The following is a 144,179-nucleotide window of genomic DNA, read 5'->3' as shown; positions in this document are numbered from 1 at the left end:
ATTGTGTGCCTGCGCCTGGGATACCTTGGCCAGGTGTGTAAGGAGGTACTGCAGGGTGAGACGGTTGTGTAGAGGAACAAAGGTAGAACTCTCCAGAACCAGGCTCACCTCTCTGCCCCAGTTACCTGCTACAGCACCATCTGAGAGAGAGGTGGGATGTTATGTTACTGAAAAAAATAATCAAAATAACACCTAATTCACTGTAAACAGAAGCATTTGTTTTAACCTATTCTTGCGATACCAAACAATCAGAGATCTCCGCATACCAATGTCTGGGGACTTCTTAATGCATGATAGTTGCTACAACGGCAGCGAGAACGGCTACTAACAAACCTACGGTAACTGTTCCACCCCCTCTGCTGAGCCAGGGAGGGCTACAGACTACCACATGCCTCTTCCTATACATGTGGAGTCGGCAGTAGCTTCTTTTCACCTGACAGTGAGGAGTTTCGCCAGGGGGACGTAGCACATGGGAGGATCATATTATTCCCCCCAGTTCCCCCTCCACCCCGAACAGGCGCCCTGACCGACCAGAGGAGGGGCTGGTGCAGCGACCAGGACACATACCCACAACCAGCTTCCCACCCACAGACACGGCCAAGTATGTCTGTAGGGACGCCTGACCAAGCCAGAGGTAACGCGGGGATTCGAACCGGCAATCCCTGTGTTGATATGCAATGAAAGAGACCGCCACACCACCTGGATGCCCCTGCTTTGGAAATCTTACCGGAAATGATGCTCTCCCCCCATCCTCCTCCCTAGTGAAACAAACTGGGGATAGAGCGAATGACTTTGTAGCACAGAGAGAGCTTTTTAAAACATTGAAAATGGATGTCCTGAGCAACGTTGTGTTTGTTTTTAACCGATGAATATATTTTGCCACATACGCGACAAACATCAACAAACTTTGAAGGCGTTTTCTTCGGTGACTGTGGCCGAACCATCCTATAATTCATGCGTTGCTGGTACGACAGTGCTTAAAAGCACATGACTTCTGCATGTCACCGCCCCAATATGAAGGGCCACCCTAAAGACCTGGGATTAGTTCTGCAATGCAAGGGTATTTTTGTTGTTGTTTCCACTCAGTTTTATCAAAGAAAACTGGGAGATTGTCCTCAGTCTCTAGCTGAGCGAAGCATTTAGAGACTGACTTGAGTCTAGTTTTAACCAAACCAGAGAAAGAGATGTGGAATATACCACATCAAGACAATTCACTGTTTTTTGCAAGCCCCAACTTCCTCTTAATTGTTGACTATGTTCAAAAAGGTTTAAAGACTCGGGTCTGTGGTGGTGTAGCGGTCTAAGCATCGGCTTTGTGTCGATGCAGTTGCCCACTGGGGACCGGGGTTCACGCCCCGGTCTCGTCAGATCTGACCATGGCCAGACTCGATGAAGCAGCAATAATTGGCGACGCTGTCTTCAGGAGGGGGGCGGAGTCGGCTTGTGTTCATCACATGAATGCGTCTGTATGTGTGTCGGAAAAAGCAGTGGTTTGGCCTGGATTCGCCTTGTCACGAAACTGCGGAGGCGTCTCCTTCGAGACTGCTGGCTGGAGAGATGCAGTTGGCGAATGCATGCAGTACGAGGGTGGGTGTTTGAGCTAAAATAGGGATCGATTGGCCACTAAATTGGGAGAAAAAAGGGAAAAATCAGAATTACATTTATTTAAAAAAAAAAGGTTTAAAGACTCTATTGCTTCTGGGAATTACTATAAAAGCAGTCACTTGTATTCAAGGTCGCTATATGGGAAGGTCACTATATGGGAATCATAGCTGTCAAAGACTATCGTAAATTGCATAAAACTTCTCTTCATTGCTCTCAGTTGATTGTTGGAGCTCAGTGTCACAGAAAGTAGTGTGTTTGCTCAGCATTGATTGGTGCATTGCTGTATCAGACATTATTTTACAAGTGGTGGTAGGTTCATGGTCAAGTTGCTTAATTCAAAAAGGCCCACCAATAAAATCACTTGAAAACACTCTTTGGAGACATTGGGATCTTTTTCAGGCCAATTTACTCAATATTAACAGTAGAGCTGTGCTTTAGTATGAATTGTAGGTATCTCTGTAAAAGGTCTGGTAATATTTGAAATGAAACCAAGCTGTCTTTGTACTGAATGTATAATCCAAGTGTCAGTGCTCAGGAAAATCAACTGCAGCATTTCTAAGATGCCTTGGTGAGGTCATCCTTTCTTTACACTTGGGTCTGTTCTCTCTCCTATGATGCACCGCCTGACTCGGTCAGCATACAGTCAATGGTTTAGCTCATTTTAGGCTTTGAGGAATAATTTTTACAAAAATATGACACACTGAAGCCATGGCGAGTGTCGTTACACTTAAACACATCAGCAACACACTGTTCATTTTATAGCCAATGGTACTCTATTAACATCATAGTGATGTCGAGGGGTCGGGACACTTTAAGCAGTTTGTGATAATTCAAATTTTAGCTGGGATTGGTAAATTGTGTTTACATCAGACACAGGTAGTATGAGACTACGTGAACAGTAAGAGAGGTGCTGCACTGTCTCTAATACAAAAGCAGAGCAATAATAAGTAATAACATTTTGGTTTTCCTGTCTTTGTTAAACGACACAAAAAGAAAGTGGAAAGGGGGCATCTGGGTGGCGTGGCGGTCTATTCTGTTGCCTACCAACATGGGGATCGGCGATTTGCATCCCCGTGTTACCTCCGGCTTGGTCGGGCGTTCCTCCAGACACAATTGGCCGTGCCCTGGTCGCTGCACTAGCACCTCCTCTGGTCGGTCAGGGCGCCTGTTTGGGCGGGGGAGGGGGAACTGGGGGGGAATGGTTTGATCCTCCCACACGCTACGTCCCTCTGGCGAAACTCCTCACTGGCAGGTGAAAAGAAGCGGCTGGCGACTCCACATGTATCGGAGGAGGCATGTGGTAGTCTGCAGCCCTCCCCAGATCGGCAGAGGGGGTGGAGCAGCGACCGAGACGACTCGGAGGAGTGCGGTAATTGGCCGGATACAACTGGGGGAAAAAAAAGGGGGGGGGGAAACAACAACAAAAGAAAACAAAGTGGAAAAACTGCCTTAATTCTACTGTAGTCACCATTCTTACTGCCACTTATTGGTGAGGCCTACCTGCCGACTGTTGTAGCATCTGCTGTTGCAGTGTGACTGCAGCCTGTAGGTCTGGGTAGGTACAGGCAGGAATGACAGGTGATGGGAGATCTTTTAGGTAGTTTATGACACACTCTGACAGGAAACCCACGTCGCTCTGACATAGCTCACTCTCTAGAAACGAACAGACACACGTACGTATATTTGTGAATCATTCAAGACAAGGAATATTAAATAGCACTCAATCAATCAGTCAATCATAACGAAAGATGGAAAGATGCCTGGTCTTGTTGACCATGCTGGACTTTATTAGGAGTTGAGCAGTCTATTAGGCTTTATGGAGCGATGTGTAATTCTACTTGAATCTTGCCGTCATTTTTCAGCAATGTGAATAACCATCAAATTAAAGTAAGTAAGGAAAACAGATTTATATAGAAAGGTACTGGATACAGAATACACATGCCAGCATCTGCTATTTTCAAATGCCTTCAGTAGATATTGTTTGCTATGATTGCTGCATAGTTTGCAGAGTACTGCAAATGAGAACCAAGACTTTTGGGGAGCAGGCTGTCAAATAACAGCAGAAACAAATCAATAAGCCTGGATCCTGTATCTCTGAATGCACAAATCTGGGTAATGATGGTGGTGGGGTTTATCCTGTGATCCCTGCTGATAATTACTAATAATATCACGGTTCAGAAAAGCTGGAGGGGGGCGGGGGTATTTATCAAATATTTATTTTGAGTTTAAAGACCTAGGCCTGGAACCAGAGGGTTATTTGTTATTTCTCTGGGCCACTTAGGAAAAAGTGGGCAAGGAAAGTAGATGAGTGATATTTTCAGGACAGGAGAATATATGCCTTTGAGCATCGTGCCTGACTTAACTGAATGGGCTTAGTGGCCAACAGGGGAGAACTGGTACTTAAGCTGGGCATTTGGTAAGTTTGAAACGTACACACTGCAGCTGTATGAATGTGACACAAGGTGTGAGCTAAATATCCTGGAATAAAGGATGACAGAAATAATTGTCAAACCTTGAGATTAACCAATAATGCTCTGGGACAGGAAATAGTTTGTAATTGAAAACACAAAAGCATCACCACACATGTGCTATAGGAAAAAATAATAGCCATATTGAAAATATAGAGCATTTACAAAGTCACTAACATATGCTAACTCACCAGCACACAGGCTGTACAACTGGCTGTCTGGGGATGAGGTGCTGGCTGACCTGTAGAGTGTTTTAAAGTCCAAACCTGAGCGACACAAAGAATAAAGTAGAGTCATATAATGATTAATATAGTACAGCAAAAGAAGAAAATTGAAATGGTTTAAAGCACAAAACCCTCACTCAAGCAGAGCAGAGGAGATTAGAATAGAGCAGATTAGGGTAGGGACAGAACAGAATAATTTCTATTGGAGAGGGAAGGATATTTATTTTCAAATGAGCAGCAGCATATTAACCAATGGAAATATCATATTCACAAGATGAAATATGCACAAACACAAAGCCCTGTACCACTATTAATAACAGCTCTTTCCAACAAAGATGGGCCTTCTGTCATGCATGGCAACCTTGCTTGGGCTACATAACTTACTATAACATGACAGGCATTGTACAGAGAGAAAGGAAGGTATAATACTTGTGTAAAGGTAGATACAAGACACAGATGTGGGCCCACGCATGTGTCAACACCCAAGTTGCTCGGGGATAAGCATGAGCCAGTTGTCTTGATTTCAATATTAGTGTGAGACTTGTGAAAATATAGACACAATGAAAACTCCCTCAGTCTAAAGGCGAAGGGTTGGCAGGTGAGCTGGTGGTTAAAGAGACTTTCCCCTCTACATATTCATCTTGATCAGTGTCCATTGAATGCCACAAATCATAACAATGATGGATCAAAAACCATGAGGTGGTCATGCCTACTACTGCTGGGTCAGTTCCTGACTGGGAAGTAACCTCTAGGTTCCTTCACCCAGGTCTACATTTTATTTTATTTTATTTTTTTGTGTCCCAGGGTCGAAAAACTTTACAAACCATGGGTCTAGACTCCAGACAGCTTGTAACTTGGGGGCTGGTCTCCTCACAGGTAGTTGTGAAATACACACCGTGAGGTCAGAGTATGTTCGCTGTTTAATAGGCATGTATGTTGTCAAGTACGCAATATGGAGCAGCTTTATCTTGGCTAGTTCAGTGGGTTGGGTTGGGTTGGGTTGGTGGTTGGGAATATATATATATATATTATATATTTTTTTTAATAGCTCAAAGTTGTTAAATGACAGAACAAGCTTGTTTCGTGCTCAATGCACTGAGAACAATACTCAGCCAGACCGATAATCCATTGAGCACGATAATCAGCCAGACCGATATCGGTTGATCTATATACACACACACACACACACACACACACACACACACACACACACACACACACACACAGACACACACACACACACAGACACACACACACACAGAGGGTTGGGAGGGTTACTTTATAAGTGTATTCTGTAATAACTACAAATTACCCATTGAAAAATGGATTCAGTAACTTACTCTCAGTATCACAACATTAAACTAATGTAAATGTAATGTGGTTACTTTCAGTTACTTTTGGATTACCTCAATGCCAAATATGAAAAAAAGACAAAAGAAAAGATATCAATGACATGACTTTTAATTGAGTGCATTTTGTAAGACAACCAATGTTACCTTAGAGAGGACAATGAGAATACCAAGCTTTTAAGCGTCGAAACATGTAACAAAAAGGAAAACAGACAATGCTGTTTTAGTTTAATACATAGATTAAAGGCACCCACACCCACCCTCTCTTTTAGGCCTGCGACATGAATAAACAGTATCCACAGTGTTCATAAAAGAAATCCAGGTGGTAGGTCTATGGATTCCACATTAAAGTATAGGTTATGTCTGTATGTGTAACACATTGTCCCACACAAACACACTATTTGTCTCACATTTGGTTTGATGCCATCTGGTCACCCTACATGCAAGTCAGTGTAAAATAAGGTGCCACAGAGACAAATCTGGGCAGCTTGTCAGTAGGGTTTCCTCCTTTGGCTCAGAAAAATAAGGGACACTTAACCCTATCCAAACTTGTCTCCCACGACCCCTACCCAGGCCCCATGACCCCCACCTCAATGGAATTAAAAATTATTATTTTTTTTTTTTAATGAATAACAATTTCCCTGATTCTATGGATAAACACACAGTGTGGTATCAGTTCAGAATGTGCCAGGCTTGAAAGGTTCATGTAAAGGGAAATATACAGTAGGCGAGACACCTGCTGACAGTAAGTAGACCCATCAGAGTAATATATCTCTAGAAAACAGACATGTTTCAGTTAAGTGCTTTATTGGCAAACAAAAGCAACATACAAAATAAATTCAATGAACATAACAATGTACTACTGTACAAATGTACATTGTAGTCTTTTTTGTGCCTTAACAATATTATATTATTTGATTTAATAATAAATGTTCAATGTTAGGACTTAGGCCATGTGCTGCTGGTACCCTCGGGAAACTGCTCTGGTAAACCACTGCAAATTTCAGGTGACCGGAGAAGGCAAAAATTATGGAGCCACTGCATGCGTATTTCTCCCTTCTCCGGCTGTGACAATACGGAACAAATCACACTCCGTATCGGTTCAGCAAGGATCACATCATTTCCTTCTAAAATAAAGGACGATTTATGGGACGGGTGGCAATATAAACAAGCACGAAACCATCCAGACCCACCGTGTACCTGCCAAGTGTGAAGTTGATCAGATGAACGGTTGCTGAGAAACCCGAAGGACAGACAGACAGAGACTACTTCCATTTTTGTTAGATTATTATTATTCCGAAGAATTTTGAAATTTATGTAGTTAATCTATCCAAGACTAACAAGCGCCCGTCTTACTATGTGTCTTTCTCAGGTTGTCTATGAGTGAGTGAGTGACCACAATTTGCGACACATAGCCAGCGTTGGCAGTTGTGTGGTAGCGTGGGAAATCATTTTACTTTATTTTATTTTTTTAAATGTAATCCTCAAAAATAATAACCGTTTTTAAAAACTATCATTAATCTGACTGTCTTTTTTTCTGTAACTGTACTGGAATAGAGTTACATTTTTTTGTATCCCGATAATGTATTCTGTTACTCCCCAAGCCTATCTATCTATCTCTCTCTCTCTCTCTCTCTCTCTCTCTCTCTCTCTCTCTCTCTCTCTCTCTCTCTCTCTCTCTCTCTCTCTCTCTCTCTCTCTCTCTCTCTCTCTCTCTCTCTCTCTCTCTCTCTCTCTCTCTCACTCTCTCTCTCTCTCTCTCTCTCTCTCTCTCTCTCTCTCTCTCTCTCTCTCTCTCTCTCTCTCTATATATATATATATATATACACACGTCTCTCTCTCTCTATATATATATATATATATAAAATCCAGTGAGTCAAGTAAATTCTTTATGAGACAGTACAAGCCTGTTTCATGCCATAAGCAATCATCAGCTGTCAATACACACACACACACACACACACACACACACACACACACACACACACACACACACACACACACACACACACACACACACACACTATATATTATGCATGGCTGTGTTTGTGTGTGTGAGAGGGCTAAAGAGAGAAGTGTAGAAGTATAAACTGTAAATGGAGTTCTCCTGAGGAACACTTGTTAATAATGTTAAGTTCTCGGCAGAGCCATGACCAGTGAGAACAATACTATTGTACACTAACCTAAATATGCAAGCCCTTCTCTCCATTTTTCGGTCTACATGTATGATGAAGTACACGTGCCTGATTTAGTATAAATTCCTACATACGTACCTATCCTTGTGCAAGTGCACGTGAGTGTGAGAAAACAAGGAGGGTCAGAGAGACACAGTCACACAAGAAACAGACACACAAGAGTGAAAGAAAGTTGGCCAGCTGATAGGGCTATACCTCTCTTCTCTATCTCCTGGATCAGGCTGACGAGAGCTGGGGGGGCCGTCTCCGGTGGTGTGAACTGCTCGCTCAGGTCCGGCACAGAAACAGCTGAAACAACAACACAAATCACCGTTACACTTCTGGCACACAGCCGTGCACAGGCTTACAGGGGTGCCGCACCACTGATAGGGGCACAGTTAACTGGGAGCCACTCCAGATATATAGTCTGTATCATGTTTTAAATACCTAGAAAATAAATGTGGTAGGGGTCACTATCCATTTTGCAAGACACACACCTGTTACAGGGGAAGAACACAGCAAAAAGACATGGAAAAATATAGTAAAGCCTAAGATATTGTGTTGTGTCAGTTCCCCTTTGTGTTTTTAAAGACAAAAAAGGCTGAAAAAGATTAGACTCTGGCAAATCTTTAAAACTGCTTCCATCCTAACACTACACTAAAAAAATAGGAAACCCATCAACTGATGCATTTTATTGTGGTAATCCACCTCAGTGTAGCATAGGTGACGAGAAGTGTGACACTGAAAGGAACAAGAACTGTGGAAAAAAACAGAACTTCAGTCAGAACAACAGAGGAGGGTAAAAAAGCAAAACCAAAAATCTGAAAAAAAAAAAAAGGATCCAGCACTGTGAGCAAAAAAACTTTATCTACTTCACAGTTCCCCATGGACTAAATCAAACATCAGAGAAAAACAGAAAGCTGGGGGGGGCGAGATCCCATTTCCCTCTCTCCCCTCCCTCTCTTTTCCCCCTTTTCTTTTCACCCCTCTCTCTTTCTCTCCTCCCTACTGGTCCGGCCTGCTCGGCGCTTCGCCTCGGCTCTTTGCATGAGTGGAGCACAATAAAGGATTTAATCAAAACTCCTGAACAAGCAAAAGCACCATGGCAGTGTGCCAAAGCCAGGCCAGGCCGGGCCGGGGCAGGCCAGGCAGCACCTCCTGTTTGGCCCCAGCGCGGGGCTGGGAGCTGAAGGGGGCTGGGAGCAGGGAGGGCCGTGGCCTGGCCGGGCTGGGGCTTGGCAGTAGGCTTCTGCTCCTGGCACAGCTCAGCTAAACCACTGCTGATTATTAATTTGGGGAGTTCAGACAAGAAACACAGCGTCAGCACATTCCACCACCCCCCTCCCCCACCCCCTCCTCTCTCTCTTTCTCACTCGCTCTTGGTTCTTGCTTTTTCTCTGAATTGCTCCATCTCCCACTCCCTCCCTCTCACTCACTCTAACTCTGTATCTTTCCCTCTCTCTCTCTTTCTCTCTCTGTCCTTTGCTCCCTTGCATTCCTTCTCTTGCTTTCTCTGCCCGTCTCTCTTTTTTTCCTCTCCCATTTATTTTCTGTGTCCTTTGCTCCCCTGCATTCGTTTTTATGTTTTTTCTTTCTTTCACTCTCTAACTCTCTCCATGCCTACCAGTTAAACATGAAATCTCACTCTCTCTCTCACTCTCTTGCTCATCCCCCTGGCCATTTTGGCCCCTCCCCCTTCTCCTATCTCAATCTCTCCCTTGGGTGTGCAGTGCAGTTCACATACACATACAGGCATGTACACGATCGCAGTCTAAAACCACAGGCAGTAGAGTTTGAACATTTCCCTGCAATCACTATATGCACTGATATGAAAATGCTATAAAGGAGAGATTTGTCTAACTTCATCTTATCATGTTACTGTTTTCATTTTCAACATTTTGATTTCTTACAAGGAAATCCTTGTGACGATGAACACAGCATGTCTAATGAAGACTGGATTGTCATGATTACAGATAACGCGGCATAGACGGGTGTGCATAAAACAAAAGTTATTGCTTCAGAGAACACAATATAATTCTTATTTGGTCCAGCTGAGCCAGAGGCAGCCGTCATGGAACTCATACAAAGCTACGGTTGGGTGGGCCAAAGCCAATGAAAATGTGAAATTATACGAAACAGAGAAATAAGCAAAATAATAGGCTATAAAATCACCAAACAAATGTATTTTGGTGGTTTAGTAGATGTGTGTGTGTGTGTGTGTGTGTGTGTGTGTGTGTGTGTGTGTGTGTGTGTGTGTGGTTGCAATTGTCTCAAGGGGAAAGAAATTTGTCTCACACACAAACACATACACTCAGTCATTTCTCTTTTGTTTCCAAAAAAGAAAAATAACTTGGGAAAGCTTTGGAAAAGAGTTCATTATTTCTTCTTTTTCTTCGAAAGTAGCAGAGGCCCTGGAGGTTTTTGGAAAGGAGAGGGGAGAGAGAGAGGGGAGAGAGAGAGAGAGGGGGGAGAGAGAGGTGGAGAGAGAGAGAGGCAGAGAGAGAAGGAGATAGAGAGCAAGAGAGAGCGAGAGAGCGAGAGGTAACAGCATTCATCATTAGTCAATTAGAACCACCTCCTTGGCAGTATGCATGCTGGCAGAAAGTTTTATGACTTGACATGCCCTGGGACCCAACCACTGAGAGAAAGACAGATGAGGGGAAAGAAAAAAAAAAGAATTTAAAAGATAGAGAGAAAAGTTGAAAGAGAGTAGTCTTTCACTCGCATTTTGAAAACTGAGTCCTGGTACACTTGAGGTCCTATATGAGGGCCTTATCTATGTTTTCAAAGAGATTTGAAGAAAAATGTTCAGATGGGCTTTTTAATAACCCCCGAGAAAAGCCTTGATTAAGTAATTGTAGAAAACAGGCCAGACTGAGCCATCTGCAGCAACACTGGTAAAACGCCCGCAATGTGATGTGTGTTCAGACCGTTTCAGGATCAACAGTCAGATGAATGCTGCAGATCCAGTCCTTGCAGGTTTGGATCGGCTAACTCAATCATATCAGCTATCAGCCTGGTAAACGTAGATTGTATGAGAAAAAACTATGATGAGCAAAATATTTGCTTCTGTATGTACTTTTCATTATGCAAGATGTCTCCACCCCTCCGCATTCTCTCTCTACTGCACCAGTTCAGAAGTAAAGTTATTCTATCCGCAGAATTAGGAATTACAAAATTGTCAAACTAATTCTCTGTAAGTACCAGACTTCTAAGTGTTCACATTACATCCAAATATAGATTTGATTAGTTTAAACTGAATTAAACCAGACTACACTAGATGAGAATAGAATGCATACTGTAAATTTTACATTAATTTCAATGCGCTGCACAGAACTTCATTTATCTAAAACTCCCTGCTGTTATCATAAAAAAAATAGCTCTCTCACCCTGTAACTGCACCCTTTAAGCCATACATTGTGATTTGCCTTAGCCAAAAGTCACATGTGAGACATGATAGGAAATCTAAACAACTCCCCCAAAGCCAAACTGGATCCAGGGGCCCTTACAGTGGATCCAGCAGCATTTCTCTGTTATTTTATACAATGCAAGCTTACGTTTTCTGTTAATGCAGGAGCCATTACACTTGTTGCAGACCCACAATGATCTAAAATTGAGGCTCCATGTGTTTATACTTGCTACAACTCCATAAGGTTCATTTTCTGACACGCCACACCAATGGGGCACATAAACATTAAAGTTACTGTGATCCCCAGGCAGTTTCTCATGGGCTCTTCCAAGATTTACTTTTATCAAAAGGTGGCAAGCTTGCATCTCTGAGAAGGTCTCATAAGCCGTTTTATATCTTGCATGCTTTATCTAGGTTCAGCTAGCTGGACAACAAGGTGCTAGCATGGGAAATTTAAAGCAAGGCAAATGAACCTGAAAGAGACGTGGAGAGGCTTTCCCACAGTGCAACACAACCAGGTATTAGACATGTTAGGCTGCCTGCAGATAATTACGCATTGGTGGCTGTTGTGCAAAGAACTTGGCTTGCCTTGCCAGCAAGCCTGTGAACACAATGGCTGCCAGTCAATACGGCACCTTTTTTGCTTTGCAAACATGTTTTTTAGCCCTTACAAACCAGCCAAATTTCATTTTCAGAACAAGTATACTGCCAGCTTCACTCCCCTTGGAGGATACATGATATATTTCCAGTTTTATGGCTTCATGTGCTCATGGCAAACTGACAATGCAGACAGGCCAAATATGGGGTTCCACTGAACTTTTAAACCTTATTAAATAGGGATTTGGGATCTGAAGAGTCTCTACTTTGGGGGGCTGGGCATACAGGAAAATGTTTGAGATGTTGTGTTTGAATAACATGTGCTTAACAATGGTGAGAGTTTTCACATCATCCCTTTAAGAGTCTAATTCAGTGTCACTAAGCTCAGTTTTGTCGTGACTTAGATACAGGCTGCAGGATTTTAGTGGCATCACTAACCACAGTAAATACTACAGATGTTGCTTGCATGGACCAACTGCAACACTACACTTTAAGCAGGGTGAGAACACAAATTTTTGGATCACTTTTCTTGACGTAACATATATATCTTGACATTACAAAACAGATGAACCACAAAATACTTGTAGGTTGACTAAAAATTTTCCCCAAACGTTTTCTCAAACAATATTTGAATATTACTAAATTTTCCTGACAGGAGTAACAGACTATCCCATATACAGTATTGGATTAATATTTGGTTGGAATAAACTGAAGAGCTCCCTGATCAAATTTCTTTTTTTGGGGGGGGGATCCCCCCTTTTCTCTCCAGTTGTATCCGACCAATTACCCCACTCTTCCGAGTTGCCCCAGTCGCTGTTCCACCCCCTCTGCCAATCCCGGGAGGGCTGCAGACTACCACATGCCTCCTCCGATACATCTGGAGTCGCCAGCCGCTTCTTTTCACCTGCCAGTGAGGAGTTTCACCAGGGGGACGTAGTGCTCGGGAGGACCACACTATTCCCCCTAGTTCCCCCTCCCTCCTGAACAAGCGCCCCAACTGACCAGAGCAGGCACTAGTGCAGCGACCAAGACACACACCCACATCCGGCTTCCCACCCGCAGATGTGGCCAATTGTGTCCTGTAGGACGCCCAACCAAGCCGGAGGTGACATGGGGATTCGAACCGCACTTTCTGTCCCCACTTCCCCCCCCCCACTTTCTCATTTCTTCCCAAAATTCCAACATGAATTTTAGAAGAAAAAAAAAAATATTAAAAAAAATATGATGAAACAAAGTATCAGCCTAAAGAGGTTTTAATCATACTGTTGACTACTTGTATTATTCCAATTGTTCAGCTGTAAGGCTCACGTGTGGTGTGTGCCACCCTTTATGTTGCTGGTCACATTTTATGGCACCATGTGTTCTGTGCATCCAAAGCATGTAGGTTGGCAGGGCATCATTACAGGGCAAACTGATCGCTCCTCTGTCAAAACGTGCTTCAAAGTCACACATGTAGGGTTGTGTCCTTGCAGGACTCTCAATCACAAGGGATATCTATAGAAGACTGGGCCTTGCATTAGAGGACACTAAACAAGAATTAGTTGCTGCCTAACAGTGAAAACAGGTGTCAACTGAAATATGTTTGACATAAATGATATTCTGCCGAAATTCAATTTATGGATGATTCCCATTATAAATATGCTAAGGGAGTGGTTGTATTGCTTGTTATATTTTCAGTTGTATAAACCTTCATCCTAGCATTTAATTACAAGCTTCTCTGTAGAGGACTAAACTAGCAAGTTAGTGAAGGAGTGCGATACTTCCTCTCTCTTGCCCGGAATGCTTTATAAATGGTTTACAAGGGATATGTTGCGAATAAATGAAAAATTCTTATCATCTTGACAATTAGTCCTGGGCATAATGAAATGCCCAGGACTAATTGCTCTGGATGCCAAATGTCAAAACACTTGCTTATTGTCAAATTGTATATTATCAATATATACCTTGGACCTCTTTGCTTTAACACTGTAGTGAGACAAAAAAAAAACCACCTCTTTATTCCAGCAAAACTGTAACATGCTAAATTTACTGAACTCGAAGAGAATAATGCAACAGTATTAACAGAAACCAAATACAGCTGGTTGCTATATTTGCATTTGGCTAGGGTGGCCGAGACTTAAACTGTAGCCCCACATCTCCTGTTCACTCTCTCCAAATCTTTCTCATTTTTTACTCCCCACCCCTCTCCAGCCCCCTCCATGGGTTCTTTGAAAGTGTTTTCCTGGTAAGGAGCAGGGAGTGGAGCAGAGAGAGTGAGAGGAGGCCTCTCCTTTCTGAGAACTGGCCCCGCTACATGGTTTATAGCTGCCCCGAGACAGTATCAGACATGTATGTGAATCAGGGAGGGAGGCAGCAAGAAGGGAGTGAGAGAGAGAGAGAGAGGGGGGGGGGGAGAGCACGAGAGGGAGGGAGAGAGAAGAAACCGAGAGAGGGAGAGAGCAAGTGAGAGAGGGAGGAGTTTGCAAAAATGCCAAGCCATGGTTCACTTCAGCAGGCAGTAAAAGTGAGGCCAGGGAGAGGAAAGCGAGACAGGCAGGGAGGGAGGGGGGAGGGGGAGAGGGACAGATAGACAGACAGACAGACTCCCTGGGTGTGTGGAGTAATTTCTGCTGCGCCACAAGTTAAGGAGCACTTCATCTTGGTGTTGTGTGGATGGGCCTGATTTTAACTCACAACTGGGTCTGATTGTCAAAATATAACTGCTGTTACCAATCCAAGTCACAGCTAAGCCACAAAGCTTGTCACCCAAAACAGTTTTTGCAGCAAACATTACTGTGTTGGATCCAGTGGTGTCTGAAACAACTAGATAATCTCAAAACCTATGAGCCAAGTAGAAATTAGTAGAAATAAATTGAATTTATAAACTGTGATACAGATGGAATTTGAAAAGTTTTGTCATTTTAGACAGAGTAATAAGGAATTCATTTCTTTGCACATGTCACTGAGACTCATACAAAGTCTACATGTAGCATACATGTGTAATATGCTGTATATCAGCAGACGGGGTTAGTTATAGTACTAAGCTCCTCGCTCTGGTTAGAGTTGAGTATAGGGATGCACAGGGAGCCATCAATCTTTACTTGCAGATATTCACACTAAATGCAAGACTGGTGGTCATAATTCAAGATGTCCTGATCCCATCCAAGAAATTGGTATCAGAGCCGATCAAGGCTTATTTTAACTGATCGGTGTCAGCTATATTAAACCCTATCAAATTCTGATCCTTCACTTCCTTTCACTCTGTCGACGCCAGCTGTCATTTATGTGTCGTAAACGCCCCATTGCACTGCATCTAGGTATCGTAAACTGATGTTATCCACAACTTGCAGCAGTGAGGCACGTGTTTTAAAAAGTCAGCAACAAGCGGCTAAAGCTTCCGTGGGGTGGGACTTCTTTACAATGGACAATAAAGGCAATCCAACAACCACTTGTAATGTCTGCAATGCCAGTGTTTCACAAGGCAGTAGTAACTGAGCAACTCTCAACTTTCAACATGACTAAATATGATAAGGCACTTAAAAAGAAATTATTTGAAGGAAAACAAAAAGTTCATAAGTTACTCTTTGGATTGTCCTTTCTTTTTGGTCAGTGTTTTTATATTTGCGAGAGCTATTATATTCAATACTATTTTTATAGTTTGTTGACCACGTTATTTTGGTGTAAAAAAAACTCTATGAAAACCATAAATGGACAACTGTGATACTTTTTTTTCTTTATGCAGAGATATTGATTGTCAAGCATATCTGGATTGGTTTTTACTAACTTTAATTTACTCCAAGTGTGCACTGTGCAGCTGTACAGTGCAGGAAAATATTGATCGGGAATTGGTATCAGTGAATACCAATTTTTTAATCGGGACATGCCTAGTGTCCTTCCTTTTCAATGCAACTTCATAAGCAGAACATTTAGCCATTTGCATCAATTGGCCACCAAGCAATCGGCTGTACTGCACTTTCATGTGCTACTAGTGTAAAATATCTCATTAACTATATTTAAAGAGCAGGATTGTGTTTGCTCACTTAGATGTTATTCGAGGTGAAGACAGAAACTGAACAGACATCTTCTGAATGCTAAATGTTGTGTGTCATAAAATAAATGCACTGAGTTATATTAATAAATCAATATTGAATCTTTTTCAGTCAATGTTACTTTTTTAAAGTTCAGCCTGATGTTAGTGGCAAGGACATTGGAGGATACAAAAATCTAATCCTGGCCAACATCCCTAAACCACGATGCTGTCCTCCAGTTCCTAATGTTACAATCTGTGATTAATAAGTGAGCATTGCTGACAAATGCTTTATTCACACAACCAATAAGATTTTAATTAATTTAAGCAAATGAAGATGATATTTTCGAACTCTGACCCAACCTATTTCTAATCTACGACACAGTTTTGGTGATCGGCCAAACTTTTCCTCAGTTGTCAAACAGCCTCTCCCTACTCTCCTCTCTCCCTGAACTTCACTTTCTACTTCTGCCCTTTTCTATCCAGCTCATGATGATGAACAGGATTCTGCCCCACTGGTTTGTTTCACGGTCTGTAACTGAAGATCCTACAGGCCCCCTCACTTGTCACCAGTGGTGAGAAAGCTAGGTCTTCCCAATCCGGTGCTGAGAAATCCAATTTAATAATGCTACTCAAAGCCGCATGAGTTCTGTGGAAGTACTTCAACCACCTTTTTTGTTGCATCTGAAGACCTCCTACCGAAACTAGTGAGAAATGAACTGAAACTCATGAAATTGAATGAGGCCCACAGTGTGCTTTGTTGTACACGATGAATAGTCAATCGCCATGACCAGAGGTAAAGCAGAGTTCACAGCCTACGTGCTCAGAGTGGTACTCGGCCCATCAGTCATAAAAGAGGCGGGAACTATAGAGGATATGGCTTTTGACAAGGGAGGAATGTTCAGTTTCATCCCTGTACAAATCATATAAGAGGCATGATATATCATTTTTTTATTTATTCATATTGGCCCGAGGAACTTAGAGCTTTGGCTTTCGTACAAGGAAGCAATAAGTTAGATAGTTGAAGCGGAAAGTGAGGGACAGCAAATGAAGAGAAAATGAGGGAAATCTTGGAAGTGTAGAGGAACTTTGGCAACTAATCAAGGTCTTAGTTTAAAGCAGGGCTTGCTTTGGTTGGCTTACCCATGCCAAGCGTGTGTTTGACTTGGAAGCTCATGCTGTTAAAAGAAAACTCTGATCATTATGAATTAATAACAATCATGCCTATGTTCCCAAAGCCATGGCAGTGCAGAGAGGTACAAAAACAGAACGCTTATCTCTTCGAGAAAAATGTAATACTGTGCTTCCTAAGCACTGGATTAATTTTTCCTAATAGATAAAGTTAGGGCTTTTGTTTCAAACCAAAGGCAATAAGCCCACTTGCAAGAACACCTGTATTAGGGAGTTCGTTTAACTTTCAGTATCAAAACTGTTTAAACTCTCTGGTGAGCAGATATGCTTTTATGAAAAGTGAGCACGCGGTGTTACAGTTGGACATAGCACCTGCAGCTCCATGACATTCCCGTTCTCTCACTTTTCCTGTCACAATGCAATAGGGTTGAATGGAGGGTAAAGAGCACACTTGCTGCAGGAGAGGCATGCATTTTTGTGCGGATAAACCCTCTTCAGATGCAATTTGGGTGAAGGAAATATGTTACTGCAAGGTGTATATAATGCATACAGAAAGACAGAATGAACGAGAGACCTGGACAGCAGAGTCCAGTCAGTAAGTGGATTAGCCCTTTATTATTCAGCAGTGAGAATTTGTTTAGCTGTGTTTCCAAAGAGGTAAGGCTTATGACGCATTTTAAGTATAGATTAAGGGGGTCATTCTGCAGTCACTGCCAAATGTGAAAGATCTCCTAAGAAAGCTAACTAGAAGCAGAGCTCAACAAGACCTTCCAAGAGTTGGCAACTGGATGTATATACATTTTCTACACATGCAACAAATCTGCTTCGTCACCCCAAACATATCACCAAAGTGATGTGGTTTTACCCAAAGACGTGTTTTGTTGCATTTGAGAAGTGTTTTTTTGAGATGAGAACATGGATTATACAATATAATAGTAATGTTTATTTCCAAACGAACACTAGTAGTAGTAGCAATATTGTTATTGTTATTATGGAGCTCTTTCAAGAGTTGGAACAATTGCTAAGAGCGGTGCTCATCAATGTCGTTTCTAGTTCTACCAACCAATAAGAATTAAGGAGAGGTGGGAATAGAGAAGAAATGAAAGCAAGGTCTACTTTGTCAAAGCAGAAATGAGAAAAGAAAAACTTAGAAAAATTAATCACTAGTGTTGATAACATAAAATCCATATGTTTGATATTTTATATGCATGCTATCACATTATGAAGCAGGAGTGGTTTTTTTTTTTTGGTCATGAAATTTATCTGATTGCAAGTTAACAACTACTGAGCATCCCCTCGCTGCACTCAACACTTGCTTTTCACACACAGCGATATCCAGGCACTCAAGCACTAGCTTTAATGACGTTTCTTTGAAAAAGGTCTCTGCGGTGGATGTGCAACCTTATTCTATATATGTCTTGATGCATGCTCAATAATCCAGGTAAGGAAATATCAGAAAGTTGAATTAGTTCATCTGGAATACAACGTGTATTGGGAGAAATGTTTCATCATTAATTTAAGTGACTTCTCCGGTCTCAGCTGACTGCAGGTATCCCTACCCTTATGCCACTGTATTGTTTATAAGGGACACTTGGTCAACCTGCAGTCAGTTGAGACTGAAGAGGTAATTTAGATGAGTGATGAAATGTTTCTCCCAATTAATGTTGTGTCCAGATGAACTGATTTAACTTTCTGGTACTTATTCTATATATTCTCAATAGCCATGAGACATAATGGCAATTTTCATTAAATAGTAGCAGAAGTGTTGCAAAATACTTCTGTCAGGAAAATACATATAGGCTGTCCTAAAGTCACTAAAACTTGCTAGATTACATCATCAACGAGAGATAGGGCTACAGTGGAGAGAGAAAAATTAATGAAAAAAATAGCCTTTAAGAAATTAGTCACCATAATGATATATTATCTTTACATATCAACAAGAAATATATTAGGTCAGACATTAATGGGAGGGAGACAAAAGAGACACTAAAATTAACAACAGAACATATTTAAAGAAGCTACAGACACCAGTCTGTCTAGATTATCAAAGTAACATTAAGAAATATGCTGAATTAAATATTTCTTTTCATCTTGCTTTTTCTTAATATTGTTATGATATCCTTTTTTTTTTTAACTAACAGTGGTGTGGATCAGTTGCTCTGTCCACAGCTTGGATTGTGACCCTTCCAGTTAGACTGACCTGTGTGGGCACCGTGGTACCGGAGGAGACTCACAGCTGCCCACCCTCAGCAGACTAGACTGTCATTAACAAAGGTGTGAAGGTGAAATGTAGAACAGGACATTATATGACTCTGCATCACTTTTTTGCTTGATGTATAGACCTCCAAAGCATGGCATATATTTCTTCCCCGAATGAGGGATTCCACATCCAACCCTGTTTCGGTCCCATGTAAAAATTCCACAGCAATATTAATTTTTTTGCTTTTGAAGATTGTTCTCTTATGCATTTCTAGATTGGCTGAGATGGAATATGATCTGTTGAGAAGCTGCATTAAGAAACCGCTAGCAATTGTTAGCTTATCATATGCTATATTTGCCCTCGACGTCCACCTGCAGCATGTGCACAACCCTACTGGTGAGCCCTCTCATAGCCTGGTGCCGTAACACGATGGTTGCAAGCAATATAATTTTTTTTTTTACATTTACAAATGTGTTAAAATATGTAATGACATTGTCATATGTCATTTCTATTGTGTTACTCAGTGTAAAAGCAGAAAAATTGGTGTGAAGTTGAATAAATTATTCTGCTTTCAAGTGAAGCATAATTTAATGTGACATATTACATGGAAAACCAAGTTCACAAAACAAAAAACAAAAAAACAAAAAAAACCCAAATTTAAAAGCTTTGGCTTTTCATTTTCATTGATTTTTCTTATAATGAGAGAGAAACACGTATGCTGACTATAGCCTCCTCTCTAAAAGACAAATTGAATCCCAGAACTAATATTGCAACATCATTGTGTGGGGATGCCAGTGTTGAATACGGAAGATAATTGTGAGATGAGCAACCGCTTTGTTATACAAGTAAAACGGTGCCCTAATTTTGTCGAAGTAAAGTCCCTTACCTTGAGACAGATCTGCTCTGGGGGCTGCAGGGAGGGGTCGATGGGACCTTGGTTGACTTGATGGGAGCACCATCTTAACAGGCCCTACATACTCAACGTATGTCCCTGGAAAGTCCCCTCGCTGCTTGGTTCGCTCGTTGTAACCCAGGAGCCAGCCCAAATGCTCAGGCTGCTCCACACACCCCTCCTGGTAGTTCTCCATGGAGAGCAAAGAGGCCTTGCTGACTGTCAGGAGATCCCCAGGAAGCAGATCCAAGTCCTCTTCTTGGTCCTTGGTGAACACATAGAGGGCACGGTACTGGAAACCCTCGGCCGCCATCTTAAATGGAAGGCAAAAAAACCCAAAACAAAATGTCCACCGAAGCTGGGGTAAGATGGCGGACCGCAGGTTCTAATGCAGTAGCAGGGGAGGGCTGTATAGAAATTCACCCAGAAGACCAAAAAGAGTGCTGGTTTTATTCTGGGCGAGTAGTGGTGGGGGTATGGTGGCTTGAGCGGGGAGGGGGGGAGGGAGGGGAGTCACCCAAAGCTTAGAAGCATTTCCAAAAGAAGATAAGGTAGGGTGCTGCTGTGATTATGCCTGCCGTCTCAGACCTGACCGGTGTTGGTGGACTGGAGCACTTTCCTCAGCTTGATACCCCGGTTGAGCCAAATGATGGAGCACAAGGAGAACGTTGGCAACATGCTCTCTCAAGTGGCAAAAACCTGCTGGCTTGGTGCTGTTGGAGCAGCCTTCTAGAACACTCTTCTGTGCTGTCTAGAACACTAGCCAGCTGAGGACCAAGTGTCGTTGGCTCTGCCCAGAGAAACCAAGTAGTCTGATTGGAGAACGAGTGGTAGGGTGGGAAGGTCTTTATTCCTCTTCAGCTGTTTCGGGCTCCCACATGTTCAGGACATCGATTATAACCAACCTGCAAGACACGGAGCCAAAAAAGGAAGAAATAAAAAAACTAAATAAAAATAAGCCCAAAAAAATTACAAATATTACAATCTGGAATCCTTAAAAAATGATTAGTATTGTTAAAATGAACTCAAGTATTCGACGTAGAGCCATGAGCAAAGCGGCGCCCGTCTATGTGACCGAAGCTTAAAAGAGGAGCATGAAAATGGCGAACTGCGGCAGCTCCATGCATTTGTGCAGTCTTTGGTTGGGATGGAGGGATCGGATGATGCTGCTGCGTCATAACCAACAGCAGACTGGGTCCCTGGACGGGAGCTTCCATTCCCTCCACTCTACATTCACACACTCACAGCCTTAACTGACACATCACTGTTTCCAAAGGAGCAGGAACTTTCATATTGAAATGAATGTTACTTAAACTCAAGCCAACGCGCTCTGCGATTATCAGTATCACAAACAATTTCATGCAAAAAGCGTCATTTGAAAATGTGTTTGCAGGATAAGTATGCAAAGAAAACAAAGATCCATATGTAGAGCATCCATAATTTTGTTCCATGCAAAACCCATTGCAACAATTCACACAAACGACAAAAAAAAGGCATTCTCTAAAAGTAGTTTTATCAGATAAAAAACTATTTCATGCAAAAACCGATCGGACAATCACATAACGAAAGCCGGGAATAATGTCACAAAACTCCTTAGCAAGGAAAACCTTTTGCATTCAGTAAATCACAATGGTTGCGAACAATTATATTGGTTTTTCACGGTAAAGGTCACCCATGGACTCCTACTGGAATATTCTCTGACATTTAGTGTACAGATAATTGCCAAGCTCAATAAAACATCAAGTATGAGCCAAATATTAAGCGCCAAAATTATTCCTGCACCACACTGATGGTAATATAACCATTTCAGAGAGTATTTTACACTGTCATAAGGAGGTTTCTCAATTAGTTCAACCTAATTTAAGAAACATTTGAAAAATATCTCGTTTGGAACTGTCAAAACACTGAAATATTGGCCCAACAGAAAAATAAAGATATTGATATACTTTCATTTTCTGCCCTCTACATTTACCTTCTGCGACTTCTGCGAAAAGAGTGAAGCAACAAAATAGAAAAGGTAGCAAGTTCAACTTCGAAATGGCATCTATGCTGAGAGAGGAAGGAAGAAAAGACAGGGTGAAAGTGAGCGAGAGGGAGGAAGAGACATTCAGTGTGGTCTATGGAGTAACCAAGGACAATGATTCTGGTAACCTCTCTGTATTGGATGAAGAAATGACATTGAGCAATGAAAGACCGGGAGGGAAGGTGCGATAGAAAAGTGGATGGAAGTGTTGGTCTTCTGTGTCATGAATAAGGGGTTTTAGGGGCATCTCTCGAAACATCCAAATCAAAAAAATCCACAGGCCTGGTTTGTGAGGCCCAATGTTGTGCGATCGTTGCAAATATGTTTATCGATGGAGCATGTTTTCAGTTATGCATTCCTGGTGCAAAAATAAAACTGAACAATCGTAAAGAAATCAAAAATAAACCTCAATGGCGCATCTTTAAACTGTGGGGGTGCATGCATTCAAACCTTAGCAAAACCATCTTCTCTCTTCCCACGAAAAAGCGAGCAAACATTCACTGCGAACCTTGGTGAGTTAGAATGTCGTTGTTTGGTTAAAAAAAAAAAAGAAAAAACGAAGAGGTATCATGATAAACAGGACACAGCAGAGCACAACACTCACCCCACTTTCGGTTCAGAAAGAAGCCGGACAGGCTCAGCCAGACTCTCGGTCCAACATCCTCCGAGTCGAGAAGCGAGAGGTGCCAGGCTAGACACGTGGCACTGGCATACCCAACCACAGCCCGCAATCCTCACACCACCATAACCCCCCCACAGACACACACACACACACACACGCAAATCCCCAACGCTCACCGTCCCTCCCTCTCTCCACCTGCTCTTCACCCCCCCCCCGCAAACACACCACGCGCACGCACACGCACGCATGTGCGCACATACACACACACACAGAGTCCTGCCTCCAAATGACACCACCCCCTGTCCTCACACAGCAAAAAAAGTCCAGTTGTTTTTCCACTTGCCACTTGCTTTTTATTTGTTTATATTCACAACGTTGCTGGTGAAAAGAAGGAAAAAACAACACGAAAACGTGGTGAAAAAGTCGAAGTGTGCGACCTGCATTTGAATTCGGTCGTCCCATTTCATTAGCCAGTCCCAAAGCAGAAAAAGTGCTGCAACTAATACGAGTTGAAAGGATAATCATCTCAGTTACAGTCCTGGTCTGAGAGTGTTGGAGGAGCCCACAAATCCGGGCAGCAGCAGCAGCAGCTGGCAAGCTCTCCATCACTGGATCCATCCTTTCTTTTAAGACTTTTTTCTCTCTTTAATTCAGTCTGAGAAGTGAGCAAGAGAGGGGGGAAAAACAAGATAGTGAGAGAGAGAGAGAGCAAGAGAGACAGAGACAGAGAGTGAGCGAGAGGGAGAGGGAGAGAGAGAGAGACGGCGCACTTTGCTATCAGCGGAGTCCGAATGGCTGAGGGAGACCACAGGAAAATATTTAATGAATAGGCAGCAAGTAACTCACTGTTGCTAGAGAGAGGGAAACTAATCCTGCAGTCTTATTGGCTGCCACTCTGGCCATGTGCTCCCGAGTCACCGGAGAAGCCGGGCAAATCAAGGAAATGTTCTAATATTAGAAAATGTATCTAGGCAGTGATCAAGCGTCTGACCCAAACAACTCCACCTTTTTCCCCCCACACATTTGGCTTTTCTCATTCTAGCATCCTAAAACATTTGTTTATCATCTTTGAGGTTTATGGTTGTATGAAATTAATTCACTGAGGGAGAATGATAGGGAAATGTAACAGAAAAATGAACAATTCCAAGTGCATGCAGACCAAAAAAGAAGTGTCGCTCAAGTGAAAACAATTAAATAAAAATAAAAAGGAGACAGGAAACATTTGTTACTGTTTAACGAAATCAGGAATATTGGCTTTCTTTGATCTTGTGACTGCACATCTTACTCTAGCCTTACAAAACAAGGAAACATCCCATACTAAAGACTTAACACAACTACCGAGGCTTCAATTCATTGTAAATTACTTTAAATCACGTTTATACATCCACAATTCAATACACTGCAAGGTAATCTAGTCATTTATAATCATATGAGTAGGACCACTACTATTACAGAAACTATTATAACAAGATTTTCCAGGCCTAGCTCAAACTGTCAGCCATGTCTATGACAAGGTTCCTAATCATATTCGTTATTGACTTTCTAGACCCAGCCATCTTTATGAAGCATGAAAAATAGCTGGACCGGAATTAAACTCAAAATGGCATCTAGATTTTACCCTCTCGGCTGCAGACTTCAAATGATTCTTGATGTGCTTAGTCAGCCAGTATAGGGCTGACCCATTCATTATAACACCACTTTCCATAATGCAAAATGGCAAATAGGTCTCCTATTACACAATTCCAGTTATACGGACCATAACTAGCACGTAGTAATGAGCCGAGTTTCTGTTACTGCTACCAACAAAAATGTTTTATTGGATTGTTTTGTTAATTTGATTTTGGCCTTTCCGTGTTGGCTGTATGTTTAGCACAAGTTTCCTATACTGTAAGCAAAAGTTAAATCATCACTTCTCCTTAGCAATAAAATTATGTTCTATTGTATTTCATAATGTAATCTGATTTAATTGTTTAATAGAGTTCAACATGGTATAGGCTATGAACCACCTACAGCGTGATTAATATGGCTTTGCGCAACCCCCCCCTTTCATTGCTTTGTTTCAGCACACCTGAATTTTAAACAGGCCAACACCTACATAGTACACTTAAAACACTTTCTGAGTACACATGAATTCTGTAAAACACTAGGCCTTATTGCTGAGTGCAAGATTGTTTTAACCAACATAATGTAACACAAAACAGTCTCGATCTAACATGGACAAGTGGGACTCCTGTTCCAGTTGCACAGTGAACTATTTAACGGTTTCTGAAACAAGTGTTTGCAGTAGTAGTAGTATTAGGGGACAAATGTGGCAGTGGTACTCAAAACGCTGCGTGCCATATACCAAATATGTGGAAAAATTAGCTCAGTGATTGTTCAGGTCCACAGTCCTGACTGGCTGAGTCACATTCAAAGATAATGTAAAATATGCAATAATTGCACACTTCTGACAATTCAGGAGTGATTCAAAATATATATATATATATATATATATATATATATATATATATATATATATATATATATATATAAAAAATCCACTGATGCCAATTATACATAAAGTACGCGTCACTTAGCAATCACTTTTTTTTCAGACAGAGCTTAAGTGAAAAAATGGCATTATATTTCACTTTAACACAACATTGTGATACTGCTGTTTAATGAAAACTTTATCTTGCTTTTGCAAAATGCTAAATGTCTTAAAATGTTCCTAACAATGCCTGAGCAGTTTTAAAAAATCACTGCAGAACATAGCTTCTAATCATGGCCTATTACTTTGCTATATACAGTATTATCTGCCACCCAAGCCGACGTTGACGTTTAACTAAACTCTCCATCTATCAAACTGCTATCATCTACTAATGCAGGTGAACAAGTTTTGAGTCTAGACCTGAGGGTGTGCTCTACCTCGTTTTTCACTCTTAAGTACAATTCACTTTACAATCCTATAAATCTTGGTATTTTGGAAACGCATAAACCATTACTTCTATGTAGGTCAGTGTTAATTATGTGAATTAGAATTTTCTTACTCCTTATCTTCCAAGAATCGACGGAAAGACTTGCCTTCGCAAATCTGCTCCAGATATCATCACATTTCTGATTCTGATTCTCCAAGGATGTACGGTATGTGATATCTGAGGAAGTAAAAACCGCTGAAGACTTGAGGAGTGAAACAGCCATAGTGTTTTAACTGATTTGCTTTGCTTAAATGGATAGCCTAAGTGTAATTACAACCTACACACAGCTCTATGTCTCTTTGGACTAGGCTAGAAAATGACAGTGTTCTTTTTGTATGACGACACATCATATTAAAGCTTGCAAACATACAGACTTGAGTCTTAGTGTCCTGTTTTTTATACAACTTTCATTAAGGTGAATAAAAATATGACGTTGTAGTGGACACTTAACACTAGAATGACTTATGGACATAATTAACCATTGCCTATTGTTTGTATTGTGTTGGCATCCGGGTAGCGTAACGGACTATTCCGTTGCCTACCAACACGGGGATCGCCAATTCAAACCCCCGTGTTATCTCCAGCTTGGTCGAGCGTCCCTACAGACACAATTGGCTGTGTCTGCGGGTGGGAAGCCGGATGTGGGTATGTGTCCTGGTCGCTGCACTAGCGCCTCCTCTGGTCGGTCAGGGCGCCTGTTCAGGGAGGAGGGGGGAACTGGGGGGAATAGTTTAATCCTCCCACTTGCTACGTCCCCCTGGCGAGACTCCTCACTGTCAGGTGAAAAGAAGCGGCTGGCAGCTCCACATGTATCGGAGGAGGCATGTGGTAGTCTGCAGCCCTCCCTGGCTCAGCAGAGGGGGTGGAGCAGCGACCGGGACGGCTCAGAAGAGTGGGGTAATTTGCCGGATACAATTGGGGAGACAAGGGGGGGGGGGATAACAAAACAAAAAACAAAATAAATAAATAAAAGCTCAGGGTGTAGCCATGGTAACGCAGCGCCATGTTTGTGGAGGCAGGATGTGCAAAAAGAATCAACAACACACGCGCTGATGTAGTTAGAGAGAGAAGTTGTTTGTCTATATTTTCTCGCAACTTCCACAATGTAGAATTTGGACTAGGGCTGGGTGCTATGGGCAAAATCAACTATCATGATATTTTTGGACCAAATATCTTGATATTGATATTGTGGGGATGAATATTGGTGCATTCACAAAACATTTACACAATAAGATTTTTTGATAAATAATCATCAGTAATGCCTATACAATAACTAAGTGATAAAGGCAAATAATATAACAGCTATTGGAGTCTGGTAGGTGTAGAAAATTACATATCTTTACTGCGATGCAGCCTTTAAAACCAGGAAAAGACAACACTTATGTCATATCACAACATTACGATATCTAAAATCCCAGACGAAATCTAGTCTCATATCATGATTTTGATGTAACATCGATATATTGCCCAGTCCCAGTTTGAACCTTTGATTAGATTTGGAAACAGTGCTTTAAAATTCCCGTCTATCTTGGCTCTGTATACCCTGCTGGTAAAGACTGGAGCCACCACACATGCAGGCTGACTCACAGCCATCTGTCCACATGGACTGGAAAACCTACTGCGCCACAGGCAAAGAGGATAGGCCAAAAGTACAGGAGTTCCAGGGGATTTATGACATTTCGCCCCTGAAATCATGACTTAGACATTTTACGATTTCAGACCACAGCGTGATTCATCCGAATTCTGTCTAAAATGAAACTGAAAAGCCTACTGTGGCACAGGGCAAGATCTGCGGAGCGAATTATGGAGCATTTAAGACTACAGCGATCTGGAAAGTCCACTGCGCCACAAGACTGCTCACTGAAGAAATGGGGGTGGAGGTTTTTTTTAAACTACAACCCGGACAGATGAGAACACATTGCAGCTAATCTATAAGTCAGTTGCATTTGTGATATCTACATTGTAAGGTCAGAACAGCTTCCTGCAACCAAACAGTAACCTGTTATCTTATTTATCAGCTCACAGAAACCCTTCTTCTTCGTGAAGTCATTAGCATGTAGTAGGCTAAGTGGCTGGTAAGCCTACTTGTCACCCCACCCCCAGGAAAAAATATATTAACTACTCATAAGAATGAGCAAAATGATGACTATGTCCCATCTATCTCTGTACAGATAAATAGCATTATCCAGCTTAGACATGAATATAAACAAATAATATAGGCCTACAGCCTCATTTGTGACAACACGTGTCAATTACAGTCTAGCCAAACACTGTTACCATCTCTGAATATGAATACAGGGGATGGATGCAATACATTCTGTGTCAAAGTCAAACAAACCACAACATCAACAGCAAGTCAATTGTACCACAAGGGTGCCTTTGTTTGGAACCAGTGCAGCCTTACTTTTTGCCAAACTAACTTTTGTCAGACCACATTCTGATTCAACAAAGCTATGTTTTGCAAACTTAAAACCCCATACAGTTTAATCCACGAGACCACCTACGTAGCAGAGCTTTTCCACGAATCATTCTAACCACAGCCTGAAAAAGCAACATGCTTCCATCAGTCGAAAAGGTGATAACAACACTATCTGCGTGTTTCTCGCACACCATGAAAGCAATAGCATGTGGCAAACGAAAAGAACAAGTTTCAGCACATATTACTCATCATCATATCCTGGGTTGAGGTCTACCGTTTGCATCACAAGTCACCACGACGTTTCTTCGAGGGGGAAGATCAAAACGCGTCGAGTGCTGAGGTGACTGTTCCTAAGACCTGAAGCATTCATGCTTTCATTTACCAGCTACAGCTTATTTTGCACTTTTCTTCTTCTTATCAAATTACTCCATTTCAGTTGATCATGGGTGTGGAAATCATATATTAGACACAAACAAAAAAATCTGTTTTTAGCAGTGTTAAGAAGAATTAAAAGTTGGTATACTTTTCATCACATGTGCAAAAAATTGACAGCTGGCAATTTGAAATCGTATGCTTTTTGTGCAAGCCCTCTGAGTCTTGACATGCACTGAAAGCAATTTGGAAAATTTCAAGACTTTAAAAGGGTAGAAATAAGACTTTCCTAGCAGCTAGGCCTACATTTTACAATCATTCAGCAGTATAATGCCGTTTTGACATTTGGTTACATAATACTTAAATTCAGCCATTAGAAGAGGGCCACAGTTGGACGGTTCGGCTTATTACACAAGTGACATAAAGTCCACTCCTCACGTTGCATCTCTGATGCATGCAAACCCCCTCAAAACTAACACCTACAATACATTGCACTGGGTATACAAGTGTATCAAACTAAAGACAATCCTCCACATTGTAAAGTCTTCTATAAACATGGCGTTCAACTCCACATTCTGCGTTTAGATCATGCACCGTGCATTGCCAAATGTGACTGTAAATCAAATACACAGAGAAGCATGATCTATTGGCATAAAATGTAAGTGGGTGCAAAAAAAGTAAACATCAGCAAAAGCCATTTACTGTGTCTAAGACCAAAGGTAAACTGCACAGGCTTGTGGATGCTTAGTTAGCTTTAAACTCCTGCGGCGCAGTCCACGTCGATGTCCACCGACTACTTGCACTTTTCTCCCCACATAGTTGTATTTCACCATAAACACGATAGTTAGCATTTTGCTATATTCCGCAATCGAGGAACCCCACCGATAAGGTTAGCGGATTTAAAGCGGCTATGTCGTTTAAAATGACCAAAAGTTAATGACGGGGGGGGGGGTCTTTAAATATCATTTTTACGCATACAACTCGGTGTTTTGGGAGGAAAAATACGAATACAGAACTTTAGAAAGGCGACAAAAAAAGCGCAACCCTGCACTTTGGGGAAAACTACGGCAACGGATGTTTTAACCTGATACACGTCAACTGTCGACAGGCGCTGGAGAGCCAGAATCCCTGGCAGCATTGCAAGAGGAGCAGAACAAATGTTAATATTAAGTTTGTAATGCTGTCCCTACACTGTGGGTTACACAGCTTCTTGTTCTGAAACTTTATCCAAAAGTGGGGCACAAGGCAACAACGCGGGGCTGCGTGCGCTGGGTACTCTTGCGGAGCTTCCACCATTTTCCAGTTACGGTGGCTTTGCCTTGCTGTACTGGAAATGTGCAATAACTTGGGGAAAAAAACTCACCCGCAGATATTTTCTTGCCTCTTCTCACTTGTGGCTGCGGCACTATGTGATATATTTCGAAGAGCAGATATCGTCGGTGGTCTGTTCTCCCTATCAGGTCAGCGACAACTTCTCCGTGTGCATTCAGCCTCTTTGCAAGCCTTTTCCTCGCCCCGACTTCACTTTTTCTCTCTCTGCCTCTCTTTCTTCTACCGTACATGACTCCCCGTTCCCCACACAGCCATTTTCCAGCACAGCACGGCGCAGGAGAAGAGAGTGCGTGGGAACTAATATGAGGAGCGCGGAAACACACGAAGTTAGCCGGAAGATCCCGAACTACAGGAGACGATCGCCGGACGAATGCCGGCAGTCCATAATGGAAATTTGACCCTGGAAATCATAAACCATAGGCCTACTCCCCCCCCCCCTACATATATTTTGAGCTGTCATTTATTATGGGATACCAACGATAAGACCTTATCCAATCCCATGCAGGGTTACTGTTGTTTTTTTTTTATAATAAGGCCTATGTATAATATTCTTCTTGCTGCAAAATCCACAGAATTTTAGGGTATGTGCATAGTTGCTGAGTATGTGAAACATACTTACCACGAAGCCTCATCAGCCAATGATATGGATAGTAGCCCCTTCTCAATTACTACCACAACCACTGAGGGATGACAATTGTATGTGATATGAAAATGCCCCCAACTGTCACAGCTCAGACTGTTATGTGGGGAATATAAGGCAACAATCCACATTACACTTCATAGTCCGCCATCACTCATTTATTTCAAGCACTGTTAAGACATTAAAAACAAAAACAAAAAAAACCAACAACTGTCACACTTGTCTGCACCAGAAACCCACAAGTAGGAAATTCAGACCAATTTTGTCATTTTGGAGCATTGAGCAACCATAAAAATAAAACAAATCATCTTTAAACATAAAGGAAAATACAGGAAATTATATGAAGGATAACTACATAGCGATACTTTGAAAACTGCTCCTTTAATTGTATGGTGGCAAAAATTGTCAAGAAGAGTTTGTTAAACTGTTCTCTGGTGAATTAAATGTGTTCTTTCGTTGTGTGCTGTCAAACCAGTCTGCAGGTGAGATTTCTTTGACTTATGATGAGGTGAAATACAAAATGCAAACCTTCGATTTAACCAAATAGGGCTAGGCTCACTGTCATATCTGGAAGAGGTGCAAAAAACAAAACAAAAAAACTTCACATCTGGAGACAAATCCCCATAAAAGTACTGTTTATACTTCCTTCACAAAGTGATGAGAGAAGAAATTGCTAACCTCTAAACTCTACTCATTCACAATCCATAACCACCCTTCAAGTGTTAGTTTTAGTATGTGCTAAACTGCCTGTCTGAATTCCCGGTGTCAATTACCTTAACCCTTCCAAAAAACCCAAACACATTTTCCTACACATCACAAGGATGTGGGACACTTTTCTTCTACTATAACAACAACTGTGACATAACGGAGTGGAAGTATTTATACTTTTAGAGGAAAAAAAAAATCAGTGAAGAAGCGCACAATAATGAAAGCCATATCGAAAGGGAGAAAAACAAAACAATACACGGTTCACGACCAGTTTTCATATGTTCATAACTCTTCTCTAAAGGTCGACTCATTGCTTCAATAGCAAACACCAGATTTTCAAACGAGAACTTCAAATACTTCCCCTAATAGGTTTCGCTTTGTGGGAATATCACATTAGAATGTAAAGCATGCGCTCTTTTTTCAAGGTCGACATCAGGAAAGGAGCTTAAGCTCGCTCCACATGACACCAACAAGTGACATTATATCAACGAGCCCACGAGGGTATAAAAATGATCTACTCTCACAAGGTCACTTAAAAACACCACCAACAGCTGTTATAAGGTCCAACTACATTTATACAATATACTTCAACAGCATAGGCATTTTAGTACTGCAACGGGATGGTTTCATATCAAAATATACAAAAAGAGGCTAATTCTACTGGTTCCTTCATCTATTTATCAGGGGCTTCTGGTGAGATTCTCCCATTCCCTGCCATTCTTTCTTTTTCTTTTTTTTTTACAATAATTTAACAAAAAATCGTGACAAATCCACACATGTACACATATCTTGCACTAAAATGTAAACATTCATTCATTTTACACATTTTCCCCAAACACAACAAAACAAAAACAATGGGTCAGTTTGTTTCCTGCATACACTACAACTTTTTAATCCCACTGTGTCAAATGTCCTGAAGTATAGATGCTGTGACTGGGTTACGAGGCTTATAAAATTTGTGCAAACAATCTGGCAAGATTAAAACTGTAAGGAGAACAAGGGAGACTTGACTAAACAAGCAGGTAGATCATTAGGTGTTACAGGAAACAGACAATAGTTGTGTTTCCAAAGGTAGTCTGAAAGCTTTATCTCCACACCTGTGTGCACACTGTTGATCATTTTATGATTCGAGTTACTGGTAAAAAAGAAAGACCCAATGAGAGACGACACTGACACCTAACAATGCAACAGACGGCACATAATGGTGGTGCCCATTTATGAAGCTTGTTGTTTCAAATACAACTACAGTACCTGTTTTTAAATGGTTCCTATGGGTTTGTGCCAAAGCAAGACTTAAAAGGCATTAAGGGTTGGATCTATTTATCAGTTTGTAATAAAATTACAACCTAAAATGTTTTGTCAAAGAAGTATACAGGTTTAGAATCAGAATGACTGACAGTGCAAATGGTTACTACCACAATATGTGTATTATAATGTGTAATTGTTGTGAGAGGCAGCCCAGATAGCCATCTGAAATTCTACAGTACGATACATGATGAATACCAACCATTGCAACCCTGCTTAAGAGGTCCAATTTGCACATGAAACCCAGCAGCCAATTAATGAAACAATTCCCCATAAAACCATGAAACACTACAGCGGCTGTATAAATTTGATGTAATTCCTGAAATTAAGAGTAGCTGAAGCATCAAGGCATTTCCATTGACCAAAAACAATTTGAATGAGCATAAAAAAGTCATAAATATGTGTCTTTATTCGAAACAAAATATTTACAAAATACATCAGTTACAGGTGCCACAGTGATCTGAGAACCAAAAGAGGACAAGCAACCAGGGAGTAAGCGAGGCTTGTCAGTTATTACTCTGTTAACAGTATTATAGGATGCATATGTTAATGAAAAACATTTATTTATGCTTTTCTCTCCTTTTTCTAGTTGTTTCTTGCAATGGGGCTGGGTTTGGTCACAGCTGTCTGGACACACACGCAAGGCTGTCTACTTAAAAATACAGTAGTAAGTCAAAATTATTGACCTCATCAGTTTGAGTCTCTTTTCTGAGTGAGACCTTACCTTGGCCCCAATAACCCTGTCAAAAGCGGGGAAAAAAAAAAAAAAAAAAAAAACGAAAAACAACCCTAAAACCCCTCTTTCTCTTTTGGTTTGGGCAACTGCTTTGCTGTACGCTGTGACCCTTTTCCTTCCAGTTCCAGACTGGATTCTGACTGGGCCGAGTTAACCCAGGAGGCCTTGAACGCTTTGGGCAGCCTGACAGGAATTGTGGGGCTCGGAGTTGCCTCTTTCTCTTCCTGGTCATCGAAGCACACTTCCTGTACAGCCTCCTGTTTCTTGAAGGAATCCCTTCGCTCTGTCAGGGCCAGCTTGCGCATCACAACCACTTCTTTGGAGAGCCGGTTACTGCTACGGTGCTGCGGGGACGGGGTGCTGCGGTGGTGGTCATTACCACTGACAACTGGCTCTCGCTGGCACCTCTGCCCCCCTATGTACAACCCCTGACGGCCATGTTCCCCGACACAGATGAACCCTGTGGCCGTGTCCCCCTCCAAATCCTCGGGGCCCTCCCCCTCAGACAGAGGCACCTCCATGGTGTGCCTCCGGGCGGCGTACGCCTTCTTGTCACTGTGGTAGCCGCCCGACAGCTTCTCAGCAGACAACTTCTCCGCCGACTGGACCCTTTTGAGGAGCGGTGAGCGCGGCGGCTCTGCACTGCGGGGGCGGACTGAATGGCGGGCGATGGTGGGAGGAGAAAGTGTCTTTACATGGAAACCTTGCAGGGTCTTTGGGTGACTGGGCAGACAGGACGGAGAGCACTGGGGAGAGAGAGGCTGGGGAGGTGGGATGCAAGCTAGTGGGGATGGGGGTATGCTGCTGGTGGACTTGCAGCGGCCGGCCTTGGTGTATCGACCCAGGACATGGAGGGAACTGGGACGGGCCTGTGGCACGGGGGAGTTGGGGGAACTGGAGCAAGGGGAGGAGCTTGAATCTAAAGGAGCGGGACAGAAAAAAAAAAGTATGTGGTGGATGAACAGTACTTCCAGAGTTTTCATTACACAGTAGAGGACAGTAGAATTTAAAGTTATCAAAACAGTGTCCTGTTTAAAAAAAAAAATTGTTCAGTCAATTTCTTGGGACTGCAACCCATATCTATTATGTAAGATTTTGCATTATAAAACAATCATCACTTGAAAAACATCTCATAATGGTACAATTTGGTGGTTTGCTCAACTTTCTGCAATGTTATCTCGTGTGTCAGTGAAATAGGCCCAATGAAACTTTTTCTCCAAATTCTTCTCCATTTTCAGTTTTCTCATGTCTCAGATTCATTCAGATTTTTGTCTTTATTTTTACTGTCAGAAAGTTTGTGCAATCAACGACAATAATAAAAACAAAAGCAAAATTGACATTCTCTTTTTAGTTTTTCTGACGTTTTCTGTGATTCTGGTCGCATCCAACATTTTTTTCCTCTATCCCACACAACAAACCCACATGCGTTTGCTGATGTGTGCATACTGTGAGTGTACACATCGTACACTCACGTGCACAACAACACAGAAGAACAACAGCAGCACTGCTGGGGGCAGGGCAGCACCTCACTGCCTGTCACTCACCTCCGGAGTGGTCGGGTGCAGGGGAGCGGCAGGGCGTGGAGGGCCCGGGAGACAGGCTCTGCGTGGGGGAGCCAGAGAGGCTGTCACTGGAGGACTGGTGGAAACCTGAGGAGAAGCTACGACTGCTCTGCATGGGCGGAGGTGGTGTGTGCTTGGAAAGCTTCTTCAAAATGCTACGTCGCCTGTTGGACAAAGAGGAGGGGGGTTCAATAAGAATTTTTGTTTGACACGTCTAACATGACCTGTTGTTGGCTAAAAACTTACCCATGACCCTGCTAGCATCAAGATGATCTCTTACCTACCCAAAGCCCAAAGGCAATAAAGAGAAAAGTTTCAAATATGTAGATCTATGTAGTATATTATATAGCTTTTACTTCAAATGACCTTTAGCAAAGCATAATTTTCTGTTTTTCTTCTTTTAGAGACGGAGACCATTTAAAGGCAAGTTATGGAATGGTACAATTTGTTGTACCCTCACCATTTAAGTGTTTAGGGGAAAGTATTGAAAAAGGTGTACCAGGTAAAATGCGAAACAGATGGAAAAGTGTCTGAAACTGATTAAAGACCTGTATTAAAAATTACCTGTAAACCATCTTAAGACCATTTTGTGAACCTTTAGAGTGAACATTCCTTAAGAGGAATTGCAAATATCAAACAGGAAAGCTGAAGCCAACACTTGATCCCTCTCCTCCTTTACCTCTCCTGCCCGTCTTTCTTCTTACTCTTCTTGCTGCGTCGGGCCATCTTGGCCTTGTAGCTAGTCTTCCTGGCAGGCCCCACCTTGATGGAGGTGTTCTCCAGCGCAGTTGTCTGTAGGGTCACCCTGCTGCCACTCTGTTTTTGTTTTTTTGTCCAAAGAAAAACATCAATTTTAACAAATCTGCAGTGTCTGACACTAATCATTAATCTACTTTGAGACTAAGTGGAATAAACGGAGACTCTTAACACTATTCTAAGCCTCCTTACTTTGAGCAGGAGCTCCACCACCTCGGTGTGGACCAGACCCTGGACAGACTCCCCATTGATGTGAGTGATAAGATCGCCAGCCTTTAACCCTGCCTCGTGTGCTGGACTTCCTTCCTCAACACACTGTGGATACAAACACACATGCGAAACATCAGTGAGTTCGAAGTCAGATTTATTGGACAGGCGAGTCTCTACATCCAGGGGCACTGGTCACAGTTCATTGTTATTGCTAAAAATGTTTAAATGAGACTCAAATAGGGGTGTTGTCTCGAGATTTTATAAAGGCCTTATGACAAAAAAAATCCCACTCTACAGAATACATTAAAGAAAATAGGGAAAAAGAAGGTAACTTTACAATATCAAATGAGGATTGGCTTGATGTATGTAAATTCCATTGGAAATACAAAACTCCCACATATGGCGGGAGTTTGGGTGGAAGTGTTTTACTCGATTTTTTATTACACCAAAACAGAAAGCACATATTGATAGGGGGGGCATCAAATGTTGGAGGAGACAGTGTGGACTTCAGGAAGCCAACCGCTGGCACATATTCTGGGAGTGCCCAATGACAAAACCTTTCTGGGGCAGAGCTTCACAAAGCATTGAAAAGCATACTTAATAACGATCTGCCCTTGCAATTTTCCACAATATTCTTAGGAAATGCCGATTTCCAGGCAGGACGGCCGGATGAATATTTATTTGGTGTTTTCACATGTGCTGGTAAAAAAAAGCACTCACAAGGCATTGGTTAGTTCCTGAACCCCCCACAATACAGGAGTGGCTAGATATAGTAAATGACATTTATGTTATGGAAAAGATTACTTTTTCCCTCCGTCTTCAGAAAAAGAAGTTTGTTAAATTCTGGACCAAGTAGGTCAGATATGTGAGGCCCTTAAGGCCAGATTTTGTGGAGATATTGAATTAATTAGATTTTAATACACCCTCTCTCTCTCTCTCTACCCTCCCTACCACGCATTGGGAACCTTCACACTCTCCCTACCACAAACTGGGAATCCTTATACCACCTCTCTCCTGTATAGAGTCTTATGTACACACGTTACCTCTCCCAAACTGTATAAAGTTCTTACAGTGTGCCTTTATATATATATATATATATATATATATATATATATATATATATAGTTTTTTTTTGTTTGTTTGCTTTTTACTTTCTCTTGTAAGTTTAAAAAAAACCCTGAACGGCAGAGGAAAATGAAACTGTTATTGTTTTTTTTTTTTTTTTTTAATTTATTTCTGATTTTCCCCTTTTTTCTCCCAATTTAGTGGCCAATTGATCCCTATTTTAATTCAAACACCCACCCTCGTATTGCATGCGTTCGCCAACTGCATCTCTCCGGCCGGCAGTCTCGAAGGAAAGCGCCTCCCCACTTTCGTGACAAGGCGAATCCAAGCCGAACCACTGTTTTTCCGACACAAACAGAGACGCATTCACGTGACGAACACAAGCCGACTCCGCCCCCCTCCCGAAGACAGCGTTGCCAATGATTGCTGCTTCATCGAGTCCGGCCATAGTCGGATCTGACGAGACCGGGGCGCGAACCCCAGTCCCCAACTGTTATTGTTTTGACATACATTTTGTAATATATACTGCTGTGAAAAATAAAGAATTAAAAAAAAAGTTTAACTGAACCAATTATCCATTTGAAGCATTAGAGATTAAAAATTTCACTCAGATCCATACACAACAATGTATAACCTTACTCAGATTTACCCAGAGCATCAATCCATTATGCACATTTGACTTGGCTGATTACCATACAGCACTATAGAGATGCATGTAGCGGTAACATTGGAGATGATCTATATACGGAGGTAATACATCACCAACTACCTACACCCGAGACTGGGACACTTACCCAGACCATGTGATGCACAGTGTAGACGTCACTGTCTCCCATGTAGACTCTGATAGCTCGCAAGGCGAAACCAAACCTCTTCCCAGAGCTGTGGATGACCACGGGGGGCCTGAGGCAGCTGATGCTGAGGGAGAGGTCACGGCTGGGCGATGAGTCTCTGGATGAGGGATTGGAGGAAAGAGACAGGGACGACTTGGGGCTTGTAGGGGGACCTGCTGAGTCGTCTGGATGGTGAGGATGAAGATAATTGGAGAAAATGTTATTGGTTGATTACTGTTCAAAAGAGAAAAAAAATCTGTATTGTATGTATTCACAATGTTATAGTAACATGTACTTAGTATTACGGTTCTGAAAAAGATCTGTACAGCTAATTTTCATGTTGATTCCTTTCATGTTCAAGTTTTCTTTTGTCTCCATTGTAAGCATCTGGATAATACAGTCAACAATGATTGGAAAAATTGATATCATTCTGTGGGAGGTAGGGATTGGTGTGGCCTTTAGTTTGGGGGCAGATAAGGTTTAGGAATGCTTCATCGGGGCAGTAAGAAACACCTATTCATACTGACCTCTCAGCTTGTGTGCGCGCGCACGTTTGTATGTGTATGTGTGTGTGTGTGTTTTAGACTGAGAAGAAGAGCCAGGGGATGGGCTGACTCACTGGATTGTGCATTGAACAGTTTATGAGAACCGTTGAACTATTTATAAACTCTGAAAAGGGAATTATTAAAGTCTGAATTAATACAGACAATGAATATGATTTAATTGACTGCTAGGCTCTAATGATTTGTTGTGAAAGTAACTCAAACGCAAATCAAAGTTCTTAGCATGTCCTTTCATTGTGATGCCTGAACCTGAACCTTATCCCTCGCGCATTTTAAATTGAAGTAAAATATTTAAACAATAGAGAATCAAACTAAACATAACCGAAGTAAGTGGAGAATCCTTATGACATTAGACCACATTTCTCACTGTCCACAGCAGTAGCCCTAATCTGCAATTTATTGTTTGTGAGATTAATTGCAAAAATAGGTTCTAACTAGCTGTAGAGGGCACTGTAAATACACAAATAAAGTCTCAGCAAACAGTCCATGGATATAAAAAAACAAGAAGGTAATCTGTGATGACCTCTTGACATGTTACATTGCACATCATTAGATTATGCAATTATTTTATCTTAAGTACACAAATTATAGATATATCCTCTACCTGGAGTAATGATGAGGGAGAGACCAGAGACTGAGGCTGACTTGGGGACTTTACAGCTTGTGGGGGGTCTGGGTTTTTCTGGTGTCTCCAGCTGGTGGGCAATGCGTCGAGATGCCCCTCTCCGATAGGAAGGCCTGGTACCTGTGCTATTGCTCCGGAGACGGATCCGTCGTAGGTTGGACACCATCCCGTCTGAAAGCAGGAAAGTGCATGATTAAGTTTAGATGTGCAGACAATAACCTGACTGAGGTCCTTATCAACAGCCTGATTCACCTGCTCACACAACTTTTGCAAAAAATAAAAAAGAATCAAATTCTGGTTTATACGCAAAGCAGCACAGCCTGAATAATGATTATAAATGATGAACGCAACTTATACACCGTGACCTCAACATGCGCTAGATTTCTTTTGTAGCCGTGTCAATTTTGGTAAGAATATCAGAATATATTAAGCATGAGAACACTTTCAGAAATACTGAGATTATTTCTTCACCTTTTGTTCTGTGTGAACAGTGACTCTTAATGCACCAGATGAATGTCTACTGTCACGCTTCAAATGCTGGAAAGTGTCCGAAAGCATTGTGAAAACTCCCATTGAGAGTAGTAGTACAATTAAAAGGTGCTGTCATGTCCAAACAGCCTAACTTATATTGAAATACTCCACGTTTTCATCATAAATAAGCTTACTCCAGCAAAGCTATCGTGAGCGGAAAGAAAAGTTTACGTGGTCATGTCTTCCTTAAACCATTAATTTAATCAGGCTAACATCATACAGGTATATTTGGCATGTAAGAAACAATAGTCATTCAGTTCTGTATTGGTGTGTGTTCCACTTTTGCAAAAACTAAATCAAAGATACGGTATAATTTAAAAAGACTGGAAAAAAAGGCAAGCAGCACAAAAAAGACGTGTATGTTTCTAATCTATTTAGCCAACTGTGTTTTTTGTTTGTGTGTGTTGTTTGTTAGTGAGTCTTTACCCTCCTCCTCAGCAGAGATGGCGAAACGGGGCATGGTGTCGAGACTCTGGGTGCTGTTCATCACCAGTGGGCTGGCACTGCGCTCCGACTGGGAGGAGCTGGAGGAGGCCCGAGGGCGCAGACTGCAGACAAATGAAATCAAACCAAAACCTTCAATGATACTCTTGAATGGGGGAACATTTGAGCCATGCCCAGAATTAGGCAGCATCCCTATTGAGAACGCTTTGAAATGCTTTTTGCTCTGAAGTATAGCTTTGTCGAGTTATGGGCAGGCAGTCATGTTTTCCTTCTTTACAACGACTGAATGGGAACACATGGTGGCGTTCAATACACAGGGAAAAGAAAAAAAAAAAGAAAAAGGGATCAGTTGCCGGATTCAAAAGACGTGCTCAAATAACGTCAGCGTGCCAGAGACGAGCATGTTTTTCTTTTTTTTTCCAGTTCTAATATCAGTGGTTTTGGCATCACGTGTTTGTCACAACAGCAACTGTTGTTTGGGCCTGAGGCTGTGACAGTCCCGCAGCTGACATCTGTTAGGAAACTAGAAAATGAAGCAGCTCTTTCTACATCTCTTTTTTTAACCTCAACAAGTCCTTATTTTAGCTTTATAATGTGCATAAAAATAGGGCTGGATGATACAGACAAAATCGAATATCGTGACATTATTGACCAAATACCTCGGTATGTTATTTTGATGATATTGTAGCGATGACTATTGGTGCTCTCACAAAATATTTACACAATAACATTTTTGATAAATACTCATTAATAATGTGGATATTATGTCCAAACAGGTAGAGACAAAAAAATAAGAGCTAGAATGGTCTAATAAGGTCAGAAAATCCTCTGAACTTATTAACTCTTTACTGTAATTTAGCCTTTAAAAACAGGAAAAGACAATACTTTGATATCCAAAATCCCCGATGATATCTAGTCTTTTATTGTGATATTGATATAATATCGATATATTGCCCAGCCCTGCATTTAAATAAACATAAAAACACTAGTAATTCCCATCTTCGCAACCAGCAGGTTTTAAGTTCATGGGGAAGGATTTTATTCAGAAATGGCGTGAATCTAATTTATGGAGAGAAAAAAAAAACCCAAAATAACTACATCCTCAAAAATGGCAATAGCTCATAAAATAGATTAGGTGTTAAGACTTTGATATGCCATCGTGGAAATTCCCCCCCCCCCCACATCTGCCTGCTCCTTGCACTCACCTCCCCCTGTGTCCATCCGTCCTCTTGTCTCCTCCTGTTGTCGTCTGTCTGAATCCCTCTCCCAGACAGACCATTCCTCGACCTTCCCACCGCTCCTCCTTCTCCTCGCTGTGGCTGCGCTCGGATGACGACAGACTCTGGTTGGATGGCGTGGAGGTCGACAGGTGCTCTGTGCTGCTGTACACCTGCAGTGAGGGTAGGGTAAAAGGGAAAATAATTCTCTGTCTTACATCCATTATGTTTTCCCCCACGACTTAACCGGGCCATATGAATGTCTGAATTGAGAATGCAGAGCAATATTTGGTTTCGGTGACCCATAAACATGCAAAGCATAAGTCTATTTGCAGAAACACTTTGCTTCCTTTTTGTTGCAAGGCAACATCTTATACAAAATTTAGATGACTCATTTTAAGTGAGAAATCCAAAGGGAGTCTTTCAAATTCGGTGGTATCATTCGTAAGTGAAATAGAACAAGGGACGCTGCCTTTGAAAAAAAGACTTATGGAAGCCAAACCTTGCTGAAGCGATGAGCCACAGAGGAAAACTGGCGAAGCTCCAGGAACGACTCTTCATCATTGGTCTCGTCATCCTCATCTGAGCCCAAGTGGCAATACCGCTCTGACCGGGCTGAAGGGACACACAGATAACAAACACACATCACCAACTGGGAAAAACTGCTCCCTGGCATGGCTGTGAATCAAGTCTCTGCCCCACAAAAAACCATCAAAACTACTGCCAATCCTAAAAATTAATGTGCTGGTGTCATCATATCCAAGCTTCTTCTAAAATCTTTTTTTTCCCCAGTGTAGTTCAGACTTATTAATAATCAGCAACAGAACACTATGGACTGTTAAATTGCTACCTAGATGCCATTTAATGCCAAAGCAGTTGATTCACAAAGCTACCTGCATCTGACCAGCAAACTTTTCAGGCTAAGAGTGGTTGAAAGTTGGTGTGCCACTTACTTTCCAAGCAATGGTTGTACACCTGTGTCTCTGTATGTGTGAGAAATAACATGTGTGTGTGTGTGTGTGTGTGTGTGGTGTGTGCGCTCATGCGTACGTGTGTGTGAAGACACAGGCCAATTCTTATATTCTAGTCAGGCTGTCACATTTTAAATACTGTGCTGTCCTTTGTTGCCAGCTGAGAGGCACATAAAAATGTGTAAGTGTTTATATGCATTGGCAGAGAACCAGGTTAGTCTGCCACCTACTGTCAAAGTAACTGGTGTCATCTTCAGTCTCCAGCTGAGGTATGAACTCAGCCTTCTGCCGCAGCAGACCATTCCAGTCTAGACCCAGGAAAAACATGTGCATCTTCACTTCGGTGGTTCCCCCTAAAGAAGACAAAAAAATAAATAAATAAAATGTTGCATTATGTGAACTGCTGGGCTGGCTATGAGCTTATCCAAAGCCTATTTGTGGACTTTGGACTCTCTTGGCCAGATTGTATTTCCCTTTGCCTAGAGTATGAGAATGTAAATATATGTTATAAATGTGTGTATCTCTAGACTTTGTCTCTCTTGGTTGTTATTTCACTTTGTATTTGAGAACGATGAGCAAAAAAGACAAAAATGGTGTCTTTTCATCAATATGCGACATACCAAAGGGGAACATCTTTGGAGTTCTCAGTAGTTGTACCTGTTACCCATGTGCAAGTATATAGAAGTATGCATGGAGATAGACTTGTATTTAAATGTGCAGAAAAACAATGAATGAGTCTTCCATTCTATCCATCAATCTAGTCAGCAGTTGGTCTGTCTGTATTGCTGGGACCAGGGCCAGAGCACTACAGAGGGGCTTTGTCTCAAAAGTCAGTCTGCTAACATATATATCTATCCGTCCATGAAATCTATCCATCATTCTATTCCTGTTTTTACAATCAATATCACTATTAGTATTACTATCATTATAAGTATTATCATTTTTATTATCAATATTAATATTATTATTATTATCAGAAGTAAGGATGTCATGGGCGTCCGGGTAGTGTAATGGTCTATTCCTTTGCCTACCAACATCGGATCGCTGGTTCGAATCTCCGTGTTACCTCCAGCTTGGTTGGGCATCCCTACAGACACAATTGGCCGTGTCTGCGGGTGGGAAGCCGGATGTAGGTATGTGTCCTGGTCGCCGCACGAGCGCCTCCTCTGGTCGGTCGGGGCACCTGTTTGGAGGGGAGGGGGAACTGGGGGAATAGCATGATCCTCCCACACGCTACATCCGCCGGTGAAACTCCTCATTGTCAGGTGAAAAGAAGCGGCTGGCGATGCCACATGTATCGGAGGAAGCATGTGGTAGTCTGCAACCCTCCCCGGATCAGCAGAGGGGATGGCGCAGCGACCAGGACAGCTTGGAAGAATGGGGAAATTGGCCGGATACAATTGGGGAGAAAAAGGGAGGAAAAATCCAAACCAAAAACAAACAAAACAAAACAAAAAGTAAGGCTGTCACCAACCTGTCCCCAGGCGCTCCAGAGGGCTCTGTCTCAGCAGTCTGGTGATCAAATCTTGGGCATCAGCTGGCAGGGCATCCTCTCCCTCTGGCCAGATGATCTCATCTGGGGCAGAAAGAATTACCGGTGATTCAATCGAGTAATTTAACAGCTAGCTGGAATAAATCCCCCAGGAAACAAAAGTTTAAGTTACAAACCTAAAGGCCGTGTTTTTTGTTGTTGTTTTGTTTTTGTTTTTTTTACTAAGATCTATGGTAATATGTATTAAATGTGGAGGGGGTGAGGGGGGGCAAATGCCAGAAACCCACCCAAAGTGAGTTGCCAGTGCTATTATGTCAGCATCTTCCTCACCATCAACCCCCACCCACCCAGGTTTACTACTAGTGCTGTAGAATCTGTTGATAAAGGTATTTCACAGGCTTGTTCTGCCATAACTGCTTGTTATCCACAACAACTTGACTTCCTTCTTTTTTACTTCCTGCAGAAGTGAAATGCCATGACATGAATAACTTCTTCCGGAAGAGTCCAATCTGACATTAACCAATGATGAGCACAACAAAAGCATTCAAGATTTGAATATTCACAGACGGGCTGTTTTCCTTAATATATCAGCAAAAGAATGCATCAAAAACTATCTTTGTTTGCGTGTTAATTTTCTGGATCACAGCTTTAACACAGTGATTGACATTCATGGCCAAAAAGAGTAAACTGAGGTTCAGATCATCTTTCTTTTTACGCAGAATACTATCTTGGATCCTGCTTTCTAGGCACTTGTGAATTTGTATGGTAGATGTCGGTGTCTTACCGTTGACTACCTGACCGAACAGTTGCTCCGGTGTGTCTCCAAAGAAAGGTACACAGCCCACCAGGAACTCATAGAGGATGATACCCATGGCCCACCAGTCCACAGGCTTCCCATAGCCCTGCCTCAGGATTACTTCTGGGGCAATGTACTCTGGTGTGCCACATACCTGCATGGAGAAAATACACAGTATGAGAAGAGTTCAGATGATAAGTCAATTTATCAGACACAGATTGATTACCGTATGCAGAGACTTGATGTTTCAAAAGGGAGAGAGATATGCAAAGTGTGAGGCAGCAAGAAAGAGAGAAAGAATGAATGAATGGAGGAGATATAGGTAATAGTAATAGCACATGTCACTTTAAGAAGAGAAGAGAAGAGAAGAGAAGAGAAGAGAAGAGAAGAGAAGAGAAGAGAAGAGAAGAGAAGAGAAAAAAAGAGAAGAGAAGAGAAGAGAAGAGAAGAGAAATGCAGACTGACTTGTTTGTCTATAAACTCCCTGGTATCTTTCTCAATGTGTCCTTCATACAAGTTGGTAGTCATGTTCATTAGACCAATCTTCGACAGGCCAAAGTCCGTCAGCTTAATGTGGCCCATTGATGTGATCAGCAAACTACATTGGAAGGAAACACATCAATGTTTCACTGATCAACAGCCAACCACAAAACAAAGACTCAAGTTTAAGAAAAAGACCTCAAAATGTTGCAAGTTTTTGAAAATTCACCTCACAGTTGGAAAAACAAAGCCAGCTCATTCTATTAATGAAAAAGCCTTAGTGCAATTAAGACTGCCTAAAACCTGAGATTGAGGGGGGGAAAAAACCGCTCTTTAAACTGAGAGTCAAGTGACAGTAAATTATGGTTGACATTTAGTTTGACATTTGGAGAGACGGGTTAAGGACTCACTTGTCAGGTTTGAGGTCTCTGTGTACAATGCCGTAGTTATGAAGGTATTCTAAAGCCAGGACTGTCTCAGCAAAGTACATCCGGGCCATGTCCACAGGTAAAGGACCAATGTTCTTCAATAGGTTGGCACAGTCACCACCTGGAGGCAAGAGGAAGCCTTTAGACTAGTAATGACAACTACAATGTCATCTGTATATGCCCTGTGTGTGTGTGTGTGTGTGTGTGTGTGTGTGTGTGTGTGTGTGTGAGTGAGTGTGGTAGATGTGCTTTATTTAGGAAATTTAAATTGATTTAAACTAAGAGTTATGCCTGGTAAAATCAAATCATTAAAATCAACCTGGCAAGCAAACCAAACACTAAGACTTTATTGATATATGTACACACATTTACATCTAAGCATACATGACTGCGTGTGCAGTAGTGATGCACGGGTTGCCCCAAAGTTTGCAGGACCTGCTGTTTTACCTGCAGCACCTGTGGGTTCAGGTCGAAAAATACTTTGTTGGTGAAGTTTGAGTGGGTTGTGGCCAGGTCAGGTTTATTCAAAGAAAAACATATATTCTTAGATTATCGATATAAATAAATCTGCAATTCATATCCTAAACTACCTAAGCTGTTTTCATTTGGGTGATTTATTCTTATCGGTTTAGACCTGCCTAAGCATCCTATGCATCCAAAACACATACACAGTTGTCCGTTTCCATTTTTTCAGCTGTTTTGATTGCACAATATTTTACAGTAGCACAATACGTTCAGGGTGTCCCCCCAACTTTGCAACAGACAAAACGAAATGCAACAAACTTGCTTCAGATGCGCTGATCAGGCACACCGATTCATTTCAATTCCATTACACACATGACACCGCAGTTTAGAGCAACAAACAAGAAATTTCCATCAAAATTTCTCCAGGCTTAGACAATTGTTCGTTTTATTGTTGAGTTAGTCTCTTTATAGCTTAATGGTCAATCAAATGAGCATATCTGATCTGTTCAATTCGTAACACACACATATATGCACACAGACAATAAGCCTACATAGTTTTTTTCTGTTTCAAAAATATGCCTAAATACTAAGAAAAGATCCATTCCGGTAGCCTAAGCATATGGTATAGGCTAGTCTACCATTTATGTTAGCCTAAAAAACAGGCTAAATTTATGAGTAGGAAAAGACTTTTTTCCCCCAAAGCATTTTTCAAAAAGCGGTTTTGAAATAGCGGGTCACAGATCCACCGACGTTCATTTGCCAACCACAGACTGGGTTGCAGGCAAGGCTGTTAAAACTGCAAGTGGGCGGGGTGCCTCCATAGCCGAATAGTTACGGCGCATACCACATGGCCACATGGTCACAACTGTCACCAGTTAAATTCCAGCCGATGACCTTTGTTGCATGTAATACCCCTCTCTCCTCTCTCTCTCTCTCCAATTTCCTGTCTGACTCTTCACTGTCACTGTCTAATAAAGGTAAAAAAAATACCCAGCATAAATAAATAAACTTCTAGTGGGTTGGGGTGGCTCCAGAGCTGACCTGCGCATCACAAGTGTGCAGATGTGTACAAACCAACCCTACCTTCCACATACTCCATGACCATACACAGGTGCCTCCTTGTCTCAAAGGAGCAGAACATGGAAACCACAAAAGGGTTCTCTGCAAAGGTCAGGATGTCTCGTTCCACAAACACCTGCTGTATCTGGTTCCTCAACATCAGGTTCTGCCGGTTGATCTTCTTCATGGCAAAGCGCTGACGGGTTTCCTTGTGACGCACCAGAAAAACAGCCCTGGAGGGCAGGATGGGGAGAGGGGAGACAGACAAGGGTTTGGATTAATAGGAGGGGTCAGAGAGAGAGAGGGGTGAGTATGGACGAGGAAAAATAACTTGATGACTCTCTAAAATCATCACGGACGTCAGCCCAAAAGGAAAAATAACAATATGTCCCTGACTGATTCCAAATGTAAACAGGGAATATGTTCAACATGTCCTCATTTCGGTTTCCATTCCGCTTTTATTACGCTCTCTGTGGCTGCTACAAAGGGACTGAGTCAGTCAAATCCAAACAAAGAAGTCTGTCTTACTCACCCATAGGCGCCGTTGCTAATGAGTTTGATGGTCTCAAAGTCACTCTCCAGTGGTTTCCTCCGTGGAGGGGTGCAGACCGCTCGGCCCTGAGTCACACATACACACACACGCACACGCACACATACACACACATACAAAGAAAAATACAAAACCAAGAAAAGAACAGGAACTTAGTTGCTGTGCTGCCAGTGATTCATCCAAAATGTGAAAAGGAGAGTGGAAGCTGTGTGCACAAAGTCTAGCATTTGATAAGATAAACATGCTGTTTGTGACGAAACAAGAAAAGCAGCACAAATCAATGAAAATACAAAAATGGTATTGTTTCCTCGACCCATACTTATATACAAATAATCTTGACCAGTGGGTGCAGGCAGCATAGCTTTGCTTCACATCACGATCCATTGAATTTCTTTGAATTATAAGTCACTGTTTTCAGTATGGGTTTAATCCAATATGCTGCAACGCTTTATCATTTTGTAAGTTACTGGAAATGGTTCCTCACCACTAACCATCCCTTCCTACTCAGATGCAAATTCTCTCCCATTACAATTGATCAACCATTGCCATTGTTTAACCCCTGCCTGGCAGGTTTGGTGGCCCTCTTACCTCTCCAGTGTCATCAGGCTCTTTGATGCCTGCCCCGTGCCCTGGGCTAGTCTGCTCCAGGTTGACCATCTCTGTAACAGGGGGAGAGAGACCAGTTCACAGTCTGAAGCCTGATGAAGATGGTGAATCCTTGAAGTTATGATGATGCTTCTGGTTGAAATGTAATATTAAATGAGGTACAGTTTACCACTCATGGGATGTCTTCCTAGATCTATGTAATACTTGTACAGAGATATTTAACTAACTAATAATTTAATGATAATTAATATTTAACTAAATAAGTTCAGACAATGTCACTGTGCATCCAATGGCAAGAGGTAGTTTTTGCACATCTATGTAGTTGCCAGGTGTGAATAGGGGAAGCACTGCGATTGCACTTTTATTTTCATGTGGGTGATTGATTCTTTAATGCAACGCAGGTACATTTACATCTGTATTTTCTATGGTTTTTCTTCCACCCAATTACAATCTGATCACCTAGGTTGCATGTTCACACCAGGCATAAAGGGCCTCACTAGCCAAGCATTAATTGTTATCTTTAATTGTTATCTAGTCAATTATTTTCCCATTAACTTCGTTTCCAAAATGCAAGTCCACCAGACCAATAAAAAATTAACTTTCCTCCACAAGTACGTGGACGCACCTTCTAATTAGTGGGTTCAGCTATTTCAGCCACACCCATTGCTAACAGGCGCATAAAATCAAGCATACAGCCATGCAGCATAGACAAACATTGGAATGGGTCAGAATGGGTCATAACTGAAGAGCTCAGTACGTGGCACTGTCACAGGATGCCACCTTTCCATCCATCAGTTGGTCAAATTTTTGTCCTGCTAGATCCCAGTCAACTGAAAGTCTGTTATTATGAAGGGGAAAAGTCTTGGAGCAACAACAGCTCAGCCGTAAAGCAGTAGGCCACACAAGCTCAAAGAACAGGACCGCCAAGTGCTGAAGTGCGTAAAAGTCATCCATCCTCAGTTGCAACACTCACTATTGAGTACCAACTGCCTCTGGAAGCAGCACCAGCACAAGAACTGTTCATCAGGAGCTTCATGAAATGGGTTTCCATGACCAAGCAGCTGCACACAAGTCTAAGATCACCATGCGTAATGCCAAGTGTCAGCTGGAATGGTGTAAAGTACACTGCCATTGGACTCTGGAGCAGTGGAAATACGTTCTCTGGATTGATGAATCACGCTTCACTATCTGGCAGTCTTGTGGTTGAATCTGGGTTTGGCAGATGCCAGGAGAATGCTACCTGCTGGAACGCAAAATGCCAACTGTAAAGAGGAGAATTAATAATCTGGGGGTGTTTTTCATGGTTTGGGCTAGGCCCCTTAGTTCTAGTGAAGGGAAATCATGCTATGGCATACAATGACATTCTGGAGAATTGTGTGCTTCCAACTTTGTGGAAACAGTTGGGAGAAGGCCCTTTCCTGTTTCAGCATGACAATGCCCATGTGCACCATGGATGTATTAGAGTGGAACTGGATATGGTGCTGCCACTCAGCCTTGCAGCCAATTTTTTTCCAGTGGTCACTCGCGGTTTTGCTGCGAAAAATCCCCTGCAACCCAAAAAGCACTTTCCCCATAGACCACCATTGTTAAAGAGACGCCTGTAAAACTGTTGACAGGACACCTGCAGCTATAATCATGGTCAATTATTACTCTTTGTATTGTATATTTTTAAGCCATGGGGTTTTAATATTTTCAAAAATTTTCCAAAGCCCAGGAAATGCCCAAAAAAATCTTTTTTTTTCTGCATGACGTCATGGCTGTGTACAAGCACTCTACGAATGGTCATGTTGTGTCTCGGGAACAAGGATCTTTAACTATTGTAGCATTTAATACGATCTTACTTTTTGGAACATTATCTTTATTGTTGGTTGGTGTTGCCATTTGTATAAATACATCCATGGTTTCAAGTCCCTTAGTAGTCTTATTATGCACCCATGAAGTCCGCAAGCATATAATACATCCATGCTGTGAACAAAGTGAGGTCCATAAAGACATGGTTTGCGTTTGAGTTTTGGTGTGGAAGAACTTGACTAGCCTGCACAGAGCCCTAACCTCAACGCCATCTAATACCTATGGATGAACCGGAACACCAACTGTGAGTCAGGCCTTCTCCTCAACATCAGTGCCTGACCTAACTAATGCTCTTGTGGCTGAATGGGAGCGAATCCCCGTAACTATGTTCCAAAATCTAGTGAAAAGCCTTCCCAGAAGAAGGGAGGCTGTTAAAGCAGTAAAGTGGGTACCAACTTCATATCAATCCCCATTGTTTTGGAATGAGATGTTCAACAAGCACATATGGATGTGATGTTCAGGTGTCCACATACTTTTGGCCATTTAGTGCATCTATATGGTGAGCAGCATGATATTAGCTCCACTAGAGGGAGTTTTATAATGCCATTACTGAGTGGACCAAGGTCATGACCCACTTAGCAAAAGGGTGGAGGACTTGATGCATGGTGCCAAGCAGGGCCGGAACTACGGCTAAGGAAAATTTAAGGGGATTTCAAACCCCGGACAGTGACAGGAAGAGCCAGAGCAAGGTTGGAAGAATTCCCCAGTTGCTCCACGTCAGCATTTGTTATTACTCCCAACTTGCTTTAACCCTGTACACACCTCTACGAGTGTGCTGTAAGAAGAAGGCAGAAAAATGCAATTCAGTTCCAAGCTAGAGAGAATGATGACTATCACTGAAGTATCCACAATTCATAATGCTTCGGTGGATTCCAAAAAGAACTGATGGATGTCAAGGCAAAAGTTGGATGGGGACAAAGACACAATATGAAATCAATGTGAAACACAAAATATTGTGAAGCATAAACACATACATCAAAAACAAATGAGTTTTTTTTCCCCAATCTATCCCGTACCTTCCAGGGGGTCCCTGGTGAGGCCCAGCTGGCTGATGATGTATTTTGGTATATCGGTCTTGATGCCCTGTCCCACTTTGGCGTGGCCCTCTGCAGCCTCCAAACGGTGGTAAAACTCTTCCGGATCAAATTCCTGGAAAAGAGAAAGACATGACAAATGCTATGATTCAAACTGCATGTTGCATCACATTGTTTACTTGGATTTGGCTTAATTTAAGGCCTTTAAACGCAAACACAAATTCACGTATTGTGGAAAAAAAAACTGAGCACTTTTCTTAAAATGTGTCTTTCAGACACGGTTCTGAATACACAATTCAAAGGAACAGGAAAGTGTCCATTACCATGTCCAGAAAGCAAATTACGCTTATTCAAAATGATGCAGTGAAGCTGAAAAGGTTATGTACACAATTCATCATTGGTGTCACTGAAGATTCAACAGAAATACAGCGGTCACAACAGAAACAGGTAGGAAAAAAGATGTCTCTGCAGTTAGAATCGCGCTAGACCTGAAAATAATAATGTAAAAAAAAAAATGAGCACAGGGTTCTCCAGCAAGGCTTACAAAATTAGAGGACTGAAGGGGAATTTAAGGAGGCTAAATTAGGGACTTGCAGTCTTGCACCTATAGCCTAGACACCACCGTTGAAGTACTGATGGTAAGAAGTTTGATGCTGTAGCCTGAGGAGTAAGTTCAACATTATTATTACAGTAACCAACAGTGCAATTACTACAGCATATCATTAATGTGTATGAGTCATCTGGGGTGACTGTCTTTCTGTACCAGCTGAAATCAGTAGCTCTTTCCTGATGACACGCATGTTAAAATCCTGTCAGTGTGGTATATATTATCCCTACTGTTTCATTCGTGTCTTACCAGACACTCCAGGAGCCTTGCAGGTCTGGAGATGATTATGAGAATCTTCTTCACCAGTTTGATGATGATGGTCACCTCTTCACTCTCTGAACGCTCATATGCCTGATCGGGAAAGACAAGGGATAATGTTATTAAATTGACTTAATCCTGTGTGTGTGTGTGTGTGTGTGTGTGTGTGTGTGTGTGTGTGTGTGTGTGTGTGTGTGTGTGTGTGTGTGTGTGTTGGGGTTGCACAGGTTATGCGACGTTAATTAAAGAGGGCATAAAATCAAAAAGGAGGCAAAAAGGTTTTTAAAAAAAAGACAAGGTGTTTTTTTTCCTCCCTTCCTTGAAATCAACGTAACAAATGGTGATTCTGATGTTGAGGTCATGATGCCTTGAAGAGTTTGTGCTGAGCCCTAACATGTTCACCAGAAACAATGTTGACACAGAGGGACAGCTTTTCAGAAGAGTTGTCACTGTTTCACTTAGGGGCTAGCAGAGGCCAGCAACAACTTAGTTTATAAATGCAGGACTGAAGGCTTTATCAGCCAACTGACACTGTGGCTGTACTGCAAAATCTTTGCTGCCAACCTGACACATAACTAGTAAAATACTGTGATGCATGTAGATTTATGTCTGTGTGTGCATATATGTGTGAGTGAGAGAGAGGAACAGGCAGAAAAAGGAGATTAAAACAATGGCTAGTCCTATTGCTGAGTGAACTTAACTTTTGCAGAGTTTAGGGGGACGTGATCTGGAAGAAGACAGGGCTGAAATTCTGCATCATGGGATGAGAGCCAACTGTAGGGCCATTATAAAAGTCAATGTTCCTACAGAAACTAAATTATACGAGACATCCACTTCCCAGAAAGCCAGAAATCCTACTGGCAAGCTTCCAGAGTTAGAAAGAGAAAAACCCTCTAGAGCCTGTGTCCACAGCACAGAAAGATTAGCAACTGTATAGGGAGAGGTATTTGCTGGACAGAATTTTTTCCTGTGAACAGTTATGTAATAAATCATTACGTAATTAATTTCTTGAGCAGGAACCAGATCTAAGTAGTTATTCACAAAATGACAAGATAATGGGCACACGAGAACTCATCAAAACAGACAATTACAATGCAATGTTTACAGCAACAGTCCTACATAATATCCCAAATGGCAGTCAAAGCTTACCAAAAGTCAGCATACCATCCACTGTCTCAGGGACAATGAACACCTTAGTATTATTCGTGTCATGGGGTGAGAGAGATGTATGAGCTCTGGCTGATAAGATATTAATACAATGCGTTCACGTTTGGAGTCCAATAGCAATACATATGACAGACGAGATGAACTGCCCACCCTACACCCCCACCTTGTTTTGCACCACCAGCTCCTTTTGCACTACTGACCTGACCAGTTTGCCTCCTCCGACTGCAGTCACCTAACCACAGCTGTTGGGACTGTATCATATTTATATTATATATATATATATACACTACCGTTCAAAAGTTTGGGATCACCCAAACAATTTCGTGTTTTCCATGAAAAGTCACACTTATTCACCACCATATGTTGTGAAATGAATAGAAAATAGAGTCAAGACATTGACAAGGTTAGAAATAATGATTTGTATTTGAAATAAGATTTTTTTTACATCAAACTTTGCTTTCGTCAAAGAATCCTCCATTTGCAGCAATTACAGCATTGCAGACCTTTGGCATTCTAGCTGTTAATTTGTTGAGGTAATCTGGAGAAATTGCACCCCACGCTTCCAGAAGCAGCTCCCACAAGTTGGATTGGTTGGATGGGCACTTCTTTGAGCAGATTGAGTTTCTGGAGAATCACATTTGTGGGGTCAATTAAACGCTCAAAATGGCCAGAAAAAGAGAACTTTCATCTGAAACTCGACAGTCTATTCTTGTTCTTAGAAATGAAGGCTATTCCATGCGAGAAATTGCTAAGAAATTGAAGATTTCCTACACCGGTGTGTACTACTCCCTTCAGAGGACAGCACAAACAGGCTCTAACAGGTACTATTTAATGAAGATGCCAGTTGGGGACCTGTGAGGCGTCTGTTTCTCAAACTAGAGACTCTAATGTACTTATCTTCTTGCTCAGTTGTGCAACGCGGCCTCCCACTTCTTTTTCTACTCTGGTTAGAGCCTGTTTGTGCTGTCCTCTGAAGGGAGTAGTACACACCGGTGTAGGAAATCTTCAATTTCTTAGCAATTTCTCGCATGGAATAGCCTTCATTTCTAAGAACAAGAATAGACTGTCGAGTTTCAGATGAAAGTTCTCTTTTTCTGGCCATTTTGAGCGTTTAATTGACCCCACAAATGTGATGCTCCAGAAACTCAATCTGCTCAAAGAAGTGCCCATCCAACCAATCCAACTTGTGGGAGCTGCTTCTGGAAGCGTGGGGTGCAATTTCTCCAGATTACCTCAACAAATTAACAGCTAGAATGCCAAAGGTCTGCAATGCTGTAATTGCTGCAAATGGAGGATTCTTTGACGAAAGCAAAGTTTGATGTAAAAAAAATCTTATTTCAAATACAAATCATTATTTCTAACCTTGTCAATGTCTTGACTCTATTTTCTATTCATTTCACAACATATGGTGGTGAATAAGTGTGACTTTTCATGGAAAACACAAAATTGTTTGGGTGATCCCAAACTTTTGAACGGTAGTGTATATATATATATATATATATATATATATACATATATGTAAATTTACAAACTCGTGCACTTTTAAATGTTCTTTTCCATTTGTCTTTTTCATCTCTGACTTTAAAATGTTATGCCTTCTTTTTTAGTGCCATTCACACTATATGGGAGTTCTCAAGTTCTCTTTTTGCTTTACCTGTACCTTGGGTCATGGAATGATAATTGAAGCGAACTAGAGGGTGCATTCAGTAGCTTGCAGATCTCCACCAGGCATATCTCCCCTTCTACGGTTAGGGACGCCCTGATCCGCTCTCAAGGATCGGGGCCGATCCAGGCATTTTTTAAGAGATCGGATCGGATCGGATTGAGCAGACAATAAGTCCGATCTTTTGTTTTGTTTGCAACACCTCCGCTCAGTCCGCTGTCACGCAGCTGTTGTAAACGGGGAGCACAATTTGCGGCAGAATCAGGAATGACCAGGATGCAGCTAAAATGTCTGAAGTGTGGCCTTATTTTAAAATAGAAACTGAATATAGCCCAACAGCCACTTGCAATGCTTGCAATGCAAGCATTTCGCGGGGCAATTTTGTAGAGCTGCGTACAATACCACTAACTTGATTAGGCACCTAAAAAAAACATGAAACGGAATTTAACGAGTTCACTGAGCTAACCAAGGCGAAGGCTGCACCGAAGCAACTCACACTGGAGGGTACTTTTAAAAAGAGAGAGAAATCTTCTCCCGGCAGCGACAAGGCCAGAAAGATAACTGAAAAGGTAGCTGAATTCATTGCTTTGGATGATCAGCCCATCACTGTGGTAGAGGACACTGGTTTTCGCCGTCTTTTGGAGCAGTTGGAGCCACGTTATGTCCTACCGTCCCGACACTACATGTCATGCACAGCCCTGGCGGAGCTGTATAACAAGGTTCGTGACCACCTACGAGGTCTTTTATCAGATGTGAAGGCTATTGCATTTACTATAGACATTTGGAGTTCTGATGTTAGCCCTATGTCACTGCTTAGCGTCACTGCTCACTGGATCGACTCCGCTTTTGAGTTGAAGTCTGCGGTACTGCATGCACATCACCTTCGCGAGTCTCATACAGCATGTCAAACAGGCACTCGGGGAGATGCTGAACATGTGGGAAATAGACAAGCAATGGGTCCATGCGATACTGCATGAAAATGCATTGCAGAGCTATTCAATTGTCAAGCATATACGTACATTGGATTGGTTATTCTAGGAAAATGTATCAGATCGGATCGGTATCGGCAGATAGCAATATTAAATGATCGGAATCGGATCGGGGCCCAAAAAACTTAATTGGGACATCCCTATCTACGGTACTTGGACTTGGCGACAAACCACCCCTTTTTTCGCCTACTGAGAAAAGGGAAAATACAGACACTGCCTGCGTATCTCCCCTTCTCCGGTGCTCGGACTTAGGTGAAAAACTAGCCGAGGCATTAGCACTCAACTGCAGTATAAAACAGGTTTTTGAAAGGTTTTGAATCACTGCAACCATGAGAGGTCCTTGATCATACAGTCATAACTGTGCAAAAAAATTATTAGGCTGACAGGCCCAGTAGCATGCAAGATTAGCAATGGACAGATACATGCACAAGTGGAGAAAAACCAGTGTTTTTACTGCCATTAGGTAAGACTTTTGCACAGCGCCCAATTCAGTTGAACGAGAAATACGGGGAATTTTTTTTTTTTTTTTAATATGCAATGCTCCGGGGCACCCGGGTAGTGTAGTGGTCTGTTCCGTTGCCTACCAATACGGGAATCGCCAGATCGAACCCTCGTGTTACCTCTGGCTTGGTCGGGGGTCCTTACAGACACAATTAGCCGTGTCTGCGGGAGGGAAGCCGGATGTGGGTATGTGTCCTGGTCGCTGCACTAGCACCTCCTCTGGTCGGTCAGGGTGCCTGTTGAGGGGGGAGGGGGAACTTGGGGGAATAGTGTGATCCTCCCATGCGCCACGTCCCCCCTGACCAAACTCCTCACCGTCAGCTGAAAAAGAAGCGGCTGGCGACTCCACATGTATTGGAGGACACATGTCGTAGTCTGCAGCCCTCCCCGAATCGGCAGAGGGGGTGGAGCAGCGACCGGGATGGCTCAGAGAGCAGGGTGATTGACCAGGTACAACTGGGGAGAAAAGGGGGGTAGAAAAAAAAGGAAAAAAAAAAGCAAAGCTCAGGCTACAAAAATAAAATAAATAAATAATAATAATAATAATAAAAATGACCAAATAAAAGCGTTTTGCCTCTCAGTCTGTGGATGCACAGCCTTCTATGGTAGGCAGAACCTCGCACAAAATGCGACCAAGTCTAATATGAACTTGCACTTTCCAAAAAAGAAAGGTTTGTAATGCGACTATTTTGGTCTAACCCATAGACTGTAAAAAAGATGTGGATGTAGCCACCATGACGTCACCCATTGGTTTGTGGACTATCATCTTGAAGTCTCAAGTTTGGCATTTTCCCTTCGCCATCTTTGTTTTTTTAAACCGGATGTGAAAATATTTGGATGAGAGGGTGGAGCTGGAGAGGAGCGAGGGATGGATCTGACGGAGAACCCGAAGACACTATGCACACCCACCTATACCTGCAACCGGACTGCACCTGGCTCTGCCGTGCAAAATCGCATTCCAAATTTATCACACACTAAGACAACAAGACCACCTCCAAATGGCTGCTTCATATGAACAATATGGTTGGTTGGTTCAGAATGCAGCTGCTAGACTACTAACTAGAACTAGCCATATGTCCCATATTACCCCTATTCTTGCATCCTTCCATTGGCTTCCTGTAAAATTCAGAATAATCTATAAGATCTCATTGATCACATTTAAAGCACTGCATGATCTTGCCCCCAGTTACATTTCTGATCTTGTCATTCCTCTTTCCACTTCCCGACCACTCCGATCCTCAAACCTCTGTCTTTTATCCAACCCCACTCCAACTGCAAAACAAAAGGTGACCGTGTGGAGTTAGAAAACAACGAGACAGGAGAGTAGACGTAGTCGAGGTAGTTTACTAGCTCCAACTTTGCATGTCATACATTCGACAACGACACTGAACTGTGTACCGGAAGCGGAAGTGCATTATCTGACCCCTCGCCTCTTCCCTTAAAGGTACACCGTCCTCTTAGGTGAATGTCTCTAGTTATATAGATGTGGGTCACCACAACCGCGCCTTTGCAGTTTTAGCCCCAAGCCTCTGGAATAATCTTCCCCAATCAATTTGCTGAATCTTAGGACTATTTTAAGCGGCTTCTAAAAACCCATCTTTTCAGGCAAGCCTTTTTATAGATCCCCATCCCTGCCTTCTGTTTTGGTTCGTTTTTAGCTTGGTCTGTCACTCCCTGTGCCATATTTTATATTCATTCAATTTATTTTATGTATTTACTCATATTTTCTGGATTGAGTGTAAAGCACTTTGTAACTGTGTGTTTTTAGAAGTGCTATATAAATGAAACTTTACTTATTTACTTACAATATTAGTGTAACTAAGAGATTTGTGGAAAGAAATAATTTTTTACATGAATAGATCGTCAACCGCACAACACCCAAAAACAAGTTCACAGCCTTTTAATGTATGCATTGCAACCACCTGTCATTCAAAGCAGACACGCCCCATCCATCCAGCCATTATCCAAGCCACTTATCCTAATCAGGGTCATGGGGATGCTGGAGCCTATCCCAGCAGTCATTGGGTGGCAGGCGGGGGAAACACCCTGGACAGGCCGCCAGGCCATCACACAGGGCTGACACGCCCACACACACACATTTATACCTAGGGACAATTTAGTAATGCCGACTCACCTGACCTACATGTCTTTGGACTGTGGGAGGAAACCGGAGCACCCAGAGGAAACCCATGCAGACATGGGGAGAACATGCAAACTCCACATAGAGGACGACCCCCAAGGTTGGACTACCCCAGGGCTTGAACCCAGGACCTTCTTACTGTGAGGCAACTGCACTAACCACTGCGCCACTGTGCCGCCCCCAGTCATTTTATTATACATCATAATACTGGAAATTAATTAATGAAATGGTACATAATTTAAATACATATATTTTTACATTTTACATATATTAAATTACATATTTTTAACACAAATGTTTGTTTGTGTTCTTTTCAGGTAATGTTTCAACAATATTTACAAATACCATCTCATTACTGCTGTTTGTAGTGACCGCAGTGAAATCCCCAATGGTTTGGGAGCTCTAAGGAAGGGCAATGGTGTTACTCAGTCATGTCACAGCTATCAAAAAAACATATAAAACAAAAAAAAAGTACTTCATATATACTTTGACAATATTTTTCTTTAGGTTTTCATTTGGAATGTAGTTTAGCCAGGGGGGCACAATACTCTTCTGTGGCAGTTAGAAGAATGAAGAAGGATCAGATTGTTATAAAACATTAGAGAGCACAAAAGAGTGTAATTTGGATTTGCGAATACCCACTGCCTACCCAGCCACTGACCTCACTGCACGTCACTGCCTATTAGAATCCAAGGGTTGTTCCAACTGAGAGAAAGTTAACACAATTTGAGAGGAACCTGTATATTCAAAAAACCACCGGTAAAGACAGGTGCAAAACATCACAGTGTTACAACCAAGGGAGTTGGTTTGTAGTATAACTGCAGTGATGAAACTGACAACATGTAGTACTTTATCTGACTAAAAAGACTCTTCAGAAGCAAAATATTGGTTATAATGATGGATTACATTTATATAGCGCATTATCTAGACAACCAAAGCGCTTCACGGTGAAGGGGGGAAACTCACCTCAACCACTACCAATGTGTAGCACCCACCTGGGTGATACACGGTAGCCATTTTGTGCCAGAACGCTCACCACGCATCAGTTTGAGGTGGAGAGGGAGGAATCATAGCGCAAATTACACATTATCAGATGGACCAGTGACCAGTTTTTGTTTTTTGTTCTTGTTTTGTCCAAATGGGTTGATTTGTTTGAGTCGATTGAGATAGATATCAGACAACGATGGCTGTAAACTGAACTTTTTATTTTCTATTATCAATGCATGAATAGTATAAGGGGGTAGGACTAGAAAAGTTCTCAACTCCTCACCCCTTTTGAACATCATCGGTATTACTTGAGTTGCTTATTTGTCGCTTATATGTTGCCGATGATTGTTTATTTGTTATTGCTTATGTTCTCTATGTTCAATAAAAAAAAATATTTTTGACTGTTCTGCAAATGGCCCCCCAGCCCTTTAACGAGGCATCTGTGGTCACCACATTGCAGTATAGGACTTTGCCTATAGCGACCCCGTATAGCAGTAGGCACGGTTCTTGCCAAGGTAACAAAGCCGCCACACCACTCAGTTACCATTACCCATCTGTGGAAATGACCGTAGGGTATAGGTGAAGAGATGATATCCAGAGCACGCATTAACAACAGGCCTAGCTGAGCTAACGCTATCATAGATGCAATCATTCCCAACAGCTGTAGGTATATGCAAAGCTGCAGTTTTTGCCCCAATTGAAACTGTGCTATGCAATCACAAAACACCGCTATCCTGCACTGAGAGAGGCAAGTGTGACAGGTGAGTGAGCATATTTCCAGCCCCAGAAAGGACAATTGCTGACTCGGGGTTAGCGAACTCTTTTTCAGATTGATGAAAAAGCCCAAAATCTGCAGATGCGACATCACTCCTTTTGTGTGACATTCCACCTGCTCCCTGGACAGTGATATTATGGCCAGATCATCCAGATACACGAGTATTTGTATTTCCCCAACTCTGCAGGGGGTTTAATGCTGCCTCGACACATTTAGTGAACATGCACATGGCTAGCGACAGCCCGAAAGGCAGAAGAAGATATTCATAGGTCCATCCATCCATTATCCAAGCCGCTTATCCCAACTGGGGTCACAGGATGCTGGAGCCTAACACAGCAGGCATTCGTAGGTGACCCCTTCAAATGCAAATCTCAGATACTGTCTGTGATTTGGAAGAACCACTATGTGAAAATAAGCATTAGTCAGATCTACTGATGTGAACCACTGCTCTAGCCCTACTGTGTTTATAATCTGCCATAATGTCACTATCTTGAACTTGAATCTTTTCAGGCAGACAGCTTGTCCCAGGTAGATGTCAATTCAGTGAGGAAAACTGGAAATATGGACCGGTAGTTTCTGGTTGTGGTCAGCACTGGGGGAAGGAAAAACCCTGCAAACCTTGCGTTTCTACTCCGGAGGTGGCAAAGGCCAGTCCACTTCCAGCTTGCTAGCAGCCCAGTGAAACAGAGCCAGAAAAGAGTTATCTGTAATGTCCTGGCTAACCTCTGCAGCAACAAAGATAGCCTAATCTGCCTGCAACTCCTCCTCCTCGTCTCTTGAAAGGCTGTAATCCAGTTGCACAATATCCTCCTCCTGATAGTCTGAAAGGAGCCCACCTGCGGTCATGAAATTTGCAGAGCATGCTGGCTACATATCGTCCATTACCTGCTCTACTTGGTTGCTCCAGGAGAGCCAATCTTCTCCACTGGCCACAGTCTCTGTATCAAATTGGGGCTGTGCAGAAATTTCCGAGAGGAGATGGTCCTCCTGCTGCACCACAGCTTGACCAAAAACCCCTTCGACAAAAATCCCACGCCGTTCAAGAGTCATCCACCTGAGCTGGCTACAGAGCGCACATGCATCAGGCTGAGTCAGTGCTCATCTAGCACGGCCGATTTCCAAACAGACCGGTTAAGCGTCGTAGAGGTCCTTCTTATGCAGAGAAAAACCACAGCTTTGAGGACAAGGACGAGTGGTAGTTTTCTTCTTGGAAGAAGAATTGTTTTGAGTTGGCTCACTCATGTTTGCTAGCTGCAGCTGTTAGTGAAGCTAAACTAGCACAGTTCAACCACCAAGATGAACAAACAAAACCAATATGCAAAAGGTTTCAACAATAGCGCTCCGTGGAAAGCTGACTCACCAATACAAGGCTGTTTTCAGACTAACCTGATGGAATCCAGTTAACTGAGTTGAATGTTTTGCTAAGTTTTCTGTTATATTTGTAAGGTGTGCTTCTTCAGGTGAAACGTGACAGAACTGAGGGATGCGGCCGGTGACGATGCTATATAGCCTGGGGGTGGGACCAGGCCATGCATCATTTGCCTTTCAGGTGTGAATAGAGGCATCTTTGGCCAGACTCAAGAGAACGTTATATCCCAAACAATATGTGTTGTACTGAGTGAATCGACTGAAAGGGAACCACTGCTCTAATGTACCATCAAAACACCAACAGTTACTGCACCACAAGATGATCAGTGTGTGTAAACTCCACAATGTCCAAAGAAGTCTCATCATGAAAGAACACGAAAACAGTCTCAAAAGATCAGAACTCCTCACCTCATGCAGCAGCTTCTCCAGCTTCTCTTGCAGTTCCATGAAGTACCTGGATGTCACCAAGCCTTTCTGGGACTTGTCCAGGCAGTCTCTGGCTAGCTCAACCAGCTGGTGCTGAATAAAGCCTAGCACGCCGTCCGCCAGAGGGAGGGCACTGCCTGGGGAGAACTCCCCAATGATGTCTAGCAGACGACCCTCCATCTGGGCTGTTGCCTGAGAAAAGTGAGGGATGAGAACCTTTTATGTGAAACAGCAAACAGGTGATAGAGGTGCTACACAAATAAAGAGCAAGTTCATTCAATTTGGCAAAAAGTGTGACAGAGTACACTCAGAAGATGCATACCAGCATTTACACCTTGACAAGTCTAAAAGCCTTTGTCAAGATCTTGAAATCTTATGGGATGGCTTAAATGGCCACTACACAGGAAATAACGAGCTATAAGAGATGCTATGATACTATAAACATATTTCAATGTATTGCATTTAGATTTTAAATGGTTCTAGTAGGACATCACAATTTAAGGCGCTGCACCCAAAGGAGTAAACTAATATCCCAAGTAATATCCAAAAAACCTTAAAAGTTTGGGTGTAACACTTTCAGCATTACAACCTGAGGAAGGTTGCTGAGATGGAAACATTGTCATCTCTAAATATTGTGTTAAAAAAGAAAAAAGGTTCCATCCATTTGATATTTCAAAATAAACTGCATTTACGTATATACCAAGTACATTTCAGTTTGACTGATAAATTTTAGCTGTATGACTGCATGATAATTAAAATAAACCCTATTGAAGTGAGGGAATGTGACAGGAGGAATCAGAAGTGCGGGAGTGAGAAGGGCTCAGGTTACCTTGGGGAAGCGCTCTTTGTAAACATGATTCATCATGACAATCTCATTGTCAAATGTCCCACAAGTTCGCCCGGGGCTGAAAAACACAAAGACATAACAGATGGGGGCAAATGTAATTCAAAGAAACAAAATGAAAAAAAAAAAATCACATAAAAAAGGGAGATATGAATGCAGACATTCCTGAGGGAAAGTACGGCAGGATGGACATTGAGTAGAGGTACAATAAGGGACACATTTTATTTTTAGCATGGTTGTGCTCTGTGTTTTGGCCTGTCTGTTCAACGTCTCCTATCATTTTGATCTTATCAGGAAACATTTGAATAAAAAAAACTGAAGCCTGTTCAGCAACATCATTAGTAAAATATGCGAGTTTCTGATGAATCTAGTGTTAACACTCTACTCTCACTAGTGTCATAAATATAGCATGTCATAAAACATATTGATTTCTCTTCAACTGTATTCATAACCACATCTGTTATGTGTTCAGGGGGTCCAGTTGCAAGTGTGCCTCTTTTTAACTGTTTATACCTTATTACAAATCAATGTGCTGTCAGCACTAACACCGTAAATAGTGACCCCCAGCATAATCACATGCTGTAAAGTTCTGTGTCGACACACAACATGACAACTTTTCTTCCATTTTAGGGGAACAGTAACAGTTGCATGTACTGTGATTGTTGAGAATGTTTTAAAGATAACATGAAATCTATACCCCCTCCTCCCTGATACGATTTCAGAGCACCATCGACAGTTGTGCATCAACTATTTCAAGGCAACTGTGAGTGACAGTGTGCCGTTATTCCAGGCTGGTTCTCGGCTGAATTACAAAACGAGGTCTTATCTAGTTACATAAATGTCCTATGCTACATAATCTATCAGTCTGACCAAACAAATCCCTGGGGTGACATTTCCTCCCTAGTCAATTGGGGTTTAAGCTGTTAGAAAATCAGATTTTCATGATCCTGCTATCTCTTAACATATGCAGTTCCACAAATGTTTCCAGTTAATGCTGTGTCCTTGGAAAATGATCAGTGGGTCAAATTCATACATAATCTCAAAACACAGAATGCAAGACAACTGGAAGTTCAGATTTGAGCCAATGGTGCATCACTATGTTGCCTGTAGTTTGCCGAACATGCATGAATAAAATAATCCCATCTCTTTGTGTGTGTAATGTGCACCCTGTCTTCAACCTAATTGTGAGGCTGATACCATCAACCCCTACATCAGTACAAGCTTTAGCAATGACAGTATAGATGACGACAATTCTCTAGTTTGGAATTAAAAGGTTTACTCGTGTTGCTTCTTCTCATTCTTGAACATTTAATTTTTTCTACCCTTTTGTGAAGGATGACCTAACTTCACTTTACTAATAACAATCCCATGAAGCCACATGGTAGTCTTTGGTGTCTGTGTTTGTGTGTGTGCGCGCACGTGTGTGCTCATGTTTCCATGCTTGTCGTGCCAATGCAGGCAGGGATACGTCATCGGAAAACTAACCACATCAGAATTGCATCACCAACCGCCACACTGCCCCTAGTAAATGTGCCCTGCTGCCTCTCAAAACTCTCCACCGCGATTTGAAATGCTAGGGGATATTTGAGAAGTTTCTCAGTGCGATGACAAAAGAAGAGGAAATGTCATGCGCTAATCTGAGGGGATCACTAAATAAAATCCTAAATTTGTGCTGACCATTAGAATTTCCATCGACTCTTTAACCCACCACGGTCAAACATCCCACTCCAAAGTCCCCTATACCAGAAGCAGCCTGCAGACAGCAGTTTTAGGGGAATCCTCTAATTTTCATGCTAAGGGGAATTTCAGGGACACTATATAGTCCACATGATAAATACCTTGAACGTTTTGACAAATCCTTGGGTTTTTAGTTATTAAAGAGTAGGTAAATCAGCGTTTTATCTTTAAGAGTTTCTTTAAGTCCTCTGAGACTGAAACTGTAGTTTAGGACTACACAAATAAATTTGACAAGTGTCTACATCTGAACACTAAAAGGGAAACAACCACAATTTTCAACATTCTCTCTCCCTTTCCCTCTTTCTCTGGTTCCGTCACAATCCGTGAAATGCCGTCTTTACATGACATCCGGCAGCATTCACTACAACAGCCATATGTAACGTTATTTACACTTTCTTACACAATGTAGCCCGTTTCTAAGTAGCCCACCCAAGGTAATGTCAAACCAGGAAATAAGGGTTGTTTCGGGGACACACTGAAGACTGCTCAGTAATATGGATTCTAGTCGAGTGTTATTCCTGCAACATACATATATAAACGTTGAAAATCGTGATTGTTTCCCTTTAAGTCATGGTGACATTTGAAATTAAAGTACCTGAGACTGCGAGAGCGGAGCCTGATGGGGGGCGAGGGATGCACCCCATCGTCGTCCGCCACGCTCTCTGTGCTCCGGAAGTGTTTGAACAAGAAGTGGAGGTCATCTTGTGTGGGCTGGAAGGGCAGTTGATGCAACAACTCCTGGGAAGAAGAGGACTAGGAAGGAAGTATAGATGTATATGAGAGTGAGAGAGAGACAGAGAGACAGACAGAGAGAGATGGTGAGTGAAACAAAAAAAAAAAAAAAAAACATGACAATCTAGAGGCATGCGTGGAAACAATCCCTGAATCACCGAGGCCACTCATTTCCTACTTCATCTGCTTTGATAAAACATCTATATCTAATCTCTTGGTTCACATTTTCCTACTTCAGTTTTGTTTTTGTTTTTTTTGCAGTATTAAATGTGCATAACATCCTGTGTTTAAAGGCTTCCTCTTGAAGACAATCACACCACACCACTCTCAGATTCAGTCAGCAGACTCCTAATAGAGAGTCTGCAAAGCTTTGATGTTCCTAAATACATCTGCATTAGACTAGACGTCAGTGAACAAGGATGTAAGCCCATGCTGAGAGCATGGGGTTGTAATAAAGCATCACATCACAAATCCACTTTCATTCTTGAAAGAAAAAAAAGGATTCAGTGAGATTTAGTGTCGTTCTCCTTAAAACAGGACTTCCCCCCCGAGGGAGGCAACAACGTTGCAGTCACGTTGGCCGCGTGTACATTCATCTTATTTTTCCTCTTTCTGTAACCAAATGTGTGACAACGCATCCTGGAATTCATGAGCGACGTCGTCTGCCTGGGATCTCATGTTTCAATGGAAGAAGGGCAAAGCGAGGTGCAGCTCGTCTCGACTAGAGGAAAGACGGCAGAGTAAGGAAGAGGGAAAATGGAGGCAGTGCAAACAAGAGAAACGGGGGCGGACAGAGAGAGAGAGGTTAGAGAGTGAGACAGACAGAGGGGAGTAAGACATACCCTGGGGAGGAAACCGGAGAGGCATCAGCGCCTCTCAGCGAGCCCAGCATAAAGACCTTACTGACAGTGGCCCTGAAAGGAGCATTGTGTCAGACACCCTGACCTCATCGACTCCAAGCCATGTGGTAGGGTGTAGAAAATTATATCCGTGTCAGAGGCCTCTGTGATTGTTTTCACGACGAGTGCATACACAGTTATCAGCCAAGGACTTCAAGAAAAGATTGGAAGATATTCCCCCGCAGCACCCGTCAATACACAGCTGATGGCTGCAGCAAGCTCACCAGACTCACCAGTGCCCTCCAAAAAGGAAGGGCGAGATGGGTAAAGAAATTTCCCATGTCATTAAGTCCCTTTCCCTGATGTCATCTGGAAAAAAAAAAATCATAAGTTTCAACAAAACTTGTGTTATTCTAGAGATTGGCCCAGTGATTCCTGTCCCCCCCCCCCAAGTCAAGGAGGTCAGCACACTGAAAGTTCAAACCATCACAGTGTCATTATGTTGGCTGAACTGATGAAGAGGCGTTGAAAAAAACTGTATCCAGTGAAACAGCAATGATAAATGGGGACAAAACGAAAAGACAACTAACATAGAGGGTCACACACACTGAATTGACCATAGCTCTTAGTTCTTTTACAACAATGTAAGTTAAACTGCCATCATAAAAAATAAAATGAAATAAAAATAAGCTGGTTTATTTTTGCCCCACCAATTGCTCTTTGTGTCGCTGGTTATAGTTCATACCTTGGCTCCTTCGTGAAGATATTAAAAAGTGAAACTACTTTCATATGAGCTCTTCAATTAGCAGCCTTTATTAATGAAAGTCACTGAATTAATAGTTTGAACAAAAAAAATGACCACAGAGACTTCATGCCCACTTTGACCTTTCACCTGCCACTGTGAAAAGCTCAATATGAGTTTGGATTTGATGTCCACCTTCAAACAGCTCTTATAAAACTGAACTGCTGTAGGGAGAGCATGACTGACCAGATCAACATGGGGCATGTTAAATCATTATCATGTCGGACCGTCCAGGTAGTGTAGTGGTCTATTGCCTACCAACACAGGGATCACCAATTGGAATCCCTGTGTTGCCTCCGGCTTGGTCGGGCGTCCCTACAGACACAATTGGCCATGTCTACGGGTGGGAAGCCAGGTATGGGTATGTGTCCTGGTCGCTGCACTAGCACCTCCTCTGGTTGGTCGGGGCGCCTGTTCAGGGGGGCGGGGGAACTGGGGGGAATAGCGTGATCCTCCCACACACTATGTCCCCCTGGCAAAACTCCTCACCATCAAGTGAAAAGAAGTGGTTGCCGACTCCACGTGTATCGGAGGAGGCATGTGGTAGTCAACAACCCTCCCCGGATCGGCAGAAGGGGTGGAGCAGTGACCGGGATGGCTTGGACGAGTGGGGTAATCGGACAGGTACAATTGGGGAGAAAAAAAAAGGGGGGGGAATCATTATCATGTCATGATGTTCAACACAGGAAGTTGCAAGTATTTCGAGATGGAAAAAATTTCTGACTTGTGTTTGGTCACAGACCTCCCCTGTGACAAGCGGCTGTTCATGGAGGTCAGTCAGTTCAACCACTTTAGACTACTCACTAGGCAATAGGGGATTATTCGTTTCGGTCGTATGTGTGTCTGTGTGTGTGGACCTATCAGCCTAAAATCTTTTGTCTACAGTTATTAATGTATGATGAAGAACCTCTCATGCTTGTGGTGATTCAAAAGCTTCAAAAAACTATGTTCTCACTATCGCCACTCCCTCTCTCAAGTCACTGTCTAGCTCGCTTGACCAATGCTGCTTTCGGTCACTGCCCGTCCTGAGTCAACTCTGCGCATGTGTGACTCACATCTACGGTTGATCGGGCAGCAACAGTGTCAAAACATGTATTCAGGTATGAGTCTTGTAAGTAAACGAGAAGTCGATTGTATTTCACAAGTCAGCAAATTATTCACTGCTGATCTCAGCACAGGAGAACTGGAAGAACACTGGATGAACCAAAAATAATAACCTGTCTTTATTTTCCCAGGGTTAGACCAAAATAGTCGCACGGCAAACCTTTTCTTTTTGGAAAGTGCAAGTTAATATTAGACTTGGTCGTATTTTGTGCAAGGGTCCGCTTACTGTAAGAGGCTGTGCATCCACAGACTGAAAGGCAAAATGTTTTTATTAGGTAGATTTTTTTTAGCTTGAGTGCTGCATAAAAAATTTTTTCCCCATATTTCCCGCTCAATCACTTGGGCGCTGCACAAAAGTCTTATAATGCCAGGAAAAACACTATTTTTTCTATCCGTGTGTGCATGTATCTGTCGCTGCTAATCTCGCACACTAATGGGCCTGTCAGCCTAATAATTTTTGTGCAGTTATGACTGTGCGATCAAGGACTTCTCGTGGTTGCAGTGATTCAAACCCTTTGAAAACCTGTTTTGTACTGCAATTGAGTGCTAACTCCTCAGCTGGTTTTTCGCCTAAGTCCGAGCACTGGAGAAGGGGAGATACGTCTGGCGGCGATCTGTACTCTACTGAGTGTACTTTTCCAGTTAAGTTTTTTTTTTTTAATCAATTTTAGTCATCTTTGACAGGACAGTAGCTGTAGATAACAAATATAGGGATACGAGAGAGAGAGAGGGCGAGGCATGTAGCAACATTTTGAAGCCAGATCTGAACATGGATCAACTCCATCATGCCTGAGCCCATGTGGGTGCCATGCGGTTGAGACACCAGGACCTAGAAGATGCAAAATCTCTGATGTTTCTGCGCTGAATGTTGAGCACAGCCGCAGTTCTGCTTCAAGATGAATTCAAAATATGGTGTGTTTGTGGGCAATCTACAACCGTTCATAGTTTGATGCATTTCCTTATGACACCTACTCTGCATGCAACCTTACAGGACTTATAGCTGCTACCTTAGATTTACAAGACGCTGTGGCCCAATGAGCATCTGACTGACTGATACACAGAGTATTACTGACACAAGGAGCTAAATACTCCCATGGCAGTGTTTCTACAGAGGGGTAGAATATTTGATGAGACAGAGAGATGGAGGCCTCACTTGACACTGGGGGGAAGCCTGTATAAGAAACAGAGCATACTTACAGATACTGAAGAGCTGGGTGGGTTGGTGCAGTAGCCAGAGGAGGGAACCGAAGCCACAGACCACCTTCGCCCATCCGCTCTGTTGACAAAATAGCCACAGATGAGACCTTTAAACACCCTGTTGCTTCACTCCAACCTTCCAAACCTGCACAGCGGTCATTACGGTTGATGTTTTCAATACGTTTGCCACCAAAAGCTTGGGACAAATAGATTAAACTTCATAAAAATGCTTGAGAATTCTCATTTTCATATCATTACCTTTCTGTACGGGCCAGCTGGCTAGTGGTTTAGAAAGAATGGGATACAGAGCCATAAAGAGTCACAGAGAGATGGAGACAGATGCAGGGACAGGGAGATGGAGAGACAGAGAAAAACAAACAGTGGTTAACGACTGTGATACTCTGGCCATCATAGTCCCGTTTGTCTGACATGGCTCTTAGGTCACTGGCAAAACGCTCAGCATTTGCCAAACTACTGTCACTTTACAGCACTGTGACCCACAGACACTGACCATTTAATTCATTACACACACACACAAATACACACATATTCTCAAGTAGAGCTGGGCAATACATTGAGATAACGTCAATATGAGACTAGATATTTTCTGGGATTTTGGTTATAGTAATATTGTGGTATAACTTAAATGTTGTCATTCCCTGGTTTTAAAGGCTGAACTGCAATAAGGTGATAAAATTTTCTGAACTTATTAGACCGTTTTAGTTTTGGTTTTAGAGTGAAATGAACAATGAATGCCTTGAAACTCATCGGTCACCATAGCCACATCACTGATGATCACTTCTCAAAATTTTCTGGTATGCAAGTATCTTATGAAAACACTAATAGTCATCCTGAAAATATCATCACCTAAACGGACAGAAGTATTCAGTCAAAAATAGTGATATTTGATTTTGTCGACATCGCACAGCTCTTATCCTCAAGCAGCCTGCCCAGCACCTACAAATTCACAAAACCCATGTGGTAACATATGCCCACACTGCTACCATTTTATTCCTTCGTTTCCTACTTCATATCAACCATTGACCCACACATTTCCAGCCTCTTCGATGCCTCTCATATGGGGAGGAGTCCCACCGAGGAAACGGCCCAATTTCCTTGACAGCTTCAAGAACAGATTCAATCCATTATGACAGGAATTGCTAAATTTTCCCCATGCGTCAGGTTATCACTGGGTAGAGACAAGCTCTTGGGGGCTATGTACAGCTAAATCAGAGGCGACATAATGTAATCGGGAGGTTCCTGCTGTTGGAAACAGTGGGACAGAACCAAGGATTAGTCAGTTTTATTAGATGCGTTCCTCATCTGATTCACATCCAATATCTGTGGCGTCCTTTGTGTGCATTATTAAATTCAACCCCTTACGACCTTTATTGGGCTAGCATATTAAGGTCTCATGGGGCTTAAGAAGATATAGAGTGAGATTAAAAACAAAGCTTTAAATTTTTTTTAAATTTAAACTGAGTTGGAAATTCCTCTCAAATCTAACCTTTCCAGTCGGTAAAGGTCAGATTTGAGTGTTTCCATTGTCAGGACATGACACATCGACACGTGGCATACAAAAGAATGGCAGAGTTGGAGGAATAGTTACAGGGCAGGAAACTTGTGATACTGACACAGATCAGCATTAGAAATACTGGCCTACAGAGACAGAGCTCATCATATGATATCGATGGCTACGCAGATCTGATTCCAATTTTAACATTAGTCCAAAAATGGTCTCCAGCTGGTTCCCCCGCTTCATGTATACCGTCAATTCTACAGAGCAGATACTCAAATGAAGGCATTTCTACCACTGTATCAACCCAGTCTCTTAAGTCTGGGGAACTTTGCACTTTCCTATATCTCAGTTTTACCCGAGCAGGGAGAATAATGACGCCAAGCAAGTTTCCAAATAAAAAATTAAATTAAAAGCGAGGAGGAGTGCCACAACACATACTTAAATGCAACACTGAACAGTGCCGATTTCCCTCACACAGATTATTCATTAGTTACACCAATTCTAAGCAGTCTTGATAGTGTCAAATAATGGACAGTTGGACACCTACCCCAAATGGAAAACTGATCACATCTGAAGGTTAAAGCCAAGCATCCTTTACAGCACTGCATTTGCAAAAGGAAGACATTTTTCTGCACTAAAATGATTTTTGTCTTCCCCTCAGGATGGTTCACAAAGCTCCTTCATTCGAGTAGCAAAAAAAAAAAAAAAATCTGAGTTGTTTGCCAGCATCCCTCAGCTACTACTTGTCTGCCAATTCCATGAGAATGTTTGCATCACAAAATAATTGCACAAACAGCAAAGCTATATGGCCTGTGAATAACAAATAGACCCAGTGGAGCTCTCAAACTGCAGTCACAGCATCTGTCCCTGCACTGGCAGCTTAAAAAGCCTCAATAATTTTAGATGAGTCATGCAGGCTTGTGCCAAGCAAATTCTTCCAAGAGATAATGCTCCCTCCATCTCTGAGGCTTATGGTGTGTTGGACTGTGCTATGCAGCAACATACAATATTAACAATCAAAGATATTGGAATTTAGCAGGAAATTCAAAAAAGACTATTTTCAGTGGAAAAGAAAAACACCCCATAAACTGCACAATATTAAACCTTGAAACTTTCACTTATGGCTATACTGTTCTTTCAAAATGACTTTTTTTTTCCAGAATCACATTGTGAATAAAATCAACCCATTGTTCAAAGAAGTAAAAAAAAATAAAAATAAATAAACTGAGCAAAGCTGTTTAGATGAATTACCAGTAAGGCTGAACAATATACCATTTCAACATCGACGTTGCATTATACATTGCAAATGATGCAATGTAAGGTAAATTGGGCCTGCCAGTTACACAACGTTAAAACTTTTTTTTCTTTTTCTTTTTTACTGTTTGATAGAAAACGGAGCACTAGTAAGGTTCACACTTTGTGACTAAGACTGAGGAGAAAAAGTCTCGCCCATCTGATAAATATCATAATTTAGTCTGATTTAATGGTCTCTTGGTTACTGATCTTGCACACATGTTCCGTGTGCACACCGTATGACCAGTCACAATCGTTCTCATTAAGGGCAATCTCCTGAATCCTTTCTAGACACCACCCTTCCTTCACTCATTCAAAGAAAAGCCTCCCTCTTTAAGGGTAAGAAAAGTGAACTATAAACATTATGTTGATCATGGACTTGCCTGGATGTGATGGGTATTAACTGAATACAATGCTGTCATGCTTGAGTCAACCAGAGTATTGAGCATCACCTTCCCCCTCTAAAATAACCCTAACCTTTGCTAGAGATAAATCCTTTCCAAATGAAGCTACTGAAGTTAAAAGCAGCATATATTTTGTGAATTTATGCACGGTTTCTTCTTTTACATTGCCAAGAACAAAAAATATTGCAGTGTCATTTTTTCCCTATGTAGTTCAGCCCCAATACCCAGTTTTGTGAACGCAACAGGACAATGTTTACCGCCACTGAACAAGGATGCTGGGTCCCAACTAGTGTCCCTCTTAAGCCCAGAGCCTATACACGAATCTAAGAAACTTGATGAGATTAGAGGGTAAGCTCAGTGCAGTTTTTCCACCATCCCAGTAGCCCAGAATAATCACTGTGCATACCCACTTCCTGCCTTAATTGGCTTGACAAATGCCAAGATCTGTGTCCAGCAAATGGCCCTGGGGCCTTTTTAGCTGGTTGGACTTGCTTAAAATTGCCTCGCATCCACTACAGGGCCGGGCCAAGGCTTACTCATTATCTGTGCCACTGTAAAACTCACTTTCTGAGATTCTCTGTGTATTGTTACCAAATGATATTATTTACAATCCAATGTGTAGCATTAAATAAGCAAACGATAATCTCGATACTCTGTAACAGTTTTTGGTAAACTTAAGCTATCGAGCTATGCTCTTGTCAATGAAACAAGAAAATCACAAATGAGGAAGCTTAAGATTCCAGTTCTCTCTTTGCCGATACTTTTGAGAAATTAGATTATAACCAACCTCAATATTAATACAGATTTAAGATGTAACTAACCAGCTCCTCGATAGATAAGGCATGACTTTTTATACAGCTTTGCATTTCAATCTTATTCCTCTGTTGTTTTGGGAATGCACAACTTGCACACATTTTCAGGTATAGGAGAATGCAGTGCTGTGCTTGAGTTAATGGGAAGCGAGTACATCCTAAATAAAAAGAAACAAAACTGAAGCCAAACATTCAGCATTCAATTTCGTTCTTACCTGCGGGCGAACTGGAAGTTGGCAGAGGAGCTGGTAGAGACATTTCTGGGGCTCTCCGAAGGGCTGCTGCCAGCTGGCGGAGCACACAATAGATCACAAACAGTCAGAGGTTGAAAGCAAGTAGAAATTAAAAAAAAAATCATATGCACAACACTCTGCTTGGTATTTGCTTGTTATGTAGGCCAAACTATTAGTATGCTTTAGTTAATCTGGTGTGTTTTGTTTTCACCTCACAGTTAAAACTTGTTGGAAATATTATGTTGAATTGTCCATCTCTGTCATCACCATTTTTTGCCAGATTCAATAACTAATAAGCCCCTGGGTGACACTTAATCAGAGCAAGCAACACTTAATGCTGAAATCACCCTCAAACGTATGGTTGGCCATTTATGTCAAGTCAAGTCAAGTCAGAATTTATGTCATGCTTGTGTCCTTAAAAAAAGGGCTGACTTATCTGGATGGACCTATTCAAAATAGTCCATCTGTCAATTCCCAGGTCACTATGTCAAAGGGGTATCTGAAATGTGCAAAAGTGGGTTTAATGTGGGTAGGAACACAAATATAGAAATAAACAGGATAGATAAGGGTACGGGTGGCCTCAGCAGAAGTGTTTTAAAGCCTAGTTGAAAAAATTGCTTCGGAGAGGAATACAAGTGTTGAATCTCCCTTTCACTATGGGCACGTTATACTCAACAGCATTGACAACTCAATGACCATACCAGACACAGCATAGTGTTAGTCTTGTGAAATAAAGCTTTTAAGTAAGATCCCAGGCTCAAGATAGACGTATGAAACAAGTCTCTTAAAGTCAGCTGCCATCCAAAAAAAGAAAAAAAATACACAACACTCCTTGTGGTTTGTTGTACAGGTGTGTCAGCGCGTATTGAACCTTGAGTCTGATTGCCAACTGTTTCACACGTTCAACACATAGCTGAAAATAACATACCAGTACCTGTGGCGAGGGGGAGAGGAGACAACGGTCGAGAAAGCGTTGGCGAGGGAGTTCCAACCGCCAGACTCCTCCTTTTGTTGTTTCGGGAGCTGGGGGGGGCAAAAAAATGTACATGTTTATTTATGCAATATTATCAGAAAAACAAACATTATACATGGGGACTAGGAAGAAGTGTATTATTTTTTGTTTACAGCTTGTTGGCATGCCTTGATTGGTGGACTATGATCACATGCAGCCAATTAAAGGTAAAATGTGGTCAAACGTATAAACTCTGTGATCATTATAAGGCATTTACAGATATAAACATTTGCATACAAACATACTCAAATATAGATTATTATACAGAGCAGAGCCTGCAGGCCTCTTTTCCCCCTGGTGCTTGAAGCGTAAACAAGGCTTCATTTACGGTGGAATTGGCATTCTTTTTCAGTTTGTTTTTGCATCTCCCAACAGGCTGATCTGATCCCATCATGCTCCGTGTTAGTGATGTTTGTCCTGGCTATGATATTGATGCTTCCTCTCTCTGGCAGTGCCCTACCATAATTGAGGAGCTCAGAGTACAACTGAATCTGACGTTTCTGGGTCGACGCTGATGTAAATTCACGTAGTACACGAGCCCCAAAACCAAAAACACCCAAAACTTGCCGTCTGCACAGTAACAGATAGAAGAGAGGGCCAATAGGCGCTTGAGTGACGACTGGAATCATTAAGGGTGCACTTACAAAACACAAATTTAAACATGCCATTTTGTCCCCCCCCAAAAAACCCAAAATAAAATAAACAGCCACCTATTTCTCCACGTGAAACAGCCGTCAGGGCAAAATCGCATCAAAATTCACTGTATGCAGCAGCACCATGTGATAGTGTTATCACCACTTAGCAGATATGGCTAGTCATGTTTCAGAAGAACAACAGTGGTTTGTAGGGACTTACACACAGCCATGTGGTGTAATGAATACTGGCCAGTGAGAGGCAAGCCTGTACGTTCTCTTCTGCTAACAGTGAACCCATTAATTCACTTAATTCCATTAAAAATCATTAAGTTCGAATGACTAATACGGTCACAGAGTTGGAAGAACCCTGGAGATGACACATAACCCTATTCCATACATTAAGGCGGGGGTAATGGACAGTTTCATCCGTCAAATCGATATTGTATAGGATTTCAATGGGCGTCAATATAGGCCTTAACCACATCACGTTTTCGAGACTTTCTCTAGGATTAACCATGTGTGAATCAACAAAAGGCTAATTTTTTTTTTTTTTTAAAGTTGATCTTCATCAGGTTGCTGAATTTATACCCCAAATGCAACGTGAACGCATCAGGCTGCCTCCACAACAGTAGACGCAGTCTTCTACAATGGCCACGTTTCTCTCGGAAACAAAAAACTAGGGCGGATGTAACCGTCACATACAGTGGTTCATAACAGAAATCCCAAAGGCAGATCACCCTGAACAATATAAATATGATCAACATAGTCTTTTTTACGGGGTTTGCGCTGCTATGAAAGAAACATCTAAGCAGAAACCTTCAATTATTTGCCGTTTGTCACGAAACGGTAGGGCCATTAAAGGAGGGACAAGTGAGGGAAGTAAGGGAGTTGATGACAATTAAAGACAAACCGGGTTAAGATCACGGCGGTTCATTCGAGAATATTTCATTCTTTAAAAAAGAAAAGAAAAGAAAAGAAAAAGACAATTTTGTCGTTTTTTACCTTTTTGACCTTTTCATCATGGCCCCAGTCACAAAACTGGTTTTGTAGCTCGGCAAGACCGTCCAATAGTAATTTTGGTCAGACATGATGGAGACCGATAATTCAGAAGTATGAATTGAGTCTATCTTTTAGAGTCTCGGGATCATTTTAAAACAACTGTTCTTTTCGTAGTTTGAGTTATTGCCGATCGTCCAGTACGCGGTGTCCGAAACCAGAGACTCCATACGGGGCTGGCAAAGTCTGACCCCATATCCATGAGCGATCAGTTAAGCAGTCAGCCGCTAGCGTCGTCATCTTCGCTCCGTCTTGTTTTGTCTGTTGTGAATTTAAAAAAAATGTCGGGATAGTCCGTCTTCCGCTGGATCTATCTCCTGGAAAACACAGAAAAGTGGTGCAAAGTTTCGAGCAACAGCGCCGCGCAACCGCGTCAGCTGCACCTCGGAGAGAGGAGGGGCCACCGTTGCGCCGCTGTGCTGTTGGATTTCGTATCCCCAACATGAAATGTACCCCGTGTAATCCATGGCGTCGCGACAATGAACGCACATTCAATGAACATATAGTCTATTAAAGCAGACCTTGATTATGGCATCTCTACTTCACGTAAGGGATAAAAGCAAAATGTAGTTTTATTGTTTGTGTTTTATTTAACTATTTCTGAATCATCGACGCAGTTTTGCAAACAAAGCTAGCAAACCCTTAAACGCAAGGGTTTTTCCGTTTGCGTTCCACCTGATTTCGGTATGCTAGTACCTTGTAAAATCATGTTGGCAATATTTGAAATAGAATAAAATGACGTGTGAAAAATCCTAATCTAAAAAAAATTGGTATATAAAATAATAATAATAATGTTACCTATATATCCGGATGTATGGATTATATGGGAAACATATTCGTTGGGGGTACAAAATATGACAACACACCACAGAGGGAGGAAGTTGTCAGTCGGGGATTTTGTCAGAGTGAGAAGATCTTTACTTAAAAAAAATCTTTTTTTTTAAAGTATGCCTTAATACGATGCCTTAATTTGTTCTGTTTTTGTCTCAATGTTTATTGAATATTTGTTATTGTAATACTCGTTTCTTCAATAAAGAGACGGGGGGGGGTCATCTTTGAAATTGAATTTAATTCTAATTGGAATTTGTATTAAATTTTTAATAGGAATCTAATCAATAATTAACGACATAATGTTTCTGTGATAAACACTTGCATAGACTGCTGAACCCTTAGCTGGCAACTAGTCAGAATTTCCACTTTACATGCAATGTATTGGTGTGTAAACTAAGATACAGAAAAAATACAATTAAGAGAAATATTCAATATTTTGATTAGCCAAAGGTATGGGTAACCTCCGATGTCTGCAGAACATAGTCCACTACAACACAAGCTTTAACGTGGTAAGAATGAAAACGTTCCCTTTGTTTTGTCTTATTAACCTTATTCAGCATGGGACAAAAATCTTTATGTGACCAACAAGACCATGTTGAACTCCCTCTTTGCATGATGACCAAACATCAATAAGTCATTGATAGGACTTACGATTAGTATGGCCCTTCCTGTTTTCCTCTCACACATAATGAATGAAACTGATGGAAGGCCTAAAACAACACCGAGTCGATGCTGAGGGTGATTTCCTCCTGACCGGGACACCCCCTGCTCAAGGAGAAAAGCATCAGGAAGGCTCATCGATGCCATGTTACGCCCCTATTGACCAGGTTTGACACAAACTACTGCTAACTGTGACAACTAAAATTGATTATCTAATAATTAGTCATACTGTTCAAGCACGGATGGTACATTTATTTGTGGGAAAGAGGAAAAATAAACTCGTTGTTGCAAAACCATCTTAGAAAAACAATCGAATAGACAGAGAGGTCTCACTTGGTCAGCTACACCTCACCTCCACCCCCAAGAAAACGCATGCTCTTGTGTACTTCAAAACGTCATCTTTACTTTAACAGAGAGTCAGTCAGATTTTCATCAGACAAAAAACAACAGATCATACTGTTTATGTATATTCACCAGGATATTCACATGTCCTTAGCAGACGGACTTCACGACTCCACTGGTGGTATCAAGTCAGAGCATATTGCAAACGGCTTCTCGGCAAAGCTCTTGTAAAACCTGTCAAAGCAGTGAAATGGCACTGTCCTCACAAACACCTTCAGTATGTCTTCCCTCTTGTGAAATTGCCAAGCAAACGTCCGCTGCTGTGATGAACTGCCAGTGTGTAATGGAGCCTTCGAGTGACAAACAACACCTGCTTGGTCTGGTGCCACGATAGAGCAACACGGGTTGATGGGGTGGGTGGGTGGGGTCGGGGGGTTGGAAAGACAAAACAAAAAAGGTGACAGAGAGAGTCAGCGGTGATACTATTACTTACATGTTTCCCCTGCGTGGAAGACTCAGCTCTTTCTGGAGTGGAGGAATAAAAAAAAAAAAGATTTCATTAAGCAGAATATGGCAGCCACACTGTTTACATGGCAACGACAGCAATGCTGATATGCAGATATCAACCACCGTCCCCGTATGAGCTGAAAGGCGGGTTCAGTGTTCAACAAAAGGAATAATTTCCACATCATTATATTTTACTTGCTGGGGAACAGCGGGTTTGTATTTTTCATAATGTTGTCCTAGATTTCTGTGATAATGACAATACAAGCACAGATAGAGGCCGTCTCTTCAAAGTAACAAGGACGTTCAACATTTTGCTTTCCTAACAGGCCCTTAAATGGATGAGACGCAAGGACATACAGCAGAAAAGGCTTCAATATTTTGGACAGATATAACAATGTCTTCTCTTTTCCTCAGTGATCATTTGCTTTTCCATTGCTCCCTCCCTCTTTAATTCCTTCCTTCCTTCCTTCCGTCCTCTGCCGTGTAAAGATCATTTGCTACAGTATGTCCTAGTTTTCTGTGTGCCAACTGGGTCTTCTAATTCATCGGCATTTAGTGCTATGGCTGTGCGCTGGGATAGAAATCACTAGCCCACAGTTACAGCTATTCAGCCCAAGTAATGTATGTGCAAATCTGTTATGCTAATCAGAATTTGAAGCAGTCTTTGGTGGGAATCCATAGATAACAGCAGTAAACACAATGTGTACATGGATATACATATACTAAAGATGCGTGTGTGTGTGTGTGTGTGTGTGTGTGTGTGTGTGTGTGTGTGTGTGTGTGTGTGTGTGTGTGTGAAAAGGGTTTAAGGTGGTATTACACTTGTGGTAAAAATGAAATTTAGCTGGTTTATACAAGCAAAAAGGACAAGATTGCGGAAAAATTGGCTGGGGCTGTCCATATACCACGCGGAGGCTTGCTGGCTGAACTATTCAGATCCTTTGCACGCAAGCCCCCCAGCATGTTATCATATGAAGTTGGTCTTAAAATATCATGTTTTGCTTGGAGGGGTGTCATGGTGGCTCAGTAGTAAGCACTGTCGCATCTCAGTAAGGGGTGCCTGGGTTCACATCATTGTGTGGGTTCCCCTCAGTGCCTTCATTAAATCCAAAAACATGCAGGTTAACTGAACTGGAATCTCTAAATTGCTCATGTGTGTGAATTATTGTTTGTGGACCCTGTGAAAGGCTGATAACCTGTCCAGCGTGTCTTTCTGCCTTCTACCCAATGACTGCTGGGATAGACCCCAGCCCACCACGGCCCTGAGTTGGAAGGATGGATGTTTTGTTTTTGCGAATGCTTCTCCAATTCCTTTGCCAGAAGACTGCCTCTGTTTACATCCCAACCCAATGTCTTTGGGCGAAACTTCAAACCTATTCATTTTGAGGTTATAAATATCTTCCAGAGACTACCAGTAAGCAAACGCTTCTGACCTTCCTGTTGGAAGCTGCAGCACAACCGACCTTTAAAGAGAAGAGCTTGTGCTCCATATCATTTAAAAGGCTATCTGCACGGACTTCATCAAACCAGTTCAAATGCATGCACTTTTCAGACAAACACTCCATCTCAAAAACAGTGATGATGGGATGAATTTCTCCGAGTCGAAACCCCATTCAAGATGGTTTTAGGGTGCCGAGCATGGGAATAAACGTAGAGGTGCAATGCTGATTGGAATTGGTAACCAAAGATTTGCTTGCATGATTTGTTAGAAAAAAAATCAACAAGGCAATTGAAGGGCTGCTTAATGTCTCATCATGCCATATGAATACATCTTAATATGGAATGTTAATCAAGGGACATAACGCTATGTCGTGCCTTGGTCATGATGCTGTAGCTGAGTCATTTTACCATTAAATCCATCATCAACATAATCACACGTCTGTCCTTTGTTTGGAAAGAGTAAAGCACTCACTATAATTAAATGGAGACATGTAGTCGTGTAAATCCATCCTCACCTGTTTTATAATGGACCCCAAGAAGAGATGGGGAAGCGCTTCCAGCGCATAATCTATATCAAAGGTGCAAATTAGTGTGCATGCAACACCAGCTCATTCTGGACATCGCTTCATAGCAAATATGATACACATATGATGAGTAAAAAGGATGTTTCTATGCGGGACTCACGCTCTCACCGCCTCTGGGCACGTCAGTGATAACGTTTTGATGCATTTTGCAGGTGAGTGAATTGCATTTGTCAAAGGCATTACATGTCTCAGTTGCAATAGTGTGTAGCCTATTCATGTTTTATGCTCGCCTACTCAAATGCTTGGACAGCATTCACGGTGAGAATGACTATTACCGACAGTAATGGTCATGTCACACATGACTAACTAATGTCACACAATCCAACACAATGCAATCAGCGGAATCGAGTAACATTATTTAGTTGCGATGTGAATGGAAAATAAAATCTAACGGGTCCCTCGAGTCTGCTGCATCCGAGGCAAAACCTTGGGCTGTATCAGACAAGATACCGTTTGCAACGGTTACATAGGCGGCTGATCGCTGCAACTGCATTGTTCTCAACGGACCACATTCACCCGGCAGCCTGGAAGAAGGAAAACGACACCAAAGACACGTGTTTTCATTGAAATCTCTATTTCCGACGTCTGTCTCGGGCAAGTGCCATTTACCTGCAGACCCCGGCGTCTCAGAATGTTCGGCTCGTCCATCGCTGCAGACAAATGATACACTTCCCTTCGCTCGGCTCGGCTCGGCTCAGCCCATCGTGTGCTTTGACGTCCCCGAAACGCACGGGATACTGTACATAACGCCGCCGCAGTCTGCACAGCTCCGCCGCCTTCTCGCTGCTATCCTTTACTCTCCCCCAAGTGGCGGCCGCTCGGTTTGACCGCCTGTAGCGGTGTGGTGGGAGGGGGGGGGCACATATGGCCGACTTCATTTGCAATTCGGGAAACACGTGTTGGTGAGTGTTTTGAACTTGGAGAGGTCATCCCACTCAGCGGTTTAAGAACAGTGAAGGATTTTCCCTGACGTACCGTGCACGCCACTGCAAAGCCCAATGGTTCAGTTTAGAGAGAGGGTTAAGTTAACCCTGCTCACGTTAGTAGGAGCTCACTGGTCTGTTTCGATCGGTGCAACTGAAGCCTGTTGGCAGATTTTCAGTTGGACAATTCATGTTTTATGCATGAAGTTTATAAAGCGCATTTGGCTGTATTGATTAGCATCACAAAGGACAATGTCATCAGCAGATTCTGTCAGAATGAGTAACTTTGTTGTGATCACACTTACTGAAGTTCCATTCACCACATTGTGTGACATTTAAAACTCGGATGGTTCAAGGCGATCATTTTTCCCCAGTCAGTTTGAATTGACGTGTTAGGTTTTGCTGTCTACTCCTGTGCATCACCTTTGTAAACCAGACCTTTTTTTTAAATCACGGCTTACCACAATCATCCATGAAGTATGATCTTTGCGATAAGGCCATTATAGAATCAGAATCATGTTTATTGGCCATGTAGGTTTGTACATAAATGGAATTTGACTTTCTTGGCTCTCTCAGTGTACTTAACATAGGATATCAACACTACAACACAACAACACAACAATCTTCAGATATAGCAGGAACATCTATTTATTTATGTATTTATTTATTTATTTATTTACACACCAACACACACACACACACACACACACACACACACACACACACACACACACACACACACACACACACACACACACACACACACACACACACACACACACACACACACACACGGATTGACTTACACAGGTGAAATAAGAGGTGATGGAGTGCAGTGGTGCAGAGAATATGTCAGAGATGCTGAAATAGATGTTAGCAGGTTACTTACATACATGCATGAGGTACATGGACATGGCAGAGCATACCAGTATATGTACAATGTACAGTAAAGTATATACAAAATGGTTGGCTTTATTTGACAGTGTTAAGTGTTCCTTTGAATGAAAGCCCGCAGAAAGAAACTGTTTTTATATCTGGTTGTTTTGGGGTACAGTGTTCTATAGCACCTACCAGAGGGGAGGAGTTGGAACAGGTTGTGATCAGGGTGTGATGGGTCTGCAGTGATGTTGCCTGCCCGTTTCCTGAGTCTGGAGGTGTATGAAGTCCTGATTGGAGGGCAGGTTGGCACCACTGATTTTCTCCATTGCAGTCTGTCCCTGTCCTGTTTGGTGGCTGAACCAAACCAGACAGTGATGGATGTGCAGATGATATAGTCACATGCTATAATTCAAGTGTAACCAGGAGGTGTCATCTTATGGGAGAGCAAGAAACCCTCATGAGTCACAGTACGAGTGCCCCAGCATGAACTAAGCAGCCAAGGCCTCCGAGCTTTTCCCTTTATCCAGTCCGTCTACCATTTAACCAGCATACCAAATAACATGGCATTTCTCTGGCTGAATAACACCTCAGCAGAGAGGACAGAGAACAATTGCGCCTGACAAATATTTGGCCGAGTGGGACGACCATGTGATTGATCTATGGCTGTCACCCAGTGGTACAGCTACGCTATCCATACTACAATGGTTGATGTCTTGCTCTGGGCCGTCACATTGTCCATTGATATAAGTCCTGAAACATGAATTCTCCTTTGTTCTCTGTTTAGGCTCTCTCTTCACTTGGAGCCGCTCAAATCAAAACAAACCAAAATGAGTCTGTGGAAGAAGAGCAAGTTGCACTGTCCATTTGTTAAATTGTACCCTAATAATGCCAAATCTTCTCTTTCAGTTTGAGCCAAAAGGTGATGCACTTGTAGATGGCTCGCTAAGTTTTCAAGACTGGGTTCCGGTTGTGTCATTTGCATGCATCAGCTTTGTTTTGCCATCTTTTATCTCCGCATGCTTTGTGTTTTAACCTATAAAGTCATATGTGTTGTGTACCAGTGAGGTGGATGAAATTTCAGTGCTGTTGTCATGTTTCTTGATCACCCTTCATCGTAATGTCCTTACTTTGCACCTTATCACCACATGACCTTTTATTTTTCACCTCCTCTCAATACCAAATAAGACCATTCATTATCCAGGACCATAACCAAAATCAACTCCTCTGTGATCCAACAAGACCATGTTCACGCTGTAGGTGATGAGGTAATGGAAAATTTGTGTTTTGTTCTGTTGTATTTATGACTTTTTATTGTTTGATATAGACAATGTTAGCATAGCCAAGTGATATGCCATGTGCCACTGAGAGTCATGTGTATGCAGGTTTCCATTCCAATCCAGCAATACCCATTTTTATGGATTAACACATTTTTAAACATACAGGGGAGGACTGATAAGTGAAATCAGCTCATGTAGTAATAATAATAATAATCATGTACATTCATATGGCGCTTTTCTAGACACCCAAAGCGCTTCACATTTGAAGCGGGTAACTCACTTCAACCACCACCAATGTGTGTTGGGTCAGGATGAAAAGTTGATAATTCAACTGCATAATTGAGTTTTAAATTCGCTCCTAGGATAGCTGCTCTCATGTCCCTAGTCCCCTGACCAGAGATCAGCCTCCTTAACTACACTAGGTTCGAGTAAATTCGCTGTAGAAATTATTTTCAAACGAATCCCAGATAAGCGATTTACCTCAATTTCGCCTTCCCACTCTAACTCACACACACCGATTCAATAGTGCGCTGTACCCATCTACTGTCGCTAGGTAGAGCCATAGAGCTATTCTGAATGAGAGAACTGGGAGCCCAGTAGACCATGCTCATATCAGTTTACTCGTCTTCTGATTTGCTGAGCAGGGTATTCTCATCTCTTTGGGCCTACATAAATCTTTTTTTAATATGAATGAAATCCTCTTCCTTTCTTTCTTTCTTCCAGGTTAATTATGGGAGAAGAGGCTCATTCGTTCATCCATTCACCCAGTTCCGAGTCAGTACGCCAGCACATTTGGTAAAAGGCAGCCTGGATAGGTTGCCGGTGTATTCCAGGGCTTCCAGACACCTTAACTCTTAGTCGTATAAACCTACGGACATTTCCGATCAAACAAACACAAACATCTTTGTGTTCTGTATACTGGTAATACTGGATCCTGCCTTTCATGTGACACTAAGCGACTATCCACTCCCACAGCATTTCCTGTATGGACTTTTTTTTCCGTTTCACACACGGACACAGAGGGAGCAGGAGGAGAATCTATTTATCCAGCCCACCTCCTGTTGAGATGCCACTGGCTAAACACTAACAGGCCCACAGCCATGGGGAATGCATGCGTATATCACCCATGTACAAATGCACACAAACATACATATGCATGTACATGAACACACGCTTATGACACACACAAGTTGTCAGGGAAACAGTATTACAGCGCCCCCCCCGGAAACCATCAATGAAGTTGTTGATGAAAGTGCTCAACAAATGAAGGGCGGAATATGTTGAAAAAACTTTTTGCGCATTGGCAGCTGATGAGTGCGTGACGCACGAAACAAGCTTATTCTGCATTAAAGTTTTTTTCCCTCCTACATCTATCTTAATATTGCGCTCCGCATTTGTTGAGCACTTTTATCAACAACACCATTCATTGGCGGTTTCCGGAGAAAAAAAACCCCGCTACATACATACACACACACACACACACACACACACACACACACACACACATATATATATATATATATATATATATATATATATATATATATATATATTGTAACGTGCATGGATAAGTAGACATGTTGGTCCTTGACTAACGGGTCAGACCCTTTAGTCAACTGGTTAACGATGTCGCTTGCGGAGTGGAAAACACGTGTTCGCGTCCCGGCTGTGGCGGTCCCGGACTGCCCCCGATATTCGCTACAATAAAGTTCTGGCTGGCTCACAGGCCGCAACAAAGACGGGAGACGCAAACGGATTTAACAATACCAAACAGAAGTTTACTAAAGAAAAGCAACAATGAGGTGTGGTAATCGGGGTCAGTAGTGTATGAAAGTCCATAGGTGCAGTGATCAATGTGTGGATGTATGCGTGTTGTCTGTGTAAAGTAAAATAAGGCAACAGAGGATAGAGAGTAAGGCCAAGCTGCGTGCCGAGTTCAACACTGGCGTCTGGGCAGACGGGTTTAAGTAATGTGGCACACTGGCCATGTGTTCCCAGTTAACCTGATGGCTCTACCCATTGGCGATTTTAGACCCATAAATTTCATCTCAGAAACCCCTACAAATAATCAGAATGATAACAATGTAACGATCGCGGATGAATAGGCTCGGTAGCCCTTGGCTAACGGGTTGGATCCTTTAGTCGACTGGCTAACGTTGTCGCTTGCGGAGTGGGAGACACGGATTCGCGTCCCGGCTGTGGCGGTTCCTGGACTGCCCCCCGAATTCGCTACAATGATAAATTAGCATTATTGTCACTTTCTGAAATCATTTTAGCCCTCTTACGTTAGATATTGCGAAGTTGTCTGTTAGAAACAAGTTCAAATGGCTTTGATTAAACACATTTATGCCTAATGTCCAGTAGCCTATCCTTTATAAAAGTCATGAAGTTACAATATCCGGTACCATGCACCACCTCAGTGAAAGGAGAAGAAGGAGGAGGTGCCCGCGATTCTTGGCCAACCGCCAATAAACCACAAAGAAGAAAAATAATCAGACGAAGAAGGAGAAAAAGAAGAAGAGCCCGCGATGTACGTTAAAACAGTCTGCTAGTGAATTTCGTGGCGCAGATCAAAAACAAAAGTAAGTTGAAACGTTAGCAAATAAAATTGCTGAATGTTCTGAGACCGTTGGGTCAAATTGGCACTATAACAAAGTGTCTGGACTGGTTATAGTTCCATTTTGTGTCAAAGAGCATTAACTGACATAGTTATCGGCTAATGTTAGCTCTGTAAGCTAGTCTGCTTGCAGTTTCCAGCCAACCTCCCCAACATTTATTTACACCACACATACTCTGTTTGTTAGTTGCTTTGGATAAAAGCGTTTGCTAAATACACGACCTTTACCTTTGGTTTATTTATTAACAGAGTATAGGCCAACGTAATTTTCCAGTTGAATACATTTTTGTGTGTGATTGTCAGTGCAAAGAGGGAGAACCATGGGGTAAAGTAGACTAAAGCGCTTTGAGTGGCTGTTGCATCACTGAGCTGACTCAGATGGCGTGCCAAACCGAGCTACCCAGGACTTGATGAACGCCTGGGCCACCTCAGCAGATATGGTGGATGACAACGGAATAGCCATCAGCCACCTGGTGGTCCTGTCCACCATGGTGAGGAGGTGAGTGAAACCACGGGAGGAGGGAAGGGGTCCCACTAGGTCCACATTGACATGATTGAAACACCTTCCAGGCACCCGGAACGGTGCCAGGGATGCCTTGGCGTGGCAGTGAACCTTGGAGTGTTGACACACCATGCAGGTGCCTGCCCAGTCCTTGACGTCCTTCCTGAGGCCATGCCACATGAACTTCGTCCCCACCAACTTCGTTGATGCCTTCACGCTTGGGTGTGAAAGGTCATGGATTGCGCCGAAAACCCGCCGCCAACCACTGGGTACCATGGGCCAGGGCTGACCCGTGGAGATGTCACAGAGAAGTGTGGCCCTGGCGTTGTTGAACACGAAATCCTTCAACTGCAGCCAAGTGTCAGCGGTCCGGTAGGCTTGCGCTTCTGTGTCAGCAGCCATGGCAGCGGAGTCGAGTCCCAAGTGGACAGCACCCACCACTGCCCAGGAGAGGCAGTCGACGACTAAGTTGTCCTTGCTGGCAACGTGCCAGATGTCCGCGGTGAACTCAGAGATGTAAGATAGCGGGTGCTGCTGGCTCCCAGACCACGGCTCGGTGGCTTTGGCCATGGCAAACGTCAGCAGCTTGTGGTCCTCAAACAGAACCACCTTCCAGCAGGAACTGGAAGTGGCGGATAGCGAGAAACAAGCCAAGAAGCTCCCAGTCAAAGGTGCTGTACTTCCTCTCACTGCTGCGCAGCTGGCAGCTGAAAAAGCAAGCGGCTGCCAGGCTCCACCCACCCACTGCTCATACACTGCCCCCACCCACCCACTGCTCATACACTGCCCCCACGGCATAATCTGAGGCATCCGTGGTGAGTGCTACTGGGGCAGTTGGTGATGGGTGCGCCAACAAGGTGGTGTCAGCCAGCGCAGCCTTAGCATCCTCAAACGCCTGGTTTCTATCTTCCGACCAAACCACCGGGTCCTCAACCTTCAGAGCCTCATACAGGGGGCGCATGAGATGAGCCGCCTGGGGAATGAACCGGTTGTAGAAGTTCACCAAACCCCAGGAACTCCTGCAAGGACTTCACCGTGTTTGGGCATGGTAATCTGGCGACGGCATCCACCTTGTCGTGGAGGGGGAGGGGTTACTCCGTCCTTTGTAACCCGGTGCCCAAGGAAGTCAGTGGCTGGCAGGCCCAACTGGCACTTTGCTGGGTTGATGACGAGCCCATGCTGGCTGAGTTGCTTGAACAGCTGCCAGAGGTGGACCAGGTGCTCCACCGCTGACGTACTGGCCACAAGAATGTCGTCCAGGTAAACAAACAGGAACGGCATATCCCGCAGCACAGAGTCCATGAGCCGCTGAAAGGTCTGCACAGCCCCCTTGAGCCCAAACGACACTCTCAGGAACTCGAACCGGCTGAACGGCGTGATTACTGCGTCTTCGGCACATCATGCGGGCGGACCAGCACCAGGTGGTATCCGCGCATGAGGTCTACCTTGGAGAAAATGACCACCCCCGCCAAGTGCATGGAAAAATCCTGGATTTGCGGAACGAGGTAGCGGTCTGGCGTCGTGGCGTTGTTGAGGCGGCGGTAATCACCACATGGGCGCCAGCCGGCGTTAGCCTTGACCATATGTAGGGGGGAGGCCCACGGACTGTCGGAGCGGCGCACGATGCAGAGGCGCTTCATGTTGGCAAACTTCCCTGGTGATGGCGAGCTTGGCTGGGTCGAGGCACTGTGCAAGGGCATAGACTGGGGGGCCAGTGGTGGTGGTAGTGTTCCACTCCATGCTTGGTGACTGCTGATGAGAAGATGGGCATTGTGAAGTCCGGAAACTCAGCGAGCAGACGCTGAAATTCATCCCCGGTGGCAAGCATATTGGACAAACCGATGGAACCTGCCTCCCCGAGTGTACATGGGTAGGAGCAGAAGGAGACGGTGTCAATCAAGCGGCGATGTTTAACGTCCACCAACAGTCCATAAGCACACAGGAAATCTGCACCCAGGAGGGGAATGGACACCTTTGCCATCACAAAGTCCCAGCCGAACCACCAACCTCCAAAAACCACCTCCACATACCTCGTGCCGTAGGTGCAGACGGGAGTGCCGTTGGCAGCATCCATGGGGGGGCCGAATCCGCTGGTCATCGCGTCCACTGCTGCTGCAGGCAGGATGCTCCGCTGTGCGCCCAAATCAACTAGCAAATGCCAGCTGGAGATGGTGTCTTGAATAAACAGCAGCCTGCCTTCCTGGTCAACGCTCAGGGCTACTACTGAGCACCGGCCCTGGCTTTTCCCGCCCCGCTGTAAGTGCATGGTTTATGGCATTGCTTGGCTTTGGCCACAAACCTAGCATAGTAGAAGCACAGTCCCTCTGAGTCCTGCTGCCCATGAGATGAGAACAGCTGGCCAAAAAGGAAGACGGGGTAGCACGAACCCAGCAGAGCCAGCATTTTGTCCATTAGCGCCGATGGTTTGCCTTCTCCCAAGCCTTGCAGTGAAAACAACCAGTCTGCCCGCTCCACCTCTGCTAGCTCAAAAGCCTGTGGCAAGTGTCTCTTAATTGTCCACGGGCGACGGGGCTTGCAGCAGGCCCAATATCTGTGATGCCATAGATGTTCAGAGTGCTGCCATGACGTAGTAGTACTTGGTCTCATCCACGATGATGTTCCTAATCGCGATCTGTGCTTCGACGAGAGCGAACCATGCTGCCGTAACCGTTTCCCAGAAGTCAGGCAGTTTGAGTGAGATGGCGTTAGCCACTGCCGCTGCACTGGTAGCTTCGTTCTCCGTGACTCATATCGGGGTCACCAATGTGGAGGATGTAAGAAAGGAGACAAGACCGCTTCTCCTTTCGACCACACAGCCGTGGGGTCGTTTATTCTACCAAACAAACTTCTGATCAACAGATTTTTATGTCCCAAACCACGCCCTCAAGTCTACCCACAATCCCCCCTGCTAACCCTTGAACCCACTGTCTTAAAGGGTCCGTCTCTTCCACATGATGGATATCTAACCTCAAAGTAGGTCACTACACGATATATTATATATATATACATATATTTATACCAGCTCATGTGATGAAACTAATTAATGTTAACTAACGATGTAGTGGCTCAAAAAAATTCAAGCTGCTGTTGTCTTTTCTCTGCCTTTGTTTCTCTCACAGAACAAGGGAGAGATAAGAGTGTGAAGGAGTGCCAAAAAAGATGGCTAGATGGGCTGAATGAGACAGGGCGAGAAAGAGAAGCACAGATAGTCACCACGTGAACAAGATTAACAATGCCGTTTTTCATGAATCACACCTGGACACAGTTTTTTTCCACCCGTCAGGGTGGGCTCAGCCGGCAGAGCACATGGTGGTTTCATCACTGAGCTGACTCACTGGTCAGAAATGCACCTGCTCTGTCAGCTTACGAAAAAGGCACAATCACAAGTGTCTCCCTCGGGATGGAGGACGTTTAAATGCTTTACCAGCACTCTGTTCAGTAAACTATTTATTCAAGGTGTTAGCTTCACTTGTGGTCCACTGCTACATTGCGCTGTGTACAATGTCTCACGAACACGTACTGCATGCCCTATGTGTATATATGATGTGTGCTGTGTTGACACTTCCTCCTAAAATGTTTATTTGCATCAGATATTTGAAATATAATGGACACACTTTGGTGTTAACTTGTATTTTATGTCCCAGTTTAAAAAAAAACACACACACATAAAGATAAGAATTAAAAAAAAAAGTATGAACTCAAGTACGTGACCATTGACCCATGCCTTATTCTAAAAAAAAAACCAAACAAAAAAAAACAGATTGCAGTATAGGGACCAAGTAAAGGATTTGATTCCAGGAGTTTGATTTGAGTAAATGTTACCTTCATTGACAATAACAGGAGTACGAAAGTGTTCATATAAGCATATGCTTTGAAATATAGAAGGCCGCATGCAGAAGTGGCACTTACGTTATTATTAGAACATTTGTTGGGAAGGGGAAATCCCTCCCAGGTGAACCCCCCCCCCCCAAAAAAAAACCTCTTTCACATGTCATGACGTGGAGACATCACACCATAGAGAACATGCAGATTTTGTTAACAGATGGTGGATTTAGAAGTATGGAAAAAGAGGACATGCATGGTGTATGTACCCTGCGCCCATGAGTTTTAGGGGAAACGCCTCTGAAAAGCTTAAAAGAATCTGATGTCTAAAACAAATACATATTACACTCTTCTTCTACTCTGTTTTAACAAATTCACTGATTTTGGCTCGTTTGACAGATGTCGGAGTGGAGGTCTTGGCCTGAATCAACAAAGTGCACATAATAGTGAGATTTGTACCAAATCCTTCTCATTGCATGCCGAGTGCTTCAGCATGTGGCTATGGTAACAGTCAACAAATTAAGACACTTTTCCACGGTCCCTAAGTATTGAGATCCCTTCGCCTTAGAGTAGAAGCGGTGGCTTTTTGTTTGTTCATCTATCGTTGTCTCTGAGCGTGAGAGATGTCAGGCTCGTTTAGGTTAAGGCCGGTGTTTCTAGTGGATTGTTATGACATGGCTTAATGGACACTTCTGGTTGAGGTGGTTCAGCCAGTCTGTGGCTCTCTGGCTGATGGTTCCCCGAATTTAAATACAACCATTAGAAGATGCAAGAGAAGAGCCGGCGATTCCTGGGGTGGCAATTTAATATGAAATTTTAAAAAAAAATTGTGAAAGGAGAGGGGAACCATGTCAATGTGTGTGAGGCTATGAAAGAGTAACCAATATAAGACACATTTTTTGTTTAAGCCATCGGAAATGTTTGATAGACTCTGCTCATTTTCATTGTGAGACTTAACAAAGTTGTTTTCTTTTTGCATTGTTGCCTTTTTTGTTAAATTTTGAAATGCTGACAAGCCTCTCCTTCCTTCCTTTTTCTTCTTTACACACCAACTTTCAATATAACCACAAAGATGTGTGTAGCAGATGGACTGTTGTCTCCTACAATCTGAACTACAGATACAAATTAGCTTGCAAACCTTAGAGGAATTATACAGTTCTTCGCTGTCCCTCCAATAAACCAACAAATGAATAAATCATTTAGATAAATCGTTTGATAGGTTTTTTTTTCTTCGGACTGGTCACTGTGAAACAAACTAGTACATTTGATGGAGTTTGACATAACTAGGCCAGCCTGAGTGCTCAGAAAGCAGAGCTGCAAACCACAAAGTGCAAACGCAATTACTGATTCAACTCCAGCACACACACACACACACACACACACACACACACACACACACACACACTTTTACCGCACTTCTGCCTCTCTCTTTTTCTTTGCTGTCACTCTGTATGCTATCAAACTAAGCAGGAAAAACACAACTATTTTACAATCATCATCATTCATCGGTATGTAGTTTTGCCTATGGGAGTGAAAGAAATGTATTTTATAGCCTACATTGAATCTTATCTCAGTTATCTAGACATCTTAACTCAAAATGAGAGGGCACAGCTCGCTGCCAGTTACATGTTATAAACATGTAACACACTGACTCAAAACCTTGTGTCCTGCCGTAACCATGACATGTAAGGCTCTACCTCTAATCCAACAAAGGAGTGCTGCTCACCTGACAGGGCATGGGTGTGGCGACACAGAAGCGCTATAAATGAAAGCATGTCAAGAATTCCATCCATCACATTGACAAGCTCCATCCAGAGGGCTTCACCAGTCAGAAAACCAAACTGGTGCAGCAAAGTCACCATGCTGAGGGCATTCAGACTTCCCTCTCTCCTCACCTGCATGCCCCTTCTGTTCTGCCTCAGTTGCTTGGGGGAGGGCCAGCCTCGCTGGGCCAATGACGGCCCACCTGGTGTGGGCAAACAGGACAGCCAAAAGGTCCTCCTCCTGGAGGCTGTGAAGACGGGAATCCTCAGCTCTCTGGGCATGGACAGGGAGCCCGGGCCCATCCAAAAGGCCTCAGATCAAGGTCTGACGACGATGCATCAGCTTTACAGAGAAAAACTTCGGGAGTTGAGAAGAAACTCTAGCCAGTCACAAAGGAAATCCTGGCGTTTGCCAAACAGTATGACTACTGTGCTCCTCCAAGCTACAGGTGAGTTTTGTCTCTCAGCCTTAGACAGTGGCACACTATGTGACAAGGTCTTTCCCATATTCACCCTGTATTTACTGAGCATAGTTTACAAATTCAAAGTCGTGACTCTAAATTTCATGAAACATTAGATCTTAGCTAGTTCAAAAGATGTCATGAGTGAGTGTACTTGTGGTGGCCAGTGATACAGAGAAATTGCAAAAAAAAGTCAATGAGACGAGAATCCTTCAAAATAAGACTTTTATTGACTTATCAACAAAGTCTGAGTCAGGTCTGTAGAGTGACTGAAAATCGGACAAAAGCCTCCCTGTCTTTATACCATTTACAAATCTAGTGAATAATCTACTTGCGTCAGTCAATGTCCTGCTTTTAATCAGGGACCTTGTTGATCAGGACATGTTGGTGGAGCAGGAGCGTCTCTATCAATGCAAGGACGACATTAGGATGTCTTCAGTCATCCCCCTTGACAGGCTAATGGTTGTCTTGATATGCTACTACTACTGCTACTACTGTTTTCTGCATAATAATGGTTACACTTACATGATGGGATGTCACTTATTGTACTTTTGGGCATGAACAAGTTTATCTTCTACTAACGTTCTGTCCTGGTTATGTGGCCTTGTGCTACTTGCCACAATTGCTTGTCACTCTAGTAACATGAAATGACAGATACCCACATGTGCCCTTACGCATTACCATATACTCTTCCAGCTGCACACAAAGGCAAAGGTACTGGTTTTGCTGCAAATACTTTATACTTATTGTTCATGGTCTATCTAAAAATATAAAAAACTTCATGGAGGTTAACTTTGAAAAGGCCAAAACATGTGTAATGGTTGGAATTGGAATATGCAGCCATTGTACGCTCATGAAAACAAAGAAAAGTATTTCAGAAGAGCTTCATGGAGCAGAGTTAAACTGTTGAGCTTAAAAGCACTTTCAGGTCACCAAACCTGAAGCATCGAGTCAACAAAGGCATGCGGATTCAAAATAAGGCAGTATGATTCTCAGAAGACGTGTTATGCAATAATTCAGTTGTATCATATCCTTTCTTATTTTCTGCTGTGTCCTTCATCCGTCATTGTGTCATTGTGCAAATAGTTTGTTTGAGCATTTTATTGCTGCTCTAAATGAAATGTATCAAGTAATTCCTGAAAACTGATGACTAATGATGGCAATTCTCTGTTCACTTTTGCTCTTCCTTCGCAGTGGAGCCAGTAAAAGTGCATGAGGACCAGGGGGTGGCCCCACAATCACATCAACACATACAGTGGTACAGAGCCGTTTTCCTTAAAAACCCCAATATCCGGTCTGATTTGACATTAGCGCGAGCAGAGCTTAAGATTTCCAGACAGATTTTGGTGAAATTACGGCCTGATCAGTCTAAAATCAGACAAGAGATACAAGTGAATGTCAGTGGAATGAGGCCAATAAAAACCATTGTACAGACACACAGAGACACGCTGGTCCAATCAAATATTTCAAGCACTCAAGCTTTGACTTTGGACGTTGGACCCGGGGTAGAGAAGTGGAGGAGGAACAATGGCAGTCAGCCACTTTTTGTGGAGATAGGTCTGGCTGTGGCTGCAATAGATGAGCCTGAGGCAAACCCCAGGGTGACTCTGGAAATAGACCTCACAAGGCCCAAACTGGCAAGGCGAAGGAGACAGCCTCGCTCAGTCAAAGAGGACGACTGCAACGAGCAAGGATGGTGCTGCCGCAAGTCTGTCACCGTGTCGTTCAGAGAGATTGGCTGGTCAGACTGGGTAGAGGCACCAACCAGCTACACCATGCATTACTGCGACGGCACCTGCCCCCACAACTACAAACCAGCGAGCATGCACACGCAGGTGAAGTCACGACTGCACCAGATCACCAAAGGGGGGACACATCGCCCCTGTTGTGTGCCAGCAACCTACGAGCCCATGATCCTCATGCACTATGACAGTAAAGGAAAGCTGACGCTGACTTCGTTTAATGACCTGATTGTCAGTAAATGTAACTGTGCCTGAGTCCACTCGGGCACAAGACGGACAGGCTTTTTGGAAAAGGCACCAAAAAGCCCAAGCAGACATAGCAATTTCTTTTTAACTTCAGTTTTAATTGAGGCAATGCTGCCAGACTGAGTAATAACTGTCCATGATGAAATAGAAAAAGAGATGGTAACACCTTCGAGGGTGATTAGTAGTGTTGCTGTTGGGGTTTTCTATAGCGAGCTCAGAAATGAAATTCCAATCACAAATGCATTTGGGAGAAATGAACATACTCCTCTTGCACATTACCATTGAATATCTTAAAATTGTTTGTAACTGGTTATCTTTCAATGTCTAAATATTTATTCTAAGTTATATTTTAAAGTCCTGAACTTTTTTTGCAATGCAGTTAAATGTTATGGTGCAATCTTTAGCACTCTATGTATTGTTCTTTTCCATGTGTGGCTTAAAAGTACTGCATTGCTTCCTGAGGTCTGTTTTCTAGACATTTTGTTCGATATATTGAATTTGTAGTGTCTTGCACATTTCATTGATTACAAGATTACATGAAAAGAAACTGTTACTTTTTATTCATGTTGAACTATTGCACTTGAAGCACATGCCCAATATGCACATTTTGGAATAAACGACACGTGTGACACCTATGTCATGTCCATCATTTATCCCAGGAAGTGGTACACATGCCGTGAAGAACAATTTTGAAGACACTTCAGATTGGGTTGTACCTTCACTGTGAATTAACTTGTGTGACAGATTTCAAGCTCAGAGTGTGCCAGACAGAATAAACAGCGTGTAAAGATATGATATCTTTTTCACCCACCATTTATCTCCCAGATATGGCTTTGTGTCTACCTCCACCATGGCCTTGACATACATCAGTGACCTGTAATGCAAAATTGACATAATTATCAATTTACAATTATGGATATGTCCTACATCCACTAACAGGGAATTAGTATACCAGATTAAGAGACAACTCGACCCTTGCCCGGTTTTAGCAGTAATCCGAGTTCAAATAGAGAGTTAATCACTCAATAAGAATATGGGCTCAGTTTAGAAGACATTTTGGGCTGCAATGAACTTTTACCCTCATCTCCATTAAATTAAATCACATGTTCGTTCCCCTCCTGTACGGACCCTGCATTATCTTTATGGTTTAATGAAAGTATTGGACCAATCCATAATCTATACATAGAAGACACATTTGCATCTTTCTCTCAATTATCCCAAATCTCTGACTTACGTAAGAATAATTTCTTTCATTGCTTACAGATCAGGAGCCTTGTACACAAGACACTTAATTTATTTCCAGATTAGCCCATAAAATCACATGTTGACCATATCCTTGAATTGAATTCAGACCGTAGAGGATTGATATCCCAGATTCATGAGCTCATTAACAACATCGACCCACACTCAATTGAAAATATAAAAATGGCCTGGGACTGTGATTGTGGAGTAGTTTTAACAGATGACCGATGGGACTCTGTCTTAGATTTGACACACATATCATCCACATCCACTAAACATGGCTTAATACAACTGAAATGGGTACACGGAGTTCATTGTACTAAGGCTAGATTGGCAAAGATATATCCGAACATTGAGCTGTTATGCCCTCAATATAAAGACCAGCCAGCAGACTTAATGCACATTTCTGGCTGTGTCTGAATCTCTCCACCTTCTGGATAAGTATTTTTAAAGCTATTAGTGAGATGTTTGAAATCCAATTTGACCCCTGACCCCGTCTGCGCCTTGCTTTGCTTACCATTGAGGAATCCCAGTACTTGCTTGCCAAATAAAGCCTCCGTGGTTATGTGGTTATAGCTTTCACTACACTCCTTGCAAGATGCTTGATCCTTTTAAAATGGAAGCAACATGCTCCTCCATCCTTTTCTCATCGGGTCAAGGATGTTATGTATTTCTTAAAGCTAGAAAGAAATTAAATATACACTCAAAAGGATTGTCTTGAGGCCCTCTCTGGATTTGTATGACTCTACAGGAATGTCGTGATGAAGAGCAGGGTGGAACACATAAATATCCTATTACCCATAAATATCCTAGTGAGGTAGTAAACACACACCCCTTCCTTTTCTTTGAGTAATTAATAAAGTTATTTGATTATCTCAATTTTTTTCTCCCCTTTACCTAAATGTAACCTGTGGATGGGTAAGGTGGTAGGGGTGAGAATGGGGAATTCAATTTGTCAACTTATTTGATGAACAGTGCTTCTTGGTATTTGGAGGATGTTTTGTATCTTATATGCTTGTGGGATAAAAGCTTTGAAAAATCAATAAAATATATATTTTCTAAAAAAGACAACTCGATGTTGTGTACACTCAGCACTGTCTAGATTACATATCTATGAGCAGGGGCTAAATTGGGATTTATCATGTGGCGGGGCCCTGATTGAGCAAGCTTGGCATGGATGTGCATGCCCGATGGTAGCAGTGACAGTGGTGTCTAGTGCTGCTTTATAAACAGCATAAGGAATTTTAGAGCTGAGTATTCTTGGCAAAACACAACTCTAAGCCACAATTCAATTTTCCATCCATCCATCCATTATCTGAACCGTTTATTCTGCTCTCAGGGTCGCGGGGATGCCGGAGCCTATTCCAGCAGTCATTGGGCGGCAGGCGGGGAGACACCCTGGACAGGCCGCCAGGCCATCACAGGGCCCACACACACACACACACATACACACACACACACACACACACACACACATACACACCACACACACACACACACACACACACACACACACACACACACACACACACACACACACACACACACACACACACACACACTCATACCTAGGGACAATTTAGTATGACCGATTCATCTAACTTACATGTCTTTGGAGCCGATTCGCCTAACTTACATGTCTTTGGAACAATTCAGTTTTCTATTTCTTAATTGATTTCTATTTTTGAGAGTGCTCACCTCATCTGATCAAGGTAAATTACAATAGCCTGTCTCTCAGTTCTTTGAAAGAATGCATTCCCAATGATGCAAGTTTGACTCTTTTATTTGACTTCACATTTAGTGAAGTGTGTCAGTATTTTCTGTTAGTAAACAGTTAGACCATCTCAACCCTGAATTCTGAATAACACAATACAAAATACCAAAAACAATACACTGCATAACAACTGTGTTTTCCTCAAAGGATTACAATGTTCTCACCCACTAACAATGTTTACCACTATTATATTCGTCCTATATCTACATTGTTACACAAACAATCTACTCCTGTATTTTCACAATGTGTGTCTGGTGTGTGGTGTGTGTCTGTGTGAGAGTCTATAAACGGTCAAACTAAAGCACTTGGGGCCTTGATTCTTTTTGGAGGTTATTGGGGATGATCAGGGGCACCTATAAAAAATAGCAGAAAATTAAATTAAAATTATGCATAATTATGCATAAATATGCAAAATATGAATTTTTCTAAAAATGGCTAAAAACCACTTTTCTCGGCATTTCAGATGATTCTGAGCATTTGGGGGGAGGGAGTTGGAGTGGGGGGGTAAACCACTTTTCTCGGCATTTCAGATGATTCTGAGCATTTGGGGGGCGCGAGTTGGAGTGGGGGGGGTTTAGGGGCAGGGGGAAGAGGAGGGAGATTTAGACGGGTGGATAACCAAACCGCTACATTGTAGCGGGGTTCTTCTAGTATTGTATAAAACCTTTTTTTCCATGTACATTAAGAGAAAATATGCTTCACCTTCTGGAAAGGGGGTTAAATTCATCCTGCAGACTGCCACATAGGTTAATGCTAATTACTAGGTAACAACGCACTAAGATATACTCTTAGTTTATCAGATCCCAGTAGGCTGATATGTTGAACCATGTGATAAGACGCCATTTTCTACATGCTAAATGATCAGCATACTTTCTGGTAAGTACCCACTTTTTCGCATATTGTGTTAGGTTCCAAGATTCAAGAGGAGGGCCAGTTATTTTGATGAACATAAGAGCTGATGTATTTTCAATTCTGAGTTGTGTGCGCAAATGGTCAACATTATTCATTTCTGAAAAACCTTTTCACACTGCAACTGCTAACAGCAATCATTTCCAGCAATCATTTCCACTGCATGGTTTGAGTTTCATCAGGGCTCCATGTCTGTGAATGTTCGCATTCATCCAGGTCATGGTTATCCAAAGGAATTGAATCGAGTGCAACTGGACTCGGTATATATATAAATATATATCACAAGTCCAGTTGCACTCGATTCAATTCCTTTGGATCAGGGCTCCTTGTACTAGCATATTTGGATTGTCCTTGAAATCCCTGTAGCTGTTTGATTCCAGAGAACCCTATCTCTTATTGTAAAGTTCTCTAACTTCCTCCTCACCATACAGTAATGGGACTGGGCTTGGCCACGTGCTTTGATGCAACAAATTCACTTTGTGTAAGAGTGATTCTTCCTCGTTTGTGACCATCCTACTTGCTTGTGCATAATGCATCATAAAACTTGCCAAGATCAATAACCTTTTAGCTGTTGTTCTTCTGTAGAGCCACAGCATTAAAGGAACCTGTCTGAATGGCCTCACATGAAGCTTTGTAGTATGGACCACTATCTGAACTATCTTTCATGGCAGAGAATACATCTTATCTGCCTTTTTATCAAATTGATTGACTGTAAGACTGAGGCCTCTGGACTGCAGAGATTCAGACTTTCAGCTCCTCAAGACCATCCATCATAAGACCCAAGTTTTTCGCAAACGCAACTCTGCTCAACTTTGCTGCTAGACCTTTATACATGCATCTCCCACATGAATTTCTTTCTACATCTTCACTTGCAGTGCTGAGGCACTTGTACAGTGTACTACACGTTGTCTAAACAGCATTCACTGATCTATAGGATGAAACAACCCACCTTATCCCCAAGACACCTCCGATCCATCGCAAGTGGACAGCTACTTCAGAGGCTGCAGCATCAAGCTCCCTCAAGTTTTTGGGTGACTGATTGTACAGAGAATATAACTTGTCCAAAAAACTAGCAAAGTGGTTGGTCTCTGTGCAGCATTTTACTGCATCCTCAGCAGAAAGCTCCAACCTGTGGTTAAGGAGGCAATGCCAGCCTATGAGATTTGGAAATTTACTTTTCAGCTTTGAGTACACCCCCACCTTTTTGCCAAACATTACAGAGGCACCATCTGAACAGAATCAAACCAGTGTTTAAGAAAGAGTTCATCAAGGCCATATCTCAACAGACAGTTCAGCAGTCCATCAGTATTTCCTACTGTGGTATTCTTGAGCTCAATAAGATATAAGAAAAAGGTGAATGGTTCTGAGCCTTTAACTGGTGTTCTGAGGTACACAATAAGGCAAGATGTTTTACTAAGAAAGGTGCTTTCATCCACAATAACAGTGACCTTGGGTCGAGCAGATCGATCTAATATTTGCCAATAATGCCTGCCTCATTTCTGTAGATAGGAAATGTATGATTTCTGTACATGAGACATTTGTGTGAAGTACTTGATCCACATTTACACCATTTGACCTCTAGTCCAGGATGATCAGTATACGGTCTATTATTTTTAGCGACATAATATCCTGTTCTGAAGACATGCTGAGTTGAGGCTAGAAGCTCTTCTTCTGTTTTGTGAAAGCTTGATTGCAAAGCTTTTTCATCCTATTTTTTTTTTACTATTTATTGTTACTTTATGACTCTGTGAGACACTGTATTCCTGTATTTTCTTTCTAAGCGATTTCATCTGCTTCTCCCTGCTGTTGCCATATGGGCCAACTCACAATTCTGCCACTCACTAGAAAATGAATATCTCAGTTTTGCTGTTCTATGTAGCCCAAGTTACAGAGCATCTTTACATGTCTTACAGCCAAGTTTTTTTGTCATTAATTACAGTGTATGGAAAGTTTTTTTTAATTAAATGTTCAAATTACGCGTCACTCCAACAGTCTGGTATAGGCCTACTGAACTGCTCTGCGGTCCTGCTTCATTCTTCTCCGTTGTGCCCTGACTGGCTCCTTGATGATTCCCCTCTCCTGTGTGTGGCGCTCCACCTGCTTCTGCTGAACTGTGTGGCTCATTTCTGTGCTGTTCTGCTCTGTCCTGCTGCACACTCAGTTTCTCATTCTCATGATGACTCGCTACTGCTTGGTTGGATGACTCAGTCCAACAAAACATAAAACTATATATTTTACAGAAACAATAGCTTATGGAGGAGTGCCACAATGTTTCAAAAAGGGAGCTCAAGCAAAGCAATATGTTGGACTGAAGTGGAACCTCTACAGAGATGGGGATGTGGCAGACATCAGATTGAACATGCTGAACTAAATAGGCTTAACCATGGTGTGAACCCTGGTCAAATTATCTAGGGTTGCAGTCACCAAAATAAGGAAAGTTACATTATTCCTTGAATACCTTTTAAAGCCCAATGCTTTCTTTTGATATCTAAGTTACTTCACCTTACCTTTGAAAGAAATAAAAGTCTCCTCTTAACTCCACCCTGTCTTATCTCCATGATCCGAGTGGGATGTCACTGCCACATACTGGCCTCCAGGCAAATTTGATTAACAGGATTGTTCTTATCAATTTACATTCACAAAATTAAGCCTCGCAAAATGGCCTGGCTGGATAGACTAGAAGAGTAACTTAGCCAGTGTGCTGATATTACTGCCATACCTAGCTAGCTAAAATATGTTACTTGGCTGTCTGAGGATATGATGAGTTTGCCTTGATTTAAAACTAAAAAAAAAATGTTGATGATGAATGACCATGGTCGCTGGTTTGCAGTTAATTAAGTTTAAAGCAGATTTCTAGAATATCAATGTTGATAGAGGAGACTTTGCTTAGTGGGAATCAGACGAACGGGTCTCTGTCTGTTACGTGCACACGGCCTACTCTTCTTTTTTTGTCCCTCTCTTACAATCCGCCAGAAGTGATGATGCAACGTCATTTTAAACTCGAAAAATATAAATCGTTGTTTATTTGAATGGCCAGCATGTATGTGTTCTTTTAACAATATAGGCAGGGTAAAAAAAAGAAGAAAGTATGAATTGATGGAAGTTTTTTTTTTCTTTTCTTTTCTTTTCTGTCATTTCTTTCTTTTGTTTTCTTTTTTTAGCCAGCGCTCAGCTACGACTGATGACGTGCGGGTGCTATGTGGCAGCGCTGAGCAGCCTCGGCCGAATTTAATCCCTGTCTACGACGGTACCGTAAATGCATTTTCATTGCATATTATCAAAGACGGTGTCTGTGATAATCGCTTTCCAGTGTTGTTGAGATAAGTTACTAGAAAAAGAACAAATATTTATGTGAGATAGCCTGTAACACGATAAGAACAATCAGCATATCTTTGGTTTTATCCAGGATAAGAAAAGGTAATTAATTCAAATTGCAAAATGGGCTTGCAGGGTAAACGAACGGCAAACCAGCTATTCCTCACTTGTAGTCAGCTACTGAACATTTGAAAGAAAAAAAAAGTTTTGTAGAAATGGAGAGCGAGCTCAAATAAGAAATTAGCTGTCTAAGATATAACACTACCATAGTACCTGTTAATAATTTTAGGTTGTTTTTTTTCTTTTTTAATTCTATCATTGTATGGATAAAGGTCACTGTGGAGTGTTAGCATTTAATGTTGATTTCTATTAATAACACGGATGTATCTAAGGGTGTGGTCTATCCAATGACCCCGGATGATTGAATAAATATGCAACTGAATGAATAAGCAATTAATCTCGGGCTGCGGACAGAAATGTCCAATGCAATTACATTTTTCTTAAGGTAGACATACACCTGTGTCCAGTAACTGCTCATTTGTTTCTTTGTTTTAGTCTGGTTACTACCCGCTTCTCTCATTGTTGCAAGGATGACATCCTCTCTGATTACATAACAGGAGACTGATGAAAACGTCCTCAATCTTACATTCTGAAAGGTCCCAAGTTACAGTACCACCCAAAGTATACACGTATAAAAGAATTGGAGACGATATTTATCAAACCTCACTCGATGTAATCTAAGACAGCCTGAACTCTGGCCTGTGTTACTTAGCTGTCTCGAGGTTTTGATCCGATACATTCGCTCGCCTGGAAACCTGTGCTATCACCGAGATCACATCCTGAGTGACGGTAAACAAAATAAACAATGATAACAAAGACAAATAATAAGGCTTGGTCTGTCGATCGCCGCCAACCCCCCTACACCCCTCTGTATTGCCATTGCCATTACCATTGCCGGCCATATACCAGCCACAGAGGTCAAGGTAAACTCTAGTCAAAGTGTTTCTGTTTAGTGTAATTCTTTCTCTCTCTGCCTTATTCTGTCTTTCTTGCACACGCTCCCTCACTCTTTCTGCATAATGTATAAACTCAGCATGGCATGGATATAACAAGGTAAGAGGATTTCTCCCAACATAGTTTCTCTATGTATGAAATGCATGGAAAGCTTATTATTGTCACCTTTTCTTACAACGTTTGGATATGCTGTCTCAGTTTCCTTCATGTTGTTTGACTGCTCTGCACTCAGGCATCTCCTCATGTTTTGTTTTGTTTTGTTTTTTTCCTGACCAATCCTGCATATTCATATAGAGCAAGTAGTTGATGTGCATCTAGCAAGCAATAAGGCCTCTGAGCAGGGAAATTCTTGCTTTTTACTAATGTTTAATCAGTAATGGTGTCATTTACAGAAATAATTAGTTGGAAAACATTCCCCATGTCTTACTGTGTTGTATGCGCATGAGCCGTTTATAACATGATATTTTTTCCACAGCAAAAATTACAACAATAGATGTAATGCAGACCAACTTTGGCATTAAAAATTAGCTTTGTGTCATAGTAAATCAACATCTGAGGCTATTTAAACTTCATTTGTACTCAAATGTCTGTGGTGAGCATAATGACTTTTCTTTTACTTTCCATCTTTGGGCTTCCAGCTGGATGCCCCTTCTTTCTCATCTCTAGTTCAAAAAACAGGTTACTGTAGTCATTCAGGCAGGATCAGAGTGATGTGTGCCTGGCGACTCACAGCTTGTCTCTATTGGAAACAGCCAGCATTTGGCTACATCACTGCTAACCAAACAAACTGCAGGATTCATGTTGAGCTTCAATAAACCTCACATATCTTCATATGTGAGCGGTAAAGATCTTGGTAAGAAAAAGAAAAAAAAAGCCAAAATGAAGAAATTGTGGCCTGACTTCACTTCCCGTAGAAACCATGTGGTCAGTAAAATTGTTCTTCTTGTCAACTCTGTTCCTGGACAAGTTAGTAAAATATCAAGCAATCATCAGCAATACTGTACAAAAAAAGAAACAGTACAGACCAAAATTCTGTTCAAAATTCACCAGAAATTGCTGATACTGTGTTTTAAAGAGAATCACCCAAAATAGCTGATGTTTGAAGCGTATCCAAAAAAATAATCTTGATCAGAAAAGTGCCAAAAAATGTCTTAAACAAGAAAAAATAGAATATGGTGATGAGCAGCACTTGTCAAGAAGACTATTTTTTGTATCCTTCCCATTAATCTACATTTAACAGGCGTGCATTTTACAATTATAGTACTTACAAAGTATACATCATCCTTTCTCATCCCTCTCATCTCTGAAATCTCTCCAGGCTATATCATCTAAGGTACAACATTATAGGTGAGTGGAATGACTAATACATTTCATCTATAAATCTTACATTCAACTAGACGCATTTTTACAACTGACACTAGCACACCGAGAGGCAAACAGTGGCAAAAAGTCCAATGGTGTCTCCTCACCCTACACCAATAGAAGGTGAGTCATGTTGCAAACTGACTGAAAGGATTTTGATAGTGACTGAAATCTGATTTTGTTGTTGCGCTATTTACACAGCATCCGGCATGATATAAAGATCCTCCGCATCGTGGGTGTTGGGGAGTATGTCGAGACTGCAGGCCGGGTCGTTGCTGTATATTACGTCATCTGGAAACTGAAGGTACACGTCCTCCTCAGTTCGTAGGGGTGACCTACAGAGAGTGGGGAAGGTCAGTGTCCATATCCAGGAGGTTTCCCAGAACAGTTACGTCACAGGCCTCTTTTGACAAGTGTTTACCTGATTACACCACACCACTGAAACTTATGAAAGCCATAAAGCCCCTTTCTCCATAGTGACTGTGCTTCCTGTACTAGGAAAAAGTCCACAGCTGAGTCATCAGCAAATTAACTGGATTAATCTGTTTTAAATTATACAAAACAAAAGTCAAGAGGGCAATTTCGAGTATGCACCACTGTTGCGCAAAGTGGGAACATTAAGTGGACACTGGTTTTTAGTCTGTTTTTGCTGTGGTGTCTTTTAAGCCTGCTGTTTAATTTCAGGAACAACATTTCAGTCTTTGACTATCAAATGTCATTTTAATGAATATTGTCAACTGACGACAAACCTTTCCATGTTTGACTGGAATCTACCAAATGGGTTAGGGGAACTGCCTGTTTTATTCCATTTAATACCAGTTTTGATAAAGTGTAGCTTACCTGCTTGGGCCTGCAGCATTCCTTCTGTAATCGCTGGTTTGATCTGTTTGAGCCGTGAAGTTTTCGTAGATGGGAGTGTGTCCCGTAGGCGCCGCTCGAACCATAATGGTGTACCGATTGGAATCATCTCCCACTGTCTCTGTGTCTTGTTCCGTGTTCTTCTGGTCGCCACATTCAAACGGGGACCTACCCCTGAGTTTCCTGAACCGTCTGCCCACAAACAAGGCAACTGCGATCCCAAACAACAGAAAGAGGAGGGTCAGACCCACCGCTAGTCCTATGGATGAACCGCAGACCTCATCCGAACACAGGTCTGTCATGTTTCCAGGGCTTGAAGTTGTATTGAGGTGCATGACCTATTGAGAATGCAAGAAACATCAAACTAAGTAACTGAAAACACGAATAAAGAAACTTTGTGGTGAATTTTTCCCCCCTACAATGATCAGCTATTTTAGTAAGCAAAAAAACAAAAACAAACTAACAAATGAAAAACCCGAAACAAAACGAAACCGTTATTGTATTGACAAACAGAACTAGAAACTGGTCAAGGTCACAATTTTTTTTTAAACTGGTCCCACTTACTATTGCAGTTTTCTGAAAATATTTTTATATAATACATTTTCATGATAAAAGTCAAGCTTCACAACATATTCAATGAAATGTTTCAAATCATCCTACCGGCCAACTTGACCGCTTGCATGGCTCATATGTCAATGTTCATATTAATGCCAATTTCATTACAAAATGTATCTCAAGTCAAGTCAATTTTGTTTGTATTGCCCAATATCACAAATTACAAATTTGCCTCAAGGGGCTTTACAGCAACACAACATCCTGTCCTTAGACCCTCGCATCACAAACGATTAATCCGTCTTACCAAACACTGCTGTATCCACTTGGGTCAAAGTCCTAATGTTTGACATGAAATGAAATCACCCATAAAATCCCTCTGAAGAAACTTTGAAGTTCCCTTTTTCTGAAATTGAGGAAGTGAGAAACATAAGAGTTGAAATCTTTGAGACTTCCAGTCAAGGCCCCTTTTACAAAAAAAGCAGCTGCAATGTGCTGTGGTTGGCAGGTTAAACTGAAATAAATTCACTTTCATTTTCTATGAATTAGTATTTTTTGAGTTCTAGTGCGTCAGGCTTATTTGGATTCTTCTTATGATAAAAAAAGTAAAGCTGTGACTATTTCATTTAATGGTTTCTGTAGCACCAGAGAAGCTGTAAACCTACACAGAAGAAGTGATCACTCAAGGCTTTCGCGATAATTTTTCTTACACGCTACGGCGTAATTTATGGGGGGGGTCAGGGGGGACATGTCCCCCTCAATATTTAGAAGAGGTGAATTTGTCCGCCCCAAAAAATATATCATGAATGATAATGTTAACTCCCTCGCCAAAAAAGGTAAAATAACAACACAGACAGTCGAACTACTTAAAATGTAATTAATACTTGTTTTCCAACGATTTCATACACCCTATGCGTGGACCATACCATTTAACCTTGCCACTGGGATTGCCGACTTCGTTACTGTCTTGCAGTTGCTCCTGACAACCAGCTAGCCGGCTTGCTTGTCTAGCCCAGTACACCACCCTTTCTTACCTTTGGGGTTTCTGAGTTAGATTTTCTTACGTATTTCCGGATGAATTATAGCCTTATCTAGTTTATAACTTGTGTTTGGGCTTATCAGTTCAGACCCCCTCACGAACTAGCTAGCTAGCTACCTAGCGCTTGCTAACAGTAGCCCCTAGACGTTAATGTTAGCTTAAATGAACTTGAACTGATAATTTCGGGCACATGAGATAACATAATAGGTACATCTACAAACCAATTTGTGCCAAGGGTATTGTATTAGTTCAAATGCATCTACTACTTTCATTCACAGAGTCAACATGAGCAAGAGGAACAATAGCTGAAGGAGAATAAATATTTGAAATACATAATGACAGTCTACTTCATTATTTTCCTTTTTGTGTCACTATAGGCTAGCCTATCTGAAAGTTGTTTTTCTTTTACATAAATAAGACATTTCCACAATACATTGATGTAGAAAAAGAGCAAATTGGTGCATACAAATTCACCAGAATGCAAGAAATTAAATGTGTAATGCTCAAAATTTCCAGGGGGAGAACCCCCTGACCCCCCGCTAAATGTGTCCCCCCCAATGTTCAAGTGAAACTTACTCCTCTGCTTACATGTATCATCATTCTAATCGTACATGTGATCAAATGAAATGCAGTATCTCAGGTTAAGATCAATTGGGCCTCATGCACACACCTGTGTGATTTTCCAGCCCTGAAGTTTGTCTCAGACCAGTGTAGAACCTGGGTAACCCCTGAATTTCGACACCAATTGGCTAACACTGGTGTCTTTGCAAACCTGGGTGATTGCTCGTGCAAAAGGTACGTGATTGTCAGACATTCTTGAGAGCTAAAAAAAAATTCCATGAGTGTGTGAGAACAAATTTGTACGTAGGAACGATTGATGAATGAATGTTGTCTGTGTGCACCTCCATGCCTGCAGTATTACTGTTACACTCAATTTTGTAAGGCAGTGCACAGGCACACACACACACACACACACACACACACACACACACACACACACACACACACACACACACACACACACACACACACACACACACACCTCATTCATCAATCATTCGTACATACAAATTTGTTCTTACACACTTATGGAATTTTTTTAGCTCTCAAGCTTGTCTGACAATCAGCAGCAAAATCTGATGGTTATTTGTTATTACTTCCTCCTAACAACTACTGCCTACCTTTTGCAATGAGCAATCACCCAGGCTTGTGAAGACATCAGTGTTAGCCAACTGGTGTCTAAATTCAGGGGTTACCAGGTTCTACACTGATCTGAGACAAACTTCAGGGCTGAAAATTCCCATGGGTGTGTATGAGCAAAGCGCATGATGAATGAGGCCCGCAAGTTCAGCAGGACCGATACCTCCCCCTGCTGTTAATTTTGCTCACTCACTTATTTTGTTTTCTTTATGACTGCCATTATTTCTTTACTGCTGAATTTGAATAAACAAATATGATACAATTTCGTTCCATTGATTTTTTTTTTGTGTATTTGATTCTTTGATCATTTGTTTGTCGTTTATTGGGTTAAATCGGTGCTGTGTAGAAGCACTGCTCTTCTCTGCTAAATAAAAATCTATTCACAAGTTCATTCCTGGCTGTAGTCCAGTACAGAACCGTGCAACTGTTTTGTGGTCTTGTTGTGCACACCTTTTTTCCATAACAAGCTTGAGTTTAGAGGCTTCAATGTTGTTTTAAAATTGCAATCAGTAATAAGCTCTTGTACATGCGCCAGACTGTGGTGAATACATAAAAAAAATAAAATTAAAAAGTCAAAGGAGACTATCAAGCAAGTGATTATGTGAGGCAGGCCAACATGAAAAGCACCTATAACAAAGGTATAACTTTTTTTTGCACCACTTACATATCAAGTGAAAACATGATTCAACTCATCGTACAGTGAATGTGAGAACTCTTATCCACAGAGCTGAATGACTACTGTATAAAAACAGAACAGAATTATGAAAGAAAAATTACAAAGAAATAGTCAAAGTCACAGGTTGACGGATGAGATTAGGCAGGAGTCTCTGTGGACTATGATGTTTGCGGATGACATTGCAATCTGCAGTGAGCGTAGGGAGCAGGTTGAGGAGAGCCTGGAGAGGTGGAGGTATGCACTGGAGAGAAGAGGAATGAAAGTCAGTAGGAGCAAGACAGAATACCTATGCGTGAATGAGAGGGAGGACAGTGGAATGGTCAGGATGCAAGGAGTGGAGGTGACGAAGGCATATGAGTTTAAATACTTGGGGTCAACTGTCCAAAGTAACCGAGAGTGCAGAAGAGAGGTAAAGAAGAGCGTGCAGGCAGGGTGGAGAGGAGTGTCAGGAATGATTTGTGACAGACGTACCAGCAAGAGTTAAAGGGAAGGTTTACAAGATGGTTGTGAGACCAGCTATGTTATATGGTTTGGAGACATTGGTACTGAGGGAAAGACAGGAGGGGGAGCTGGAGGTGGCAGAGTTGAAGATGTTAAGATTTTTGTTTGGAGGGACGAAGAAGGACAGGATCAGGAATGAGTATATTAGAGGGACAGCTCAGGTTGGACGGTTTGAAGACAAAGCAAGAGAGGCAAGATTGAGATGGTTTGGACATGGGTGGATGAGAGATGCTGGGTATATTGGGAGATGGATGCTGAAGATGGAGCTGCCAGGGAAGACGAAAAGGGGAAGGCCAAAGAGGAGGTATATGGATGAGGTGAGGGAGGACATACAGGTGGCTGGCATGACAAAGGAAGTTACAGAGAACAAGAAGAGATGGAAACAGATGATCCGCTGTGGCGACCCCTAACAGGAGCAGCCATAAGTAGTAGTAGTAGTAGTAGTAGTAGTAGTAGTAGAAATAGTCAAAGTCAAAACTACAAAAGTAAGTGCCAGGAAAACAGGCAAGTCTTGAGGAGTCAAAGGCTGGACCCTAACCCTAACTTTTAAGGAGGGTCTAAACCAATAAAAACCACAGTATATATTTATAAGCATATGTAACGTACATGGATAAGTAGACACGTTGGCCCTTGACTAAAGGGTCAGACCTTCTCCATGTGCGACCCACACTCCCAGAGCCGAGCCCTCCATGCCTCTGAGCCAGACGGATGGGGAGGCCTGGATCCCGACACTGACGAACCGAGACTCAAACCTGCCAGACTTATTATGAGTCAGCACCACCTCAGATTCTCCTCCATCCTTGTCCTCTCCAACCCAGCCCAGCATGGCGAACTTCTGACACCAATGTAGCAAATTAAGGGGGGCAAGCACAGGAACTGCCGTGGCGCGAACCCGTATCGCCCGAATCGCAGGAGACATCGCTAACTGCTCGACTAAAGGGTCAGACCCGCCAACCAGCGTGTCTTCTTATCCATGCACGTTACACTATCCCCCTCCTTCGGGAAGTGCGTCCCCGCGCTTAAGCATATCAGCTCCTTCACGCCGCATACGCTTCCGGTCGCTCCATCCCACTTCTGACACCAATGTAGCAAATTCTAGGGACAACACAATCACAGGAACTGCCGCGGCCGGGAAGCGAACCCGTGTCGCCCGCACCGCAGGAGACATCACTAACCGCTCGACTAAAGGGTCAGATCCGTCGGCCAGTGGCCAACGTGTCTACTTATCCATGCAGTTTACACATAGTAGTCTAAACAGGTAGAGGAAGTCAGTTCCGGAGTTTGGGGGATGTGACGGTAAGGCATGGTTGGAGTGGACCTTTAGCTTTGACATGTGGAAAACAAGGAGGTTAGAGGACCTGAGGTTCCCAAGAGTCTAGAAACGTGTCTCTGAATGCCAGCTCGTGTTTTAAGATGTTTAACTTGCTGCTCGATTCTGACATTACTGCAGACGATGTACATGTAAGTCAATATGCACAATAACTGGTAGAGCGGGCGTCCGGGTAGCGTAGCGGTCTATTCCGTTGCCTACCAACACGGGATCGCTAGCTCGAATCCCCATGCTACCTCCGGCTTGGTCGGGCGTCCCTACAGATGCAATTGGCCGTGTCTGCGGGTGGGAAGACGGATGTGGGTATTTGTCCTGGTCGCCGCACTAGCACCTCCTCTGGTCGGTCAGGGCACCCCCCGGATCGGCAGAGAAGAGGTGGAGCAGCGACCAGGAGGGCTCCAAAAGAGTGGGGCAATTGGCCAGATCCAATTGGGGAGAAAAGGGGGCAGAATTGAAAAAAAAACTGGTAAGGATTTGTTGGATAAAGTGGTCCACCAAGAAATGCCTTGTTCCTAATTTTGCCAGGCCTTTTCAATCAGGCTCGACTCCAAGGCTTTTTTCAAGGTTTCGTCAGCAATAGCACAATGCACCTGCACACAAACTCCTTCCTACATCTGCCCTGGAGTACACTTTTCCCCCAATGGTTACCATGGTTACCTTACAGCCAAGGACAGCTAAAACAGCAATATTTATTTACTGCGAGTCATGTGTCTCTAATTCTGAAAAAAAAGAAGGAAATACAGGTGTGACATTGCATGGTTAACAAGAGAAACAGTGAGACCTTTCAGTTCTTCCCTTTTTGATAGTCAATCAATCAGTCAATCAATCAAGTTGCATTTTATATAGCATGTGCAATGACTTTGGTATGTCTTCTGGGCCCATTTGTGTGAATAATGTATTATCATACATCATTCGCTGCGAGAGTCTGCCTGCACAGTAAATGCAGACTGGCAGCTCCTAACAGCATCAGACAAGAAAAGACGTGCAGGTATGCATGCTGACACATTTTCGTTTATTATTTGATTCATTTATGCAGAGCACAATTGAAGAAATGATTACACATAACCCCATAACTCCGCTGATTGTGCTTTTGGTAACAGTAACTGACAGAAATGTATACTTTCATCTCTGTGCGTGCACGTGCACACACACACACACACACACACACACACACACACACACACACACACACACACACACACACACACACACAAAGCAACAGGAAGTGGATGTATTTGTGAAGGCAGAGACATGCACAAGCAAAATGTTCTGTTTCAATTATAGCGCAACGACGAAATAAAAAAAGATGACTTGGTTTTTCCACACTACAGAATACTTTGCACATAATACAATTTCAGACTTTGATAGAAATTGAACGGTAATGTTTTCGACATCAATTGCATTGGTAATATACAGTTGAAAATATACAGTATAATGAGTTTACACACCCCTGTTAAAATGGCAGGTTTGTGATGTAAAAAAAAATGAAACCAAGATAAATCATTTCAGAACTTTTTCCACTTTTAAAGTGAAATTGCAATCAATAAAATTCAAGCGAAAAAGGGAAAAACATTTTAAAACTTACAATGACCTGATAACATAAGTGTGCACACCCCCTAAACTAATACTTTGTTGAAGCACTGTTTGATTTTATTACAGCACTCACTCTTTTTGGGTAAGAGTCTATCAGCTTGGTACATCTGGACTTGGCAATGTTTTCCCTTTCTTCCTTGCAAAAACGTAGCTCTGTCAGATTGTGAGGGCCTCTTCTGTGTACAGCCCCATTCAGGTCACCCCATAGATTTTCACCTGGATTCAGGTCTGGGCTCTGGCCGGGCCATTCCAAAACACTGATCTTCTTTTGGTGAAGCCATTCCTTTGTTGATTTGGACGTATGTTTTGGGTCGTCGTTATGCTGAAAGGTGAAATTGCTCTTCATCTTCAGCTTTCTAGTAGACACCTGAAGGTTTTGCACCAACACTGACTGGTATCTGGAGCTATTCATGATTCCCTCTACCTTGACTAAAGCCTGAGTTCAGGCTGAAGAAAAGCAGCCCCAATGCATGATGCTGCCACCATGCTTCACTGTGGGTATGCTGTTCTTTTGGTGATGTGCTGTGTTGTTTTCACACCAAACATACCTTCTGGAGTTATGACCAAAAAGTTCAACCTTGGTCTCATCAGACTACAACACATTTTTCCACGTGGTTTTGGGAGATTGGATGCATCTTCTTGCAAAATGAAGCCGGGCTTGGATTTTATTTATTTTTTTCCTGTCAAAAGGCTTTTGTCTTGCCAGCCTACCCCATAGCCCAGACATATGACGAATACAGGAGATTGCTGTCACATGTAGGGAACAGCCAGCACTTGACAGAAATTCCCGAAGCTCCTTCAATGTTGCCGTAGGCCTCTTGGCAGCCTCCCTGACCAGTTTTCTCCTCGTCTTCTCAACCATTTTGGAGGGACACCCTGTTTTTGGTAATGTCACTGTTTTGCTATATTTTCTGCACTTGTTGATGATTGTCTTCACTGTGTTCCATGGTATATCTAATGCCTAGGGAATTATTTTGTACCCCTCTCCTGACTGATACCTTTCAACAATGACATCCCATTCATGCTCTGTACACGCTTTGTGGACCAGTTGGATACAACCAAGAAGATGTCAGGAAAACCCAACAGGAACAGCTGAACTTCATTTGGGGTAAGTCACCTTATGCCAGATAACAACTATGAGTTTGAAAGTGATTGGTTAATTCTGAACACAGCCATATCCCCAAGCCTAAAAAACCGTGCATACTTAGCAACCAGCTTATTGTAAATGTTGTATTTTTCGTTTTTCCCTCTATGTTTCTTTTTTTCCCCCACTTGAAGTTTATAATTTGCAATTTCACATTAATAGTGGGAAAAGTCCTGACACGAGTTATCTTAGTTTCTTTTCTTTTTTTTACATCACAAAAACCTGCCGTTTTCACAGGGGTGTGTCTACGTTTCATATAAACTGTAAAGCGCCTGACACGTTTCTCAAGCTTCTACGTCACGGTCGAAAGCGCTGGAGCTGGTCTGGTAACTAACCGGAGGGCTGCCTGCCCGCAACACACCTGCCGCCGATGAGCAGGTTGTTGTCTTGCATGGTTGACACCGCCATCGGCGTGTGAGTGCATGGGTGAATGTCAGGGATCCATTGATTGTAAAGCGCTTTGACCGGCTGTCGCAGCTAGAAAAGCGCTATATAATACATACAATCCAGTTATTTACGTCAACGATCGTCAAATCATATTGGAGCGAGAGCGCGATACATTTATAAATTGTGTAAATTGAACATTCTTAGCTGCAGCAAACTAATAACGGCTTAACAGGGACATGTTTTGGGCTTTTCTGTGATGAGTACATTTCGAGAGAAACGCGGGGCCGTGGCGCCGTCGTCCAGATGTGCGGCGCGCGTCAAACTACGCCCGCGTATGCGCGTGGGGGGGAGGAGGAGGGGGGTACGTGAGCACGCAGAGCGCCGTCGAGGGTGAGAGCGAGCAGAGCAGCGAAACATGGCGACTTCAAACAATCCGCGGAAATTCAGCGAGAAAATCGCTTTACATAATCAGAAGCAGGCGGAGGAGACGGCAGCCTTCGAAGAAGTCATGAAGGACCTCAGCATCACCCGGGCCGCCAGGGTAGGAAAACGTTGTTGTTGCTGTTGTTGTCGCTGTGTTTTTGTTGATATTGTTGTTGTTGTTGTAAGCCCTCCGCTGTTATATTTTGCCAACGAGCTGTCAGAAACACATCTCTCACGCGCGGCGAGCAGCTTGGTGCGAATAGGTAAACAACAATAAAAGACTCTTCCTGCCTATAAGAATGTTTTCAGCGAATGACAGCGAACGGGACAGTCGATGCAGAACAAATCCAATTGTGTAGAAACCCTCAATAGGGGGATCTTCGTCCGAAAAAGTTGCTCAATTTTGCCCTAGACAAGTGGGAGGGGGAGGGGGAGGGGGTTATTTGACAGCGAGCGTCAAAATGCATTTGATCGTTTTCCGACGCGGCAAATTGATGTCACTGCTCAAATCAGGCGGCATAGAGAAACCCTGAGTGTTGTTGTTGTACACACGATGCACGGCTGCTGCGTCTTCTTCACGTTTGTTGTCTGAAACTTGTCGGACAAGGTGATCTCGAGCAACCGGTGCACTGCAGCGTGTCCGGCACCACATGGAAGATACAGGCGCACGCAGGACTGGCTTCCAACTAAATCCAGAGTTGGAGAAGTCTGCAGCAGCGATAGACACCGGTCGATTTGTGTCCTTACGTACTGAAAGACTTTAATCGACTACAAATGTTAATAAATCCCTTTTTCATGGTGTCATGTGTATTTTACATGGCGTTTTTTTGACTGTGAACCTCGCTGTTGTTTCCTATCTTCTGCTTTGATTGATCCCATAATAGTGTATAGTATTGGGAAAGCCTGAAAGCCCCCTGAGGTACATTTGTAATTTGTGATATTGGGCTATACAAACAAAATTGACTTGAAATTGACTGTGGCCCCTTTAGCTGTGATGTTCCAGTGTAGACCTGATTATGTTTACTACAAGCTACTGCTCTTTATCTTTTCTCTCTCTCTCTCTCTCTCTCTCTCTCTCTCTCTCTCTCTCTCTCTCTCTCTCTCTCTCTCTCTCTCTCTCTCTCTCTCTCTCATAAGGATTTAGACTGACTCTTGTCTGCCCTCTCCCTGATCCAGAAATGTTACATATGTAATCCTTTGTCAACAGCATAAGCATAAATCCATTTAAAAATTGACTCTATGTGCGATTAGGGGCTTGTCAAGATACACTGGTGATGCAGGCTCAGATATGGTTATTATTAGATTTTATGCTTTGCAAACCATCAATGGGAGGCTTGTGTCAGAAAATTCAATTTCACCGGTTATGGTCTCCCTAATGGGAGATGTAACTTGAGTCCACTCTGGAGTAGACTGTTGCAAGGTTTAGAGGAGTTTACCTTTGTGAATTCAGCCAACTATGAATGTATATTATAACTTTTAACCATATCGTTGTCATATCTTTCCAAGACTAGTTAAGTAACCCTGATTCTACAACTTCCCCTTAAATGTTTTTCTTGTACTCGAGACCAAACATATACCATCTGTAATGTCCATGCTTTGTAACATGTTTAGTAATGTTTCTGGTCTTAGCGAGCTGCTGTTAACTTCGCTTTGTCCATGCTGACAAATCAGAAGCTCAGTTAACTGCTCAAATCAGTTAATGTCATGCATTTTAATGGCTCCAACAGGCGATTAATGAAGAAAATGTTAATCGGCAATAGTGGATCCAGTGTCGCTTCCTTAAAAGACCATATGATTAGAAGTAATTACATGGAATTGGCGAAGAATTATATTAAAGATGGGCAAATGTCAGTTGCACACAGCATTACATGCAATGCTGAGTGATTCAAGAGTATTGACCAACAGGACACATTGAGCTGTCATGATTTTTATATTGTTAACTAGAGTCTTGTTATTGTGGATTATCTTTTAGTTGGTTAGCATTCCCAGTTTATGCTTTTGCATAACTATGATTATTAATGCCCAGGCTCCGAAGTAGTATGAATGTGTTATCATTTAATTGAGTGTATTTATTCATGTGTTCCTATGATGCCTTTTTGTCTTTCATGTCACTAGTTGCAGTTGCAGAAGACCCAATATTTACAGCTGGGGCAGAACCGTGGGCAATGTTATGGAGGATCTTTGCCAAATGTCAATCAGTTTGGCAGCAGCACTGTAGATGTGCCTTTTCAGGTAAGGGACTGTTGACATAAATCTCTGCTTCTCTAGTGGTTTTGTATGCTAGCTTTAAGAAGAACCTTTCTGTATTGGGCAAATTACAGGATAACTGAAATTCACTTACCTCTCACTGTATATGCATACATACATATTTAAAGCCACACTGTGTTACGAATCATCACAGAGCACAAAGTTGCATACTGTGCAGCACTCTTGCTTCAGTTCGAAATTCAGTGTCTTGCTTCTGTGCACATTACCAGTACCAATCTCCCTCCAGTCACCAGTGCGTGCAGTAATTTGAATATATCCTTGTGTCAGTCAGTGGTGGTGGAAGTCAAACACGCAGCTCTAAGGTGACTGTTCAGCGGCTCTCTTATGGTGAAGTGTGCACACCAGATAATTAGAGCTAGTTTATCACCTAAGTTCTGTTTCAGTGAAATATTCATCTCTAAAGTGCTCTAAAACGAAACTATGTCCTTGATTTTATTTTTCTTCCCCATAAATATTTACGTTTGTGCGGTAAGCCTTAATCGAGCCAAAACACAGCCTCGAAGGTAGAATCTGCAATTGATGCACACAACGGCTGTCTGCCCTGCTTCTGCTGTTGTTTTGGTCAGACTTCATAACCGTTGTTCACTTTTATTACTTGTGAATAAGAAAATGAGGCAACACTGCATCGCTTTCACTTTCTTTCGAGGTTTGCCGTTGTCTCCATTTCTCAGACAAGGCCATACTGTTGACCCTATCGTGAGATATGTCATGTGTCTTGTTGTCAGTAGAGCGCTTACGTTGTCGCACACACTCCACATAGCCATGGTGGCACATGACGCCATTACGGCTCATTCCCTTTAAGAACAATCTGCATCCGTCCACTGTTATTGTATTTTAGAAGGCAACTCAAAAAGTATAGTTGAATATCAGCACTGTTTGCATTAGTCACTTCTGTGACATTTAGGTACTCAGAGGATCCATCTAAGATAAGTGACCTGAGTTGGAGGTTTATTTACAAATAATCTAAAAAAGTGCAGGGAAAAGTTCAGTTTGGATTAGTTTGAAAAGAAATGTTTACAACGTCCTGAGTGATTTGTTCCTAAAAAGATAAAACCAGAAGCCGAGGAAGTACAAGTAAAATCTTAGCAATGTGTGTCGCAAGGTGCCAGACCTGTCTTACCTCTGAGTTTTCTACTGATATTTCATTAGCCGTGATTAACCCATATGATTCTTTCAGATGCCATTCATCCTCCAGAATTCAGGTCTGGACACAAGCAGAACAACGCGGCACCATGGACTGGTGGACAGAGTCTACCGGAACCGGAACACCTCGCCCCACCGGAAGCCCCTCTCCGTTGACAAACACGGACGCCATATATCCTTAAACGTCTATTGAAAACACTTGCCATTTTTTGTATCACTGATGTATTTGATTGCCATGATGGTTTATTTTGTCATGCTGTCAACACAACACTTCTTGTCATAGCTTGGACCCCACTCTAGCAGCTGACATTCTGAGAGTTCTGAGAGATGAATATGATTTGTTAGCCAAACCTCCTGCTTTATTTACTTAACCTGAGTTTTCACATTGACAGCTGTCCATATGGCTCAGTATACCTGTCACCACCACCCGATACTAGTTGGAGGAGGTGAGACAGCCCCCCCCCCAAGGTTGAAATACCTCTCATGCATGACTATATTAAGCTAGTGTTAGGTCTTTTTGTTATAGTGACAACATTTCAACTACATCATATTATAATGTAAGAATTATGCGTTGTGCTCGGTGGTAACCAGGAACGTTACTTCTTCTCCATCCAGTTGAGTCAGAGGAAGATCCTGAATGTTCCCCCCATGTTTTAATGTGATGTGGAATATCACATTTGCAGTGCCCAGTAGGCTTGGGCGATAGGACAAATATATCGGCGATTGGCTTAGTTCAATTCGCATTTGTTTTTTTTGGGGGGGGGCCATTTTTGTCCTTTTATTTTTTAATTTAATGGTCTGCCTCCTCGAGAATTCACCTCGGTAAATAATTAACCTGTAAATTTTAATTCAAAGCATGCGCTAATAGGAACTGGCAGGTGGAGTTGGGCCATATGCACGTTCTTGTTGCACTAATTTACGACGAGTCTTTCACAAAAAAGCGCAGTGACTAAATGACAACCAAGCTGTGTTTAGTGATTGCTGTCTGATCCATCGGTATTGAAAAGCAACGTCAATTCATAAATCATAATTGAGAACTGGACCAAAAACTGTATGTGCAGTTATCTTTTGCCGGCACTACTCGTTTGCAAAGATGGCAAATTACTTGATTTAAGTCCTTCGGCTTGCCAGTTGTGTCCAGTTTAAAACCAAAATAATCCCAAATAGGGGATTTTGTATCCTTTTTTTCCCCAACTAGCTCTGCCATGATTACATTCATTGAAAATGGCTGGGGTGAGGGTGGGGGCTATATCAGCAATCGCTGATTGTTGGGCTGACAGTGTCCAGTAGGAAAATTTTGACATATTATCCAACCCTAGTGCCCAGAACGTTAAGTGTTCTCTGTGCCTTTGTAAATGAGCTCTTCCCAAATTTATGGTTGCACTGTGCCATTTTTAATTTCTTGTGCCGCAGGACAAACTCAGACTCAGCGTTGCATCAGAGCACGATGACTCCTGCCCAGCAGGCTGCTTTCACAAGCGGCTGTCAGGAACTTCAACCCAAACGAGGTACTGGAGTTCTCCTTTAGAAATGCATTGAAAACGAGCTGTGATTTTCTTTTAAGTCACCACGTCTCATGCCCTGGATATTCCATCCTCGGTGACAAATGAAGTGCATAAATACAATGAGATATGCAGGCTCGTACCATCTATAGACTAGAGCCGATACATATAAAATAAATGGATTTCATTCATTATTCTGCGGGGACCTTTTTTTTTCAGGTGGTTTTACACACTGAGCTGCCCCCCCCCCTCGCTTTCTCTTTATTGTTCAGCCCAGTGCCTCCAGTGTCAGATAAAAGGCTTGAGAACAGGCCTTTGAAGGCAGAGTAAAAAATTACTTGTGAGAAGGTGGATCTAAGTGGCTCTCAGTACAATTAATTTCAGCGCTGATTATTTTTATGCAGGCGCACTTTTATTATTTTTTCTTTTTTTTTTTTGATGATTTGTTTTTGTTGGCATCTGGACACTGCTTGGCGTCCTCTTCATCATATTCTTCATATGTCTTATAATTCTGTTATCCTCTTTCAACATTGTATTCTGTCCTTGGGAGAGAGATCCCTCCTCTGTTGCTCTTCCTGAGGTTTTGTCCTATTTTATCTCCCTGTTAAAGGTTTTTTTTTTTTTAGGGAGTTGTTCCTTATTCGCTGCAAGGGTCTAAGGACAGGATACTGTATTGCTGTAAAGCCCCCTGAGGCTAATTTGTTATTTGTGATAATGACCTATACAAATAAAATTGACATGACTTGACTCCTATTCCCATTTACTGGAAGGAAAACTAGACTTTCTATCTTTCTGTATTTTGTGTATTTGCAGTTTGTTCATGTCTGAGACCCTGTATTAATACAAGTCCATACAGCCTGGACAGCTGTAGATTCAGCTACATTAAAGACAGTAATCCCCAGCTTCTTTATTTCTTTGCCCTCTCTCCAGTTCTCCTTCTCACAGTACCAGGGTCAGAGACAGTTAAACAAGACATGGATGAAGAGAAACCAAAAGACAACTGGGATTCCAAAAAGGTGAGAGACTCACAAGAATGTTTATACTAGTTTCCCCCATAGTTGGCACTGTAATCTAACTACTATGTCGTGTATCTGTTTCCTTAAGAATGTTTCAAGGTCTAAACCCTGTAAAGTTCCTGGGATCAAGTGAGTATTTTAATCTATAATGAACATAGGAAATTATTTTTCTTGTGAATGATTATCCTGTAATTTATACCAAACACCGGCTCATGTTGTTTGAAGTCAATGTGTCCGTCTCTGCCATTGTGTTTTCCAAACTTCTGTGGTGTCTCCAGCATATTCCCATCTCCAGACCAGGAGTTGATGGCCTCACTGGTTCCAGCAGCCTACAACACTGGTGGCTCACTGCCTGACCTTACCAACATCCAGTTCCCTCCTCCGCTGCCGATCCCGCTGGACATGGATGAAGCAGCTGCCGCCTCGCTCAGCACCTCCAACAGCACAGGAAACCTGGCTAGCACACAAGGTATCACACCCCCACCACCAGTGGGTGGTCTGTTTAAAGCCGAGTTTAAGTCCTTGTTTTTATTTTGTCAATTAAGTCTTTAATTAAAATGGGGTCACAGAGGAGGAATGGGTCAGCTCGTGGGTGTTTGAGAAAAGGAGGGATTTGGGGGTGGCCACATACATTACTCCCTTAAACCTCCTAATCCAGTAGTCCTCAATAATGTGCCACAGAGGGCCTTGTATAGGTGGGCTTTCTTTCCAACCCTACACCAGCTGATATCACTAATAAGCACACATTCAACAGGGGAGGATTAATTTGTGTAATCAGCTGGTGTAGTGTTGCGTTGGTATGAAAATGTGCAGAGACATGGTCTTCCATATAACATGATTGAATATCACTGTCCTAACCCATTGATATACAGACATGTAGGCCACTGTATCTATGGCTCTGACTATGACTGGGACTTGGCAAATACTTTTCAGTCTCTTTCTAAGTTGTTGTTGCTGCTGCCACGCCACCGACTCTGCATACAGTTACTGCTACAGGTTTACCAGTACTTTCTTCTGGTGGGAGAAAACCATTCTTTCATGTGGCCTTTTTTGTGCACCTGGTAGGACTGAACACCTCTCGACCCACAGTAACCATGACGATGCAGTCCGGGCAGGACAACATTGTGCCGCTTATGCTGAATGCAGGCGACTCTCAGCAGCACCAGCCCTTGCAGCTCTCTCCAATGCTGTCGCCACCACTCACACTCTCTCAGGTAGAGGCCGGCGTGTCCTCTCGTGGCCTAGTCTCGACCTTGAAAATCCATTCCAGTTCTTAATTGCTTCATTTCTAAGTATTCCCAGTACTTTGACGAAACCACAAAGGCACCTTTTCATTTTCAGTGTTTTTTGGTTTATTATCTTTACAGCGTTTATTGTCTTTTGGATTTATCAGTTTACCTGCACACTGGTATAAACAAAGGTCCTTATGCACAATATGTCAGTTTTGCATAGTAGTTTAAACCTGCCCAGCAGTTCGTTTTTAAAATGAGTGCAAATTAATAATTTTACAGAAAGCTGATAAGAATGTTTAGAATTAATGTTTATGAGTGAATGTTTAGTAAGCTGAATGAAGGAATTGGTGAACTAACCACAAAACCAATGGGTAAAGGAAACTATTTTTCATAAAATGTTTGAGTGAACGCATGAACGTGATTAATTGGTACATTAGTTTCCCAACCAACCTGCTTTTTCACCTGTTGTTGTGTACCACCCAGGCGGCCATCAACACCATGGCACTGGAGCAGCAGCTCTCTCATTATGCATTCTTTAACCAGCAGCCCTCCACCCAGACACATCAGAGTCAGCCGGTGAGTCCCCCTCCAGCTCTCTGTGTAAAATCAACACTGTAAAAGTTCTCCCACAGCTCCCATACATTGCTTTAATCATGTATTTTTTTTATTTTTTTTATTTCAGCTCAGCCTGTTAGTCAGCACAATAAACATTAGGGCTATAATGTTGGCTTTACAAACTGCTGTAAGTAGACAGAAATTGTGAGGTTTTGTCTTCAAAATTGGAATCGTGTGTGAATACGGTATGTTAAGAAACGCACAACCACATTTCACTAAATTTCTTGAGTACTGTATGTGCAAAGTGGTCCCTGGCTGATGGGTGAACCTTGCGTCAATTTAGCTTGGGCAATTTTTGCCAAAGGGACCCACAGGTGTGCTTGACATACCGCTGTGCTAAAAATTCCACCAGAATGGCTAGCTTCCATCCAGTGATTTGTAATGCACACAACAGTGAGACGACAGCCAGCAGACATGAGGCAAGATCATTTGAAATGAATACACAATCCTACTGTCTTGGCTCTGTGCACAAGGATAATTACAAGATTTTCTGTCCGATTGGTTAAATACAAGTCGGGCGCTTTCACGCACATACTTGTTATCTTCCTAATCTTATTGCCTCAACCCACACTGTTTGAATAGGCAAGTCCCACACAAATCAGCATATTCAAAGTAGTGTTTCATACACTTATTTACTGTGCCTAGCATGTGAAATCCACATGAGGATATTATGTGAGGGCAGTAAAAAATGTATGCAATGGCTGTCTATTCATCAAGTAAATTATGTTTGATATAATTATAGCAATTATTTTTTCTCTCCTCACAGTCCTGTGGAGAGAAAGGAGCATTCTTTTTCTTTAGAAAAATCTGACATTTTTAAAAGACATCAAAATGAAAAGGTGTGTGTGTGTTGTATGTGTGTGTGTGTATATAGAGTGTCTATATGTATATACACTACCGTTCAAAAGTTTGGGATCACATTGAAATGTCCATATTTTTGAAGGAAAAGCACTGTACTGTTCAATGAAGATAACTTTAAACTAGTCTTAACTTTAAAGAAATACACTCTATACATTGCTAATGTGGTAAATGACTATTCTAGCTGCAAATGTCTGGTTTTTGGTGCAATATCTACATAGGTGTATAGAGGCCCATTTCAAGCAACTATCACTCCAGTGTTCTAATGGTACAATGTGTTTGCTCATTGGCTCAGAAGGCTCATTGATGATTAGAAAACCCTTGTGCAATCATGTTCACACATCTGAAAACAGTTTAGCTCGTTACAGAAGCTACAAAACTGACCTTCCTTTGAGCAGATTGAGTTTCTGGAGCATCACATTTGTGGGGTCAATTAAACGCTCAAAATGGCCAGAAAAAGAGAACTTTCATCTGAAACTCGACAGTCTATTCTTGTTCTTAGAAATGAAGGCTATTCCATGCGAGAAATTGCTAAGAAATTGAAGATTTCCTACACCGGTGTGTACTACTCCCTTCAGAGGACAGCACAAACAGGCTCTAACCAGAGTAGAAAAAGAAGTGGGAGGCCGCGTTGCACAACTGAGCAAGAAGATAAGTACATTAGAGTCTCTAGTTTGAGAAACAGACGCCTCACAGGTCCCCAACTGGCATCTTCATTAAATAGTACCCGCAAAACACCAGTGTCAACATCTACAGTGAAGAGGCGGCTGCGGGATTCTGGGCTTCAGGGCAGAGTGGCAAAGAAAAAGCCATATCTGAGACTGACCAATAAAAGAAAAAGATTAAGATGGGCAAAAGAACACAGACATTGGACAGAGGAAGACTGGAAAAAAGTGTTGTGGACGGATGAATCCAAGTTTGAGGTGTTTGGATCACAAAGAAGAACGTTTGTGAGACGCAGAACAAATGAAAAGATGCTGGAAGAATGCCTGACGCCATCTGTTAAGCATGGTGGAGGTAATGTGATGGTCTGGGGTTGCTTTGGTGCTGGTAAGGTGGGAGATTTGTACAGGGTAAAAGGGATTCTGAATAAGGAAGGCTATCACTCCATTTTGCAACGCCATGCCATACCCAGTGGCCAGCGCTTGATTGGAGCCAATTTCATCCTACAACAGGACAATGACCCTAAACACACCTCCAAATTGTGCAAGAACTATTTAGAGCAGAAGCAGGCAGCTGGTATTCTATCGGTAATGGAGTGGCCAGCGCAGTCACCAGATCTGAACCCCATTGAGCTGTTGTGGGAGCAGCTTGACCGTATGGTACGCAAGAAGTGCCCATCCAACCAATCCAACTTGTGGGAGCTGCTTCTGGAAGCGTGGGGTGCAATTTCTCCAGATTACCTCAACAAATTAACAGCTAGAATGCCAAAGGTCTGCAATGCTGTAATTGCTGCAAATGGAGGATTCTTTGACGAAAGCAAAGTTTGATGTAAAAAAAATCTTATTTCAAATACAAATCATTATTTCTAACCTTGTCAATGTCTTGACTCTATTTTCTATTCATTTCACAACATATGGTGGTGAATAAGTGTGACTTTTCATGGAAAACACAAAATTGTTTGGGTGATCCCAAACTTTTGAACGGTAGTGTATGTATGTCTGTCCTTCCATTTTCTTGACAACCATTCATCTGATTGACTTCACACTTTGCGGATGTATTGCTGAGGACCTATGGAAGCGCAGTATCGAGTGTGAAGTTGTTCGGATGAGTGGTTGTTGAGAAAATCGAAAGACAGACGTGCATACATACAGCGACGTTCTTCCTGTGGCAACCAGACGAACAGCACCACTCTGCCATTGCAACCCACGTCGTGGTCGGAGGGGAGATTACACCTGAACGGGCACTGCACTAGTATTGATAAAGATGAAAAAAGTTTCATAATACTAATAGCATAGCATTTAGCAGTAACTAAAAAGAACTTGATCGGCATGTCTGCACACCATCTACGGGCCTGTTGTTTTTTCCTCTCCAGCAGACAGGCCTGATCACACTGCCCTCCCATTTTGTGCAGAACCAGAGCTCCTCCCCTACATCAGGCAACCAGACCTCCTCACAGAACAACATAGCTATGGACATCAGCACGGTGAGCACCGATCATCACCTACTTCAGTTCTTGTGGCCGTAGATCAGTATGTGTGTAGTTGTTGTTTTTTTAACGAAGTACAACAACATAATTAGTTTGCTGACTTCAGTGCGGTCAACGCCCCTGTCACCTACCCCAAGGCCAAATGAAAAGTGTTGTTGCCATTTTCTTGAGAAAGTGTCATATTAACGCAATTCTTGAAATGTTAGATGAATTAAACATTTTAAAGCGCGTTTTCAAAGGAGAATAGGGCATGGATCTCACTAGTAAGCATCCTTCTTATGTTGGTTTTAGCCTCTCTTATTTAAGGGGATGTCTGTTTGGATAATTGCATAATAGAAGTGGCCTGCTGTTCCCTCATTTCACTCATACTTTCCATATGAGATCAGAGAGAATACCGATCCACTGCATAGGGCTAGACATTTTAGAGAGGTGTTTCCTTGTTTCCTAGCCTCAAGGTTATTTTTATTATAAAGAGCAGCGATTTTCAAGGTAATGTCACGTACTGTGTCTTCCCTGGACTGCCGTCACAACGTAGTATGGCCTGGTGTTAAAAACGATCACAATGCTAGTTTATATTGTCATCTCAACGACCTGAATTGTTTTATCACTTCTCTATCACTTGCTGCTTGGTGCTTTGATAGCTTATCTGTCAATAGATTAGATGTTGTTTGGCTGAACCCCTGTAGGTTTTGTAAGGGATAAGAGATTATCAGTTCTTTTCTATACACCGTGTAGATTCTGGTATTGCTTCATAGTCTGTTATCCTTAATTATTTAATTTTTATTTTCTATGTTCCATTTATTGCCATCCACAAATATGGCACATAATGGCTGAGGACAATCCAATTTGTGATTGTAAAAGTAACTCACATTTTCAAGTACGTTGTAAAATACCTTTTATAATTCTGCCTGATTTTGGTGGTCAAAAGGACTAAATAGTTCAAATAGAAAATGTAGCATAGAGATTGTTTTCAACCATGTTTGTGTCAAGTGTTGTAGTTGCATCAGTTTCACATGCTAGTAATAGAGTCTTCCTTCCCCTCCGACTGGATCTTAGTTGCAACTCTTTTTACCATACCGTATATCTTGAGTTCACCCTCTGTTTCTGAGTTGCAGCCTCAAGTTAAAGCAAATCTTTCTTCTTTTTTACCATTATTAGACAGTGCAGTGAAGAGGTAGAAAGGAAATGAGGGAGAGAGAGCGAGAGAGGGGGGTATGATGTACAACAGAGGCCACCGGCTGGATTTGGACCAGTGACCATGAAGCCATGTGGTATGCGCTCTAACCATTTGGCTACGGAGGCGCCCCAAGTGAAAGCAAATCTTATGGAAGAATTTTCATTGCACTGTATTTGTCGACAAGGAACCTAATTTCAGAACATGTTAGATCAAAGTGAAATGACAAAAAATTACAGATTGTCCGCGGTGGTGTAGCGATCTAAGCATCGGCTCTGTGTCGATGCAGTTGCCCACTGGGGACCGGGGTTCGCGCCCCGGTCTCGTCAGATCCGACTATGGCCGGACTCGACGAAGCAGCGATAATTGGCAGCGCTGTCTTCGGGAGGGGGGCGGAGTCGGCTTGTGTTCGTCACGTGAATGCGTCTCTGTGTGTGTCGGAAAAACAGTGGTTCGGCCTGGAGTCGCCTTGTCACGAAAGTGGTGAGGCGGTCTCCTTCGAGACTGCCGGCCGGAGAGATGCAGTTGGCGAACGCATGCAGTGCGAGGGTGGGTGTTTGAATTGAAATAGGGATCGATTGGCCACTAAATTGGGAGAAAAAGGGAAAAATCAGAAATAAATTTATATAAAAAAGAAAAATTACAGATTAAATTCAGACAAGCACGGGCGTCCGGGTAGTGTAGCAGTCTATTCCGTCGCCTACCAACACAGGGGTTGCCAGTTCAAATCCCTGGGTTACCTCCGGCTTGGTCGGGCATCCCTATAGACACAATTGGCCGTGTCTGCTGGTGGGAAGCCGGATGTGGGAATGTGTCCTGGTCGCGGCACTAGCACCTCCTCTGGTCGGTCAGGGCGCCTGTTCAGGGGGGAGGGGGAACTGGGGGGGAATAGCATGATCCTCCCGCGTGCTACGTCCCCCTGGCGAAACTCCTCACTGTCAGGTGAAAAGAAGCAGCTGGCGACTCCACTTGTATCGGAGGAGGAATGTGGTAGTCTTCAGCCCTCTCTGGATCGGCAGAGGGGGTGGAGCAGCGGCCAGGATGGCTCGCAAGAGCAGGGTAATTGGCCGGATACAGTTGGGGAGAAAAAGGGGGAAAATTCCACACAAAAAAAATTCAGACAAGCACTACAAACATCTCATTGGCAAAACGCCACACTTAACACAAACACATCCACACCACAGAGGCCAGGGAGGGTATCTCTCTCTCAAAGTGAATAACTGGAACGTATCCTCTCATATCAGGCCTCATCCCTACAGCAATACCGCAGTAGGGTCGGATCCTCTGCCAATCAGTCTCCAACCTCCCCAGTCTCCAATCAAGGCTTCTCACCTGGAGGTTCGCCTCAAGTAAGGGCGTTTGAAACTACGAGCTAATGGCTACAGTGTGTACGAACGTCATGCACTAAGCTGCTCCTGCACTCAGATCTGGACAAAATAAGCAAATAAATAAATAATTTGGGGAATTCACTGGCAAGGTTTTTTTTTAACCTTCCAAAAATAGTCTGTCATCTATCCAAATGTCTTTTTCAAAATGTGTGTTTTTTTTTGTTTGTTTGTTTTTTTTGTTTTTTTTACTATTTCAAAGGCGTTTAGGTGCTGTTTTGCCCAGGTCTGATGACTAGTCTCTCCAAAACACGTTTTTGTTGATGTAATGTAGCTGTGCTCCAGCCCACACCTCTCCCCTCTGCTGCTGCTGCTTCTGTGGTGTCTGCACTGCCTCCCCCCAACACTGTAGCCTCCCCGAGCATTAGCCTCTCCATTAGATTCTACACTATTGTTCTTTATTTTCTGTTTATTAAAGCCTTTTGTTTTTGCTGTTTAGTGTTTTCTGTGTGTTTGCACCTTCGGGGAGGTCTATCAGACTTGTGACAATGCCTTGAGGGCTGGGAGGTGATTGAAGGGAGCACATAAGAGGGATAGTATGGTATCACCTACATTTTGTTTGCAGTCAGGGTAAATTTGTAGTCAGGGTATACATGGTAAATTTGTCCATAAATCCCCCTTAGTTCAAAGTTTGGGTAAATTGACCTCTTCCTGCTGGGTGCTGATATAAAATAAGCCAAACACAAAATCATAATGTGGTATTGTGCATGGTTGTTGGAATATTACCTCAGATGAATCACCAAATGGAATTGTACATTGCAATTATTGTTTATGAAAGAATCATCAAATGATTGTTTGACTAGGGGATCAGAAACCCCCCACACACTTTTTCTTGCTTGTGCTTGAACAGGGAGTGATATTTTGTCTTTGAGATAGCGGGATGGATCAAAAGAGAGACTAAGAAAGAGAGAGGGGGAGCATAGACTGTGTGCGGGGTTGTAAACATGTTTTCCGTGCTGTTTGATTTATCCATCGATTCTCTCCCCTGCTGAAGTGGCTCAATTCACAGTACTAAGGGTGTGCATGGACTAAACCGCAACTGATAAGCTATGCTGTATTATCCCACTCAGTCATGCGGGAAATTGGCAGTACATATAAATAATTTAGTTATGAACTAGGGAGGAGCATGTATGGAGAATATGATCCAATTACTTATACATTAAGAGGCCGCGATGAAATAGAAGAATTTCTGTTTTTTATCTCCACATGGACATTTAAAGAAGAAACTTCAAAAAAGTGTTGCCTACACTGGATGACTCAGTAGTGGGCGAATTAACCAAGAAAGGGGATTTTGTTTTCAGTGATTCTTTTCATTTCATTTGTATTTCATCCCCTTTGGTTCATGTTAATTGAAGCTCGGAGGCCAGAAAGTGGGAGATAAAACTCACCTTTGAAACAAAGTCCTCTTCCTTCTAGAACATTACACAGTTCTGTTTATTGTTTGTAGTGTATGATTCAAGCATTTCTACTTATGTTAATGTTGGCTTTACATAGTCACAAATGTGTACACATCAAATTTTGTATTGTCTGCAACCAATAAAATATTATTTTATTCAGGTTTGTAAACAGATTACACTGTTAGCCTGCAGCTTAATGGTGAAAAACCAGCATTTCTTTGTTCAAGTGGTGCATGGTTTGGTTTATCTGTCCCTCCCCTTTTTTATCCCAATTTGGCATGTTCAGCTTCTTCCTCTCCCAAGGTGCCACCATTGCGTGGCCCCTACAGCATTTGGTGAGGTCATCCACCTCCACACGCATCCTTCCATAAATGTGGATCCAACTGACTGCTTCTTTTTAATGCCAGCGGCAGATTGTTTCTCTGGGGGTAATGTAACATACACAAAGGCTCATGTTATTACCCCCAGATCCACCCGCAGCTGTCACAGGCACCCCACCACCAGTAGGAGTTGCTAATTGCAATGGTGGGACACCGGCCACCCAAGAACATTGCCAGTTATGCCCCCCATAACCCCCACCAGTTGAGCCAGATGCAAAAGTGGAGTTCAAACCATGAACCTCAGCACTGTGACACTAGTATTTTGGGTTTTATATATATATATACACTACCGTTCAAAAGTTTGGGATCACCCAAACAATTTTGTGTTTTCCATGAAAAGTCACACTTATTCACCACCATATGTTGTGAAATGAATAGAAAATAGAGTCAAGACATTGACAAGGTTAGAAATAATGATTTGTATTTGAAATAAGATTTTTTTTACATCAAACTTTGCTTTCGTCAAAGAATCCTCCATTTGCAGCAATTACAGCATTGCAGACCTTTGGCATTCTAGCTGTTAATTTGTTGAGGTAATCTGGAGAAATTGCACCCCACACTTCCAGAAGCAGCTCCCACAAGTTGGATTGGTTGGATGGGCACTTCTTTGAGCAGATTGAGTTTCTGGAGCATCACATTTGTGGGGTCAATTAAACGCTCAAAATGGCCAGAAAAAGAGAACTTTCATCTGAAACTCGACAGTCTATTCTTGTTCTTAGAAATGAAGGTTATTCCATGCGAGAAATTGCTAAGAAATTGAAGATTTCCTACACCGGTGTGTACTACTCCCTTCAGAGGACAGCACAAACAGGCTCTAACCAGAGTAGAAAAAGAAGTGGGAGGCCGCGTTGCACAACTGAGCAAGAAGATAAGTACATTAGAGTCTCTAGTTTGAGAAACAGACGCCTCACAGGTCCCCAACTGGCATCTTCATTAAATAGTACCTGTTAGAGCCTGTTTGTGCTGTCCTCTGAAGGGAGTAGTACACACCGGTGTAGGAAATCTTCAATTTCTTAGCAATTTCTCGCATGGAATAGCCTTCATTTCTAAGAACAAGAATAGACTGTCGAGTTTCAGATGAAAGTTCTCTTTTTCTGGCCATTTTGAGCGTTTAATTGACCCCACAAATGTGATGCTCCAGAAACTCAATCTGCTCAAAGAAGTGCCCATCCAACCAATCCAACTTGTGGGAGCTGCTTCTGGAAGCGTGGGGTGCAATTTCTCCAGATTACCTCAACAAATTAACAGCTAGAATGCCAAAGGTCTGCAATGCTGTAATTGCTGCAAATGGAGGATTCTTTGACAAAAGCAAAGTTTGATGTAAAAAAAATCTTATTTCAAATACAAATCATTATTTCTAACCTTGTCAATGTCTTGACTCTATTTTCTATTCATTTCACAACATATGGTGGTGAATAAGTGTGACTTTTCATGGAAAACACGAAATTGTTTGGGTGATCCCAAACTTTTGAACGGTAGTGTATATATATATATATATATATATATATATATATAAATGTGTGTGTGTGTGTGTGTGAGACAAAAGTAATCTAGGTCCTGCGCAATGTAAGATGATACCACTGTTTGCTGTTGTTGCTTTGCTTGTTCTCTCCTGTTCAAATGTTTTCATGGCCCAGCAAAAAACCCATTTTATATTCAACACACACCTACTATATTCCTGGTGTAGAATGTTCTTATCATTGGCCCATCTCTATTATTCTGTTTGTTTCTTAAAAAGAGGGGGTCTGCTTGTCGTTGCAGCACAACTCCATACTGGGCAGTGTGTTTGCAGACTTCTGCGACCAGCAGCTCACATCCAGGCAGGGCAGTGGACTCTCACAACAGGTAGGCATGCAGCGGTCAAGCTCTATCTCCAACGGCTAGACGCTAAACATCTGCGTTTTATTTCAGGGTTTTTTTTTTGTTTTTGTTTTTTTACTTTAGAGAGATCATATGTCACTAGAAAATAGTGGGGATGGTGCTGTAATTTATCTTTTCAGTATTACATAATGTTTATTGAGCTTAATAAAGTCATGATGTTTTGGCCTCGATCAGATAAAGCTAGATAGACATTTTGTAACTGACCAGCTGTTTTGATCTTATTGATGAACCAATGTCTTTGTAACAGTTATAAAATTGTAATACTTGTCTCTCTCTTTTGGTCTGCTGTGGTCATCAGTTAGAGCAGTTCAACATGATTGAAAACCCCAGCAGCTCAAACAGCTTATACTGCCAGGCTTCCACCCTCAGCTACTCCCAGGCAGCCATGATGGGTTTGACTGGGAACCACTGCAACCTTCAGGACCCCCAGCAGCTGGCCTACAGTAGCCATGGCAACATCCCCAATATCATTCTCACAGGTGCTGCTCTGTTTTGTCAGGTGGCTCACTTAAGTCTCATGACAAGTGGCTAGCTAGGTTGAGTGGAAATTAAGCTTGTGTTCTAAATGTACTCATATCAAAGTCATCTTTTGTTGAGGTTTTTTTCCTAAAACCCAACCAAAAACACAGGGTCTTATGCTTGTGCATACGCTGGGCATCATTTATATAGACAAATCAAGGTAATATGTACTTGCACGCTGCATAGTTGCTATGGCACTCCACAGAGGACTTCTAAAAGGATATAAAACAACAAATTAAAAAAAATCAACAGCTGACCCAAAAACTGAGAACATTTATTGGCTGGGGAGGTAAAAACAAGCACATAGAATTTATTTCGGAGGGTTAGTGCTAACCCCAACAAATGCAGATTCAAATGTGCATTTGCTAACAAAATGGAACACCTGGTTACTCAATACTCTATGCTAGCCGGCAGCTAGCTCACCATTTTAAATATTAGTTCTGTCCATAAATGAAATGGGATATTATTGTCATGCTTCATCCTTCTTAAAATGCGGCGTGAGAGGCCAGCACACCTTCCTGGGCTTTATCCTTCTCACAAATCCCAAACATCCAATCTTGCTGTCTCTTTTTTCCAAAATTGAAATGTTAAGTTAACATGGCTGGTTTTCATGTTCTTTTTTTCTTCTTCCATCACCTTGAGGTACATTTCCACTGATACACTGCCCTGATCCACAGACCCTGAATGCAACCTTGCTATGCTGGACAGGGCTTATTCTTTGTGATGTTAGCAGTATCGGTTAACAAAGTTTTGTCGGATAAGTCTTAAAGTCTCATCTCTTAAGCTTCAAAAGACCATGGATTTTGAGTGGCAGTCTGTCAGTTGATGTTTAGTTGAGTTTCGTTCATTGTTTTCAAGATTTGACCACGAGAAAACCGATAATCGTGTCAGCCATGAGTAGAACAGGTTTTAGGACTACCCAACCAACTAATCTTATCCAAGAAGCCTTGAGTGATGTTGAGTACAAGTTTAAAAGTAGCAAAACATAACATGCTGCCTCAACTTGAATTCACATAGGGATGCAGATGCAGACAATCCTAGAAGCTTAAAAATAGTTGTAGTGACTTGGTTGTTTTTGAAATGGATTTATTCTGTTACTTGTTGCTCCTCAGTGAGTGGAGAGTCTCCCCCTAGCCTACCAAAGGACCTGACTGGCTCTCTGTCCACTGATGTCAGCTTTGACGTCGACTCCCAGTTCCCACTGGATGAATTGAAGATTGACCCCCTGACGCTTGATGGATTGCACATGCTCAATGACCCAGACATGGTCCTCGCTGATCCAGCCACAGAGGATGCATTTCGTCTTGACCGGCTCTAACTTATAGCACATGCACATGCACTGGTGTGTGAACACTGCTGCCCTTAGAGGAGCAAGGGTCCTGTGGCCAAGAAGAAGGGCCAGTTTCTGGGGCGTGCTCCCAGCTCTGAAGAGCAACCATTCCACACCGTCCCCCTCTTAAACACGTCCAGAAACCATCTCTGAAGCACTTTGAAAAGAAAAACCTTGGGAAAATTAATTGGATTTTTTTGGGGGTTTTTTTGTTCTGAGACTGCTACCAGCTTGCAGTCTCTCCTAAGAAGGGGAAAGATGGTATTGGATGATGGAGAAATTAGTTATGGTAGGAATCCTTTACATTCTGTCACTAGTTTGTGCTAATTTTACATCCTTTGTTTTTACCTTAAAGGCAAAAGTCGGGTGAAGGAGAATGATTGAAAATGTCATTTGGGCTGAATGAGCCTGTTCTCTCACAAACTGTTATTGATTGACCAAGCTATACACCTCACCTCTCAACTCTACAGAGTAGCTTGATGACTCACAGGAAACACCTAAATGCTTTTTGGTGCTGTTAATATCAATTAGGCTCTGTATTTTCACCCCTCCCTCTTCCTGTATCAAGCATGTAGCTCTAAATAATGCTTTCACTTCCGTTATCATTTGAATGCTACACTTTTTCTTCCCTTTGTGGTTTGTCTCGGAGGCCAAATATTCCCTAAAAGGATTTGGTGACATGAATCATTTTGCCACTTCTTGTCTTTATAGCAAGTGTCAGTTTGACTGAATTCTGATTTTACCCTGCAAACAGCAATCTTCAGTTATGCATGAAACCACAAATCACTGTGCTAGCCTGTTTTTGCCTTATAGATTGACATTCAGTTTTCACAAAGATTTGGACATTATGTTAATTGGAAGGTTAAAAAAAAGTAATTGTTTGCAGTTTTACAGTTATAAATGTGGTTTGGCTTATAGCTATTGAGTTACATTTCTGTAGCCACATTTTTCAAGGTGTACATTGATACCCAAATGTTACTAGTCATTTTCAACACTACATTATTTTTTCAGATTTATTTATATCAAAATCATAATGATAGACATATTAAGGTGTTCAATTTTAATTCGATTGTTGTGAAATAGTTGTTTTCTCTTTAAATGTGCAGAATGTGATTGAATTTTGCGTAATGATACCTATGCAAAATGGGAAGTATTGGTTGATTGATTGATTGATTGATTGATGGATGGATGGAGGACCGTAAGGTACTACAGATGACCATAGTCAAAGCCAATGTGCAAGATCATTTTAGAATGCACAGTTTTTGTGCCATTTCATGTTTCTTTTCATACTTTTGCAATGTACAGTACAATTTCTTCTGAATTTCTCCTGGTCTGCTTTTGCAAGATGTGCGCTGTATGTTTTTCCCCCAGTAGAAGACCAGGCAGCCAGCACACCTTAAGTAGGTTTAGTCTTGATTGAGAGAGTAGGAGTGTTTAAGGGAGATAGCACATGAGGGAAAGTGCTGAGACAAAAAAGTACTGGTGGGATGAAGTAGATGCTAACCCTGTGTGGGTATACATGTGGAAAACATGTATTTTAGGACACAAAAGAAAGAAGAAAAAAAAAAGGACCAAGTGAATGAGGGAGATTGTGGTGTCAGTACAGAGTGGACCGCTCTTGTGAATTTGAGCCCACTGTTGCTGGAATATATTGTCTTTCAGGACAGTTAACCGCCTCCAAATTAAAACACCGTTGATGCAACCAGAATGTAATTAGATCAGACCTGTACAGTATGTTGTCTTCATCTTCTTCTCTGTTTTCTAGCCTTTCTGTACTGTAGGACCAAATAACATTGAGGTTACTCAGTGCTTAAAATCAAATGGGATGGCGCATATGTATATTTCTTTTCTTTTTTTCTTTTTTTTGCTGCATTATTATGGTATTTGATATTTGTGTGTCTTTGTCACTTGCGCATGTCCTCCCAATGTCTTTGGCCTTGGTTTATTTGTATTGTGTCCCTCTGGTTTTGCTGTGGTTTTGAATTCATATGGCTTCTTTTTATTTTTATTTTTTTATTCATTAGCAGTTTAAAATACTGTGTTGGCTTATCTCTCTCGGTGAATGATCGATCCCACTGGATTCGTCCATGGTTGTCTCCTGCGTTTTACATTGCACTTTACTCGCCAAATCAAAACATTATTGATCCCTTAAAGCTGCCGTAGCTGACCACCTGTCTGACTGTTACTGCACCGGACCTGTTCCCCCTGCATATGCTCAAGCTTGCCTTCTTATGATAGAGAGAAAAAAATAAAAGCAAGTGTATTTTTGGAAGAAAAAAAACCCAGATAATCTATTTAAGAGGTACATTTTTACTTACGTGGTGATTATTTTTTTTAGTTGACAAATATAATGGTAAACAATTTGTATTTTTGGATGGAGGTTAGTGGGGATGTGTCTTTGTGAAACCAATACACTTGGTCATATTTTTGTTTTTGCAGCTCTTCCTGCCTCCAGCAGACTGCTTGAGAACTAAACAGAACGTGATATACACCACAAAGGATCAATTGTAGTCATTAATTGATTAAAAATGGGTCTGGTCATGAACTGAAAGCATTATAGGCCCAAAGTGCACGTTCCATATCCAGACCTCAAATGGGCCAATCGGACATTTCCAGGGTCTTATTAGTTAAAGCATGCCAGACCACACATATTTATCCCAGGAAGTATCCCAATTGTAGTGCAGTCCTTGCAAAAATGGGAATCTGAGCATGGCTTTCCCTCCAAGACATTACATAGAAGCATCTCTCACATCAAGTATGAGCTCGTACATGATTAAATAGGTCATTCCTGTAGCGGGGAGCAAAATGCTCCCCAGGATATCTTGGAGCGTATGTATGTCACTGTTTTCTGATGTCGGCCCGCTCCCTTGGTATCCTGTCACAGGGAAGGGAAAACTGGCCGATCAATGTGATCGCATCAATTTAAACATCATCTAGTATGCAAATACTCCCCCCTTTTTTATAGTCCTGAACGTTTGACCATGCAATGAGTCTATCTCTCTTTCCTCTTCTTTTTTTTTTATAAGCACATACAGTGAATCAACCATATGATTTCCAGTTCTGTAAGGGCATGAATTTCAAGTTTTCTGTTTTTGCTATTTTGCCTTGTTTATTATCTCCTATACTGTCCATGATATTCTTTTTTTTTTTTTTTTAAGGAAAGTCATGCAAAAAAAAACAATTTATATACCGAATTTACTGAAATTATGAGAGTGAATGGTGGGGAAAACCTTTTAAAATGGAGTCTCAAGTGTTTTGTTTTATTGTTTGGTAAAACAGTCTTTTGTCTGTTTGTCCTGTGTCATTTGTGGGCTGTGCAACTGCTACGTCAAAGCTAAAAGCATCAGAAATATATCAGTCAGCATTTTATGCACATGTAGACACTATTATTTGGTACTCTTTTCATTTTTTTGCACTGCAGTGTATGTGCTTATGTGCTGTACACCCCCCCCCAGACTTTTATTATGTGATGGCAATTATGTAGACTAGCTGTTTATATTGCTTTATGGTGGAGATAATGTTTTATGTGCTTTCTGTGATGTCAAAATGAGAAAACGCACGGAGAACATTAATGTTCTGTAATCTGTCATTTATTATTATTATTGTTATTATGTCTTGATCCCCCCCCCCTTTGAAATTTCTGGTGAGCCTACATTTTGAAGAGTTATACACACATTGAGGCCTGCAGACCCCTTTTCTGCTAGTCTTTCTATAATCGCTCAACATTTTTTCTGTTTTTGTGACGAAGTTAAACGATTCCGACTAATGTGTAAACTGTTCCTGCCACCCTGTTCCTGCGCCAGTGTTTAGGTGTACGATGCTGTAATGTTAGTGTTTACTGAGACCACCATTTACAAAACCCAGAGTAGTTGTGGGGTCTTCCTTCTCGACTGAATACTTCAGTAGATTCAAATACTTCACAACTTGCTGTTGCCGTTTTTAAATTGCAAAAAGTTGGGGGCGTCCGGTAGAGTGGCGGTCTATTCCGTTGCCTACCAACACGGCGATCAACAGTTCGAATCCCTGTGTTACCTCCGGCTTGGTCGGGCATCCCTACAGACACAATTGGCCGTGTCCGCGGGTGGGAAGCCGGATGTGGGTGTGTGTCCTGGTCGCTGCACCGGCGACTCCTCTGGTCGGTCGAGGTGCCTGTTCAGGGGGGAGGGGGAATAGGGTGATCCTCCACGCGCTACGTCCCCCTGGCGAAACTCCTCACTGTCGGGTGAAAAGAAGCAGCTGGCGACTCCACATGTATAGGAGGAGGCATGTGGTGGTCTGCAGCCCTCCCCAGATCGGCAGAGGGGATGGAGCAGTGACCGGGATGGCTCGGAAGAGTGGGGTAATTGGCCAAATGCAATTGGGGAGGGGAAAGAAGGGAAGGGGTGGGGGGAATTGCAAAAAGTTCTCATAGGAGTGTCGTCCTGGACTGTACCAGTTCCCACAACATCCGTATCGGAAGGCCAGTAAATGGGTTTTGATTTACAAACCTTTACTCTGTGACAACAACACATCCCCTGAATGATCTCAGTCGTCATAACCTTTGCAGTTTCCAGTCGGGGTTGCGTTAACTCCATGACCCTTTGTGTTGACAGAACCACAAATCCGAGAGATTTGTTTCATGCTTTAAAGGCAACAGGTGCACCCGGAGGCCAAAGTAAACAGACTAGCCCTTTAAATCTTGATTTTTATCTTCAAGTAATGACTCAAGAGAGACTTTTTAGATCGTTTTGTCTTTAACTGTTGGAGTACATCTATTTTTCTCTTATCAAAATGAGGTTTTATCAGGCTACTTTATCGACCTACGTACATAAAGTAGAGCTATATGAACTTGTGATACATTTGTTTACATTTATCGGAGTTTTATTTTATCACTGAAATCCTGCAGAGCAGAGCAACTGCAAAGATGTGACTGATGTTTTCTGCCCACTGCCTGGGGAATCTTTCCTGCATGACACTAAATTTCTGAATGGCTCATCTCTGGGAGAAGAATGCCTTGGATCCAGTCTGTTTTACCTTAAGCAAGTATGTATCTCTGTTAGTGTTTCTTAAATCCGCTGTCAAAACACTAATGTGTCATAAGTATGGCTTTTTGTATCTCGCGTAACTTTTAAGAGTCGCCTTTAGGAGAAGTAGATATGTGAAAGTCAAACCGTTACACTAGGCCTATTTGTTTGCGTGACAAAAGATGTCACTAAAAAAAAAAACCAAACAAACAAACTGGGAGACTTCAAATTCAACCAGAAAGATGAAATGGGGGTTGAAGGTCGTTTACATGTGATCACACAGCAGAGTAACCACATGGGAAAAAGCAACAAATGTTTTGTTTTTTGTGCGTGCATTTTGAGGACAAGCCCACTTGCTGGTTCAAGCCTCGTAACCATGGCAGCTAAGTTATACGATGTATTTTGTTTTTCTGAGTACAGTACGACTTTTCTAAACACTGCACGCGAGTGAATTTTACTGCAGCGTCAGAGGATGCTACCCCTCACACCGGCAGGACACATGATATGCTCATCAAATATGCAAAATCTAGTGTTCTGCAGCACAGGTTGGCAAGCCGGTCTACTTCTTTAAGTCAACCCTTTAAAAAGGAATGGATTAAAACTTGTGTTCTTCAAATTTTGCTTTTTCTATTTAAAATGTCAAATAGGACAACAACAAAAAAAAAATCCAAGTTGGCTGTATAAGTAAGTGTGCTATATTTAAGATGAAATAAGCTTGTTTGAATCGTACCTAATGTATTTTTCTTGTGTGAAGGCTTCTGTCTTTGTAACTTTGCATTACTATTTGTAAATGAAAGGAGATAAAATACACCTGAAATAATCAAACGCTTGTTTTGAATTTTATTCTGTCATTAGGACGAGAGTGATGGTTCGCTCTCCCGAGGCACAATGACCCTAGCCAGGCATTGTGCAGGGACCACTGAATTTTTGAGCAATACTGCCATCTGCTGTTAAACTGGTGAGACGTTTTAGCGCGTCGGCAACGGTCATTCGTTATGAAGTACTTGTCAAAAAGTACAAGATTTTTGCTTTGCAACGTCAAACATCGCCAAGGACCAGAATGGGTCGCTTGTTTGGAGATGGCCTGGTCCCCAGAGAGAGGTCAAGGACGACAACCTGTGGGATCTGTCCTGTGCAAAGGCATCAGTAATTGCAATATGGCGTACATACAATACATACAAGGCTTACTGTTGCTGGAGTTCTAAATAATGACTAATAAATAACAAATGTTGTGTAGCCTAGAGCCTATTCAAATACAGATGTACATAAAATGTGCATAAAAATTTCATAAAATCAAAGCTGCAATAGACATCGTAAATTTTTTTTGCGACATCAAGTATTTATCCGTGATGATAGATGTTTCAGGGCTGTCAAATTTGCACTGTCCCCTGTGCACCAACCTCAGCAATGTGAATGCTTTTTTTTACCACAAGCTACATAACAGGGTTCAGGATCGCACTGTCAATCAATAAACACAGACCAGTTCTTGATGCACGCTCAATCCAGGTAAGAAAATCAAAGAAGGTTGAATCAGTTCATCTGGATACATTTATTGACAGATACGTTTCATCACTCATCTAAGTGACCTCTACAGTCTAAACTGACTGCAGGTATCCCCACCTTTATGAATAATCTGGTCGTTGGTTTTGGTCATTATGCAACTGTGTTGTTTATAAGGGTGGGGATACCCGTAGTCAGTTTAGACTGAAGAGGTCACTTAGATGAGTGATGAAACATGTCTGTCAATAAACGTATCCAGATTAACTGATTCAACCTTCTTTGATCAGTCCAGTTCTGTTTAACATCTGATCGAGAAATGACCTGTCTTTTGAAAGTGACTGATGTACATAATTCACAGACATTTATTGATCTTTTATTATGCCAATTAACTCTTAACTTCTTTTCCGTGACCGAGCTGTCAATCAAGGGATATGCCCAAGAACCAGCGCTTAGAATTGATTGCCCCAGTTAAAAAAGAATAAAATAGGTAACTGATTTACATCTGTTGGCCTCTAATACACTATAACAATGCATTGGGAGTCGATACAGTGGAAACAAACACACCACTAAAGTGATAAACCTGCAATTCCAGACTGCAATATTAAGACAATCTAACAGCTTCAAATTTGTAGTAGAGGCTTACAAGTGGTAGTCAAAAATGTGCCAGTGGGCTCTTCGCTCACATACTGGTTGGTTTTCATGTTTCATCCTGCTTTAAAAGATTTAACCATCTTCACAGTGACTGGGAAAGCCAGAACAGCATTTATAACTGAGGCTTCATCTACCTATGCAGAGATGTCCCCATACTGATTCATATTGGGCAGAAAGAGATGGTTCATTACATTACCCCCTATACACTGCTGAAGTTCATTATCTTCAGCACTGGACAGTAGCTCTATTCCATTCTAAATAAATAGAATAGAATAGGGAACTTCATTTGTTGTTGCCAATTTGAAGCAGATAAACAAAATGGTTCTCAAGGGACCTATATGAACCTTTTCAATCGGCTGTCAGTGCCTGTTGCTCCACTGAAACTGCTCTGACCAGAGTGGTGAATGATCTTCTACTAGCTATGGACTCTGATTCAGCTTCTGTGCTTCTGCTACGGCACCTCAACGCAGCCTTTGACATTGATCACTGTATACTAGTAAGACAGAATGAACTTTAATTTTTTCATCTCTGGGCTAGCTCTCTCTTGGCTTATCAGAAAGAACACAGTGCTGTAATAATATTACATCAACCTTCTCTGATGCTAAACATAGCTCATGGCTCAGTTCTTGGCCCTCTACTTTCTCTCTTTATATTTCACCTCTTGGCCAAATTATACGCAGTTAGGGAATAAATTTCTATTGCTATGCTGGTGATACTCAGCTGTTTGTGTCTATAAGGGTTAAGGGTTGATGATCCTAGTCAAATGACTAATTTAGAGGTCTGCTTGGATGTCTCTAAATTTCCTGCTTTTAGATTCAGATAAAACTGAGATGCTGGTCATTGGCGCTTCTAGAAACAGACATCAATTTGATCAAGTTACAATAATGCTCAACAACTCTGATTTCACAAAGTGTGGCAGCCAAAAATGTCGGTGATACGTTTGATCCAAGCCTTTCCTTTGATAAGCACATTAAAGACATCACCAAGACTGCCTTTTTTCTCTTAAGTAACATGGCTAAAATTTACTCTTTCCTGTCCATGGCTGACAGAGACTCTAATACATGCATTTGTTTCATCCAGACTTGATTACTGTAATGTTCTGTTTTCAGGTCTGCCACATTCTAGTACTAAAAGTCTTCAGGTGGTTCAGAATGCTGCAGCTAGAATCCTAACTATAACTAGACAATTTGACCATATTACACCAATTCTTGTCTCCCTTCATTGGCTTCTCATCCATGTTAGATCAGACTTCAAGGTGCTTCTGCTGACTTATAAAATCCTAAATGGGCTTCCCCCAACATACCTGTATGATCTCCTTAAATCGTACATTTCATCTTGAGCTCTCCGCTCTCAAAATACAGGGCTCCTGTGTGTACCCAAAGTTAAAAAGAAGTCAGCTGGTGGCAGGGCCTTTTCCTATCAGGCCCTGTTGTTGTGAAATAACCTGCCTGCTGCCATCAGACAATCAGAGTCTGCTGATCCCTTTAAATCCAAACTTGGAACTCATCTTTTTGCCTTAACCTACATTTGGTTGCCTTTAAGAATAGAATAGAATACACTTTATTTGAGCTTATACTTCACGACCTGTACTGCATAATGGGTCGGTTTCTGTCTCAATGGATTTACCAAGCACTGTTCTGCCAGTGAGATTATAGAGTATAGATGATTGATTATTGCAACTGTTCTCATTTCTCTCACGTCTTTTTTCCCTCTCTCTGAATGATGTCTTCTCCTGTCTCTTCTCTCCCACATGTGAGTGTAGTCTTTCCTCCTCAGTTCATATGGAGACGTTTATTGAGAGAGAAACGTTTCATCACTCATCTAAGCGACCTCTTCGGTCTCGATAACAGGTATCCCCACCCTTATAAACAACACAAAGGCATAACGACCGAAACCAACCCTCCGTTTCATATGAAAATATGGCGTGACCTTAAACTAGAGTTACAATGGCCATGTGCCAGGAGGATTGCCGTGCCTTGTACATTGGGGAAACTAAACAGACGTTGGCTAAGAGGATGGCACAACACAGGAGAGCTAACACCTCAGGCCAGGACTCCACAGTCAACACCCATCTACAGGCCAGTGACCACTCTTTCTAGAATGAGGATAGGGGGGAACGCTGGTTTGAACGGGGAGTCAAGGAGACCATCTATGTGAAAAGGGAAAGACCATCCCTGAACCGGGGGGGGGGGGGTAAGAGTAAATCTGCAGCCATTTTACAATGCTGTGATTGCAAACATTCCCAAATCCTCTGTGAATAGCACACATGGCCATTGAAAATGCAGTTAATGGTCACGTCCATGTTTGCATATGAAACTGGTCGTTGGTTTCGGTCGTTATGCAACTGAATTGTTTATAAGGGTGGGGATACCTGCAGTCAGGTTAGACTGAAGAGGTCGCTTAGATAAGTGATGAATCAGGATCAGAATCAGAAACGTATATGTTAATACATGTTGTATCCAGATGAACTGATTCAACGTTCTTTGGTTATCCGTTACATAAAATTAATTTTATTTTATTGAATATTATTAGTGTAAACTACTAATAAGACACGTTAGCCCCTAGCTAACGGGTCTGACCCTTTAGCCGAGCGGTTAGTGATGTCGCCTTGTGGTGCAGTTCACCCTGTATCGAATCCCGCACCGGGCAAGAAAATAACCAGTTACATTAGTATCGTGTCTGTCACATCTGTCTGCTCGACGCTGCCTGCATCAGCTCTTTCCTAGCCCTCGCCACCGTAACTTCTACAATCTTCATCTACACTCGAAAACAAAAAGGGGTAAAAGAGAACCCACGTGTGTTACTTTGTGGCTATAACAATGCTGTTGAGACGATATCCAATTTAAATTCGTCATATATAGAGATTTATGGCCTCTTACTGACACTTGTTGGCAAGAATACCACATTACGCGTAAGAGTTGCTAAAGGACACACAGTAAAAAATAAATTTAAAAAAATCAGCCACCGCGGCACAGAGAAGTCCGCCTCCATCTAATAAATATTGGAACTTTAACAAAATTCACTTGGGTCTTGATGCATACTCAATAATCCAGGTAAGAAAATCAAAGAAGGTTGAATCAATTCATCTGGACTGAATCAGTTCATCTGGATTAAATCAGTTCATCTGGGTACATTGAAAATTCACTTCGTTTACCTCGTATGAAGACTGGATTGCGCAGGGCCGCTGGCATATTTGGCAGAGGACGTTATTAAGCTATAACTAATCAAAACTCTGGTTTAGTCTCATTTTCGGGACAACTGCTCGTAATTCGGGACATCTGACCACCCTGACTGGGGGTCCCTGAGGACTGGGTTGAGAATCACATAATCATTATGAGTAAATAAATAAATTGTTTTAATATAGTGATCATAACATCCTTTTATACTAAAATATTATACCAGTACACAAACATTGATATTAATACTAATACTAGAGGTGATCGAGCCACGGGGGCTGGGTGAACAGCGAGGTTGTCGGCACGACTACGTTCGCACGTCAAACCCAGCCGTCGTATCCCAGAATGCAGCAGGAGGCCGTTGAGATCCGGCAGCTGGTAGTGGGTTACTAGAGCGCCGAGCGGGCAGCAGCGGACGGCCAACACAGAGCGCACTATCCGACTCCATGTGACTCCACACACACCGACCCTTCAATCATACGTGCGAAATGAAAATGCGACGTTCGGCTGCCTAGCATACTCTCACCAGGGCTTTTGACTTTGATCAAATTACCCGATTTTTCATTTTGGAGGATTCCTCCCACCTTCCCCCCCGGATCCCACCGAACAGGCAATGACAACGGTCTCGGTAACTCCGCAGCAGATGAGGGACCGGCTGCTGCAGGCCGTCGACAGTCGTAGCAATGTGAGTGAGCTAACCTAGCTAGCTAAACGTTAGCTTGTTTACTTGCTTCCCAGCAAACTTGTTGGTTTACAAGCAGCCTAACGCTTTCCGACGTTATGTCGCCGAAGCAGACGTGGCAGTCGTGTTTTTCTGTGTAGATCGGCGTTTCAAATGTCCCCCTACGGACATTTTAACAGAGACAATAAAGTGCTTGAGTTGACAGCTTGCAAACTAGAAACGGCGTTACCATGGTTAGGCAGTCATATACCGTTAGCCTGCTAGCTGCTAGCCTAGCCAAAACAGAGGAACAGGGCTGGCCTATTTGATGGAAAAGAACAGGTTCGTCTAACGTTAGTGGTCAACATCTTGCACACACCTATGGGTCTGTGTTATTTCCTTTCCTTGTCTCCGTGTGAGTGTTCGGCTGTTCGACCAAGGTCCGCTGAGATATATTCAAATAACGCTAACCAAACGGTCCAACCTTTAGTGTCGGATGAGTGCTAACTTAGCTAGGTGAGCTACATTAGCTGTCACTCGAGAAATAGTTGGAACCTTTCCCTCCAAGGTAAATGTTAGCACTAGCCAAACCAGCAAGTTAACCGCTCAATCTTTTT

At 42.3% G+C, this 144,179-nt stretch overlaps 5 protein-coding genes and 1 long non-coding RNA gene across 7 annotated transcripts in view; 3 read left to right on the top strand and 3 right to left on the bottom strand.

The window, feature by feature from the left end:
- Nucleotides 1-20,498, bottom strand: part of pik3r2 (phosphoinositide-3-kinase, regulatory subunit 2 (beta)) — a 26,050-nt gene extending 5,552 nt beyond the window's left edge. Inside the window, exons 1-6 of one of the 2 annotated variants that reach the window (XM_056292992.1) lie at nucleotides 20,050-20,498; nucleotides 8,037-8,129; nucleotides 4,251-4,339; nucleotides 3,114-3,256; nucleotides 897-929; nucleotides 1-88 (exon numbers count right to left, since the gene is read on the bottom strand). The exon at nucleotides 1-88 is cut by the window's left edge and continues 71 nt beyond it. In XM_056292992.1, the coding sequence (XP_056148967.1) occupies nucleotides 1-88; nucleotides 897-929; nucleotides 3,114-3,256; nucleotides 4,251-4,339; nucleotides 8,037-8,129; nucleotides 20,050-20,368 (765 nt within the window). In that variant the 5' untranslated portion in view covers nucleotides 20,369-20,498. Of the gene's footprint in view, nucleotides 141-896; nucleotides 930-3,105; nucleotides 3,259-4,250; nucleotides 4,340-8,036; nucleotides 8,130-20,049 lie in introns of both variants that reach the window. The other variant, XM_056292991.1, reaches the window with a different exon arrangement.
- Nucleotides 20,499-30,566: 10,068 nt separating this feature from the next.
- mast3a (microtubule associated serine/threonine kinase 3a) lies at nucleotides 30,567-76,164 on the bottom strand. The gene is made up of 27 exons (XM_056293741.1): nucleotides 75,754-76,164; nucleotides 74,039-74,127; nucleotides 73,087-73,159; nucleotides 69,102-69,122; nucleotides 68,844-68,922; nucleotides 64,765-64,922; nucleotides 62,418-62,493; nucleotides 61,571-61,780; nucleotides 51,564-51,665; nucleotides 50,690-50,822; nucleotides 47,805-47,875; nucleotides 47,199-47,284; nucleotides 46,691-46,899; nucleotides 45,125-45,263; nucleotides 44,700-44,832; nucleotides 44,223-44,388; nucleotides 43,421-43,522; nucleotides 42,177-42,299; nucleotides 41,478-41,590; nucleotides 40,964-41,148; nucleotides 39,741-39,862; nucleotides 38,763-38,954; nucleotides 37,557-37,780; nucleotides 35,680-35,802; nucleotides 35,411-35,547; nucleotides 34,714-34,895; nucleotides 30,567-34,088 (listed from the first exon to the last, which is right to left on the bottom strand). Exons 1-27 carry the CDS (start codon nucleotides 75,837-75,839, stop codon nucleotides 33,223-33,225), a joined length of 4,200 nt encoding a protein of 1,399 aa, XP_056149716.1. The 5' UTR covers nucleotides 75,840-76,164; the 3' UTR covers nucleotides 30,567-33,222.
- Nucleotides 76,165-77,826: 1,662 nt separating this feature from the next.
- On the bottom strand, nucleotides 77,827-80,792 carry LOC130124282 (uncharacterized). The gene is made up of 3 exons (XR_008811363.1): nucleotides 80,781-80,792; nucleotides 78,134-78,165; nucleotides 77,827-77,990 (listed from the first exon to the last, which is right to left on the bottom strand). It is a non-coding gene; the product is annotated as an uncharacterized LOC130124282 (long non-coding RNA).
- Nucleotides 80,793-91,937: 11,145 nt separating this feature from the next.
- On the top strand, nucleotides 91,938-95,025 carry LOC130124205 (growth/differentiation factor 15). The gene is made up of 2 exons (XM_056293657.1): nucleotides 91,938-92,403; nucleotides 93,610-95,025. Exons 1-2 carry the CDS (start codon nucleotides 91,965-91,967, stop codon nucleotides 94,410-94,412), a joined length of 1,242 nt encoding a protein of 413 aa, XP_056149632.1. The 5' UTR covers nucleotides 91,938-91,964; the 3' UTR covers nucleotides 94,413-95,025.
- An 18,688-nt stretch (nucleotides 95,026-113,713) lies between these two features.
- On the top strand, nucleotides 113,714-133,117 carry crtc1a (CREB regulated transcription coactivator 1a). Its single transcript, XM_056293479.1, has 15 exons — nucleotides 113,714-113,840; nucleotides 115,838-115,954; nucleotides 117,168-117,307; nucleotides 117,520-117,579; nucleotides 118,547-118,641; nucleotides 119,566-119,651; nucleotides 119,740-119,780; nucleotides 119,930-120,120; nucleotides 120,717-120,865; nucleotides 121,367-121,459; nucleotides 124,392-124,502; nucleotides 126,924-127,028; nucleotides 130,603-130,686; nucleotides 131,021-131,201; nucleotides 132,354-133,117. The coding sequence occupies exons 1-15, from the start codon at nucleotides 113,715-113,717 to the stop codon at nucleotides 132,557-132,559; spliced, it is 1,785 nt and encodes a 594-aa protein (XP_056149454.1). The 5' UTR covers nucleotide 113,714; the 3' UTR covers nucleotides 132,560-133,117.
- Nucleotides 133,118-143,302: 10,185 nt separating this feature from the next.
- The window catches only part of crsp7 (cofactor required for Sp1 transcriptional activation, subunit 7), a 5,347-nt gene continuing 4,470 nt past the window's right edge, over nucleotides 143,303-144,179 (top strand). The window contains exon 1 of the mRNA XM_056293278.1: nucleotides 143,303-143,586. Coding sequence (XP_056149253.1) covers nucleotides 143,515-143,586 — 72 coding nt within the window. The 5' untranslated portion in view covers nucleotides 143,303-143,514. The remainder of the gene's footprint in view (nucleotides 143,587-144,179) is intronic.

The sequence above is a fragment of the Lampris incognitus genome, chromosome 14, assembly GCF_029633865.1.
Source record: "Lampris incognitus isolate fLamInc1 chromosome 14, fLamInc1.hap2, whole genome shotgun sequence".
NCBI lineage: Eukaryota > Metazoa > Chordata > Actinopteri > Lampriformes > Lampridae > Lampris > Lampris incognitus.
Note: the sequence above shows the minus strand (reverse complement) of the source record. Positions and strands in the feature narration are given on the sequence as shown.

Bases quoted from the DNA above. Each gene is read 5' to 3' on its own strand.
- mast3a (XM_056293741.1), bottom strand. From the start codon at position 75,839: ATGTCTGACCAAAATTACTATTGGACGGTCTTGCCGAGCTACAAAACC. The intron at 38,955-39,740 runs GTAAAGACTCAC...TCCTGCTTTCAG, and splicing joins CATCTCTGCTGAGGAGGAGG to ACGGGATGGTGTCCAACCTA. The intron at 34,089-34,713 runs GTGAGTGACAGG...CCGCTCCTTTAG, and splicing joins TGCACCCGACCACTCCGGAG to ATTCAAGCTCCTCCCCTTGC.
- LOC130124205 (XM_056293657.1), top strand. From the start codon at position 91,965: ATGTCAAGAATTCCATCCATCACATTGACAAGCTCCATCCAGAGGGCT. The intron at 92,404-93,609 runs GTGAGTTTTGTC...CTTCCTTCGCAG, and splicing joins TGTGCTCCTCCAAGCTACAG to TGGAGCCAGTAAAAGTGCAT.
- crtc1a (XM_056293479.1), top strand. From the start codon at position 113,715: ATGGCGACTTCAAACAATCCGCGGAAATTCAGCGAGAAAATCGCTTTA. The intron at 118,642-119,565 runs GTACTGGAGTTC...CCCTCTCTCCAG, and splicing joins GGAACTTCAACCCAAACGAG to TTCTCCTTCTCACAGTACCA. The intron at 120,121-120,716 runs GTATCACACCCC...TGCACCTGGTAG, and splicing joins AAACCTGGCTAGCACACAAG to GACTGAACACCTCTCGACCC.